Source organism: Lissotriton vulgaris, chromosome 7 (assembly GCF_964263255.1).
Source record: "Lissotriton vulgaris chromosome 7, aLisVul1.2, whole genome shotgun sequence".
Classification (NCBI taxonomy): domain Eukaryota; kingdom Metazoa; phylum Chordata; class Amphibia; order Caudata; family Salamandridae; genus Lissotriton; species Lissotriton vulgaris.
In genome coordinates this window covers 1,094,178,291-1,094,322,469 of record NC_141695.1, presented here as the reverse complement: position 1 = coordinate 1,094,322,469, position 144,179 = coordinate 1,094,178,291, and positions in this window count along the sequence as shown.

Below are 144,179 nucleotides of genomic sequence, written 5' to 3'. Positions count from 1 at the left end.
GGGCGCTCGGGGGAGGTGGCCATTGGCCCCTCAACGGGGAGGCGGTCCCTTCTATGGATGGGTCGCCGAAAGGAAAGGGAAGGCGGTCAAGGCCCCTTCATGGGTAGGAGGGGTTACAGCCCCCTCCTGGGTAATTTCCCGGGGCCAGGACGTCTGCGACGGCAGATGTGGTAAGTTGTGTGGGGTTTGGGGGGGGTCTACGCTACCTTCTAGATACCTCACACGAGTCCTCGTACGACCTTTAAGTGGCGTCGAGTTTTATTGGGGCCCCCGTCAAGTCAAGGGAAATTGGTAGTTGCACTTGAGGTATGCCTCCGTGCCGCCCCTCTCAAGTGAGGGGGATATGTCTGGGTTAGGGATCTTGACACCGGTTACGACCTTGCCGTTGGCCCTTAAACGTTAGGATGTACAATTTCAAAAGTTAAGTAAATGTTTGGTAGGATGTTAGTTCGGCTAGGAGAACCTTTGTACTAGAGGATATGTTAAGGTTAGCCAAACATCGCAATGTGGTAATGAAATTGTACATAATATGAAACTGTTTATTTTAATGTTTTAATTTTGTTTCATATTTTAATAAATACGGCCCGGGAGGGTCACTCCCTCCCGTCTCCAAAAACTTCAGAACTGTTTCCGGTTTCCCATCCTTGGGGATTGTGTTGAGAGGGGGTGGCGGGTATCTCAGCCATATATTGTGTTGTAATGGCATGCGGTTGGAGTGACATGCGTTGTAATGCCATGGGTTGTAGTGACATGCGATATAATGGCTGCATTGCAATGGCATGCGATGTAAAGGATGTTGCGTTGTAATGACTGCATTGTAAAGGTAGTGCGATGTAATGACTGCGCTGTAAAGGTTGTTTCTCTTCAAGGCAGTTGCAATGTCTCTTTTGGCCACCATGATAGCCATCCCTAGGAACAGTTTATCGAACACATGTAATCCAAATACTTCATTCAAACAAAGCTTACCTCTGAAACCGCCATGAATATCACATGCTGTGCTGCCGGTTTTTATGGGGTCAAACACCGCAGAGATCCCAGAAGCGTATCACAGCATCGCCATTACGTACCGACACATATAACATCAATGCATCAGGACAAACATTAGGTATGCAAATGCTGCAACCAAGTGGAATGTGTGCGACATTTACAGTAGGCCATGAGCAGTTCAGGGCTCAGGCATCCATTTTATTGACGGTCCAATTTCTGTGTCCTAAATGATTTCCATCGCCTGTGGCAACAAACGAGAACGCGTCCTTGGCGTTTTTATTGCCCACCTGGAAGACATAGGTTAAGAAGGAAATGCATAGTAATGTGTGATAATGTGTGGGCATAAAACAGGAACATTGTATTTCCCTTTCAGACCCCTTCCAATAAATCACTTTGAGACATTGATAAATGTTGGTTCTCTGTAGAACCAGAGTCTTTTTCTGGAAATCGGAAACATAGTAGCCTTGAGGAATGAGAAGGGAGTTTTGTCAAAAGTAACATTCAGACAAATACATATTTCTGACAGCATAAAGCGGAAGTTTCAGCTTGTTATGACATAACGAGCATTCATAAACAGCTAAAGGTTTGTTTAGGTCAATAGGACTGAAAAGGCAGGGCTAATTTCATCCCATTTCCTGGCCTCATATTAATCAGGGCAGTTTGAAGTTGCATAGGAACTCTCTGATTTGGCTGGGTTATATCTGATACCTTCTTGCATGCTAATTGCACATATCAATTAAACAGCAGGACTGTGCAGGACTGTGCCATGAATGAATCACTCCCTATTCACATCTGGATCTGTGTCACAGGAACACTGCACTGATGCCAAAAGCAGGCATACCTAGGGTGACTTGATTCACAAGAACAAAAAGTGGACATTTCACAAACATAGTAACAAGTTGTATTGGACAGAGATGCACAATAACTTAATTGATAGAACTCAAGAACATAGAAACCACAGACATTGAGGAAGTAGGGGAAATTAAATGCAACCTTTGCACATTGTATCATCTTTCTGCTGGAATATGCTAACTATGCTATAGGACTCAGTAACATTGTAGATATACATAATCACACATTAAGTCAATTGAAAACCTTTAGAGGAACATCCTTTTTCAGAAGACCAGAACTTTAAAGGTTTAATCAATTAATACACTGAGAGGCTAACAAGGAACCCATCATGTTCCTCTTTCCAGCAGCTGCCATTAATCCACCCGGCCTCTCTTCATTGCAGTGGGCAATTAAAGACGGGAAGCGGGGCTGGGCACTTCTAGGGGCCATTGCTGCATATAAAGCACCTGTACAGAGTAATTATGCAGTTACAATATGCACACTCAACACACGTGAGTGGGCTTTTATGTGGACTGCAAAAGGGTGACTTGTGTGAATTTCCTCAATGAAATGTGAGTAAAATGCCTGCCATGAAATTGCATATTGTCATATGGATACTTCATTACATATATTGCGTTAAGTTAGCATGAGTGTATTACATGTTTAAACAGCCGCTTTGCCTTCGGCTTCAGTTTTGCACACGACACGTACTTGTTGTTGTAGCTTTCACCCTAGAAGCGGTGAGGTGTTTTATTTGAGAATAATATGTTATTCCTATGCTATCAGCTTTGCCTCGTACACTTGGTACAACTGTCTGCACACTGAGAGCTGCACACTCTAAGATTAACCTAACACAAGGTTGCTGGGAAGTCTGATCCTCGCACCACATTAGACATTAGACACAACACAAATAATGTTGATGCCAACATTTTGGGCTCTACGCGGGTTTAAGATAGAGTTACACGGAATGAACGTAGACACTTGGTACTGCGCATGGAGAGAGCTGGTAGCTGTTGATGTGAACTGCTCCTACTGACATTGAGAGGTATGGGGCCGCCCTGCTAAAGCCCGAATGAGACCTTCTTAGATATAAAATAATATACTAGATAGGGTGCGCGAAATATAGGTGATATCGATTCTATAGGTTTTTGCATTATAACATGCTAGCACCTTTTGCTTACTATGGATTAGTGACTATGCTGCTAACTCTGATTTTTATAATCTGCATTTTGGTATTATACAAGATACTGCGTTTGAGAACTTTGCATTGAATAATAAATATTTCAAACTTGCATGTGTGTTCTTTGACTCCCAGTTTTGGTTTGAAATGATTGTATAACGAAAGAGTGTTCATGTGTTCCACGACTCCTGAGGTATTCTAAAGATCATGTTCTGGTTTGTCTAATACATGTATCATTTCATAATGATCCATGAGACACTGTAGCTAGCTAGGTAACGAGATTTCTGACACTGAGATGAGTTTTGGATCATCCTAACTCACTGAGGTTCTAGATCTCTATGCACAGTTCTGTGGGAGAACGGAAACCCTGCTACATGGCGCCCAACGGATTGGTTGGCCGTATTTCATGACACTCGAGTAGTATATCATTCAAACCTTAACACCTTCATTCCCGTTTCCGGTAAACGGTGGTGTCGGAAAAACCTACCTATTTTTGAAATAGGTCTTTTCAAGCTTGAATTCTACTTTAAACGGTTTCTTTGAATTACTACCCAGTTGTGCTACAAAGTGTTCTTTGTCCTTTTTTCACTTCCGGTGCTACCATGGCCGTGGAAATAGCGCAGCATAGCCGCGTCGCGGTTCGCGACCACTTGAGGGCATATAATGTCCCTGCGGAAGGTTTGGCTGTGGTTCTAGTGGTGAGTGCGGAACATGCGTACCCGTACGAATTGTTTTATTCCTGGGTGACGTTTCCGGAAGTAAACGCTAATTCGGGCGTCTACCACTCGTACACTGCCTCGGCTGTTCCGGCGGCTTATGCTCCGTACAGAGCACTGGAAGTACCTATCGATGCTTGGCAGCACGGAGTTTGGTTTGGTGGCGTCCTACCCCACTCTTTAACGGCTCCGAGGTTAGGTCCGTTGTCCATTCCGGGCACAGCCTGGCCCGCCTTGGGCGGATTTACTCCTCATCCTAATCGCGCCACTTGTAATGTGGGTGATTTGCGGCGTCTGCATGATGTCGCGGTTGACGTGATTAGAGCGCTTGTTCATTACATTGGTCGTAATATACATGGCGCAGCCCCCGCAGGTGCGCAGCTTCGAGCGGAACAGGCTGGTTTGAAAATCAGTCCTGTCTTGGTGAATTCCGTAATGGGCAGAAAGCCAGACAATAAGGATGATTTTCCTTACTGGCTTGCCGAGAAATTCGACCAGCTGGAGGCTGTGTTTCCTAATACGACTCCGGGTGAAAAACACCGGATTCTTACGCTTAGTTTACCGAAGGATTTAGCCCCTGAACTTGCTGACTGTGAAACATGGGGTAAGACTTTTGCAGCGGTTTACTCGAGGTGCTTTGGCACACCGACAGTGTCGAACCTGTCTGCGATCCTCAAACGTGTTCAAGATGATCACGGACCTGAGTCGGCGGTTGAGTTGGGTATGCGCCTGAACGGTTCATTTGAGACAGTTTGCGGTATTATCCTTGCCAATGTAAAAGGGGATGCTGTGAACTTTCAAGTGGCCAATGGTCTGGCGTTAATTCCCGATGCCGAGAAACCCCGTCAGCTGGCAAAAATTATTGTGGCAGCTTATAAAACGGTTGGCCGCAATTCTAAGGGCGCAAAGGTTTTTCTTGAAAAAGAAAGGAAGCAGCCCCAGGGACAGTCTTCGGAAACAGGTGGACAGCCCAAGTCCAAAAAACAAAATTGGCCTAAAAAGCAGAATCAGGGTAAGCAACAACAACAACAGACACAGGTTTCGAGTCCGGCGCCTTCACAACCTGCGCAGTCAGAGCGAGTTTATGAATTGCGCGATCGCGCTACGATTAAATCGCCTGATAGATATCAGGCAACTGACCAACGCTCTCCTCGTTCCTTTCAGGACTCATCGGCTCCGTCAACCGGTGGTGGAGGGGGCGGCAGGGGCAGGGGTGGCCAGCAAGGACGTGGCCAGCCCCGCACACGAAGTGAAGGGGATCAGCGGGACGACTCTACGCCAAAGAGACCGCAGTTTGCCAAGAAGAAAGTCGCTGCCTTAACGGCGCATCGATATGCCCCAGATAGTGAGAACGCGGCTTCGGAATCTGACGTGGGCTCTGACCTTGCTGGACAGCGCGGCGGAGATTACCATAGTGAGAGAGGCCCTCCGTCCACTGTTGAAGGTGACAGCGACTGAGACTTTTATTGTGATTGAAACAGCTGATACACATGTTGCTCCCCCTGAAAGACTTTTTGAAATTGTCCTGTTAATTGAAGGTGACATGCAGCGAACTGTAAAAGGGGTATTTTGGGAAAATCTTTCGGATACGTATGATATTTTGCTTTCGGAGGCTGACTGGCCCCCACCTTTTGTTCTCGCAGCTCCGCGAGGGGAGGAGGTAATCCTCCCCAGTTTCGCGCACACTGTGCCAAGAATGGAAGCTCTGCAATTTGCAGAAGAGTGGGCTCTGGCGCTTGCGCCGGCTGTGTACCGGAATCAGTGTGGCTGGGATAAATTGTCCCCGAGCCATGAGATTCCGTTACGGTCACAGCCGCAGCCACAACCCCAATATCCCATACGGCGTGAAGCTAAGGCTTCGGTCGCGGCTATCCTTGAACAATTGGAATATCAAGGTGTAATTGAAACGTGTGTGTCACCGATGAATAATCCCCTTTTTACTGTTAACAAGCCGGACGGATCATATCGTCTGGTTTTGGATTACCGGCATTTGAACTCGCATTGCCGTAACTGTGCAGTACAGAATACTCACGGCTCTGCCCTAGTGAATAGTCTTGAGCGTAAACGGTTCAAAACCACGCTTGACATTTCCAATGGTTTTTATGCACATAGATTAGATGGTCTAAGTTCCCAATGGACCAGTTTTACATGCGGCGGCGTACAAAAAATGTTTAAACGACACCCAATGGGATATAAAAATAGTCCTGGGGTGTTTTCCGCCCGCATAGTCTCTCTTTTGGAGAGTTTCGATCCAGTTGCATGTTCGTATGTGGATGACATTTATCTCACAGACGACGAACTTTGGGTGCATCTGTGTCGTGTAAACAGCATCATTTGTAACTTTGCAGACATGGGTTACAAGTTTAACTTTGCAAAATCACACATTGCGGAGTACACAGTGTTGTTTCTAGGTTATGAACTTAACCATGAAGGAAAGGGATTGGCTCCTCACTTCCTGGAGAAGTGCGCGCAGTTGCGCTCTCCGACAACGCTGAAAAAATTACAGTCTTTACTGGGTTTTTTGAATTTCGGGAGGACATACATTCCGGAATATGCCCAGCGTATCAAGCCTTTATATGCCTTGATACAACCATCTTTTTCCAAATCATGCTGGCTGCCTGAGCATTCAGCCATTCTGCAGTCCTTGCAGGCTGATTTGCTCACTTCTGACTACTTACAGACCCGTGATAACCAGACCAACCTGGTGATAAGAATTATCCCTGGGACGGTGGGTTTCACGTACCTGACTTTTAATGAGGGGGATACTGTACCTATTGCTTACAAGTCACACTTGTACACTTCGGCTGAATTGCGATTTTCCACTGTGGAGAAAGTTTTAACGGCTGTGCAGATGGCAATTCTTAAGGAACGTGCCCTGTCGCAGGGAAAGCGCATGTTGGTTGTTACCCCGTGTCCGGCCTTGGAGGCGGTCACGAAAGCCAGTGTACCAAATTCTAAAGCTTTGCACCCTCGGTGGATTCAGTGGGCTACATCCTTGACATCTCAGGATGTCACGTTTATTTTTGACGCCGCTTTACGGTCGCAGGAGTATTTACAGTATGAATTTGTTCATCCTGCGCCTTTAGCAATGCGGCCGTTGGAGGATTTCCACTGTATCATTTACACGGATGGTTCGGCGCAGGTTGCGCATGGCTCTAAACATGCCTACGTTTCCGCTTGCGCCATTGTGGTCGGTGCCATGGTGAACGATGAGTTCGAGTCCAGCGTCGTGCACACGCAGACGCTTGGGGACTGCACCGCACAATTAGCTGAGCTGCGTGCTCTAATGCTTGCATTGGAGTACGCTGATCCTTGTGTGACGACTTTAATCGTAAGTGATTCTTACTACTGTGTCCAGTCTTACAATGAGAACTTGTTCTTTTGGATTCAGAATGATTTTCGTGATTCCAAAGGTAGCACAATAAAACATAAAATGATCTGGGTCCGAGTGGCGGAACTTAAAGAGAAACTGCCGCTCGTGTTTGTGATTCATACTCTCGGCCACCAGCGCGTGGGAGTCCACGCTGTTGGCAACTCGCTTGCTGATGAAGCAGCGAAGTCAGCGGTATCAAAATACTTAGTTGCAGCGGTCACGAGGTCCAAAAGCAAAATAGATGATGACATCTTGGCGGCTGTTGCTGCCACAGCGAAGGGAGGTAAATATCCTGCGGGGTTCCCTTCGAAGTACACATACCACTTAAGTCCCGATAAGGTTCCTTATGTGAAAATTCCTGAAGTTGGAGAGCGTTTAGTTCCCAACTCGGATCGCAGAGCTTCTCTGATTACAGCGGCTCATGAAGGTGTGGCGTCTGCGCATGCGGGCGTCTCAGCCACTGTATCTCAGCTACAACAGAGGTTCTGGTGGCGGGGACTGTACAAACAGACGCGCGATTATGTCCTTATGTGTGACATTTGTCAGCAGATTAAGCCTTCTACTGCTGCGCGTCCGCCTCAGACACAGTTGTACATCTCTAATAAACCACTTGGTTGTGTTTATTTGGATCACTGCGGTCCTTTTTCTTCTGATACTGCGTATAAATACATCTTAGTAGCAGTTGACTCATGCACACGCTTTGTGTGGTTATGGCCTCATCGAAGCGCTGATTCGCGAACTGTCATTAAGGATTTGCGTGTCTTTGTGGGAATCTTTGCTTGTGGTACTTTCCATTCGGACCAGGGTCCGGCTTTCGCCTCTAAGGCGTATAAGGATGCTATGGTTTCGTTGGGAGTACAGGTGAAGTTTTCAAGCCCCTACAGGCCTGAGGGCAATTCTGTAGTAGAAAGAATGAACCGCGACTTAAAGCAATCTTTGACAGCCCGTGTTATAGGCACTGGTAGAAACTGGCTGACCCACCTCTATGGCGTGCAGCGTGCGCTTAATAATCTCCCTAGAAGGTCTCTGGGTGGGCGGACCCCATACGAAATGCTCTTTGGTATCAAGATGTACGTCCCTGACCTTGATGGTGCAGACTGCCAGGCCCAGGCCGCGGCCTTTGACGTAGATGAACATTGCAATGTTTTACAGGATCTACAAAAGACCAGAGACAGTCTTGCAAAGGAACACTTGCCCTCCACATCGGATGATGCGTTGCAGATCCCGGTAGTTGGCTGGCTACCCCAAGTTGGAGAACTGGTTCGAGAGAAGATCGATAACAAGAAAGAGTTTGGTCCCTCATATCGAGCACCAGTCCGAGTACTTGGAGTGAAGGGCACAAGAACAGTCATTTTACCACCACTTCCAGGTCGTAAAGAAAACAGATTTATTTCTATTGACAATGTCAAGACACACAGGGTGGCCGATTCTTCATAGCATGACACCGGCTGTATCCTGTCCTTCCATGGTGAGGCACTCTGTGCTGGCTATTACATCTGGTGCAGATCAGGAGGTGTCCCTCGAGATGCCTGCCATAACTAGTCCTTTATTAAATACTATTCCTGTTACTAACATTGATGAGGTGACCTATGCAGATCCTGCTGATTTATCTATGTCCGATTTACAAGCTCGTTTGGCTAACCAATCCAGATTCTCTTTTGACTCTGATTCGGAACTTTCAAAGAAACCATCGACTATTGCAAAATATGCCACGTTGTTTAAAAAACATTTTTTAATTCCACCTTGGACATACATTTGGCTGATACTATTTTTATTTCATCTTTTTATGTCGATTGGTTTTGTGTTTTATTTTTTCCGACTGATCGATGGCCATTATGTGAAAGAAAGAACAGGAATTCGGTACCTTAATGGAACATTGGCCCCTCTTTCCTCCTCACATTCAGTACACAGACTAAAGAGAGACTTACATTCAGTACAGATTACTGCTTGGCCAGTCCTTGATGGGATTGTGTGGGATGCGGTTAGGTTTCAGATACATGGCCCCACAGAAGTTATTAATGTTCCTAATGTGCTTAGAGTAAACATGGGAGATGTGATTAAGCAAAATGTTCGTTCTGATGATTGGGATCTTCAGGCCGTAGAAGCATTGTTCTCCGATTTGAAATATTATGCGGCCTTTGATGCTGAGGATTTGTACTTAGATTCTGTCAATTATGGTGATTTGTTTTGTTATCAACATTATGGGAATCATTTCTTACACAAGACAAGTACCAGGAGGGTTCCTGTGAATTACACTCAGTGGGAACATTGCCCTACTCCCTTACAGGGGAGCTCAAGTACATTTCTGGGAAAATACTCTTATTTTACAGATTTTAATCAATCGAATCCTGAGTCGTTTTATTTTAAAGTGAACCAGAAGTTCATGCCCAAAGTTAGACTAACTGACACAAAATTGCTGTATTCAAAGTCCTTTCTAGAAAGGTTATCCGTGGATGGCTATGAGTTATGGAAGAATACTATTGACCTTAAATCGGTTTGGGGTACCAAAGATTGGCAGGTACAAGGCACTGAGGCTTTGCATCGTGCATGTCTCATCCCGAATCACATGTTGTTTTTAAATTCAACTATTTCTCAAACAACATGTTTTGGATTGGCTACATCTAAAAAATTAAATACCCCTACTATCCCTGACTTGGAAGAGTATTCAGGTTGGAGTAATTTCACTACATTATCCATCAGTGGGATACAAGCGCTTTTGCAGAATTCCTCCTTTAATATTTCCCATTTTGATCCGGAGGGGTGGCTTTTGTGGCAAAAAAGCACTGATGCTTGCCAACGTAGGTTTTTGGGTTTATCTGAAGGTTTTACGCACATCAGGCCAGATCCCAGGTTCGAAACAGATCACACTGTTACCACTTATTCAGTAGGTAAATTGTGTCAGAACTGGTTACAACATTCCACTTTGGCTGCAGTTAAACTGCATCTGTCCCAGTTGAATGAGAATATAGAGCTAAATGATTTTATAAAAGGCCCGACTAGGGGTAGATCTAAACGCTTTATTTATGCGGTATACAATGAAATTTGGAAATTTTCACAAGTTGAGGCAGCTAAACGCCTGAGAGCTATTGATCAAGCAAATTTGGAAAAGGTGCTTGCAGTGGTCGATAACAGTATTAACATGCTTTCTTCCAGAATTTACACATTGGATAATATTGTTTCTTCTGTTGTTGATATTGTACATGATGAAGTGTCCACGTTATACCATGGTCAAAATCAATTACGTTCTGTAATGCAGTTTGCCTGGACTCTACAGACAATTAAGGCTGGTCGAGTTCCCTGGACCTCATTGAACATTTCATCCCTTTTCGCCCCTTTTAATCTTACTGAAAAACAGCGCATGCTTTCAATGCGTGATGCATCATTTTCTATGTTACATATTGAGAAGCTAGAATCCTTGCCTTTTTCTGTTGCTGAAACCACTACTGCTACGTGGCTTATTCATGGTTTAATTACATTACCATTTCCTTTATATAAATTTACTAACTGTATGCGGTATATTGCTATAGGACGATATGAACCACTAGGCAATGCATTCCTACATGAGGCATGGTCATTACCATACACATACAGATGTCTGAAGGATGGGAAAGAAGTGAATCTTAATGGTGAGGAATGCACACAGTCACCTGACCATTCATTAATATGCAGACACATTCAGTTACACGGTTCTTGTAATCAGGACCGCCCAAATTTAGCATGTGTTTTAAAAGGCACGCCAGTTCCAGCAGTGGTTCCCACATTCACATTATTAGCTAATGGTAGTTATTTGCTTTTAAACAACGAAGTATGTTGTGGTTTATTAATTGGTGTGGCATATGTGGTAACTGTATCAGAGCGTGTAGTGTGCTGCAAGAATGTTCTATACCCACCCACGCATGGTTCTTCAGATGTCTCCATCTGGCCACGGATCCCAACCTTGGAAGCAAAATTCAATGGTTTAAGCAGAATAAGGGCCCTTTTGTCTCAGAAACAAGTGACCCTGAGTTCGGCCCGGGAAACTTATGTCCTTCACATAGCCAACACCCGCACAGAGGTGCAGGCGCTTTTAAATACTGATTTGCCGTTTCATTTCTGCGAGCTGGTACACCAGATATTTAATGCTTCTTCGACTACTGGGCTGGCACATTTTTTCAAGTTAGTCAGCAGTGGCCTTGTGACTACGTTTGAAAAGGTTTTTGGTATCATTCCCACGTTTTTCCACACTATTTTTTCGAGTCTGTTTGGTGGACTACCTGTGTTGCTGGCTTTAGCAGCAGGCATTCTGTTGGTGTTTTTCTTCATAAAACATGGATGCCCATCCTGCGCAAGACGCCGTTCAACGCCTCCTGACACTGTGCCGTAATCGGATGCTCAATTACTATGGAACATTGCCGCTTGCAGCATTAAGCACGGCCTATAGATTGTCATTTCGGTTCACCGACTTCACGTGTGTCCAACCTGTGTTTCACTGCCTGAACTGCGAGTTCGATTGGGCAATTGATTTGTGCCTATGCTTGAGGACTGCTCCTGACGTCGATTTTGATCAGTTAATGCGTCCCGTGGTGGCTCACGAGCTGATCTGTTCTGGCGAGAGAGTTATGGCCTTGGCAGCGATAAATGGAGTTCTGGGCCAATGGGAGATTTCTGCAGCGGCGGATGCCTTTCTGACACACAGCGATCTGGTGAACCCACCGAGTTGTCCTCTGACGGTACATGAGGATCCGATGCTGGAGGAGCACGTATGTTCTTTCCCATTGCTAAATTGGATGGCTGAACTATTTTCGGATGATGATAGTGATTTCATACTGGAGGCTGTTGCGACTTTCTTTGCATATACTTTCCAATCGTGAGATGCCTGGAGGGAATGCTTTGTTGTGAAATATAACTTTCCCCTCGCTGAATTGGAGGGATGGACTATGTTCAGCTGATGGAAAGTTCACTCGCGTGATGTCGCTGGAGATAACGTCTAGGTGGCACATGACTTTGGATATCGGATAAGTGCCTTGGTTTTTTCTCTTACAAACATTTGAAAGGATGCGACCTGGTCATACATTTCATATTTTTTGGACCTGGCGGAAGACTTTTGGTTCAAGACTTTTGTTCTTTTTTTAGATTTGAGGCCACTGTAGGCATTAATACATATTCATTCATACATATTTTTAGCTTATTTTAGCTCAAGATTATTGAATTTTGCTTTCAATTTTTGTATCTGATTTAGTATTGCCTTTTCCCTTATGATTGGCGGTGCTCGGACCAATGGGGGGGTGTCATATGGATACTTCATTACATATATTGCGTTAAGTTAGCATGAGTGTATTACATGTTTAAACAGCCGCTTTGCCTTCGGCTTCAGTTTTGCACACGACACGTACTTGTTGTTGTAGCTTTCACCCTAGAAGCGGTGAGGTGTTTTATTTGAGAATAATATGTTATTCCTATGCTATCAGCTTTGCCTCGTACACTTGGTACAACTGTCTGCACACTGAGAGCTGCACACTCTAAGATTAACCTAACACAAGGTTGCTGGGAAGTCTGATCCTCGCACCACATTAGACATTAGACACAACACAAATAATGTTGATGCCAACATTTTGGGCTCTACGCGGGTTTAAGATAGAGTTACACGGAATGAACGTAGACACTTGGTACTGCGCATGGAGAGAGCTGGTAGCTGTTGATGTGAACTGCTCCTACTGACATTGAGAGGTATGGGGCCGCCCTGCTAAAGCCCGAATGAGACCTTCTTAGATATAAAATAATATACTAGATAGGGTGCGCGAAATATAGGTGATATCGATTCTATAGGTTTTTGCATTATAACATGCTAGCACCTTTTGCTTACTATGGATTAGTGACTATGCTGCTAACTCTGATTTTTATAATCTGCATTTTGGTATTATACAAGATACTGCGTTTGAGAACTTTGCATTGAATAATAAATATTTCAAACTTGCATGTGTGTTCTTTGACTCCCAGTTTTGGTTTGAAATGATTGTATAACGAAAGAGTGTTCATGTGTTCCACGACTCCTGAGGTATTCTAAAGATCATGTTCTGGTTTGTCTAATACATGTATCATTTCATAATGATCCATGAGACACTGTAGCTAGCTAGGTAACGAGATTTCTGACACTGAGATGAGTTTTGGATCATCCTAACTCACTGAGGTTCTAGATCTCTATGCACAGTTCTGTGGGAGAACGGAAACCCTGCTACAATATCCCTTATTGTAATGCTAACTTCTATTTCAATGTGCAGGGAGGCCAGGAGCATTGTTAGACCGACTTCGGCTGGCATCTCCATATCAAACTAACAAATGGCAACATGCCGTTAACAGCATTAATGTTATGATGTGTTAGCTACTATTTTCGCCTACCTAATGCAGATGGCCCGCTCTACCATTAGACAGTCAGAAGGTCAATGGAGCTGTGCGGGCTGGGGTCGCAGCCTGGCTCCAATCCACAGAGGCACACTGCAGCTCCAAAAGGGTTGGCATTTGGCAACACTGAATGTCTGCAATCCTCCTGCTCGAGGCAACAGTGGTGACAGGAGCATTGCCACAATGTTGAGTTACGGACAAAAGGCTCTGCGCCCGGTACCTCTCTCACACGTGCCAACTGCCAGATACACTGCGGACCCCTCCTCCAGCTCATCCTCTTTGAAACAAGGGCATTCCGGGCCAGCATGGGGGTGGGAAAGCGATTCACGTGTGTACTCCTAATGAACCCTGCCTCTCTTGTCTCTGGTGCAATGCTGTGTTGACCCCGTCCCAGGCCGCCGGACTAAATGTAATAAGGTAGCCCAAATGTTATCCTATGGGAGAGGTCGGGATCAGAATAGTGAAAAACGAACGTAAGAGTTTTTCACTCTTACTACCTCTAAAAATTAAACGTACCTGTCCAACCTTTTAAATACATTGCATCCTGCCCTATATGGTGTTTAGGGCCCATGCTAGGGGTGACATATGTATTAAAAAGGAAAGTTTTGGCATGGAAAAAGGTTTATATTGACAGGGCGAAATGGCAGTTTAAAACTGCACAGACAGGCTGCACTGGCAGGCCTGAGACATGTTTTAATAAGCTTCTTAAGTAGGTGGCATAATAAGTGCTGCAGAGTCACTGGGGGCATTTAATTTAAAGGCCCTGGGTACATGTAGTACCACTTTATTAGGCTCTTACAATCAAATTAAATGTGGCAATTGGGTGTGAGCCAATTTTACCCTGTTTAGCACTGATCAGCAGTGGTAAAGTGCACAGAGTCCTAAATGCCTACAAAAATAGATTCAGGACAAAGGAAAACGGTTGAGGATGACCTTGCAGAGAGGGCAAAGTCCAACAGAGGGCATGGGACTCATAGGTTGATTTAGGGCAAATGCATACTAATATATTGTGAAATTTCACACTCCCTCAAACACACACTTTCACACCCAGCATGAACACAAGTAATACTCATATACACCACATGTAAACACATACAAACTCACATGCACAAGTCCCAGACCGCCATAGTACAATTAACTGCGGATTCACAGTGCAATATTTGTGTGTGCATGTGTACTTCACAAACCCCAGAAGTAAAGAGAGCACTTTCCCAGTGGGAGGGGTAGATACTGGGATGGATGCAGGTATAAGTTAGGTACAGATAGAGGGGGCATTCTTCAAATACCTTGAACGGGGACCACAAGTCGTATTTACTTGTAACATATAACATATCCCAATGCAACTGGCATTGTGAGCCCTGTGCAAATCTCTATGTGGAGATAAAAAGAGAAGATGGGACTTAAATAAGGAAACACAGCAAGGAACAATAAAACAGCATATTCAATTTTAATGCTACTGTCTTATTTAGTGCCTTCTATCTCCCAAGAAGTACAAGTATTGGCAAACCCAATAAGGCTGGCTTGGGAAACTAATGCGGTGGCTGCAGACTCATTTTTGTATTGTATGCATATGCCACAAAAAAGTAGAAAAAGGCAACATGCTACAGCCTAAAATCAAAGGACATATGTTACTAATAAACCATTTCAATAAAAAAATTGCTATTGCATATAATTTTATTAGAACAGTGTAGATGCTTCTTAACAGGCAGGTGTACTTAGAACAGGTATAGAAGGCCTTTTTCTTTTCCTGCATTACACAGGAAAATATGAATCTTACAGGGACAAAGAAAATGTACTGTTGGCTTTGAATACCTATAACCGGAAGACGTAGTTTAAACACACAAGTATTACAAAAAATCTAAAATAGGAGAAAGGGAAGTCTAAAACATGTAAAGAAAAAAAACATAATCGAAGTAAAGTATGGCTCCATGAAGTGTTTTTTGTTTTAGGTGGATGTGCACTTGTAATAATCAGGCCAAATGTCATCGCTCACAGTGCAAGAGGGACAATGGCAGTCTTTATTTTGAAGATTGTAAAACATATTGATAAAATAATAAAATGAAACTCTTTAATACTATAAGAAAAGGATAACAAAACTTCTGTTCCCTCGTAAGTGTACTGCACACGGTGAACTGGCAGGATTCATGGTCTGTTTTACAAGGTTACGTTTCCATTCAGCAACAAGATTGCGTGCAAGCCTTCCAAGTGAAAGAGCAGCAGGAAAGCTTAGACCCCATTGGCACTTCAAGATAATTCTTCCTGAAGGTAGCAGCATCATCGTCTGCCAGAGAAATAAATGACAGGGTCTCACCAGGCATTCAGCGCAGAGAGCAGGCATGTTTTATCCTTGAGGAAATCTCTTAAGAACTGTTCATAGCTAGCAGTTAGCTCATTTCAATGCAAACATGCATTGGCAAGGCCAAGAGGTTTAGTGCTGGCAGCACACTTTTAAAATTAGTGGGTTGTTCTCTTGTCGCTTTAGCAAAACGTTTTATTTGGGGGTAGATGCTGGACTCTCATCAATCTAGAAAAATTGGTTGAAGTGAAAAATATTACCATAGTATCCCTGCCACCAAAGAGAAATACTGTGTGTGTGGATGTGCTCCCTGTGAAAGAGCAGCATGTCATAGCTCACAGTGAACTCAGCCAATGGATGAAGGACCCTGACTCAGTGCTTCATGATTAAATAAACAACAACAATGGCCAGACAGGTTCAATTCTGTATGTTTACCACACCTAGTATACAAATTACTAGATTGGACGAATATTTGATTTAGTCATTTGTACTTTATAAAAACTTTTTTGAAAGTTCATTTGTATATCAAAGGAAGAACACACAATTATTGATAAATACAAACATTCAAACAATATGATACAGAATAAACAAAATGCATGTGACAAATTACTGCACAAATCGAATAGACAACTGTACCCTGCCTCAAATTATTTCATTGTGAGGCGCCAGTCCTTCATATTATATATACACAACCAGACAAGCAGAGATTGTGTAAACTTTATATAAGAAGATATACCATAAGACCACACAATATAAATCCAACATATGAGGTTGTGTACTATTTCTCGTGGCCGTTTGTTAGGCCAGCCAGTTCTTGTAAGTTCTGTCAGTATTAATGAGCACTTCTAAACATTCTCCTGTACTCCTAATATCATGTCATACAGTTCGTAATGCTAGAATCAGGCACTTTTGCAATGTAAAAATACTATAAAACGTAATGCAGCAATCAGACACTCTCCAATGAAAAGAATGCAATCAGGCACTTTGCAGGGTAAAATAATGTAATACGTAATACAACCACCGGGTATGTCGTTATGCAGAAATAAGGTAATGCTTAATACACTAATCAGGTAATTGTTATTCAGGAACAATGCAATGCGCAATACGTTAATCAGGTAGTTCGTTATGCACAAACAATGCAATGCATCATACGACAATCAGGTAGTTTGTTATGCAGATCAAAGGCCATGCGTCATACACTAATCAGGTACTTCGTTATGCAGGAATAATGCAATGCGGAATACTCTAATCAGGTACTCCGTTATGCAGAATTATGCAATGTGTAATACGACAGGTACTCCGTTCTGAAGAAATGAAATAATGCGTAATACACTCAGGCCCCGATCACCGGGCCTTAGGCGGTCTCTCCTCTTCTCCGTCTGACTTACAGTCGACCTCAAAAGTGCAGCTCTGCACTCCGGCCCCCTGTACTGCCACTCCCTAGGCAATACGGGCTGCGATATGAGCCGAAGCAGATGCTTGCACTGCCAACAAGAGAGAGAGGCCAAGAGCATCTCCCTCTGAGCCCGCGCCCCGCCCCAGGAGTTGATACACATTACCTGGGGGGGGGGGGGCGCAAAACCACTCTTCTCTCCTCGTCCAGCGGCTGTGCCTCCAAAGCAGGTTTGTGAATTGGCACCGGAGGCTCGGCCCGGCAACTCAGCTCCTCCGGGACTGCCGGCCTGGGCTGCTTCAGTTGCTAAGGTCTCAGGCTGTCACAAAGCACACAAACACAGCGTCACTGAGTCTTCCTTAAGCATCAGGTGCACGATCACTGGGCACTCCACACACAGGTCTCAGGCTGCACGAAGATCACGCACACAGCATCGCTGAGAATCATTTTAACTCTGATGCACACAATAACAAGGCAAATCCTCATGAAGGTCTCCCGGTGCACAACACACCCGCACACAGTGTCAATGAGACTCACTTGGATTTCGATGCACAAGACCACCGGGCAATCCTCACAAATAGGTTTAGGCTGCACAAAGCACATGCACACCACATCACTGATCCTTGCTTGGACTCCAGGTGCCCACGATCTCAGGGCCTACCTTACGAGGGTCTCAGCTGCAACAGGCACGCACTGACAGCATCGTTGGGACTCTCATGGAAACTTTTATGTTCCTGTGTTTCCGAACAGGGAGCCAGCTCACCTCAGGCCCTTGGGGATACGTTACTTCGGGACACAGCACACTTCAAAGTCCCTTTAGCCTTTCCTTGGTTTCAACAACAAACTGCAGGCAAGCCCAGAACACACAGCAAGGGTGAGTCCTATCCTTCAGTCTCTTCAGTTGTTTCATCCTTGGCAAAGGTCCTCTTGACCAGGAAGAAGCTCCAGTCTTGTTAACACTGGATAAAACCATTCTCAAAAGTTCAGGGGCTTCAGCTCTCATGGTTATATCCCTCAATGGCTTTGAAGTCTTTGTGTTTCAGGGGGCACTGACCCCTGTTCAAACCAGTTCTGGGTGCCTACCTGCCAGTGACACCTTTCTTCTTATATTTAGTGGGGGTCTGGATTCTCACTCACTCAGCAGGAGATGGGACAGTTGTTTTATAGCAGCAACTCAGGACTTTTCGCCTCTAGGGGCTTCTCCTCCTCCTATACTCCAGATGCAGGTCAGCCTTTTGCTGTCTCACATCCACCCCAGGGTCAAGACATTCCAAGATCCTATCGCTTTCAAATCCAGATAGTCAATTCACAGCCAGGCAGAGACGCACAGAAATGTTAGAGTATGAAAACTCAGCAACTTCCAAAAGAGTGGCTTCTGAACACACAATGCAAAAGCCACCATCATAAAAATATGTGTTATTACATAGTGAGTTCAGGCATACTAAACTTCACCTTTCCATCTCAAGCCTTTGGGAAGATAGGCTGGAAAACATATTGAACAGCTTTCCCATTCTGTCCGATGGACAAGTTGGCCTAGCAATTATTCGTACATCACGGGACCATGACAGTAGTACCATGTGAGAAAGAAAGAACTCAAGAAAACAGCTGGTAGTAATGAAGAGAGGACCAAAGCAGTGTCTATAAAGGAAAACAACAACCAAACCCCTTACCCAAAACCCCCCCACCCCCGAGCCTCCCACCCACCACCCCTGTTCCAGGTCCAAATTCCGCCCACTTGGGCCCTATCGTCTAACTGGATGACTCTGATACCTCTACTTGCGATAGTCTTAGAAAGTGCAAATACCTAGGACAGGTCACTTCCCTAAATTCCGTGGCTAAAAGAGTCAATAAGGGTTGCCACAAATCTGGGTACTTATCCCCCTCCCCCTTCATAATCAGAGACAGCTTCTCCATTCCCAAGACGTTCCAAAGACGATGCAACCAGCCCTGAAAGGTGGGAATGTGTGTGGTACGCCAGTAAGCGAGGACATTCTGCAGCGCGGAGCCCAGGGCTATGGCCATTAGTCTACCTCGACGGGCGCGCAGTGGATAGGTAATGGGGTTAGGCAAGCCCAGCAGCACATAAGCAGGAAGTCTCGGGATTGTCGTGTCAAAGTGTGAGTCCACCTCATCTAATACTTGTTTCCAATATCCCTGCAAGTGAGTACAGTCCCACAGTAGGTGCACCAATGTAACCCTCTCGCCACAGCCACGCCAGCAGAACGCATTGCGCGTACAATCCATCTCATTGAGCTTCTCTGGGGTATAGTACCAATACGTAGTGATTTTAGTGAGGGTGTCGGTCAAGCCCATGTGATAGGCAGAGTGAGGGGCCAGGTAACAGATGCCTTCCCATTCCTTATTACTGAATGTGTGTCCCAGGTCCCTTTCCCTCCTCGCTCTCCCCGAGTTATGGACGTGTGTGTATCTGCCTAACAGCATGCGGTATAGATCTGATATGAGATTTCGATCAGACTTCCTTGAGATCTGCCAGTACTCGTACTCACTGAGTCTGCGGTTTGCTCCGCCCCGGATCCGTGCGTGGAGTGCCCAGTGTCGCACCTGGAGATAGCGGAGGCGCTCCTCCTCGGGCATACCATATTCTCGCCGGAAGGCATCAAAGGGGATAACCCCCTCCGCTGCGTACATGTGCGAGAGCACCCTACATCCTGCCGGGCCCCATCGCGCGAAGGCCGCTGTATCCTGACCAGGGCCAAAGTCTGGATTGTTCAATAAGGGTGTCAGCGGGGATGGGAATGATGTCAGCTCATGCACGACACCCATAAGGTCCCATACCTCCAGAGGTGTCCTCGTAATGTACGAGGCGTAGAGGCTAGGGGGCCGATGTTGCCTGCGCATGAAAGGAACCTCCTGTAGTGTGCGGCCCGCCACCGCCTGGTCCTGGAAGAGCCAGTGCTTCTCAGACTCCCATTTGCTCCATTCTACCAGTGTTCGCAGTTGCGCCGCTTGATAGTATAACAACAAATCCGGTAGGCCCAGTCCCCCATTCTTAGGAGGTAGCATCGCCAAGCGAAACTTCATCCGTGGCCGGCGCCCGTTCCAGATAAATTGTGCTAATTCGGATTGGGTCTGAAGGATCCAGCCCTCTGGGGGCCTCATAGGGATGGCTCACAACAAGTAAAGGACCGGCGGCAGGATCGTCATTTTAATAGCCGCCACTCTGCCCAGCCAGGATAGCGGAAGGTGTCTCCATCTACCGAGTTCTGACCAGATTGTCTGCCGAAGCCGGACATAGTTGAGGCTAACCGTGCCCTGTAAGGTGGCCGCCAGCTGAATGCCTAAATAGGGGATAGCCTCCGAGGCCCATGGAAAGGGAAAGAGCTCCTGCAAGTAAGTCCGCGTGGGCACTTCCAGGGAGAGGTCAAGTGCCACTGATTTTCTCAGATTGACCTTAAAGCCTGCTACCCCGGCGAAGGCGTCAAGGATGTCCACACAAGACGGCAGTGATTCTCTGGGGGAGGACAGCGACAATGGAACATCGTCAGCATACAAACTTATGGTATGTTCGAATGCTCCCATTTTGATCCGTGGATCGCTGGGGCAAGTCTCAAGGTTTGCGCCAACGGCTCCATATAGAGGGCAAAGAGCAGGGGCGACAGTGGACATCCCTGTCTCGTGCCCCGCTCGATGGGGAAGCGGGGCGAGGAGTAGCCGTTCACACGAACTGTCGCCGATGGCCTCGAGTAGCAATTCAAGATCCAAGTGCGGAATCTGTCTCCCAATCCGGCCCTCACCAGGACCTGCTCTAGATATGGCCAGTGGACTCGATCGAACGCCTTCTCCGCGTCAATTGCGAGCATCATATACTCCCCTTTTGTACGTGTGGCTTTCTCGATTAAGTGTAGTGCCCTCTTGGTGTTATCTACGGTTTGCCGCTCCGAGATAAATCTGGCTTGGTCCGGAACAATCAGTCTCGGCATAAGTGGGGCTAGTCTCGCCGCGAGGATGCCCGTATATAATTTTAGATCAATCTTAAGCAGCGAGATGGGTCGATATGCTGCGCACGTCGAGTGGTCCTTCCCGGGTTTTGGGATCACAGAAACGGTGGCATCCAAAAGATTCTCCGAGATCGAACCCGGTTCCAAAAGGGAGTTAAAGAGAGTAGTAAGCAACGGCGCTACCTGTGTCCAAAATGTTTTATAAAAAATGGCTGTGAAGCCGTCAGGCCCCGGGCCTTTCCCAGCTTAGCCTGGAGATGGCTGAGATAACTTCCTCGGGCCTGATGTTTTATTCCAAGGCCACAGCTTGATCCGGTGTAAGCACCGGTAGTTGGGAAGAATCCAGGAAGGCCTCACTCGCTACCAGGTCTAGCGTGGACCCGGCATACAAGGAAGTATAGAAGTCTCTGAAAGCGGCTGCAATCTCACCATCCCCTGTTGCCAGACTTCCATCCAATTTCCTGATTTCCTTCACCGTGTGACGCTGCCGCATCTCTCTAAGCGCTCGTCCCAGTAAGCGTCCGCATCTGTCCCCCCAGTATGGTACATATGACGCACCCTCAAAGCAGCGAATTCCGCCCTATCCTGGTCCAGCGCACTCAGCTGTTTCCTGACCACTGTCAGTTGCCTCCAGATCCTGGGGGCACATGTCCTTTGGTGCATGCATTGTAGTTCCTTAACATTTTGTGTAAGCTCGTTTCTTTTCTCTGCCCTCGCTCTGTTCTCTGTCGCAGATAAAGCTATAAACTCTCCCCTAAGCACTGCCTTCAAAGCCGCCCAGTGTGTCGCCGGGGAAGTATCAGAGGTGGTGTTATGGAGCAGGTAGTCTTTAATCGCGCCTGTTATCTTCTCAATTACGTCTTTGCGGTGTAGTAGCGTGTCGCGGAGTCGCCAGCAGCGAGAAGGTCGCAGCGCCGGGGGAAAAAGGAATGTCGCGGAGATAGGGGCATGATCAGAGAGGGATGCAACCCCTATCTCCACAGTGGATGTCAGAGCCTGGAGAGAGGTAGAAGCAAAAAAGTTATCTAATCTTGCGTACGTGCGGTGTGCGCTCGAGAAATATGAGTATGCTCTAGTACCTGGTTGAAAGCTGCGCCAGAGGTCTACCATACCTAGTTCCCTAAGTCTCGTCAGCCCCCCTTCGGAGAGGGTCCCAGCCTGTGTGGCGTGCTGCGCTGATCTATCCAAAGTGGTGTCTAGTACTAGGTTGAGGTCCCCGCCAATGAGAATGTGACTATCTTCAGAAGCTGCCACTACGCTGAGCGCCTCGTGAAAGAACCTTTCCTGACCCTCATTAGGGGAATACACCGAACAGATCGTGAATTCGGACCCTCCCAAAGAAAAGTGGTAAGATAGCAACCTCCCCTTTATCTCCGCTCCCTTCCGTAGCACTTGCCCTCTAAACCTCTGCACAAGTAAGATCGCGACCCCTGCTGTTTTATTCGAGGCGGATGAAAAAAATTGCTGTGGGAAACTGCGCGCCTTCATCCTCGAGCAGTGCTTCTGTAGTAGGTGCGTTTCCTGTAGGAGACAAATATCAGCCTGCGCGTGATCGAGGCATGAGAGGACAGCTCTCCGCTTGATCGGGTTGTTGAGCCCTCTCACATTCAGGGAGAGGACGCGTAATTCAGTAGGGGCCATGATTCATTCCTACCCTTGCCTGCTCCACACACTGAAAGCCAACCATTGAGATTGTACCACCCCTCATGAATGGCTCGCCTATTGGCTCAGGTCGCAACCTGGTGCGACCTGCGCCAGTACTCTGGAAACTCTTGTCAACCTTCCGCAGTGGACCCCCTAGGACCTGGAACCCCTCCCTTTTCCCCCCGCAAAATCGTGCATACCTGTCCCTGCCCCCATTCTGCCCCCAATAACTCCCCCTCCCCCCTCCCCCACTCCCTCGCCAATGCCCCTGAACCAAAAACTTGAAAACAAAAAAAGAAAATGGAACAACACAATAGTCCATCATCTCTCACAGATGACTGGTCACAAGGTAGTACGGGGAATATGAAGTCAAGTCTCTCTCCCGTCCCCCCCTCCATCGACCTCCAAAAGAGCACAATAGACCCCAATCAATGCAAGTCCTAGATGGAAAGTCAGTCCGGCTGTTGCAAAGTTAAGTCTGAAGCCACTGCTTCCACCGCCGCCCTGCGGCCATTTTCGATCTCTGTCTTCGGGGGTTTCTTGACTCGTCTCCGACTCCGTTGTTGGCGCCATTGAGACGAGGATTCTCCTGCTCCTCCCTGGCGTGGTGGCTGCTCATCCTCCTCATTCGGCAGGTCTATGCCCAGCACCTGCCAAGCTTCTTTTAGAGAGCGGAGTTGGTAGAGTTTGTTGTTTAGTTTGAACATAATCCTGAACGGGTGCCTCCAACTGTAAGGTATAGTCTGCTCCTGGAGATAACTCGTGACCGGTTTGAAGCAGCGGCGTTTCTGCAAAGTAAGTGCCGAAAGGTCCTGGAAAAGTGTCGGGGAGTGGCCACGAAAGGAGATGGGGTGCATCTGCCTCGCCTTCTGAAGGATATCCTCCTTAGTGTGGAAGTCCTGGACGCACACCAGAATGTCCGCGGGAAAGGCCTTCCCAGTTCGTTGGGGCCCAACCCTGTGTGCCCTGTCGATCAGGAGTGCTGTTTCCTCCGGCCGGCCCAGGAAATGGTTGTTGAAGAGCTCCCTGGTAAATTAAAAAAGGTCTTTGTCTTCGTCTGAGCGAGCCACTCCCCGAATACATGCGTTGTGCCGCCTGGAGCGATTTTCTAGATCTTCCAGGTGTGCCTGAAGATCCACCTGTTGGTCGTGCAATCGTATAATTTCCTGTTGGAGCGCCTCCGTTTCGACATCTCAATTGTCCTGTTTCGTCTCGAGCTCTGCCACTCGCTCTCCAATGCCGTCCAAATCCGACCGCACTGCTCGGATCTCGTCTGCAAATTCTTTTTTGAGGGTGTGGATATCCTCCCTTAAAGATGTGAAGAGGGACTCAAGGAAGGCCTTCGTGATGGGTTCTGAGCCTTCCATCTCCGGCGCGTCCCTTCGCGTGCCAGTGCTCGAAGCGTCCTTAGCCGTCGAGGGCGATTGGGCCATGGCGAACATCTCTTGCACTGTCTTGTCCTTACGGGCCCTTGATCCCATCAACATGGCCACCACGTGGCCACAGGGTCTGCTCCGTAAAAGTCACCAAGTCCGGTTTCGGGCGTATGGACACCCGGATAACTCTATGAGTGGGCTGCACCAGCCACTAAGCTGCGCACCGACGACTGGCACCACCGCTCAGGAAAATGGCGCCTCGTCCCAGAGGATCGCGCTAGATCTGCACCTCCTTTTGCTGTGAACCCCGTCAGCCAGACTCCCCCAGGTTCAAAAGAGCTATGTCCACTCCGGGTATAGTCCGTGTCTCCTCCACCATCCACCACGGCCAAGTCCTCACTCCGCTTCTAGGGTCCTGCCGACCACGGTGCCTATAGGCGCTTTCGCCGTTCGCTACTCAACTCTGTTGCCTCCACTACAGGCCCTCCACCACAGGCCCTCTTTCACCTCCGGCGTGGCCCAGTCCGAGGTCCACAGCCAAATCCGGTGGTAGATAGTATGGGCAGCGACGTGGCCCTCTCTGCGCCACCGGACCCGGGGCCAATGTTGGCACTCGCATCTAGGCAGCCCCCCCGGCAGGCCCGCAGCAGCAACAGACGCGCCTCTCGTCCGTTGCCTCACGCAGTGCTCATGCGTGGGCCGGGCCCGCCATAGCCGACCTAGACTGCACTAAAAGGTCTCAAGCCTCGGGCTCCCAGCCCCAGTGGTCCTGTAAAGATCCCCTTGGACAATTCCCTCGACCCTGCCGTGGATCTCACTATCCTCCGTGTGGGCCTCAGTATTCAGCGCGGGTTCCCGTTCGTGGCTGCCGCCCCCGCCTCCTCACCTCTCTGGCCCGGCGGGCTCCACAGCCAGCCACCACTCTCTCGTCCGAGCTATGCGCGGGTCGGACCCGCCGTGGACTCAACAGACCCAGTGGAGGGCTGCTCCAGACTTCGGGCCTCCGGCTCGGTCGCTGCCTCTCCGAGCGTCCGCTCCTCCCCCAAGGCCGGCCGCGAACATAGGCCACGCCGCAGGCACATCGGCGACTGGCAATATCGGTGGTCCCTGCACACCAAAAATGCCCCCGCCGGTCACTCGTATCGCAGGGGACACGGGCAGGCTGATGGGGTCGCTGATAAGGGGCTCCGTGAGGCCGGAGCCCGTGCTGAGGAAGGCCGACGGCGGGAGCTCAGAAGAATGCGTCCTCTCATGCCGCCATCTTGGCCACGCCCTCAAGATGGCCTCTTAACAGTGAAAAACGAATCGGAGATTATTTCACTGTCAGGACATGGCACACACCTTAGTAAGTGTCCTACCTTTAACATGCACTGTACCCTGCCCAGGGGTTACCCTAGACCTACCATAGGGGTGTCTAATGTGCAAAGAAAGGGAAGGGTAAGGTCTGGCAAGTGATTGCACTTGACAGAACAATATGGTAGTTTAACAAACTAAGCACAGGCCCTGCAAATGCAGGCCTGAGTTCCCTTTTTAAGGCTGCTGGTGTGGGTGGAACAAATAGTGCTGCAGGTCCACTGGAGTCAAGCTATCCTGGCTGATGACGGCTGATAGCCAGAAACCAGTCCTAGGATGCTTGATTCCGGTCCAGGGAAGACATGGCTTGGCAGTTCGGGCTGGTCTGTTCCCATGAGGCACAGGGTCAAGGCTGACTTGTATATTGTATTGTATTGTATTGTATATTGGATTTTTATAGCGCTTATCACCCAGGGGTCTCTAAGCGCTTGCCTTGGGAACCCGTCCTGGCTTTTCCCTGTGAGATAGCCCCTACAGGGCATCCCCAAGGTGAAAGCCAGGCGTCCCGCCGCGGGGGGCCGTTGTGGAGATTGAGCAAGCTTAATGCCCAGAGTTGCAGAGTGTGAACCCATGATTAGGTCAGGCACCGAAGCGAGAATTATCGAGTCCGTGGACATTTGAGCTCAAGACCCTGCCGCGTCGGGAATTGAACCCTGGTCCCGGGTCTGACCTCTGCTTCAGGGTCTGCCTGCTCTAACCAGTGAGCCACACTTCTCCACATATGTCCATGTCTGAACTGGGGTGGTGTGGAGTGCAAAAAAACGATGGATTTAGGCCCAGATCTCTGTACTGGGGTGAATGTATGACATCGTTCTGCATTCTGTCCATCAACTGTTGTTTTTGCAGGCCCACTAGCAGCAATTGCATTACCAGCTCTGGCACACATAGTGCACTTTACTAGGGATTTTACCTAGTAAGGCAAACATACCAATCATGGACAACCAATTACCATTACACTTTATACAGGGAGCACCCTCACGTTGACACTTTTGAGCAGTGGCAAAGTGTCCAAAGCATTTAAGTTAGTCAAAAATAGCGGAGGTAGAGGCAAAAGTCATAGGTAAACATGCCAAGAAGTGCTAAGTCTAACAACAACTGTGTGAAGAACAGTTTCAAATGGACACAATTTTGGTATGTTGTGGAATAACAGCAGTCAGCTAAAAAGGCCACTTCAAAAGGACTTCACAGCACTATCAACAGGAGAGATAAATCTCGAATGTTCCTTGTGCTTAACATGGAGTGCTGGTAGAAAGCTTCTGCTATCCCACCATGTTCAAAGAGGACACCAAAGTAATAAAGTGAAAATAAATACTGGCACTGAATAGAACTACATTGTGTGCAGATGTGGTCCATATGAAAGAGCAAAGTACAGCCTCTCAAAGTGAAGTTATCCAGTGTCTGAAGTGGACTGACCCCATGTCCCATGCTGCATGCACTAGTGGGCGGAAGCTGAATGTGAATGACACATTGACATATTAATGCATGAAGAAAGCTGACAGAAGATAGATCCGTAATGTGTAAGTATATTATACCTATATCTCTTTAAAAAAAATCAAAAGGTCTTGGCTTACACCAGCCCTAAAAAGTGCAAGAAAAATAATTTTTTTGTGTCACTTCACATTGATGAAATTAGACTTTCAGAGCACCCTATTAACTTTTTTCACTGTTACTTGAGTCATACACGTTGGGCCAAATAACAAAGAGTTAAATCCCTGCATTTGCTTTTAGTCTGGGTGATAGGTTCTGAAATCTATGCTTGTGATTGTGAGGTACCTTTTCTAGGGAAATTGCACGTGGTAGTTAATGGTTTTAAATGCACCTTTCTTGGTGTTAGCTCTGTAATGTGATAATACTTTCATGACTTGTTTGAAGACCATAGTAAATACAATCAGAAGCCTGTGAGCAGAGAATCGGAGATTAATTTACCATTGATTCACGAGTGAATTATTACTGACACTTCAAATCATCGGTACAAGCTGTCGTCTGTAATGACAAATTAGAGGAAATACTCTTGGAATGGAAACCAGCGGGCTACACTGGTAATATTGTGCATAGTGTTTTATTTGCTGTTATATTACCAAAAGAAAATGCCAATCTCACATTTTCAGCCAACAAACAAACTTTCACCAAACGGTTTACACCAATTGCTAAATTTACTTTTCCCGTAGAGCCTAGCAATGACTAGAGGGCCAAGGTCAATTAATAGGTCAATGGGCTGTGTTCAATAGCAAGGAATCTACCTTTCACACACTCCTTGGTTGCAAGAAGGACAGTGGGCGAGAGTTCTGTGGCATCAGTGCGATGACCTCAATTCATGACATACTGCAAAAAGCTATAAATTAAAATTAGACACTCAGGCATCAAATGATTTATTGCTTTACTCTAGTGTGTAGTGTTGACAACGGTCGCCTGGCGTTACTCCTGCTTTGGTCACCTAAATTAGAGTCCAGAGGTTTCCATGCACCAAAGTCAAAAGTTCGGTGGGATGGAGGTGCGAATGAAATATGTTCATTTCTACAATGCAAAAGGGGCAGGAATAATTGACTGGGCAAAGATGTCAGTGCTTTCTGAGCTGTGGCAAATCTGTTTTGTTACAGCCTGCCAACGTGTGGAGAACCTCTATTTTACGATTTAGATAACGCCTGTGGTTATCTCTGTGGCTATGGGCGGGTTCCCTCTCAATAGGAAACTTACAAAAATGTGTTTACTAGTTATCTAAACATATGTACTTTGGTTTGAAACTTTGATGTTGTACTCATCATTAGGGCCACTTTCTCTAAGCTTCTTGTGAGTCCCAGTTTCTGCATAACGTAATCTATTCTGATGGAGTATGCTATGCTTTGTTGTTTTCATTTATGTGTGAAAACATTGCCAGCTCCTGTCTATCCTGAATGAGGGTTGCCAATCAACACTTGACGAAAGCAAAGGCACCCTAAAGCTGATAAAATAAAAATGTAACACTTTGCTCAGGAGCTACGTAGATGCCTACAGAGTTTTAAAAACTAGTACTCTGCCTCATGTAGTTTTTGCTGTGGCGAAATTTACTATGGCTATGTGGCTCATCAGGAAAAAATTGTTAATTGCACAAATCCCCAAAGTGTGAACTTGTCGTTATATTCATGGACTGTGCTTTTTATCAATTTATGTCTATCTTATTCCTGATCATGAAAGACTTTTTCCCTCATCGTTCCTGGAATGATGCGTTATTCTTTTTAATGTAAATGTGCTTTTATAAATGTAACTCTCTTTTTTTTTTAAATGTTGTCAGTTTGTATAAAACATGTATCTTTTATGGTCTTATAGACCGAAATAAAGAATTTTTGGATTTGGATTTGGATTTGGAAATGTAAATGATCTCTAGAAATCCGGTCACAAAAAGAACGTGATATTAACCCTTTCGCTGCGGCGGCTATTCCGCCGCAGCGCTAAAGGGGCGGGGCGGCCGCGCGGCCGCCGCATGCTGGTGACAGAACCGCTCCGTCACCAGCTACAGTTGAGCTGTGCTGGTGACGGAACGGTTCCGTCATGACCCGCCCCGCTCATTAAAACTGCCGCGCAGGCGCAAAATCAGCGCCGCGCAGGCGCGGCGGCCGGGCCATGACGGAACCGCTCCGTCATCAGCACAGCTCAACTGTAGCTGATGACGGAGCGGTTCCGTCATCAGCAGGGGAAGGGTTAACTAAAGCCTGTCATTCTTTTCCTCCAGGACTCTCTGCTGCAGGCCACCAATGTGAAAGTGAGCATGAAAGGGGCCCCTGCTAATGAGTGCCCCCAACACATGGCCAGCAATGGAAGGTTGGCCTGCTAAGCCTTCTGGGTAGAGGTGAGCGGGCAGCCAAGTCCTAACCCAACACAGGGGGTGTTGGCCAAGCGCATGTACCAGTTATCACAGTTGCAATAAAGATAATGTTGAGGCAGATTTGTGAGTAAACAACACTTTAATAATAAAGCAAGAAAATCTAAATATATTAGCAGTTCCTACAGCAATTTAAAGAGTGGTAAGTGCACACCAACGTATTCTATAAATAATGAAGGTAACACAATGTCCCAGGGCCGCTGGCACAGTTTAATAACGTTTATATACTTTATAAATGAATGTAACATTGTTATTAAGATATACTTCAATTACTTAAAATTATTTCTATACATCACATAGTTAATTTTTGATATACAATAATTTTAGTTTACTTAAGGTGGGATTTTCTTTAAAAAAATACAAAATTAAAAATTAAAATAATAAAATAATAACATAAAATAAATTAATACGAATACAAATAATGAAATATTAATAATGATACAATTGTATGTAATATAGTAATAAAAACAATTAAATAAATACAAAATAATACAAAATTAAATAGACAAATAATTTTAAAACGTTCTTTAGAAAAATAAAAATCTTCAGAGAAATTATTTTTTGATTTGATTCAATATATTCAAGAAAATTACATTTTAAATTTAATGAAATTAATGCTGTGACTGTTTTAATATTATTTCACGACTGGAATAAAAATATAAAATTATTTAACAATATCTTGATATAAAATATTCTCTAATTTCTTTCAATGCTTAATAAACTTTAACACGTTTCCTTATCTTTTAACATACAGAGATCACTGCCTCCATGTGAAAAACTGACTAGTTGAAGTTTAAAATTATTAACTTATTTATAAATAAATATTTAATGCATGTAAATATATTAAATTAAATTAAAGTGAATCTCTAATGATTGTATGTGGATCTAGGAAGATTGTATATGATTAGCCATCGCAGCTTAATATCTCTGATGCAGACCTGTTACATACTTTAAGTGAACTTGATGAAAATGTGTGTGGGAGTGATGATCCCTGGCTAAATCTGGTTGGGTGTGAAATCACATTACATCAATGCAACTCCAGTGGTATCAGGCTTAAGTTTGTATTCTTGTCAACTCTTCCCTTCAATAGCATAGATGTTTTTGAGAAAAGGGTAACTAAAGATTTTAAAAAATAGACAAAATTAAGATTCAGCCACTCATCTGGGCATTGTAGCCTGTCCTGTATACAGCAAGGGGCATTGTTAGAACTCCAGAATAATAAGGACATAGTCATTAGAAAATCTGACGAGGGTGGGAACACAGTGATCCTTGCTAAAGAGAAATATCAAGCTGAAGGCAATATGCTATATATACTGTGTGGGAAATTGGAAATTGAGAATGTGAATACAACATACTGGTACAAATTGATGGACGGGCGTGAGCAAGTACTTATCGAATGGGAGGACTACCAGTTTTTACTGAACAAACACCCCAAGACGCCAGTCTTGTACTTACTCCCCGAAATCCACACAGATTTGAGCAACTACTGGGGAGGCCGATTGTCTCTTCAATGGGCTGCCTGCTAGTTAACATATAACAATATGTGGGATTATTTTTTAAGAGACTTTGTGGAATCACTGCACTCCTGTGTAAGAGACAGCAGGGACTTTTTCAGGATTATCAATGAGGTAACATGAGAGAATGACTTCCTACTCAAGGGATTGGATGTTAGCAGCCTCTACGCAAGGATTCCACATACATGCTTGTGTTGTATCTGCATGCCATAACTTCCTGAGAATTAGGTCCCTTTCATACTTATTTCATACAGATATGATCCTCGACAAGCTCAAGTTTTGTCTTGACAACAACTAAGTATGGGCGGAAAATCCGTTCCGCTCGCGGATTTCGCAGATTTTCGGTAAATTCGCAATCCGCGAGATTCGCGAATTTCCCGCAAAATCCGCGAACGGACGGATTGGGTCAAAAGTTCAAGCTGACTTTTGTAACACTTTTAGAATGGCGCCAGCAAGCTGCCAGAACCATTCTAAAATAGTTACAAAAGTCAGCTTCAACAGGAAGCTCTAATAGATAAAGTAAAGCAGGTGCTGCTCAAATTCAGTTACACAATCATTAATCACCCCAAACTTGGGCTGATTAATGATTGTGTAACTTAATTTGACATTCAACTGGAGCACCTGCTTTACTTTATCTATTAGTGCTTCCTGTTGAAGCTATTTCTAGCTATTTTAGAATGGCGCTGGCAGCTTGCCGGCGCCATTCTAAGTGGGGCTGAGGGCAGAAGGGCACAAAAGTGGGACAGAGGGCAGAAGGGGACAAAAAATTAGTGGGGCAGAGGGCAGAAGGGCACAGAAACAAGTGGTACAGAGGGCAGATGGGCATAAAAAACAAGAGTATGGCAATGATTAAGCAGGCAAAAAAAAAACCGCGAAATTGCAAAGCGCCTTGCGAACACCCGCGAACACGCAAAGTGCCTCGCGAACACGCAAAAATAAAAAAATCTGCAAATTCGCGCAAATTCGCGAATTTTGCGGATTGCCAATTCGGAAATTCGCGAATTGCCAATTCGCAAAATTTGCCCATGCTTAACAACAACTTCTTCATATTTGATAATAATCATTACTGGCAAACCCAGGGCACTGCGATGGGGAACTGCTTTTCCCCCAGCTACGCATGTCTTTGGTATGGTGGTAGGAGCAAACCGTGGCTGACATCCATCTTTAAGATGAACACATAGTGCTCTGGGCACCCTATTTTCGACGATATTGTCATGATTGGGAAAGGGTCTAAAGAGCTTGTTCTCCAATTTGTGGAAACATTTAATTCCAACAACAATAACCAGAAATTCATGAGTGACATTGATAGAAACCTCCTTGAAATTTTTACCTGAAACTTATAATGCAAAATCCTGTTCAGGAAAGAAATTGCTAGCAGCAGCATACTGCATGTAACTAGCTGTCATCCCAGGTACTTAATCAGTAGAATTCCCTATGGTGAGCTGATACGCGCCGGACGGAATCGCAGCAGTGATGTGGAAAGTAAAGAAGAACATATGATAGACAGTTTCCGCACCAGGGTATACAGATTAAAGACCTTGAGAGCAGCCGACTCCAAAGTGAGCAAACTGAAGAGAGAGGATCTTCTCATTACCAAGGAAAAGTTTCCATGCGAAAATGATACCTTCAGGTTCATCATGATATTCAGTAAACAAGCTAATGCTGTGAGAGGGGTGTTGCACAAACATCCTCTTTGAAACCTGATCCCCAATCAATGAGAGGACGAGGACATCATAAAGACAGCTGGCTTTGTGACATGCAGGAACTGTAAAGCCTGCAAATCCAGCACTAATGGACGCTCTTTCATTATACCTAACACCACTCAGGAATTGAAGATCAATAAGGGCATGTCTTGCAACTCTGAATTTTGTGTAATACCCTAACATGCCCTTATAACCTTTACCTCATTGCAAGTACTTTACATAGAGTTGAAAACACATTTTAGAACACATGAGGTCAATTGTCTGAAATTATAGGCAGTACCGGGTTGCAAGTCATTTCAGGGAACACCGTTAGTGTATGGCTTGGAACACAAACACAGGCACTATACCCACCTGCGACATTGCCTTTGGGCACAGATCAGAGAGGGAACACTGCCTTTGCCACCCTCCCTTATATTCTCCTATATAGAGATGTGGGGTACAGCCAGAGGGTTGCAGACTAACGTTAGATGGGCACTACTCGCACCACTTTCAAAACTAGCCAATTTTACTGGCAACCTGCTGTTCAACACACATATTCTCCTAAAGCATGGAAATCATTAATGAGCGACAACAACACTCTACTCCGAGTAGCCAGACTAAACTTTGCGCACTTCAGACTCCTAGACAACTGGTATTCGTTCCTGCCAAATAACTCCAGGCAGGATTACTACTGTTTGACAAATGTTGGCGCTGTGGGGAGGAAGGGGTAGCTATATGGTACACATCGTGTGGAGATGCCCTCACTGACCATTGTCCCTCCTAGACCGGAGGATGTTATGATCTGCTGGCCTGCAGGCCTGCAGGCCTTACCTTTCTTCATGATATGGCTCACTCAGTTGTTTCCTCCGAACATAGGAAACACTGGCTTGAGACCAATTTTTATGAACAATACTGGATTTGTAAAAAAATATTTAATACTTGCTGTACCCGGCCACTCGTTGCTGTGGCTCAGTCTGGCTAAATGGAAGAGAAAGAAAAGAGTAAGCGCACGTTTCTAATGTGTTTAAATTCACAATGCTTGTGGGTACACAATATGTTTTTGTGACTATTGTCTCTATGCGTCCCTTGTAGGTGTTGCGCAGCAAGCAAATCAATATGGCCTGTTCGGCCTTTCGATTAAAAACGCACGCTCATATTCGAATACAACGTTGTGTATTTATAAACCTGCGCTAATGTTGCAAAGTAAAACAAGTCCTCTCTGCCATCCTGACACCAACTGTCCATGCTAATATATGTAGACTATTGTCGCTATGCGTGTTTCTTAATGATACAAAGTGAACCAACTCCTCCCCCCTCCCTCCACCCACTTCCCGGTCTGCCATCCTGACACCAACTGTCCATCCTAATATATGTAGACTATTGTCTCTATGCGTCCCTTGTAGTTGTTGCGCAGCAACCAAATCGATAGGGTCTGTTCGGCCTTTCGATTAAAAACACGCGCGTATTCGAATCCAACGTTGTGTATATATAAACACGCGCTAAAGTTGCAAAGTGAACCACCTCTTCCCCCCTCCCTCCACCCACTTCCCGGTCTGCCATTCTGACACCAACTGTCCATCCTAATATATGTAGACTATTGTCTCTATGCGTCCTTTCTTAATGTTGCAAAGTGAACCAACTCCACCCACTTCCCGGTCTGCCATCCTGACACCAACTGTCCATCCTAATATATTGAGACTATTGTCTCTATGCGTCCCTTGTAGTTGTTGCGCAGCAACCAAATCGATTGGGTCTGTTCGGCCTTTCGATTAAAAACACGCGCGTATTGGACACACGTGTATTCAAATCGAACGTTGTGTTAATATAAACACGCTCGTATTCGAATCCAACGCTGTGTTAAAATGTCAAAGTAATCAGTGAAGAACTTTCTGAGATTTAAGATTTTGAACAAACGAACATTGACATTTTTATGTGTCTGTTCGGGCTTTCGATTAAAAAGAAGTGCATATTCGACACACGCGTATTGGAATCCAACGTTGTGTATATAAAAACACGCACGTATTTTAATCCAACGCTGTGTCAAAATTTCAAAGCAATCAGTGAAGAACTTTCGGAGATTTGCGATTTTGAACAAACGAACATTTACATTTTTATTTATTTAGATTGCTTCATTGGAATAGTTTGGCTCAGTGTACATCAAACTCATTTGATCATAAGCAAAAGGAAAACACTGCAATATTGGTATTTGTGAGACATTGCCTCTTCTTTGTGGAATAATGCTGCTGGATTTTTGACACTATGCTCTGGTACACTGCTAACCAGGACACAGTGCATGTGCTTTCACCCCTAAAACAGGCCAAAATTATCTTACTCCGAATAGGCCTATTTAACTTTCCTATAAGGCCACACACCCATGAGAGGGAAAGTTAAATGTCACCTATAGACTATTGTACTATTGGTGAATAAATCTGTATTTGTTTATATTCATTACCACAAAAGAACATTGTATCAATATATATGCACATCAAGCATAAGAACAGCATGCACACAATATAATTACAAGATATCAAAAATGATAAAAGCAACTATTTAAAATGCCTTAAAGATAACAACCCCAATATTGCTATAAAAAGGTCTTCAATAGCAGCAGCAAAATTGAATCAGGCCTAGAATGCCACCATCTTAGCGCAGCTCCTAGAAAGCAAGAAACTGTGAATATAGCGTGATTTTTAGATAGGAACTAAGGGAACATAAGAGCAGGTCAAACTTGCATAAAATTCAAGGCTTTCAGTAGTGGTACAATAAACAATCTTCTAGGTGAGCTAAAATAACTTCAGATCATCATGAAATGTAGGGTGTCCTGCGGAGACACATTGTCACAGCCGCAGGGACCCAAGGTGCCAGACAGGCTCCAACCACAAGGAAAGACCAGAAGTTGATGCAAAATGTTATATCTAAATGTAGTCAACAGAAATCTCCCCTTATAACAAGTAACAATGAATAACACAGTTCCATAAATTGAACTGTTTTTAAAAGCATTTTCTCCCTAACCATAGGTTTCATCAGTTCTATCTGCTCTCTTCATAGTGATTTGTGTGCTAAAAACTGGTCCCTCATCCACCTCAGCTATTGCCTCTCCTATTTATTTTACTCCTAGCTCCTCATGGACACAAAAAGCCAGGGTACATTTGGGAACCTGCAACATTCGCCTTAAAAACATTTTTTACAGTCTGGATATTATTGACTTTCGTATATCCCTTGTCTTGCAGACACATACGCCTAGTAAACCTTGCTTAAAATACTGGTGGCCATGGAACCCAGTCTCTGAGCAAAACTAGCCACTGCACCTGTGGCCTAATAAGCTCCACTTTCTTAGAGTCAGTCAGGGGCTTCCAGGTATTATTTGAATCAAACAAGACTCTGAGATATGAAAAGATAGGAACGTTCAACAAGGTATGATTTCCCACCTTAGAAGTCTTTGATCTAGTGGACCGTGGGCCACCTACCATCACATACAAGTTTATAAATTTTACTGCAAGAACCAGGCTAGCCATAAAGGTAACAGATTTGTCCACTAATAACTGTAAACCGATGGCGGTCTGTGCCAGTAGAACGGGGAACAATCTCGTCCCCACCATTGGACAGCCTGCCATAACCGAGAGAAGGGCTTGCTCCAATCCATTAATATAAAGGGTAAACAGGAAAGGTGCGCACATTTACCCCTGGGGTACCCCACTACTGATTCTGAAAGATTGGGTCCAAGCCAAGCCCTGGAATGTCTGCACCGAGGCTGAGGGCTGGGAAATGTAAAAGAAGCACAATGTCCGGGTCCACCCTGATCATGAGAAGCAAGCACCACAATTTCTCACGATTGACCCTGCCAAAAGCCAAAGTAAGGTCCATGAATGCCAGGTGAATTGACTCAGGCCAGTTAACGATATACTTACTAGTAATTAAATATAAATTCAGGCATTGATGCATTGTTGTATAAACACACAGTAAGGTGCCCCAAGTCGCATCTATAAACAAAATCAAAAGTCCAGTAGAAATGGGATTTCAATTTGTGTACCAATCTTCTTTTTTATTTTGTATGTCATTTCAAAAGTTCTGATATATGTGACACTCATTGCGGATCTCAAGCTTCACTTTAAAGGTGTCCTCTGGCCAGAAAACGCCAATACTTGACTGTTACACTGGTGCTCCAGGTACTGATTCCAGTGCTGCATTTGGGGTCTGATCGATACCCCTGTGTTTATTATATTTGGAACTCTCTGCAAAAGGCAATTGGCTGATACACGAGTACTTTAAACTATACACACTGTCTTATTTTGAGAGTAAATTGTTTGTAGGTCACGTTTAAAGTGTAACTGTGGACTGATATATAGATCGACAACACTAGCTGTGACATTGCTTACGTCGCACCTTGCCTTGAAGAAGTCCAGGTTGTTGAAAGAAACACATAGGCTATTTGAATGTTATGTTAATGTTAGTCAGACTTATTGAGTGCGCTATCACCCAACGGGCATCCTGGCGTTAAGTGCCCTAGTATAGCCGTGCACTGATATTGCATTAAAATGCCTTGTTGATAGATAATAACATTATGCAGTAACAGTGGGAAAGATCCAAGTCTTTAATTTCTTCCTAAACTGCAAGAGATCTCCGGTCTGTCTAAGGCTATAAGGTAGTGTATTCCATATTCTGGCGGCTGCCACGCTGAAGGTTGGACCTCCAAGTTTAGTCAGAAAAAACGTAGGTACTGTTATTAGTTTAGCTGAGGACAAGCACAGATTTCTGTTAGGAGCATACCAGTTAAACTTTTGCTGCAATGGTTTAGGCTCCATCCCATTACTAGCCTTAAAAACTACACACAGTGACTTAATCTGAATTCTCTGTGTCATGGGGAGCCAGTGAAGTTCCCTGAGAGCCAGGGATGCTGATGATCTACGTGGTTTCTTAAGGGATAACTTGGCCGTCATTGTCTGACATCTCTAACATCTCTGCAGTCCCTCAATGAGATACTTAGGGACCTCCAACAACAAGGCATTGCAGAAGTCCAACCGACTCAAGATCACACTTCTTACTACTTGTGCCCTGGTTGCGTCTGGCAGCATTGGGAGGATCTTCCGTCACACCCTTATGAGGGAGAGACAAGTTCCGGCCATTTTGTTAACTTGAGATTCTAGGCTCAGTCTGTCATCAATTTCTACTCCCAGATTACATGCTGCTTTAGAGGGTGTTAGTTGCTTGTCCGCTGACATTGGCCAAAAATGTATCTGAAGTGGACATGGGACTTTCTTTAGTGTACAACAGACAATCTCAGTTTTCTCTCCATCAAATTGCAGAGACATCTCTTTAAGCCAGCATGCAGTATCCTGCATACATGTGTGACATTTATCCAGAGATGTTGCTTGGTCCCCCTCCAGTGACAAGATGATCTGAGTGTCATCTGCATAGTTCCCCAAGCTGACATTGTGTAATTTAATAATAGCGATCAGGGGACTTATGTAGATGTTAATCAAAATCGCCTAACTTCTGTGCCGTGCGGAACACCATGCTGGATACTGACAAAATCTGATCAATACAGAGGCAAAGCCACTACCTGTTGTCTGTTTGCCAGATAAGATTGAAACCACCGTAGTGCCATACTCTCTACACCCACATCACTCAGTGTATTCAGGAGGATTTTGTGGTAACCATATCGAATGCGGCAGACAAATCTAATAGGATCAGTATGACTTAGTCACGATTTGCTACATCCATCCCTTAGTCACTCCTAGAAACACAGTCAGTATCCCACCATCTAATTATGGCATTTCTGAAGGCCTTAAAAATCCCACCCCTTTCCCGTGCACCCTGCACGCATCTTTGTCAGTGTGTTTAGTATACTTTTGGCAATACTGTTCATAGTGATAATTTGTATTTCTTTCCTATCTGAAAACGTTCATGTAATCTTTTGGCTTCCCCTTTATTGACTATTAAAAGAAAAGAACTTTAGAACAGGATCATGTGGCTTGATTTAAAGGGAGAACATTGCCTGAAATTACAGGAGTCAAAGTCGCACTACAACAGAACCCGATCTGCGGGTTCAGAAATTATGCTTCGGCTTGACGTGCTGCGTGCGCACGTTCCCTGGTGTGCGGCTGGGTGAGGCCGCCTATTTAAACCGCACCCAGCCTTCTAGAATCCACTTTGCCTTTCGCTGGAGAGATAGCTGAGGATCGCGGCAGGAGCTTCGTGCTGCAACTTACCTTCGGGAATCCAGTTTCTTCCTGCGCTCTTAGTCAGCATCTCTGTAGATCTTCTGAGCACTCCGAAGCCTAAAAAGACAAAGACAAAGATGAAGAGATAAGTAAATCTTTCTGTGACATCCTCTGGCGCCCTTCGCAAGAAAGGGTCGAGGACAATTTTGGAACTCTTAAAAAGGAGACTTTTAGGAACCGAAAAGTATTGTAAGAAATATTGTTTTAGAAAGAAAAGGACATTTCGAGTTTTGGCCAATATTATGAATGTTTTGAATCACTTGTTTGAATAGTTTTATTATGATCAAGAAGGCTTTCTGGTATCACGATTTTATGCTTGTACTTTTCTCTTCTTTAAGAAAGTAACCAGATTCTTTTTAGATAATTCAGAACCCCACAAATATCAGGATTGCAAGACCTAATTTTAGTAAGTAAAGAATAAGTGTAAAAGGTGTCTAGAGGTGAAAACTCAGAGTAAAGGAGAAGAATAAGGTTTTAATTGAATCTTTTGTTTTTATTATAATCCAAGAAAAGACAAGCACATAAGAATCACCAGAGAACCACCGGCAAGAAAAAGACATACTGGACGCAAAACAAGAAAGCACTGATAGCAGGTAGGCTTTCCAAAAAATCTCTGTTTTCAGAATACCCTTAGTAAACTAGGATTTAGGTTAAGTGAAGGCCCTACCATTTGGACAAAGGAGTAAAATCTTAATGCTTGTTGTTTCGCAGGTCGACAGCAAGAAAAACTCTACTCTTCCAACGTCCAGTACCGGCCCTCCTCCCCTATTACTAGTTTTACTCTTGTAGTGTAATTATAATCTGCAAGTTTTGGGTTAGTCATTTGGGAAGTTGTCCATTGCGTCTCTGCGAAAATCATCTTCATCGTCTAAAGACTTCAAGTCACAGAGTAAGGTAAGAGACGACGTGGTCTCCTTGACAGAAGGCAAAGCCCACGGAAATATTTTTCGCCCAGACGCAATGGATCAAGTTTCTTTGCAGGAAATAGTTAGTATTCTAAAGGATCTTAAATCTGAGAACGTAGCCTTACGTAGAGATATGACAACCCTACAAACTTCTGTTCAACACAAACCTATTCTAAAACCTGCAACTTTTCAAGGTGCCTCCTCAACGTCAGAACCTCAGACTCAGATTCAGGTTGTAACACCAGTACCCACTCCTCTCGCTCAACCCGAGAGGTTTTATGGGGACAGCATCACATTTTCAATATTTCTCAATCAGTGTCATTTATATTTTTTAGCCAAAACATCAGCCTTTCCTGATGACTCCTCCAAGGTGGATTTTATGCTTTCCTACTTAGGTGGGGATGCTGCAGTCTGGTCAGTCCCTCTAGTTGAGAAAAATGACCCCATTTTATATAACTTCAGAGACTTTGAACGAGCCTTGAAGAAGATTTTTGCTAAACATGTTTTCGTGCAATCAGTAGACAGTGAGCTTCTTGGTTTAAAGCAAGGATCCTCTGATTTACTGCATTATATTTCAGTATTCAATCGCCTGGTTCTGGAAGCAGACTGGCCTTACGATAAAAGAGTCTCATTGTTTTACAGAGGTCTAAAGTATGACTTAAAGGACATGGTGACCCAAATTTTAGAACCTCCTGATGACATCAAAGAATTCATAGATTTAGTAGTAAAATTAAATCACAGGTTAAATGAGAGAAAAGGAGAAAAGGGAAAGTCTGATCACAAATTGGTATTTTTTAAGGAAAAAACTTCTAACACTAGAGATATAAATTCTAAACTTGACCCTGTAGAACCTATGCAAATAGGTTCAATTCGAGGCCCTTTGTCTGAAGACGAAAAAGAAAAAAGATGAAAGTTAAATCAGTGCCTCTATTGTGGTAAGTCTGGCCATTTTGTGAAAGAATGCCCTACTCGCCCTAATAAATTTAAAACAAAATCCACAGAAGTTGCCACTACTATAGAAAAATCGGAAAACTAGTTCACTCGGTGAAGGACGAGGTCAGTTTATCGGGTGCAATTTCTAGTTTGGCCTCAACTGTCCCACCTTTTGGGTGTCGACATTTTTGTATCCTAGTAGAACTACGAGACGTAAATAATTCTTCAAAGGTTTTTAAAGAGGAAGCTATAATTGACTCTGGAGCTACAGGTAATTTTATAGATACTCACTTTTTAGAGCAATTAGGCTTTAAGTCAGGTGCAAAAACCCACCCAGAAATTGTTAAGGCAGTTGATGGAAAGGAGCTAACTTCAGGTCCAATAAATAAACAAACAGAAACTTTGGAGATGGATTGTTTACCAATTCATAGAGAGAGAATCCATTTTGACATCATAGACGCTCCCCGGTTCAAATTGATTCTTGGAATTCCTTGGTTAATTCTACACAATCCAAGTATTGATTGGGTATCAAGAACTTTGACCCTTAAATCATCTCATTGTACAAATCAATGTTTCCTTTTAAAAAGGTCTGAAGAAGTGATTCAGGGTTTTGAATTTACTGCTAAGACTCCAAGTGTTTTAGATGGAGTTCCTTCTGAATACTCTGACCTTTTGCATGTTTTTTTATAAGAAAAGGGCTAATACTCTTCCACCTCACAGGGATTTCGACTGTAGAATTGATTTAACACCAGGAGCTACTTTACACTGTAGCAGAATATATGCCTTCACTGAAAAAGAGAATGAACATCTACGAGAATATTTGGATGAATATCTCGCTAACGGTTTCATTAGACATTCCAAGTCACCTATGTCGTCTCCTCTTTTTTTTATTCCGAAAAAGGGAGGAGAACTGCGCCCTTGCATAGATTATAGAGCCCTGAATAATGTGACCTTTAAGAACAGGTATCCTCTACCTCTATTTCCTACTCTTTTGGATCAGGTCAAGAAAGCTTCTATTTATACAAAATTGGATTTGAGCGGCGCTTACCATCTTGTTAGAGTCCGAAAAGGCGATGAGTGGAAGACAGTGTTCCGCACCAAATTTGGACTTTTTGAATATCAGGTAATGCCTTTCGGAATCTGTAACGCTCCAGCGGCCTTCCAATTTTTCATAAATGAAGTTTTGCACAAATTCATCGATGTTTGCTGTGTAGTTTATATCGATGATATTCTTATCTATTCCAATTCCGAGACTGAGCATGTACAGGAAGCCCGCGCCAGTCTTCAGAAATTGCTTGCCAATTCCCTATACATGAAATTAGAAAAGAGTCTATTTCATGTATCTAAAGTTGGTTTTCTTGGATACATTATTAGCCCCAATGGAATTGAGATGGATCCTAAAAGGGTGGATGCAGCCAGTTCTTGGTCAAGTCCCTTGTCCGTAAAGCAAGTACAAAGTTTTTTAGGCTTTGCAAATTTCTACCGCCGATTTATCCAGAACTTCTCCCTGACAATAACTCCCATCACTAAATTACTAAGAAAAGGAGTTAAGTTCAATTGGTCAGATTCTGCTGAAAATGCTTTTCAAGACTTAAAACGAAAGTTCACATCAGCACCAATTTTGAGTCACCCAGATCCTAGTCAACCTTTTATTGTTGAAGCTGACGTATCACAATTTGCCTTAGGAGGCATTTTACCACAATGAAACATTGAAACAGGCCAAATGCATCCGATTGCTTTTTATTCTAGGAAATTATCTTCAGCGGAATTAAACTATGCAATTGCAGATAAAGAGCTTCTGGCTATAAAAGCAGTTTTCGAAGAATGGCGCCACTATTTGCTTGGGGCTCGTCATCCTTTAACTATTTATACTGACCATAGAAACCTACAAGCTTCGAGGTCAGTGAAAGCTTTATCAGCAACGCAATTACGTTGGTCCATGTTCTTTAATGACTATAACTTTGTGATTACTTAGCGACCTGGGAAAGAAAACCTAAAGGCAGATGCTTTATCCAGGATTGGAGAACAAATTCCTGATCAGCCTGAAATAATTCACCCTGTAATCCCAACGTCTTGTTTTCAGGCAAGTTTGTCAGTTTGTGACATTATTGTTGATATCAAGAAAGAGTTGAAGAAAAGAAGTTCTGATGAGTGGAAAAAAGATTATCCTTTTCTTCAAGAAAAAGATAATCTGATGTTAGTTCAGGATCTAATCATGGTGCCTACAGATTCTATTAAAAAATCCGTAATTCACCTTCACCACGATACACCTTTAACTGCTCATCCTAGTTTAATGAAAACTCATGACCTCATCAAAAGAAGTTTTTGGTGGCCTTCTTTATATAAAGATGTACAACATTATGTGGAAACTTGTAGTGTTTGTATTCAAAGTAAATCATCCCATCAAGCCCCAAGTGGATTGTTAATGCCTCTCCCAATTCCACCTCAACCTTGGCATACTATATCTTTAGATTTTATAGTCGAATTACCTGAAACCAAGAAAGGTTACAATACTATTTTAACTGTTGTAGACCAATTCACATGCATGGCACATTTTATTCCTTTAAAGAAACTTCCAACAGCCATGGAACCCAGGCCCATAGGAATCAATGTAAAGGGATTCCTTATTTGCGATTCGCAAAATTGGAAATCGCAAATAAGGAAAAATAAGAAATCGCAAAAATATATGCACATTTTTAATGCATAGGTATTTGCGATTTCTAAATTGTGATTCCTTATTTTTCGCAATTTAGGATTGGCAAATACCAACAATGATGCATGTGGGCCAAAGAACCTAAAAATTAAAGGATATCAAAAATTCAATCCTAGATTTTTAGGCCCCTATGCTATTGAGAAAATTATCAATCCTGTTTGTGTAAAATTGGTTCTTCCTAAAAAATTTCAGATTCATCCAGTTTTCCATGTATCTCTGATTAAAACATTCTATCCTCAGACCCGCTTGATTCAATCTCCTCCACCCATCGAAATTGAAGGACATCCCGAGTTTGAAGTCAAAACAATCCTAGATTCCAAGAGGGTCAGAGGAAAATTCTTTTATCTAGTGGATTGGAAGGGATATTGTCCCGAAGAAAGGTCATGGGAACCATTGGAACATCTAAAAAATGCTCCTAGGATAGTTAGAACCTTTCACTTGCGACATCCAGATAAACCGAGACCCATTTCTTCAGTCTTAGGGGGGATCTTGAGGAGGGGTTACTGTCACGATTTGCTTCATCCATCCCTTAGTCACTCCTAGAAACACAGTCAGTATCCCACCATCTAATTATGGCATTTCTGAAGGCCTTAAAAATACCACCCCTTTCCCGTGCACCCTGCACGCATCTTTATCAGTGTGTTTAGTGTACTTTTGGCAATACTGTTCATAGTGATAATTTGTATTTCTTTCCTATCCGAAAACGTTTATGTAATCTTTTGGCTTCCCCTTTATTGACTATTAAAAGAAACAAACTTTAGAGCAGAATCATGTGGCTTGATTTAAAGGGAGAATATTGCCTGAAATTAAAGGAGTCAAAGTTGCACTACAACAGAACCCGATCTGCGGGTTCAGAAATTATGCATCGGCTTGACGTGCTGCGTGCACACGTTCCTTGGTGTGCGGCTGGGTGCGGCTGGGTGCGGCCGCCTATATAAACCGCACCCAGCCTTCTAGAATCCGCTTTGCCTTTCGCTGGAGAGAGAGCTGAGGATCGCGGCAGGAGCTTTGCGCTGCAACTTACCTTCGGGAATCCAGTTTCTTCCTGCGCTCTTCGTCAGCATCTCTGTAGATCTTCTGAGCACTCCGAAACCTAAAAAGACAAAGACAAAGATGAAGAGATAAGTAAATCTTTCTGTGACATCCTCTGGCGCCCTTCACAAGAAAGGGTCAAGGACAATTTTTGGAACTCTTATAAAGGAGACTTTTAGGAATCGAAAAGTAATGCAAGAAATATTGTTTTAGAAAGAAAAGGACTTTTCGAGTTTTGGGCAATATTATGAATGTTTTGAATCACTTTTTTGAATAGTTTTATTATGATCAAGAAGGCTTTCTGGTATCACGATTTTATTCTTGTACTTTTCTCTTCTTTAAGAAAGTAACCATATTCTTTTTAGATAATTCAGAATCCCACAAGTATCAGGATTGCAAGACCTAATTTTAGTAAGTAAAGAATAAGTGTAAAAGGTGTCTAGAGGTGAAAACTCAGAGTAAAGGAGAAGAATAAGGTTTTAATTGAATCTTTTGTTTTTAGTATAATCCAAGAACAGACAAGCACATACGAATCACCAGAAAATCACCTGAGGACTTGATCCACCGACAAGACAAATACATACTGGACGCAAAACAAGAAAGCACTGATCGCAGGTAGGCTTTCCAAAAAATCTCTGTTTTCAGAATACCCTTAGTAAACTAGGATTTAGGTTAAGTGAAGGCCCTACCATTTGGACAAAGGAGTAAAATCTTAATGCTTGTTGTTTCGCAGGTCGACAGCAAGAAAAACTCTACTCTTCCAACGTCCAGTACCGGCCCTCCTCCCCTATTACTAGTTTTACTCTTGTAGTGTAATTATAATCTGCAAGTTTAGGGTTAGTCATTTGGGAAGTTGTCCCTTGCGTCTCTGCGAAAATCATCTTCATCGTCTAAAGACTTCAAGTCACAGAGTAAGGTAAGAGACGACGTGGTCTCCTTGACAGACTTGTCGTCCCTTGCCTGCTCGCATTCGAAGTTCAACCAGGACAGTCACTAGAGCTGTTTCCGTTCCATGTCCCGGCCTGAAACCAAATTGTACATCCTCTAATTTATTATTATATTCCAAGAACTTTGAGAGTGATTTACTGACCAGACGCTCTATAATCTTCACAGGGTATGGTAGAAGTGAGATTGGCCTGTAATCTTTTGGATTCAGGGGATCGAGAGTTGCTTTCTTCAGCACGGGTGTCATAATTTCCAGCAAACAGGTACAGATCCGCTGCATAAAGACTGTACGCAAATTTGCTGAAGCGGCTGGAAGAAATCTGTCTTTAGTTCTTTCCAGATTTTATCGGGTAGCAGATCCATTGTGGAGCCTGAGGAGATGCATAAAGCTAGCTTATTAAATTCCTCTTCTGAAAGAATATCAAAATGATCCAGAATAGCTGATTGCTCTCTATCTAAACCTATCCCCTTCTGAGGCGGTGGTGGTGAGCCCTTTTGAATGCCTCCAGGGTCTTCCACTTCATCTGTCTCATCTGATCTGAGGCAATCAATGATATTATTGATTTTTTCCAAAAAGAAGACTGCTAACTTTTCACATAGCTCCTGTGTGGCAATGATCTTACTTCTTGTGCAGTCTGGATTGGAAAGGTTTTTACTGTTTTAAAAACACTCTTTGTTCTATTAGTGGCCTTCATTTTAATATGTGCATAATAATTGGCTTTAGTCATAGTAATTTCTTTTTTGTAGTTATTTCTGTCTTTTCTTAGGGAAACTCTATCCTCCTCTGTATATTTTCTCCTCCATCTCCGCTCTGCTTGCCTGCAGCCCTTTTTTAAGTTTTTTAAACTTTCATTATACCACTGGGCAGACTGCTGGCAAGGTTTTTTTGTGATTTTTCAGAGGGGCAACCTGGTCTAACATATTACTCCTGGTGGTCCCCAGCCCTGGGCACCACCCCCAAGCACACAGACCACGCACGCAACCTGGGCTTCATCCTGGACTCCTCCCTCTCAATGACCAGACAAGTCAACTCCGTCTCCTCATCATGCTTTCACACCCTCCGCATGCTCCGCAAGATCTTCCGATGGATCCCGACCGAAACCAAGAAGAGGGTCACCCAGGCTCTCGTCACCAGCCGACTGGACTACGGAAACACCCTCTACACCGGAACCACAGCCAAGCTACAGAAAAGACTTCAACGCATCCAGAACGCCTCCGCCCGACTCATCCTGGACATCCCCTGACGCAGCCACATCTCCGGCCACCTGAGGGACCTGCACTGGCTCCCCATCAACAAGAGGATCACGTTCAGGCTCCTCACCCACGCACACAAGTCTCTCCATGACCTGGGCCCCAAGTACCTCAATGACCGCCTGACCTTCTACACGCCCACCCGCCAGCTACGGTCTGCTAGCCTCGCCCTCGCCGCTGTACCTCGCATCTGAAGAGCCACCGCCGGAGGCAGATCCTTCTCCTACCTGGCAGCCAAGACATGGAACTCCCTCCCCACCCACCTCCGGCTGACCCAGGACCACCTCTCCTTCAGGAGAGAACTCAAGACCTGGCTGTTCGAAAAGTAGCGGGCCCCTTCCCCCAAGCACCTTGAGACCCTTCCAGGTGAGTAGCGCGCTATATAAGTGTTATGATTGATTGATTGATTGATTACTTATTTGGTCACAAAACAGTGTGTAATTTTCATCCACCTGTTTATTTAAATCTAGAGGACCTATCTCAGGGCAAATGGAAGTGTGTTTTTCTTTTTCCTTTCGTCCCTTTCAGTCCCTTTTTCTAACAATGTTTACTTTACTAATGGTAGAGATTTTCCGTCTAGGTATAAATGCCAGAAATTTTACCAAGTAGTGATCAGACCAGTCTACAGGCAAAATGTCCTCTAAGCCTATAACATTTTTCACAGAGAAAATCTAATCCAGTGCTTGTCCTCCCCTATGTGTTGGGTCTGTTACCCACTGTTGCATGTTCAAATTCTCACAGGAATGGAGAAGGTTATTAAAGGCAGTATCTAAGCTTCCATTTGGCCACAGTTGAAGTCCCCTAAGATTATCAGTGTCGCATGAGTAAGTGCCATATTGATGAGGACATCAATGAGTGCTTGCTGCTGATGACTAACAAAACCTGGGGTCTATAGCAGACAATTCCGGTCAATAAATGTCCTTCCTGGTCCTTCAAAGAGAATCTGAGTAATTCTGAACCCTCCACCTCATATATGTCCATTGACGTGATATTCCATTTGTCTTTGAGAATTTCCCCAACCCCACCTCCTCTACCACATATCCTAGGCTTTTGAAAAGCTTAGTATCCAAGTGGACATGCCAGCCCTAGCTCAAGGTCTGAGTCCGGGCGCAGCCAAGTTTCTGATATAAACAGTATATCCAGATCATATGTTTCCAAAGTTAATTGGATCTCCAGGTGATGTATGTCACATATATCAGAACTTTTGAAACGACATACAAAATAAATAAATAAAATAAAAACCATGTGCAAAATAAAAAGAAGATTGGTATACGAATTGGAAACCCGTTTCTCCTGGACTTCTGATTTTGTTTATAGATTCTACTTGGTGCATCTTATTGTGTGTTTATGCTTGTATAGTCCTTTTTTTGGACCACACCTCGACAGCGGGTGTTGATTTTGTATGCACATTCTAGGTATATTTCTTTTTGAAAACTTGGGGATATACAGATAAGGTGGGTTTTGCGCTTTGGGTCCGCTGTCATATATATGTTCTGATTGATCCATTGTTGATCTGCCATGCCTAAAGTTGTATTGTACCTAAAAAAATATGTTATTTTCATCTGCTTACAACATCAGCCTATTTAAAAGTACCCAATCCAGGATTTTCACAGTGGCATCAATCAGGGATCTCGGCCAGTAACACTGGGGATTGTCCTTGTCCCCCTTTTTAAATACTGGGACGATTACAACAGTGGACCATGAGTGCGGGGTACCCTCACTTACAGTAGCATTAGGGACCAACATTAGAGGAGGACCTTAGGTCTTGATGTCATCCAAGAGCAAACCAGGGGGTACCCCATCAGGCATTGGGCCTTGTTCTGTGATAATGCCAAAATATCCTGGGTAACTTCATCTAATGTAAAATTCACGTTAGCTCTGCCCCACGCTAATCCACCCAGGTCCTCCTTGCCTCCACTAAACCCATAGTTGTACAACCTTTCAAATGCTCTGTTCACTGTTGCTCTGTGGTATGATGGCATATAGCCAGACCATTTGTACTCGTGAAACAGGACAAATTTGAACAAGGAACTATCTTTGCTGTGACAGACTTGGGCTAGATCATCCCAGGCTCTCTTACATTAAGATAGATTCACAGCTTGTGAGTGCCATTTCACACCCCCTATGACAGGGAGCAACACAATCCTTCTCCAGGTTCCTGCTTTAGGGCAACCTTCAACTGTCACCGGGCCTTGGAGCAATACAGTCAAATCATTGTGATTCCTGTGGCCTAGTATCCATCGCTGGAGCCTTAAGTAATGCTACCAGATTCTGTGAGATACAGGCATATGCCAATTAAATATTCCCAATCAAGGAGCATGGGTCTAGACATATGGCTATCTCTTGCCTGCACCCTGAGAAAAGAGATGACTTAAAATGCGTGGGCTCTGCCTGAGATCATCCGAACCTCCTACCTTGATCTATGATAGAGAGCGCACCCTGTGCCTGAGACGAGGTCCTGGCACACCATTTAACCCACCAATCACTTAGTACAGGGGGTTATGATAACTAAATGGACTGTGCACTCTACAAAAATTGGTAATAAACAAAAACAGGGGAGCTGACACAAAAATTAAATCTATTATGGAAGCAAAGCCCCTCCCTTTAAATGTTGGTAAAATGCAGGGGTTGGAGGACTTGACAAATTCTCCATAGAATAAAAAGATTATGTGTGGTTAAGATTGTGTTTAGCTCAGAGCCCTCCCTCGTGTGAACCATGTGAAACACTCTGCCACCATATATTTGGGCTTACTGTTAGAAAAGGCTAAAGGACAATAACACAGATGGCAGTTAAAAACACCAACTAATGTAACCTAGTATCAATCAATCAGGGGTTTATAAAGCGTGCTACTCGCCCATGAGGGCCTCAAGGTGCTGGGGTGGGGTGGGCGCAGCCAGGTCTTGAGGCTTGTTCTGAAGGTGTGGAGGGTGGGTGAGCGTCTGAAATTCACTGGGAGCTTGTTCCAGGCTCTGGCTGTGACGTAGTGGAAAGCTCTTCCTCCTGCTCTGGTTCTGTGGATGCGGGGAGGGGTCTCTGCGAGGGCGAGGTCTACGGAACGAAGGTCTCTCTTGGGTGCGTGAAAGGAGACTCTCATTGAGGTATTTGGGTCCGAGAATGTGGAGGGATTTGTAGGAGTGGTTGAGCAGTTTGAAGGTCACTCTCTTCTTGATGGGGGACCAAGTGAAGGTTGCGTAGGTGTTGGGCCATGTGTTTGTGCCGTGGGGTTGTGAGGATGAATCTGGCCGTGGCGTTCTGGATGTTCTGTAGCCTGTGTAGGAAACACGTTTCCAGGGATGGCAGGGATGGCAGGGGCGAACCCGCTGGTGGGTGGAGCAGTGTGGGACCCCATGGATTACTCTTTATTAAGGCTTCCTTGAGCCGGTTGAGCTGATGAGCTCGGGATCACGCACCTGCGCGCCGTGGAGAGGTACCAGACCTGAGAACACCTTTGGCAGCCTACACAGCAACCCCATACGTACGCCTATTCCCTGCTGATGAAGGGTAACGACCCAGAAACACGTGTCCAGGGATGGCAGGGGCGAACCCGCTGGTGGGTGGAGCAGTGTGCGACCCCATGGATTACAGCCTGTATAGGAGGGATTTGTTGATTCCGGCATAGAGGGCGTTGCCGTAGTCCAATCTGCTGGTTATGAGTGCGTGGGTGACGGTTTTTCTGCATTCTGAGGGTATCCATTTGAAGGTTTTATGGAGGATCCGGAGGCAGTTGAAGCTGGTGGAGGTGATGGAGTTGATCTGGCAGGTCATAGTGAGGGAGGAGTTGAGGATGAGACTGAGGTTCCGTGCATGGTCTGTAGGGGTGGGTGGACTCCCTAGGGTAGAGGGCCACCAGGTGTTGTCCCAGGTGGAGGTGGAGGGTCTGAGGATGAGGACCTCGGTCTTCTCTGAGTTGAGCATCAGGCAGCTGCTTGTCATCCAGGTGGCTACGTCTCTCATTCACAATTGGAAATAGAGTCTGGTGTCTTTGAGGGAAAGGACGAGCTGGGTGTCGTTGGTGTAAGATACTATTCTGAGCCCTTGTTGTCTGATGATGGCGGTGAGGGGGGCTCGATGTTGAAAAGCATGTGGCTGAGCGATGATCATTGGGGAACTCCACAGTTGATCAGAGTGGGTTTGGAGAGAAAAGGAGGGAGTCTGATCCTCTGGGTTCTGCAGGAGAGAAAGGAATGGATCCAGGCGAGGGCGGTTCTTTGTATCCCTGCCTCATGTAATCTGGCTGTGAGGGTATGATGTGAGATAGTGTTGAAGGCTGTGGAGAGGTCGAGGAGGATGAGGGCTGCGGCATGCCCCTAGTCTAGTAACATGCGGAGGTCATCGGTGGCAGTGAAGAGGGCCGTCTCAGTGCTGTGATTGCTGCGGAAGGCAGACTGGGAGGTGTCTAGGATAGAGTTTTCTTCGATTAAGGTGGTCAGCTGGGTGTTTACGATTCTCTCGGTGACTTTGGCAGCGAAGGGGAGGAGAAAGATGGGCTGGCAGTTTTTCAGGTCTGACGGGCCGGCCATCAGGAGAGGTTTGACCTCTGCCCGCTTCCAGTCATCGGGGAAGATGCCGGATTCGAAAGAGGCGTTGATGGTGCGTCTTAGTTCTGGTGCGATTACGGCAGCGGCCCTGTGGTAGATGTGTGGTGGGCAGAGATCTAAGGGGGCTCCTGAGTGGGTGTTCTTCATGGTCACAGTGGTGTGCTCAACGGTGATAGGATTCCATGTAGTGTTGATTGGTTCTTTGTCGGTGGTGGTGGAGCGAGGGGTGGTGTCCTGCATCTGTAGCTGTCATAGAGGGCCTGGATTTTCAGATGGAAGTAGGAGCTGAGTTTGTTGCAGAGTTCCTGGGATGGTGTGATGTCTGTGTCTTCGCTGGCGGGTTTGGTGAATTGCTCTATGACGTTGAAGAGTGTTTTAGCGTTGGCTGCGTTGGTGTGGATTTTTTCCCTGATGAAGGTCCGCTTGGTTTCTCTTAAACGCTGGTGGTATTCCTTCAGGGCATTTCGGTAGCTGTTCAGGTGTTCCGTGGTTTTAGGGGTTTGACAGATTTTCTCGAGGCGTCTGCAGGAGCTTCTGGCTGCTGGGAGATTGGTGGTGAACCAGGCTGCTTTCAGGGGGCGTTGTTTACTGGGGAGGCGGAGGTGGTGAAGTTCTTTGGCTGCGGAGTTGGCGTCGGTCGTGGTGCCGGGTGGGTCTAGGAGGAGGGTGGCGTTTAGGTGCTCCTCTGTGATCTTGCTCCAGTTCCTTCGAGACGGGTGCGGTGGGGGTTTGGGTCCGGTGGACGTGTTGAAGGTGAAGTGCACGCAGTGGTGGTCAGTCCAGGCAGGTTGCGAGGTGTGGCTGAAATGGGTGTTGGTCCCTCCTGCGAAGATGGGGTCGAGGGTGTGTCCGGCTCTGTGCGTGGGGGTTCTGACGGGCTGCTTCAGTCCGAGGTTGGGGACGTTGTCGAGGAGGGTGATGGAGTCAGGGTCACTGAGGTTGTGGAGGTGGAAATTGAGGTCTCCGAGTAGGATGTAGTCCATTGATGCAATGGCGTGGGGTGCGGCGAGGTCAGCGATGGAGGTTGCAGACTTGGTGCGTGGTCCGGGGGTCTGTAGGCAAGGGTGCCCCGTAGTGTGGCCCTTGGGTTGGTCTTGATCTGGAAGTGGAGGTGTTCGTTGTTGTAATGGGGGTCGCTCGTTTTGGAGGTGGAGATTCGAAAGGAGGTTTTGTGGGTGATGGCGAGTCCTCCTCCTGGGTGGTGGGGCGGTCACTTCTCTGGATCTTGTACCCCTTGGGGATGGCGGTGGTAATGTCGGGCCAGAGTTGGCTTTGGTCCAGGTTTCGTTGAGGAAGGCGACGTCGGGTATGAGGGTGTTGAGCAGGTCTCTGATCTCTGTGATATGTCAGTGTAGGGAGCGCATGTTAAGGAGGATGCAGGTCAGAGTTCTGGTGGTGCGGTTGTCCGGCGGGTTTCCAGCAGTCTTGGGGGCGCAGTCGATGGTGAAGGATCATTGGCAGTGCCTGCAGGAAAACTGTCCTTGGATGGTGTTTGGTGTGGAATGGTGGCACCAGTCACTAGTGTGACAATGCAAACATGACCCCAGACCTACCACTGTTGTAGTTTGAACACTGCAGTCTGACCAGTCTTAATGACTCTTTTTGATATGAGAAAACCTCCTTTTTAAAATATTAATGATTTGCCCCTGTATAGGCCATGCACACCACAAAGTAGAATGCATGATATTTAAAAGTAGAGCATGTACAAATTTTATTTTCGCATGTCCTTAGAGTGACTGGCAGCCAAAAGCTATTTGCACTGTCTGGCCATAAGGAAAGAAAGGGAAACAATGTTAAGTATTCATTCTGCTACCTCACACTATAAACCAGCTAGTACAACAATTAAACAACTATTTTTGATATTTATTGAAAGCCCAACTTAATGGTGAAGCCAGAGTTTTTATAAACATTAAGGAAAACGGACGTTTAGAAACATACCTTTCCCTGCCTAGGGGCGAAATAGCATTAGCCCTTCAACGGGCACTCTGTCATGTTGTGTTTTATCTAGGACCCCGATCAATATAGGACCCCAATCAATATTGTGACCTTCTGCCCCTATACGGCTATAATAATTCATATCCCTATAATGGCATAAAACGATCAGAGCCATATTTCAGAAACTCATCTCTGCAGCTCATTACAGTACATCAACAGATAAAACCCCCAGCAACCTGGGAAAGCCCCGCTTGCTTTGCTTTTATTAGTAATCGAACTCTAATGAGCACTGGAAGAACGACCAGTTCTTAGTGACATCTTTATTGACGACTTATGTCCAAAAACTTACGTCAAACAAGGCACCTTTCAGGTATAAATAATACCAACGTTGCCTTAAGCAAATGCGAAGGTGGTGGTGAATACAGGAGCAGAACAGCTGTCCCTTGCAGAGCCCAGCAGATGCGAGAAGCCCACGGACGCTGCCCCTCCTCCTCCTTGACGCGCTGAGAAAGACGCTGTCTTTTATCCTGCCGAGAAAATCCAGCTCCGGCGTTTCCAGCCTACCCTCGCGGGTAACTGGAATATCGAGTCCTGAGAGGAGATACCAGACCTCCAACATTCTATTCCAGAGGTACGGTGTTGACTAAACCCTTAGAGAGAATTCTTGAAGCAAACCCTTGGCAAAACCAACTTAACTTAAACTGCTACTTACTTACTCCCTCCCAAGTATTAGGCTTAGGTCAGGTACAACGGGGTAGGCATACTTAGAAGCACCAGTTGAGGACGTTAGCTAAATGTATATATGAATGTATATATTTTACTCATTTTAACTATCGTATGGCTAAGAAACCATATCAATGCTTTTACAGTATTATTTCTCAATACTCCTTTTTACTGTACGCACTTTTTATAATAACAAGTCTTGAAATTGTGGCTATTCATTTCTCTTGCATGAGAAGAAAGACTGTTCAATAAATAATACCTTTTATTGAAAACGCCCGTCTCTCTATTCTCTGCATCCTGGTGAGAGTAATCTGCACAACTGACTGAGTGAAATAGCTGTCTATTGTTTCACACGACTCTAGAGATTGACTCTTATTCTAAGGAGCAAAGTTGTCATGTTTATGCGGTTGTTGGAAAACTGAATCCCTTCTTGTCTGAGCCAGGGAAGCTGATCACTTCCTATTCAGTCAAGAAAGTTTCCAGTGACCTCTGAGCTAGTTGGTACAAACCCAATTAAGTCTAACATAGTCAGTAGAGACCTGGAAGACCGCACTTCTACGTCTACATGTCATGATTTCCCAGACACTGTTCCCTTCTTAAATGTATAATCCTGAGGTACACCTTTAAAAGGGTATAATTCAAGACTTTCTTCTTTATTGAAACCCACCCCTGTCCCGTGCACCCAGCACTCCAGTTATTCATGTATTTAGTTATTTTGTAAATATGTTTGGTACCAATGCTTGTTGTTTCTAAATCATGTCAATGTCTGAGAAGGTGCAGGTTTTATGTCAAAGTATTTGTGCCAGTGACTGATCTTTGCATATGATTACTGCGAGCTATGTTCTGGGCATAAAAAGGTCGAAATCGGCAAAAAAAGGCAAAAAGAAAAAAAGATGCACTTTTAAATTCTGCACGTGTTCATGAGGAAAGCTCTCACGCTGTGTGCTGTGCAGCACTGCGTAAGGGCAAAAGTCATGCGTGCATCTTCTAGAATATCCTGGGGTGTGGCAGGGCTATAAAAGCCACACCCAGGAGTCCAGAAGGTGCTTAGTCTTCCAGCTTCAGCCAACGAGGAACATCGCGCTTGAAGACTTCTCCAGCAGAAACCCACGAACCGGAATTCAGGCCTAAGACTTCAGTGATTCATCTGGAAATCGTCTTGCAGTAATTCTTCCTTTGACAAGAAGAAAAGCTAAGTAGCAGTTATTCTTTTTTTTTGGAGAAAATAAGAAAAGGCGCCCAACGCTAGCAAAAGAACACTTGTTGGACATTCTAACTGAAGAAAGAAAATTTTGACATGGATATTTTTTGAGACTTATTTCCTGAGAATAAAATTCAACCTTGTTAAAGGATAATATGTTTAGAAGCCATAATGTTAATTTTGATTAAGCACTAAGAGAAAACTTGTGTAGGCATGGTGTATTAGAATTTGTACAATTTCTTTATTCCTAAAGAGAGAAGTCGTGAGAACAACAACAGGGGATTGTTAAGTGAGTAGATTTAAAGGAAACTTTGATTGTTAGGTAAAAACTATTCTAAGGGAAAGTGCAAATAATTTCTTTTGTTATTTTATGCATAATATTTTACATTCAGTCTAAAGATCGGGGCGGACAGTTCAACCACCTTCGGACTTAAGAGAACAGCATCTCTTCAAAGCAGACTTCACCAAAAGACGACTTCCAGGACGCAAAGCCAAGTCTAGTAGATCGCAGGTAGAAATTTACAACTTGACGTAGAACTATTTAAAAGAGAGCTAAAAGAAGTAGGAAAGAGAACAAAGGAGGAACTAAGTCTAAGGAATTTCTTGTTGCTTCGCAGGTCGACTACAAGAACATAATAGCGTCAGATTCCGGCCTCTCTCCCTGATTTCTATCAATCACCCTGCTGTACTAAGAAAGATCACAGGTTGTAAGGTAGGGTGTCTGGGAGTTTGGCCCATAGCGTCTCTGCAAAACCGATCAAAGCACCTTACAGGTAAGAGATCGTGAGAACACAGGTAAGAGTGCTTTGATCCGCCTGACAGAAGACTAAGCCCACAGAAAAGTTTTGCCCAGACGCTATGGACGAAAATCCACAGATATCTCTGCAGGATATAGCTGCAGTATTATTAGAAATTAGATCTGAAAATGCTGAATTGAGAAGAGATTTAACTGCAATTCAGAGTAGGTTACAGCCCCCTAGTCCTTCAACTTGGACCTTCACCTCAGACAAAAAATCCTATATAAAACCTCCAGTTTTTCAACCAACCATGCAAACCCTGTATGGTGGGAATGCCACATCTGAGCCTTCCGCTAGTACTCAGATTCAGGTAGTAACCCCAATTTCTGTACCTTTAGCACCCCCAGAGAGATTCTATGGAGATTGCAATAAATTTTCGATATTTTTGAACCAATGTCAGTTACATTTTGTGGCAAAACCTTCTGCATTTCCCGATGACTCTTCCAAGGTAGCCTTCATATTATCCTATTTAGGAGGTGATGCCGCCTTGTGGTCAGTACCATATGTGGAGAGAAATGACCCGCTTCTAAATGATTTTAGACGTTTTAAAAGAGCCATGAAAAAATTATTCGCTAAACATGTCTTCGTACAGTCAGCAGATCATGAACTATTTAATTTGAAACAAGGCTCTTCTGATCTTTTACATTATATTTCTACTTTTAATAGACTAGTCATAGAAGCTGAATGTCCAGAAGAAAAAATATTATCTCTGTTTCGTCGTGGTTTACGTGATGATTTAATAGACATGATAACACAAATCTTAGATCCACCAACCGATTGTGAGGACTTCATTGATCTTGTTGTAAAACTCAATCATAGAATCTCTGAAAGAAAGGGGGAAAGAGGAAAATCAGATTTCAGGATGATGGTCTTTAAAGAAAGGGGGACCTCGAAACCAGAACCTTCCTCTGCTAAATTAGACCCGGTAGAACCAATGCAAATAGGGACAAGTAGAGGACCTCTTTCCAAAGACGAGAGGGAAAAGCGTAGGAAATTAAATCAGTGCATGCACTGTGGGAAAGCTGGACATTTCATAAAGGACTGTCCCACTCGACCCGTAAGACCAAAGGTAAAAACTTCCGAGGTAGCAGCAATTCAGCAGTCGGAAAACTAGGAAACTCGGTAGACAATGAGGTCAATCTATCGAGTGCACATACCAGTTTGGCCTCTCTAACCCCAACTGCCACTCATTGTCACCTCAGTATGCGAGTTCTTCTTCAATCACGAGAGGATAAAAATCGATCTTGGTCTATTGATGCTTTAATAGATTCTGGAGCTACAGGTAATTTTATTGACACTCAATTATTCAAAAAATTAGGTCTACAAAAAGTAGTAAAAGACTCTCCAGAAATCGTTAGAGCGGTAGATGGAAAGGAACTCACTTCTGGGCCAATTCAACATCATACTGAGAAATTAACGATGACTTGTGCTGAGAAACATAAAGAGGAAATAACTTTTGACATAATTGATGCTCCTCAATTTGGTTTAATACTGGGCATTCCTTGGTTAGTGCTTCATAACCCGTACATTGATTGGACTAATAGAAGTATATTATTTAAATCTGATTATTGTCATGCCAAGTGTTTCCAACAGTACCCAGGTTCAGAGTTGTTAATGCAAGGTTACGATTTTCCAAAAAATTCTAAAAGTGTTTTGGCGGTTGCTGGAGTACCTGATGAGTATCAAGACTTGGTGGAAGTGTTTGATAAAAAAAAGGCTAATACCTTGCCACCTCATAGGGATTTTGATTGTCAGATAGATTTAGTTCCCGGGGCAACCTTACCTTGTAGCCGCATTTATGCGTTAACAGAAAAAGAAAATGAGCATTTACGTAACTACCTTGATGAATATCTAGAAAATGGATTTATTAGACACTCCAAGTCTCCGGTCTCTTCTTCTCTCTTTTTTATTCCAAAAAAGGGAGGAGAATTGTGCCTGTGCATTGACTATAGCGGGATTAACAACGTGACAGTGAAAAATCGATATCCATTACCGTTAATACCCACACTATTAGATCAAATCAAAGACGCCACTATTTCTACAAAATTAGATTTGCGAGGAGCATACCATTTGGTGTGAGTCCGAGAGGGAGACAAATGGAAGACAGCCTTCCGTACAAAATTTGGATTGTATGAATATCAGGTTATGCCTTTCGGACTCTGCAATGCTCCAGCCGCATTTCAGTTTTTCATAAATGAAGTATTAAGAGATTTCTTGGATATCTGTTGTATCGTCTATATTGATGATATACTCATTTATTCAAAAGAGAGATCTGAGCATGTAAAGCAAGTACGAGCCATCCTTCAACAGCTTTTACAAAATTCTTTATTTGTAAAACTTGAAAAGAGTCTATTTCATGTTAGCACTGTGGACTTTCTGGGATACATCCTTAGTCCTGCAGGTATAGAAATGGACCCGAAAAAGGTTCAAGCAATCATAGATTGGCCAAGTCCTACGACAGTGAAACAAGTCCAAAGTTTTCTGGGGTTTGCAAATTTTTATAGAAGGTTCATAAACAATTTCTCACAAAAAGTAACTCCTATCACTAAATTGCTAAGAAAAAATACGAAATTCGAATGGACCTCAGAGACTGAATTGGCCTTTCAGGATTTAAAAAACCAATTCATGACAGCTCCTATATTAAAACATCCTGATCCCTCTCAGCCTTTCATAGTGGAAGCGGATGCCTCCCAATTTGCTATAGGAGGCATTCTGTCCCAAAGGAGTAAAAATACCGGACAAATGCATCCAATCGCATACTATTACAAAAAGTTATATCCCACAGAACAAAATTATACCATTGCTGATAGAGAATTATTGGCCCTAAAAGCTGTGTTCAAAGAATGGCGACACTACTTGCTAGGGGCTCGTTATCCTGTCACCATTTATACTGATCATAGGAACTTGCAGTCCCTTAGATCTGCTAAAGCTCTGTCTCCTCGTCAATTGCGTTGGACTCTGTTCTTTAATGATTATGACTTTATCATCACTTATCGCCCTGGTAAAGATAATACCAAGGCTGATGCATTATCCAGAATAGGTATAAGCGATGATTTGAGCGCTAAAAAAGAAACTGTACATCCAATTATTCTTGCGGAGCGTTTTCAAATAGGAGTTATTGACTCTGAAGTTTTATCGGACATAGAAAAAGCTCTACAAAATCAAACAAAGGAAGAATGGAATAAGAGTTACCCATTATTGCAATGGAAAGAAAATGTTTTATGCATGAATGATCAGGTGTTTGTCCCTAATGAATCTGTACAGGAAAAGGTGTTACAAATCTATCATGATTCAATTCTGTCAATTCACCCAGGTGTAACGAAAATGTACCAATTAATTAAAAGGCAATTTTGGTGGCCAACTATGCTCAAAGATATCCAAAAATATGTAGAAACTTGTGCAATTTGCAGTCAAAACAAACCAACTCATCAATCCCCGCATGGTTTACTTTTGCCTCTGCCAATACCACCACAGCCATGGCACACTGTATCCCTTGACTTCATTGTAGAACTGCCTCGTACTAGGTCTGGTTTTACCATCATTCTAACTGTTGCAGATAATTTTTCTAGATACGCTCATTTTATTCCCCTGAAAAAACTCCCTTCGGCTGTTGAATTAGCTCACATTTTTGTAACACAAATTGTTAAGCTATACGGAATTCCTTCAGTGGTGCTCTCGGACAGGGGATCTCAGTTCATATCACATTTTTGGCAGAACCCAGGAAAATCTCTAAACATGGAAGTGCTTTTATCATCTAGCTATCATCCACAAACTGATGATTCAACAGAGCGCACAAATCAAACAATTGAACAATTCTTGCGATGTTTGCTGGCCACCTGTGATCAGGAATGGTCTGAAGTTTTATGGGCTACAGAATTTGCTTACAACAATTCTGATCATTCCTCAATTGGTATGTCTCCTTTTTTCTGTGTTCATGGTTTTCATCCTAAAGACATGTTAGGTGTAGGGAAAAAAGTAACAGCTACTCCAGCAGTCACTGATTATGTAAACTATTTGGTTTCAGTTCAACAAAAAGCTCAACAACATTTGAATCATGCAAAGGAGACTCAAAAGAAATTCGCAGAGAAACATCGCTCTAAACCACCACTTTATTCAGAAGGTGACAAGGTTTGGTTGTCTACAAAAAACTTAAAATTAAAATGTCATAAAGCCTTCCGTCCACGATTCATAGGTCCTTTCATTATACAGAAAGTTATAAATCCTGTTAGCATGAAATTGAAGTTGCCAACTACTTACCAATTCCATCCAGTATTTCATTTCTCTCTACTTAAACCATACAATCCAGAAACCAGATTGTTGAGTCGTCCTCCAGCAGTGGAAGTGGACTGTATACCGGAATATGAAGTAAAGGCGGTACTAGACTCCAAAAGAATTAAAGGTAAGTTGTACTATCTTGTAGATTGGAAAGGTTACGGTCCTGAAGACCGCTCTTGGGAACCCCTTGCTAATTTGAGAAATTCTCCCCAGTGCTTAAAAACCTTTCATAACAGATACCCAGAAAAACCAAAACCAGTTCCCATGGTATTAGGGGGGATTCTACGGGGAGGGTACTGTCATGATTTCCCAGACACTGTTCCCTTCTTAAATGTATAATCCTGAGGTACACCTTTAAAAAGGTATAATTCAAGACTTTCTTCTTTATTGAAACCCACCCCTGTCCCGTGCACCCAGCACTCCAGTTATTCATGTATTTAGTTATTTTGTAAATATGTTTGGTACCAATGCTTGTTGTTTCTAAATCATGCCAATGTCTGAGAAGGTGCAGGTTTTAGATCAAAGTATTTGTGCCAGTGACTGATTTTTGCATATGATAACTGCGAGCTATGTTCTGGGCATAAAAAGGTCGAAATCGGTAAAAAAAGGCAAAAAGAAAAAAAGATGCACTTTTAAATTCTGCACGTGTTCATGAGGAAAGCTCTCACGCTGTGTGCTGTGCAACACTGCGTAAGGGCAAAAGTCATGCGCGCATCTTCTAGAATATCCTGGGGTGTGGCAGGGCTATAAAAGCCACACCCAGGAGTCCAGAAGGTGCTTAGTCTTCCAGCTTCAGCCTCGGAGGAACATCGCGCTTGAAGACTTCTCCAGCAGAAACCCACGAACCGGAATTTAGGACTAAGACTTCAGTGATTCATCTGGAAATCTTCTTGCAGTAATTCTTCCTTTGACAAGAAAAGCTAAGTAGCAGTTATTCTTTTTTTTTGTTGAGAAAATAAGAAAAGGCGCCCAACGCTAGCAAAAGAACACTTGTTGGAAATTCTAACTGAAGAAAGAAAATTTCGACATGGATATTTTTTGAGACTTATTTCCTGAGAATAAAATTCAACGTTGTTAAAGGATAATATGTTTAGAAGCCATAATGTTGATTTTGATTAAGCACTAAGAGAAAACTTGTGTAGGCATGGTGTATTAGAATTTGTACAATTTCTTTATTCCTAAAGAGAGAAGTCGTGAGAACAACAACAGGGGATTGTGAAGTGAGTAGATTTAAAGGAAGCTTTGATTTTTAGGTAAAAACTATTCTAAGGGAAAGTGCAAATTATTTCTTTTGTTATTTTATGCAGAATATTTTACATTCAGTCTAAAGATCGGGCGGACAGTTCAACCACCTTCAGACTTAAGAGAACAGCATCTCTTCAAAGCAGACTTCACCAAAAGACAACTTCCAGGACGCGAAGCCAAGTCTAGTAGATCGCAGGTAGGAATTTACAACTTGACGTAGAACTATTTAAAAGAGAGCTAAAAGAAGTAGGATAGAGAACAAAGGAGGAACTAATTCTAAGGAATTTCTTGTTGCTTCGCAGGTCGACTACAAGAACATAATAGCGTCAGATTCCGGCCTCTCTCCCTGATTTCTATCCATCACCCTGCTGTACTAAGAAAGATCACAGGTTGTAAGGTAGGGTTTCTGGGAGTTTGGCCCATAGCGTCTCTGCAAAACCGATCAAAGCACCTTACAGGTAAGAGATCGTGAGAACACAGGTAAGAGTGCTTTGATCCGCCTGACACTACACTGCTGTTTATGTTATTCCAATGCGCAGGGCCTATAGGGAAAATAGGAACTACACTACATGGTGCCCAACGTTTGGTAAGGCGATAAAAATAACGCAAGATGTTAGAGTAACTCAGTCGTGCTTTTTCACACAGACCCTTTCTCCCGTAAATACTCCGATAGACGTCTGGAGTGGGTGAAAGGTTAAAATCCGCCCGAACTTAGTAGGAAGAGATTCCTATGTAAAGCTCTGGTTTATTCAACATTGAAGGATACAGTGTTCCAAAATATTGTGCACCTAATCTTTGTCTCCTTGGAGACCTGCTCTGCAAAACTTTCATTTATACAATGTCAGAAGAAAACAATGGAACCGCTGAAGCCACAGTCAATGCGACTCAGCAGGGTCCCGATGTTACAGGAATTAATGAACCGGGTGCGATTATCATTCCGGTCAACATAAGAAAAACTATAACGTTAAAACTTATGGAAAACGGACTGACCACACAAGGTGGCACAGTCGTCTACGTGATAGAGGCATACGAATATTGGCAGACAGAGGTATTCTATTCTTGGATAAAATTTCCAGCGGCAAACGCTACAACACACGAATTCCACTAGTACAAAATAGAGGATCCACCAGATGAGTACGCTCCTTTCGAGGAGATTGAAATCCCATTAAAATACCAAGAGCATCTGCTCTGGTTTAAAGGCGCCCTAAAACACAATGATCATATTACCAGGCTCGGTCCACTAGGTAGACCAGGAGCAACGTGGCCGGTTCTAGCCAGCTACACACCACATCCAGACATTGCAAAAATGTCAAAAGAAGAACTTTTAGCACAGCTAAAAACATTAATTAAAATACATAGACAATTAGTCCAATATGTAATGCGGACTGCAACAGTCCAAAGAGCTGTTAATGTTCCACAGCTGACCCCTCATCAGGGGAACACAAATAAAATTACACCACAGAACATACAATCATGTCTTGGTAAAACACCCATAAAACGGGAACAAATTCCTTTCTGGTTAGCGCAGAAAATTACTCAAATAGAGGCAGTATTTCCGAATACTACCCCAATTGAGAAACACAGAATTCTGACTATCTGCCTTCCAATGGGGGTCGTACCACATGTGAAGGACTGTGACACTTGGGGTACAGTTTTTGCTTCCATTTACACAAAAACACATGGTGTTCCGTCCATGGCGGTAATACCAGATGTGCTAAAACAGATACAGAATGAATACGGTCCTGAACCTGCTTTAACTCTTGGTATGAAATTACTGAAAGACTTCAAGCAGGTCTCGGCTATATTACTAGCCAATGTAAAAGGAGAAGCAACATCTGTGGCGATCCGCCAGAAACTGAAGAAAACAGATATAACAGATCAACCAATTGAGCTTGCCAGAATTATAGAAAAATGATATGAAGAATTAGGTAGAGATAGTTTGGGTGGGAAACCAGTAAAACCCCAACTACTCGAAAATCCTGAAAAATTATTTATTAAAAATAATTTAAACACTCCTAAAAAGAGCTGGGATGGAAATAAACAATCCACTCCCAAAGAAAAAGTTTTTCAGTCCAGAGGAAGGTCTTCTCGACGGAGGGAAAGAACTCCGACTCGAGAACACCAGTCTCCCCAGAGGGAGCACTCTGAGAAAGGATATAACCTTAGAAATAGGGATAACTTGAAAAAGCCTGCTAGATATCAAAGTATTGATACACGTCCCTCTCGATATTTTTTGCAGAAATCGGAGAGAAGAGGACAGACAGACCCAGGAGAGCAAACCAAGTCCAACGACAAGGAACCTGCTCAAAGTAAAAAATTACAATTTCCAAGAAAGAAGGTAGCCAGTATTAGAGTAATCGAACATGCCGAGAATACTGAGGACACAGTTGAAAAACGGAGAGTGGGCACAGACAATGCTAGACAGTGCAGCAGAAATCACCATAGCTCGCAAGATCCTGATGAGTCATCTGGAGACAGTGGACACGAATGAATACATTCAAGTAGAAACTGCCGACACCAGAGTTAGCATCCTCATAAGATATACGAAATAACACTGCGTATAGAGGGAGATACGACTAGGAAAATAAGGGGTCTATTTTGGGATAAACTCTCAAAAGGCTATGACATCCTGTTAGCAGAAAAAGATTGGCCCCCGGAGTTTGTCAGGGAGTGCCCTCGTGGCGAAGAAATGATTATGCCTGCCTTCTCAAATCACATTACAATTCACACTAAATATATATATGCGAGGAAATGGGCTGTAGCCCAGGCACCAGCATTATACAAGAATCATGTAAGATGGGATGAGGACTCTCCTCCTCACAAAATCCAGTTAAAAAGTCAACCGACTGCACAAAGGCAGTATCCAATTAAGCAAGAAGCTAAAAAACAGGTCAAGGAGATTTTAGATCAACTTGAATACCAGGGGGTGATTGAAACATGCACCTCTCAAATGAACAATCCTTTGTTTCCTGTCTCCAAACCGGACAATTCATATCGTCTAGTCTTGGACTACAGACACCTTAACTCATGTTGCAAAACATTTGCAGTACAAAATTCGCATAGTGCTGCACTAATGAATAATATAGTTCGCAAAAAATATAAAACAACATTAGACATCTCTAATGGTTTCTTTTGTCAAAATATTGCACCAGAAAGCAGATACTTGATCGCTTTAATAATGGGGTCACAGAAAAATTTCTGTAGGCTCCCACAGGGATTCAAGAACAGCCCAGGACTATTCTCAGCCAGAGTAACAGAGTTACTACAAATATATGATGATGAGGCATTATCTTATGTCGATGACATCTATCTAACAGGTGACGACTTGGAGACTCACTTGAAAAGGGTGAACACCATAATACTTGGGTTCGCTGCAGAGGGTTACAAATTCAACTTTAAAAAGTCAAGAATTGCCCATCTGACAGTATTATTTTTAGGATACGAATTATCAAGTGAAGGAAAAAGCCTAGCGGACAACTTCTTGGAGAAGTGCGCTGTACTCCAAGCACCAAAAACGCTGAAGAACTTACAATCGATTCTAGGCTTTCTGAATTTCGGAAGAACTTACATTCTAAATTACGCAGAGAGGGTTAAACCTCTCTACAAATTAATTAAACCTGATTTTAAACCAATCAAAAACACACCGAAATTTTGAGATCATTGCAAACAGACATGTTAGCAAAAACAAAATTAGAAACACGTGACAATACACGCAACCTTGTAATCTGAGTCATCCCAGGAAGATGCGGATTCATGTACCTAACCTCTAATGAGGGAGAAACGGTACCAATAGCTTACAAATCTCACTTGTACACACAAGCAGAAAAAACATTCAGTCTCACAGAAAATACTGTGAAAGCAGTGCGAACTGCAATAGCGAATGAACGAGAACTAGCACACGGCAAAAGGATTACTGTTCTCACAGCAGAATCCGCCTTCGAGGCACTATTCAGCCCAGTAAACCTGCCTACAGTTTCACTGGATCCGAAATGGATACAGTGGGAAATTTCTCTTGCTGCAGAAGACGTGAAATACTATTTCGCCCCGCTCATGAAAAAGCTGAATGATTTAACTTATGAAAAAGAATATCCTCTGCCAATCGAAATTCTTCCTCTATAACAGTACTCCTGTATATTCTATACAGACAGGTTTGTACAGCATTACAATGTAGAAAATAAATCCTACGATGCAGCCTGCACGATTGTTAAAGGTCGCTGGCTCTGCGGTAAATTCAGACCGAAAATAACAAAAACTGAATCACTGAGAAAATGTTCGGCTCAGCAAGCTGAAATTAGATCTTTAAAGATGGCGCTTGAAAAAGCAGAACGTGAATTCCCGACACTAATCGTGTGCGATTCGCATTTTTGCGTCAACTCTTACAATAATAAGTTGCAGAGCTGGGTTAAAAATGATTACAAAGATGACACAGGTGCCACAATCAAGCATAAAATGATTTGGAAACGGGTAGTTCTTTTACAGAAAGAACTACAAAAGACTCACATGATACACACTCTGAGTCATCAACGTGATGGCGTTCACGTTGCAAGGAATTCATTGGCTAATACAGCCATAGCGGAAGCAACTAAACCGGCTTCCGTAGCCACAAAAAAGCGTTCAGAAAAATATATAGACGGGGAAACCATGCTGGCAGTAAAAACGTCCTTAAAAGGCGACTGTGCAGCACTACCCGTGAACTATCCACTCAATTATGCATACGTATTGATGCAAACTCCGTTCCTTTTGCTCGAATCCCTGGAGTGGGGGATAGGGTAATTCCAAACACGAATCGGAGAATCTTTTTAATAGCAGACGCACACATGGGATTGGGTCCGAGGCACAAAAAGATCAAAGAATCTCTGACTGAATTACAATCAGAGTACTGATGGCCGGGGATGAGCATGCAACATCAAATATTTGCAAAAAACTGTCAAGACTGCAGCAGAGATCCCAGTAATGAACCGGTCCAGTCTGTTGCCCAGTTACCGTTTGTGGACAGGGTAATGCTGTCTATATGCAACCCAGCGTCCTATTAATTGTTTAAGATTACATTCAATTAAAAAATGTGGCCCCAGCGCTCGGCTGACGCCAAAACTGTTATAAAAGATTTGCGAGTCTTTATCGACACATACGCAATTGCCATGTTCCATTCTGACCAGGGTCCTGCTTTCAGCTCTCGAGCTTATAAGTAGGCCATGACCAGTATGGGCGTTGGGTTGCGATTCTCTTGTCCATTCCACCCTGAGGGGAACAGTGTAGTGGAGAGGAAAAACCGAGACATAAAGCAATCTATAACGGCGAAGGTATTAGGTTCGGGTGATGGGTGGGTCAAACATTTAATAGGTGTCCAACGTAGTCTAAATAATTTGCCAAGAAATTCTCTAAAAGGTTTCAGCCCGTACAAACTATTGTTCGGAACTAGAATGCATATTCAGGATCTTGATAGTCAGGCTTCAGTGGTAAAAGATAAGAATAAAGACTTTGACATCAAAGATCGTTTGGCTGTTTTACAGGACTTGAATGAAGCAAGAAAATCCTTAAGCAACATAAAAATAAAGCAACATCCAACTACCACTGAAGACACACCACCAGTCCCAGCAAGACCTGACTGGATTCCAAAGATTGGGGATCTGGTCAGAGAGAAAATAGCGGTGAAGAAGGAATTTGGGCCTTCTTACAGAAAAGCAGTACCTGTCTTGGCAATCAACGGAACAAGATCAGTAGAACTGACCGCCTCTTGCTGGTAAAAAGGAGAACAGAGTTGTATCAATCAACCTGGTAAAAGCACAATCATGTGGCCTATAATCAACAGTAGGCCAAGTGGACTCCCAAGAAATAACAGAATACCCAAATTTGCAACAATCCAAGAGGTTCAAACTGAAAGACTAATCACATTTGATAAACCTGTAGTGCACAGAGAGGGACTATGCAATAATGCCATGGAACTCGTGCCTCTTGAAACACAGATTGAAACAGTTCGTCATGAAACACCAGTCTACAATGATGTGGCATCAGAATGTGCTAATGCAAAGCAAATTGAGAAAACAATTCCAACAATTGACAGAACTGCCTCTGGCTACTTCATCAACTTCGATAACTTTTCTGAAGATCAAAACGACCCTGAAGTGACGCCAGAAACAAAGACTCTTAAAGAAAAGGCAACAGAACTCTTTCATCAAATCCAGGAAGCATTTCTGAATGCACCGCTGTTTGAGCATTGGATTGTATCAGGGGTACTTATACTCCTACTATGCCTACTTTTGGTTTTCATTTTAGGAAAGTTTATTACAGTTCAATGGACACAGCAAGTCAGAACATCAACTTAGTTCTGAAACCTCACAAATCATCTCACGTCAAGAAAAGAGAACTATCATCAGTAAATGTCACAGCCATTCCAATACCCGGCGGGGTAGTATGGGACAAGACTGACTATGAAGTATATGGCCCGGTCGAGATCTTGAAATATCCTCACCAGTTCAAGGTTTCATTAAGTGACTTTGTAAAACCAAGTACATTCTCTGATGATTGGGATTTTGAAAGTATAAATAATATGATGTCGGATTTAGTGTTGTCAGCAAGATTTCAAGAACATGATTATTTACAAGGTTCATCTAATTATGAACAGATGTACTGCTTTTCACATTACGCAGACCACTACTTAGATAAATCTGCTCAACCTAGATATGTTTTTAAATATAACCAACGGGAACATTGTGCTACTCCACCTAAAAGTAGTTCAAAAACATTCTATGAGAAATTCCAATACTTCTCAGGGTAAACTGTTGGATAAAACAGGGATGAAAACAATGCTGACAAATACTAAATTGATATATTCAGAAGCATTTTATGAAAAAATGATGACATTTGGTTTTGATTTTTGGAAAATCAACATTGAAACAAAAACCATCTGGGGTACAAAAGATTGGCAGGTACAAGGTGTAGAAACAATATTTCGAGCCTGCACGATCCCAGAACAAATAATATTCTTAAATGACACAATTCACCAAACATCCTGTCTTGGCCTAGCTAAGAATAAAGACCTTAACAAACCGTCTATTCCAAAGCCAATACCTGATAATGCAACCACAGATATTGAAATAGACGTATCTAAAATTTTACATCTAATCAGAACACATCCTGATTGGAAAAAGTGGTTAATCTTGCCTATTGACACGAATAACTGTCAAGATAGATTCCTGAACAAAACAAAGGGGTTAAAAATGACGAGACCAGACCCTAGATACTCCCAGAGACAACATCCAGGGATAGTAACAACATACAGTGTAGGGAAACTGTGCCTTGAATGGCTAGAATCATCCACACTGGCAGAAATTAAGCAACATTTATCTTTACTAAAAGATGGTGCTGACTTGCGCGATTTCATTATGGGACCAGGCAACAGCGTCAAAAACGTTTCATAGCGGCAAGTGTATATGCGGCTTACAAAGAGGCATGGAAAGTAATGCAAATTGAAACAGCTGAGAAAATATGAGAAATTGATCGTATTAATTTGGAAAAATCACTTTCAGTTGTGGACAATGGGTTAATGACTCTGTCCTCCAGAATATATTCACTGGACAGTATTGTATCATCTGCCATCGATATAATAGATAAAGACTTGCTAATGTTAAAACATGGCCAGTCGCAATTACGTTCTATTGTACAGCTAGGCTGGACGCTGCAAAATCTTCTTTCAGGCTATGTGCCATGGCGTTTAATCAACACAACGTCATTGTTTTCCATCTTTAACCTTACTGATAAACAAATCAGCTTGGCACAGAAAGGAGCAGACTATACAATCCTGAGCATCGAAAAACTTGAGAGATTACCATTGACAATGTCAGAAAGACCTGTCATTGAATGGATAATACACAGGATTATCACAATTCCGATAACAACTTTCCGATTTAAAAATTGCCTTGAGTATATACCGACTGGCCAGTATGAACGATTGGGTAAAGGGCACATTAAGTCATCATGGAAATTACCATATACACATGCATGCTATAGTGACAACAACAAAAATGTATTTCTTAGTGGTGAAAATTGCAAACATTCACTAAGCGGTATACTTTTGTGCCAGGGTATTAATTTACACGGGGCCTGTGAAGGAACTTCAAACAACCTTTCATGCCACCAACACGTCACACCTGCAACGCAGATAGAGCCCTTCTTTAGGCAGCTTTTAACGGGAGTTACATTCTAATAACGGATCACAGCTGTTGTGGCTTGGTGCCAGGGAAAGCATATCTCGTAAGCGTAACTTCCATGGTCACTTGCTGTATGCAAGCATTGTTTCCAAACGGCTCTGAACATTCCGAGACGCCGATTTGGCCTCCTTTGCATGTCTCTTCTATACGAATTGATACTTTAAGCAGAATGAAGTCTGTGCTTTTACAGACAACAGTGCCCATCACGTTATCAAAAGAGACTTATGATCTCCAAGTTGCAAGGACAACATCAGAGATACATGACCTTTTATCAAAAAATTGCCCCGTGCATTTCACAGAAATGCTTAGCCAAATTCTAAATATGTTGGATGCCGTAGGTATCTCAAACGTATTTAAGACCATTTTTTCGGGACTGTTAACACCATTCAAAGCAATCCTGGGAATTATTCCTAATTTTGTCCATTCAGTCTTTGGCGGCATACCCCTTATTTTGGGACTTGTAGCAGGCATTTTATTTTTGACCCTCCTGCTCTGATATGGCAAGCCAAAACACAGACATGACTCCGGCAGGGATGGAAGAAACGATCCTAGCAGTACGCTACCGGGACCGCATAATTAGAGTCCTTGGATTGGCCAGGCTGAGAGATCTGAACATGACCTGGTTTCTTTCATTCAGACCTATATGGCAGACCTGCATCTTACCTGTGCTTCGATGTATGCTATGCGGAGAAGAATGCGTGTTGGACACCTGTCTTGCACTACCATCAGCAGTACCAATGGATATCGATACTTTGCTAAGTCCTGTAACGGCTCATGCATCGTGTTGTCCCCAGCGGCTACCAATTTGGAAAGCATTCCTGCGCACAGCATTCCCATGAACTCTGAATTCGGCCTTCAGTTTTGATCAACAAAAACTACTGAAAAGCGTTTGGAACTCTATTCCCCCGTTCACCATGAGAATTTTTTTTTTTTAATTGAACGTTTTTCAAAATATTTATCTTTTTCCTGGCACAAATACTTTTGCTTAAAGTAGAACTATTGATAAAGAACAGAACTTCTATTTTTAGTAGATCTAGAAACAGAAAACTTTACCTCGGCCTCTAGCACATTTTACAGCAATTGCATTTATATGTGATGAAATAGTCTCGCCCTTCTTTTCTGTATTTTGGGGTGGGTAGGAATACACGCGCATCTTATTGCTTTAGTTTTTAGTAATTTGATGGATATAAATTTGTGGAGTGGGTGTTGTGTTTTATCTAGGACCCCGATCAATATAGGACCCCGATCAATATTGTGACCTTATGCCCCTATACGGCTATAATAATTCATACCCCTATAATGGCATAAAACATCAGAGCCATATTTCAGAAACTCATCTCTGCAGCTCATTACAGTACATGACACAGCAGAAGCCACTATCTTAGATTCCTAGATTACACACCGGGTTCTTTCAACAGATAAAACCCTCAGCAACCTGGGAAACCCCCGCTTGCTTTGTTTTTATTAGTAATAGAACTCTAATGAGCACTGTAAGAACGACCAGTTCTTAGTGACATCTTTATTGACGTCTTATGTCCAAAAACTTACCTCAAACAATAATACCAACATTGCCTTAAGCAAATGCGATGGTGGTGGTGAATACAGGAGCAGAACAGCTGTCCCTTGCAGAGCCCAGCAGATGCGAGAAGCCCACGGACGCTGCCCCTCCTCCTCTTTGAAGCGCTGAGAAAGACGCTGTCTTTTCTCCTGACGAGAAAATCCAGCTCCGGCGTTTCCAGCCTACCCTCGTGGGTAACTGGAATATCGAGTCCTGAGAGGAGATACCAGACATTCCAACATTCTATTCCAGAGGTACGGTGTTGACTAAACCCTTAGAGAGAATTCTTGAAGCAAACCCTTGGCAAAACCAACTTAACTTAAACTGCTACTTACTTACTCCCTCCCAAGTATTAGGCTTAGGTCAGGTACACCGGGGTAGGCGTAGTTAGAAGCACCAGTTGAGGACGTTAGCTAAATGTATATATGAATGTATATATTTTACTCATTTTAACTACCGTATGGCTAAGAAACCATATCAATGCTTTTACAGTATTATTTCGCAATACTCCTTTTTACTGTACGAACTTTTTATAATAACAAGCCTTGCAATTGTGGCAATTCATTTCTCTTGCATGAGAAGAAAGACTGTTCAATAAATAATACCTTTTATTGAAAACGCCCGTCTCTCTATTCTCTGCATCCTGGTGAAAGTAATCTGCACAACTGACTGAGTGAAATAGCTGTCCATTGTTTCACACGACTCTAGAGATTGACTCTTATTCTAAGGAGCAAAGTTTTCATGTTTATGCGGTTGTTGGAAAACTGAATCCCTTCTTGTCTGAGCCAGGGAAGCTAATCACTTCCTATTCAGTCAAGAAAGTTTCCAGTGACCTCTGAGCTAGTTGGTACAAACCCAATTAAGTCTAACATAGTCAGCAGAGACCTGGAAGACTGCACTTCTACGTCTACACTGCTGTTTATGTTATTCCAATGCGCAGGGCCTATAGGGAAAATAGGAACTACACTACAGTCATGAATATCCCTGAAAAGGTGTGAAGCTGCTCTCAGAGCACAGACAATGGCTTGTGTGTAGGGAGGTGTTTTTGGCCCACTTGAAGGAAGACCAACTGAGCTTTGTCCAGGAACCTAATTCATTTCAAAGTCACACGCAGATTTCAGATCATACCTGAACAGAACTCTGCTTTGTCCTTTAAGCGAGACAGGCCCTAAACATAGTAGGTGGAAAGCCGCCCCCAGAACTGGTTTGTAGTGACAGTGAGAGAAGGCACTTTGGTATTGTTTGCAGTAGGGCACACAGGAATAGTTGCAAAGGTGGGTGCAGTTACCAATGGGAACTTTTCACCCACTGTTTAGGGAGAGGCCAGGTGTAACCCCCACCCAAAAGACAGGGCCAGGTATGACTGTGTAGCACCTGAAGAAGTAAAGCTTTATCCTTTGTCTGACTGTGATAAGAGATCCTGTACTTTGAAGAGTACATATGTTGCATATTGGATTCACTGTACTAACAAGGACTATCTATTTTAATTCCTTTTTCATCACTGGATGCCTCCATTAATAAGAATTGGACCATCAAGAAATCAATGAAACTGAAAGATGAAAAAATTGCAACTTTAAAGGCAAAGGACAACTGAAGTGATGTCTTCATCAACCTCTGGAGAGGACAATGGTGGCTCCAAGTTCAGAAGCAAGTTGCAACAGCAGCCAGTGGTAAAGCAAGCACAGTACCAGAGACATACCTGCTACTGAATCAACAAAAACAAAAGCATTGGTTCAAACAACCTCTGCAGTGCATTGGTTTTTGGTAGTTGCAGGACAAATACTACCTGCATTAATTAATGAATGCCAAAAATGATTAATATGAGGGGCTTAGGTAAACTTGCCATTTTTTAAATGTTTGGGTGACCATTCAAGGTGCACAATACTGCATGTCTCCTATAGTGTTATTTGATTGGCTTTTCATTTATTGCACACTCTCCCCTTGTTCTTTCAAGACCTCTCAATTGACCTTGACTATGGGTTTGAACATACCTAACTGCTGACTCGAGTTGCAAATCCCATGTGATTACTTTTGTGAACATCATGGGCATAGCTCAACCATCCGCAATCCGTAAAGTTGACTCCCAGGAAGGCAGGGAGAGTGATAGGTCCAGCGTGATCCTCCATATATGAGACTGTGAGTACTCTGATTGTACCACTATAAGTTGAGTGCCATTGTTTTCTATTTTATCTTTCAGACTGAAACTGCAGTATCAATGCAATCATCTGCGTTGACCTAAGGCACACGTTGGCCTATTGTTAGGGGTAAGAAATATCCCTACCCTTATCTAGGCTATACAAAGGGGAGCACGAATATCTGAAATTCCAAGAAATTGCAACACATGTGTTTGTCTCTTTGTCTGTTCAACAATGTTTTTTTAACACAGTGATGTCACTAAGATATATTGGAAATGGTGGCTCTCGCCGATAGTAGAGCAATGCTTGATGCGCCAAACACAGCATGACACTGTACGATGTGACAATCTGTTGGCCAGGCCTAGCCCTAGTGACTGCATTAATCTGCTTTACAGATGAACCACTCAATATTTTTCTTTTCTCCTTTCTCTCCCCTACTCTCTAGGTTGGAATATGGAAACTTGATAGGGTGAGCACAAAAAAGCTACTCTTTGATCTCATACATCACCATTACTGAATGTTACATATAACTGAATTCTAACACCCGCCCTGATTAAGGGTGGCATATTTATTTTTACTCCTGGTCCTGAAGAAATGCCACAGATCCTTCCTGGACCAGCAGGGTGTGAAACATGTTGACCTAGATCTAAAAACCTGATAGTTCTTTCAAATCACATACAAGATATTCACCTTCGTAATTCTGCGCTGACCATCCACACCTCATTGTTTTTAATCCTACCAAAGGGACCATTGAATACATTTACCACTGGACACTCTTTAGATAGTTTTATATCACTTGCACAACCTTTCACTATCACCATATACCTGCACATATCACCACTGAGATAATAAAATATCTCCGCCAATGAGCACACTTGCGGGGCCCATGGTGCATCGCAGCCCCACGAAGAGCATAAAAGCCCGATGATGAAGCATGAGACCCACATAGGTGTGTGAGGGCATCATTTTCTAATAAGGCAGATCCCCCTCAGAGTAGTCCACTCCAATCTTTCCTCATCCCTTTTTCCCATAGGAACAGTTACTCCATTCTGTTCAAACATTCCCTTACTAGGGAGCATGGCTGCTGGAGATTGTACTTGCTCCCTGTCCCCTCGCTACGTGATTTATGATTTTAGAATGGTAGCACAGCCATGGGCAACTCTGTCCGTATTTTCCTCCCTTCTTCCTCCTGACCATATATTGAGAGACAACCGCAACAACATATTTTCAGACAATTCTATAGCAGTCCCAAGCAAACCATTCCCAGCTAATGTGTGAGCGTTAGTGGCCGCTCTCTCCTTTGAGCCCCACAAGATTTGAAATACGCCCAGGAATGTTGGGAAGAATAACTAGGTTTGCGCTCATGGCCCAGCCACACCCTACTGTTGAATCTTTTTAGACAAGTTCATTATCATCATGACGGACAACCTAGGGTTGGGTTAAGATGATGATGTGGTAGCAGAGATATTAGGAACTCTGTCTCTACTTAGGGCAGATAGTATCACCCCCACAGGTAGTCAGACAGATGACTGGAACATGATTGCTAAACTTAAAAACAACAGATCCAGATAGTCCTACACGGCTCAATAATGACAGAATATCTACTGGTAAATATTGCTCCTAATGGTCTCCTTGTCAGCATTGCCCCACACATTTTCCTTGAGGATATCACATTCAGACGAGAATGGTTTGGAATAGAGTGGAAGTCTACCAGGGACTGGTTGATCCTTATAATCAACAAGGCTGAACGGCTTTGAGATGCACTACAAATAAGGATCACCACAGCAGAGAACACCCTTAAAACAGGAATCAACATAAGAGCATTCAAAACATGACTGGCGGAACTGAATGTTGAAATGAACGGACACAAGGATTACCTAACGCAGAAAAAATATCGAAGTTACAAAAAGGTATCAAGAAATGTGATAGAGAAAGAATCTATCCCTACGTAAGGGAAGATTACCAGGCCCCAGGAGGGGACACATCCTCTGAAGAAGGCTCAATGATGTCCCATAAGAAGAAACTCATTCAGTAGAACTTTATTTTTTGATTTTTATTATATTTATTTCTCAATCCATAACAAATGGCAACCAAGATCAGTTGCATACATAGTTTAACACCAGGCAACGGAAACCTAAAAAAAGAAATACCAGCCACTGAACTTAATCAACATACAAACAATACAAACTATACAACATTGTAGCTAACAATTACCCACCAGGTAAGGCAAAAGCTTCCTAGAAGACATATCCTCTATAATGGGCCCCTACATCTGGGTGCCAAATTTTTGTCTTTTCATTGATTTTAAAGAGTAGAGGCCGAATTCCAAATTAAAAATATTATATAATTTAGCCTGCCACATCTCAAACGAGGGGGCTTCTTGCTGCAGCCAAACCGACGCAACACATATTTGTGCTACCGCCACTGACATAAATATTAGATATCTAAATGGATACCCTGGTTGGCCCTGCTTTAGAATATCACCAACCACTGTTAACATAACATCCATTGTTATATGAATATCCGCTCCTGACAAAAATCCCTCAATATGCCCCCTCCATTGAGATAGATAAGTACAAGCAAAAAAGATATGCGTGATATCCGCCTTCTCTATTGCACATCTAAAACACTTCCCATAATTTGATCCCTCCATTTCATCATCCTTGATGGTGTATGATATAAGTTGAATAATGACTTGAAATGTTGGGCCTTTAAATTAGCTGAAATCAAAATCATTCCCTCTATATCTATAGACTGTTGCATATATACCCCCTCCTGTCCTAGCCGTACACACCATTTTCTATCTTTTGCTTCCAAATCATCCTGCTACATCTCCATTAACACATCATACAGAACCCCTATTTTAGCGACCTGTTTAACCGCCTGTAAGAGGGCGGGTTTTATAAACAGGCGTGGAGGCGGTAGTGGTGGTTTAAAGGAAGAAGGTTTATTGAAAACAAATGACGATGTGACAGGGATTGGTAAAGGTTCTTCGGTATTTTCTTCTTCTTCTGATGTCTCCGGGGATGTAGTGGGTGATGAAGGTTCTCTGGTGATCTTCGCCTTGTCTTCGGGACGTGGTTGTTCTCTCCGGTGGCTCATAAGAGAAGGGGGGAATAAATGAGGGAACCGTGAGAATGGCAGTAACAAAATATGTATGATGAGTTTCCCTTCACCACACCTTGTTGTTCTGTGATAATCAGTAGGGAAGTGACGGAGAACACAGACACTAGTGAATACCGAAGTAGATCTAGGCTAGGAACGTAGGGATTAGGGAGCAATGTCTTATTGTGCCTAGGGTGGAGGAAAGAAAAGAGTGCTCACAGTTCGCATGTCATGAAAAGAAACAGGAGCGCTCCGTGCATTTACAAGGGGTACATATAGTCGCTACCCAGCCCATACTGCACTATCATTGCGTTGTCTGAGTATTAGCATCAACCCTTCCTTAATCAACGCGCGGCTGGCACCGATAACATAACCAAGAGAACAGCACTAAACAATTCCTCCCAGTCCCCTTTCCCACCCGCTTCCCCAAATCTCCCTAGAGCCGATGTCACTCACCGACCCCGCCGCAACTCTTCCTAGAGTCACGGCCGCTCTCGAGCATCCACCGGACACCACCAGTCCTCGCACCAGCTGTCTTCGTCGACGTCCTGGTTGTTGGCTGTCTCGGTCTCCTCGGGTCCCGCGCCTTTCTGTACAGGGTCCACGTAGTCTTCTAGGGCTCCTGCTTCCTCTACGGGTCCCGCGTCTTCTTTCTCCGTCTGCACACTGCTGCTTTCGTCTTCGGTGTGTGTGTGTATTTTCTCCACCCCCGCCTCTTTGTAGCCACCTCTCATTCGTCCCATCGTACTGCTTCTTGGTTTTGCCTCACACACTTCTGGGTCATCCCCTTTATTGCGTCTGTGTGTCTGAGGAGAGACAGCAAAGGAGCGTGGTTGCTGAAGTCCGCTTTCAGGGCAGCGAGAGGGTGTTACTCGGGTACAGTCCTCCTCTATTCCGGTATCTTCCTCACAGCGCCTCAACTAAAGGGTTGATCTTCCTCCCCTTCTGCCTGTGATGTTTCCATAGATAATCTTGAATTTGCAAATATTTTTACAAATCAGTTTTCTGCAGGCTAAATCTGTCCACTAAAGATGAAAATGGTGCTATCCCTTCTTTTTCAAAAAATCTCCTACTTGCCTTATCCCCTAATCTCTCCATTTATCCATTCTAAGATCCCAAAATATGGTGGGTAACATCATCGTAGAGTTTGTAGGGGTATAAAAACATATCTACGAAATTTCAAACATCCTCCGTACTGCCATCCATGTCTTATATGCTGCCATCGCTACCTTGAACTGTGTTTTCTTAAAATAGCTTGGTTCTGAAAACTTAAATAAACAGTTTTGAGCTGTTGACCCCAACAGCATCTGATATATTGAAGGTGTCTCAGCCAATGTACCCCCTGCCTCCCCTGTTGGCAATATCCTCATATTCTGAAGGAGAGACACAAAATAGTAAAAAGTAAAGTTAGGGATGGCCCAGCCCCTGCGATTATGGGGCAACATCATATATTTATATGCCCTCCTTGATTTCCTTTGCCCCCACAAGAACCTATCACATATGGATTGAAGTTTCTGCAGCTGTGTTCATGTAAGCTACAGTGGTACTGCCCTATAGTAATACAATACTTTGGGGAGGGATATTGAACACATGGTGACTGCAGGAGGAGCAGAAGGATGGATCACAAAGAATGAGGCGGATTTCCTGATTGACCTCACCCCAAGAACTTCATACTTCTACACCCTGCCCAAAATACATAAGGGGACCACGCCCCCACCAGGCTGCCCCCTTGTTTCTGGTATTGAGTCCCATCTGGAACCACTCAGCAAATTCTGTGACCTTTTTTTAAGACCCTTGGTTGCAAAAATGACCACATACATTAAGGACACAACTGATGTATTAAACCTTCTAAAGAACCTGGAGGACCAACAGGAGATTGACTTACTATTGACCCTAGATGTGGAGGAGCTTTACTCTAATATACCTCTGGATGCCACCATCAAAGTAATGGAAAGCTGCCTCTTGGCAGAAACGCAATGGGAGTATAGAACCCCCATTAATTTCATTGTGGAGTGCGCCACAATAGCCCTTAAACAGAATTTTTTCTAATTCAAGGGATAACTGTGCCACACAATTCAGGGTACATCTATGGGCAGTACATTTGCACACAGTCTTGTCTGTCTGTACATGGAAGCGTTTGAAAGTGAACCTATCATTGGATAAACCAATCCTTATCATACCCATATCAGGACGTGGCGATTATTTAATGATATTATCTAGATCCTTTGGCATGGAGATGTGGAGAAATGTGAAACTTTCTGCTCTTGGATCAACACACTCAACCCAAACCTGCGCTTCACCAGCACCATATCTGACTAAGTGGTACCCTTTCTGGACTTACTAATAACCAGGGCAGAAGGGAGGTTTCCAATACCAACTTCAAGAAACCAACAAACCGAAACAGACTCCTTCTTTATGGCAGCCACCATCCAAAACCACTAAGAGACAACTTACATTTCAGCCAATTTTTGCATCTACGCCGAAATTGTGACACCCTGTATAAATATGACATCCAAGCAAAGGAACTATGCAAGAATCTGATCCCTTGACTACCCGCAGATAACAGTCACACAGGCATGTAAGAGGGCCAGGAACAACCATCGAGACTCCCTTCTGGAAGCAGGACAGAAGGAGCCTGATGACCTTATCACCTGTGTGACCACTTTCACAACATCATCTAACCGAGTTCAGAAGATCATCAGAAAACACTGGTCCATTTTAAAAACAGGGACCCTGAACATTCCACATTCACACAGAACCTGAGAGACTTTCTAATCCACACACGACCATAGACAACCCCAAATACTAGACAGTCAACTCTATGGAGGTTACCACCAGTAAAGGGTCATTACCCATGTGGAATGTGCACAGTATGTAACCTCACAAAAGTAAGTAAGGAAATCAACCTAGGAGAAAATCGACCATGTATACAAAATGGACACACCAATTGCAACACGAAAAAATGACATATACCTGTTTACCTATCAATGCAATTTACTGTACATCGTAACGACCAGAAGACATATAAATACCAGGACCATGGAATACCTCAGCAATCTCCGCTGCAAACAAATGACCACTAAAATGTTAACACATTTTGTAAACAGTAACCATACACCAGTGGAAGCAGCCATCATTATTTACAAGAGAACTTTGATTTTCTGCATGAAACCCCATAAACAGGAACTGAATGATGAAATTCCTTTGCATGAAAGTACCAGTGACTCTAGACTGCCACGCTACTGTGACATTTTGAAAAAACCCTCAGCGAATCCCTCCAACCTAAACAACTTCTGACCTATCACTAAGGTCCGGACCCTACCGAAGCTCCTTGAGAAATCTGTCCATGATTACATTTGGAACCACATTGATCAATTCAGTCACTTAGATGAATTCCAATCCAGCTTCCTTTATGGCCTTAGCAATGATTCGACACTCACACGTACAGTTGATGTTGTGCTAAAAATGTTGGATCAAAACGAATCATGCCGTCTTATCCTCCTGGACCTCTCGTCAGCCTTGATACAGCCAAACATGATAGCCTTCTAGATATACTTGAACATAGGATGTGAATAACAGAGTCCGTTCTTAACTGGTTTGCTTCTTTTCTTCACGACAGAACGCAAAGAATCCAGGTAAATGTGTCCCTATCCAACCCTACGCAGGTCACATTAGGGGTCCCTCAGGGGTCTTCCATCTCTCCCACACAATGCTAAAACTATTTGGAAACGATAATGACTCACAGTTTTTAAGAGTTCCTAAATTCATTGCTAATTTGGAAATTTTATTGGAATTTACAAATTGCTTGTCTTTGCAAAATGGCTCTTGCCATTTGTAGAAAAAGTTTAAAAACGGCTGACTTTGCACATTGGTTCAGGCTGTCTAGACAGAACATTAATTTACTGCTAAACCTGCAAATTTATAGCAAGATCTTTATAGTTTTTTAACTTTGCACATTTGCTTTAACCCCTTCGCAGCGGGGGTAATTCCCCCGCTGTGCTGGGGGCGGGGGGGCGTGCACAGCTCCCCGGTGCTGATGACGAGCTCAGCTCGTCACGGCCACGACCGTTCCTTAGAGCTCAGCTCGTCATCAGCATGGGAGGGGTTACATTTTTTTAAATAGAATTTAATTACGGTCGATCTTGTGGGGACTATTGAGGATTACCCCGGAAAAAGTACTGAAGCAGTTAATCTTATTCCAGAAAAATATTAAAGCAGTTAAACTTCGAATACTGGCTGGAAGGTTTTGTTAAACCTAATCCCTAGAGGCCTACTTAGGGGTTTCTTATGAAGCTGTGGTCTATTTTGTAAAGGCGGCTTTGGAGATTAAAAAAGTGTGTTAGAAAGAGCTCACCTACGTTCCTGAAGCACACTTAATCTTACAATCAGCACTTACGGTTTCTTAATCTTAATAATTGTAATTGACAATTACTCTCTGTAACTGATTGGTATTTTTTTTTCTACTATTGCTATGGTTTTAATTAATAATACACTAAGGGGGGCAAGGGTGGGAAAATGTTTAATGACCTTGCATTGTTGCAGTCCCTATAACTATATAACAAACAATGTGCAACAATGGGTCAACAGAAAAATGCAGCTAACTACGTGACTGTGTGTAGAAAAGGGGCACAATCCCTGAATCCCAAGTATCCTTGGTGAAAAATATGTTCCCATCAGATACCCGTCCTGTACCGCCCTACATCACTTGGGATCCTTCACCCGAAGGAAGTGGAAAGAACCACTTAGGATTAGGTAGAGTGTAGCCTAATCACACTTTGATTTGGGTGTAGTGATGTAGGGCGGTACAGGACGGGTATCTGATGGGAACATATTTTTCACCAAGGATACTTGGGATTCAGGGATTGTGCCCCTTTTCTACACACAGTCACGTAGTTAGCTGCATTTTTCTGTTGACCCATTGTTGCACATTGTTTGTTATATGGTTTTAATTAATCATGAAAATTAAGATATTATACGTTACACATTATAATGTCATCAGTCACTCAATATTTCTGTAATGGTGGAAGATTCTATATCGCATGTTAGTCGCTGAAATTAAGTTTTAAATATGTTTTCTAATATATTTCTTTACTTATTTGTGACATTATAATTATGTTTAACAATTAGTGATGGTAAAGGACTTCCTAATTCTATATATTTATCAGAGTTCTCTGCTTAATATGTTCAATGAAGACTTGAACATCTCCACTGATTAGCATATAGCCATATAGCATACAGCATTGAACCTAGAGGATCAGTCTACCAAGGTGCGTAGTAAGTTTAATCATTAGGTTTGTTTGGGTTTATAAATCATTTGCACATATTGCCATGGCAAATTTATAAAATAGCAATATTTCAGCTCATTGTCTACTCTTCAATGCAAAACTTTAATACAGATTTCCTTGACAGTATTTTATGATATTTTCACAGCTTATAATATTTACAATAGTTTTGCAGGTTTGCAAATACTAAATCGTCCTTTGTGATTGCACACTTGTATTAAAGCCACTGATTCATGAATTACAAGGATCTTCCATACATTTATTGAGTGGAACATGGCAACGTTTGTCGGTCGTTTACATTCATGCTCACAATAAAAATGCTGCCACACTGGAAGGTCAGGGTCCAGGTACCTCTGTTATTCACTGTCTTTATCACTAGCCATCCTCATGCTTAAAATAAATCATTGCTCTGTTTTTCTTTTCTGGAGGAAGTTTCAGTTATAACACCCAGCCTTTTAATGGAGCATTATCAGTCATTTTCTTTCAGACATTGCAAGTACAGGTCTGATTAGCGCCTCATTTAATCGGCACCCTGGCATTTTGGTCCATTAACAGCTAAATTACACCTTTGATCAGTGAGGGAAAAAGGTTCAGGCGATTAATGCATTTCTGTGTGTGCTGTTTTAGGGCACCAAACCTAAGCCGCTGTTGTATTGGGTAGCTTTCAAAACAGTGTTTCATCATCCTATTTATTTCCTTTTTACAGACTGGTATTGTCAGTGATTTCTCATACTATGGGGCCGATTTCGTAGTCAGACCTCGATTGGGTACTGTGACCGACTGAACTCCTGTCGGCGGTCCCAACCAACAAGGCGCAGTCCTATTCTTTGCAATGGAAGCATGAATTCCGACTGGTTTTGGAACATCTCACTGCAGAGTCATTTGGTGTTGGAATTGTCTGGCAACGACATATGTCGTTTTGCCTCATCAAAGCAACTGGTCAGTAGTTACATGGGCTCATAAGGATAGGAGCTGCAGACAGATAATGTTTTTCTTCATGGTGGGATGACCACTTGTCCTCTTCAGTGATTGTTTTGTGTGTTGGAAAGCACCAGAACTGCATACTTCAGATTGCAGGTTGTGGCAGGGGGAGAAGTATTTTGTTTTCTTGGGTCTCAAGGATGCAAGGCATGGTCAGAGGTAAGAAGACATTTATTTTCTAATTCCATAACATGTGCTCTTCCTTCCTGTGTTCCCTGCCCCCACAAGAAGTGGTGTCAAATATCTATGTGGTGTGCTGACCTGGCGGTCCAATGGACATTGATCAGTGACATGACATGAGTGAGGCATGTAGCACCTATCAACTTAGTCAGCCAGTGAACGCCTCACCCATTCTAATGACATAGGTCTATTCTTAGCACACAACCCAAGAATGATCCAGAGAACTGACATAATGTTGAGGCACACAATATCAAAATACAAAAAATATCTGAAAAAAATATCAGTAACAAAAATATTGCCTTTTTATACTAAAGTAATAAAACCACAAGTATTAAGAACACACATACAGTTGTTAAAAATATTGATTTTTACTTATGTTTAAAACAAGTATATAGGCAGCACAAATATTGTTACCTTGAAATAAACATAATATTTGAATAATTAATATATATATATATATATATATATTCACTGAAAAAACCATAGGTTTCACACCAGTTATAGTTAGCTGGAAATTTTACTGACATAAAACCATTGAAATTCCCACGTTATAGTTAGTCGGACTCACTATAACTTGCGCGTGCAATGCACTGCTGATGACATCACATATTACATCACTCATGACATGGTCAGTGACATCACTCATGACATCACTGATGACACCATCCATTGAATATGTGTCTTTCTGAAAAATAAATATTAGTGAGTTATGTTTAAATATTTAAATACATATATTAGTGTTTCACTTTGTGTATAAGTGGCTACATGTGTTGATAAGTAGCTACATGCGTATGTATATGGGTTATTTGATATTTTTATTAGTATCAGTATGAGTGTCTATATGGTTTGGTGGGGGTATTACTTAGCACATAGATGCATGAGTGACTGACTCTTTGTTTGTATGTGTTTTGAAGACAGCATATGTACAGGACTGTATGGGTGGATGAGTGTCTATATGTGTTTGTTAGTGAGTGAATGACTGTCTCACTAGTGTCTTTATCAGTAACTACATATGTTTTAATCTAGTATATATGAATATTGATGTATATAAGTGAGTATATGTGAGAGTAAGAGATTGTAAGATTTCCTGTTAAAATAAGTATGTGTTTCTATAAGTGATTGTTTAAGAGAATAAATATGTGTAATTTTCAATAGAAGTAAGGTGGAAGTGTGTGTATAACTCTATATTCAAATAAATGGTTGTTCAATAGTTTATTTGCACGTGTGAATATGTGTGTGAGTAACTTTTGGATGAATGTCGGTGTGTAACAGAATGTATAGGTGTATCTCTTCATATGATGAGTGAGTATATGTATGAGTGACTATATAGAACTGTTGGTGAATGAGTGGATGAGTATATAGATAGTGGAAGTACAGAATTGCTTGTTGTAACTGATATAGGTATGTCCATTTTTTAAAAATTTCAGTTTCTATTTTTGAATATGTGTCTCAAGGGTTACTTTACACTGAGAGGAGGTCTGTCACTGTGTCACAAGGATGGTGTCATCAGTGATGTCATGAGTGATGTCACTGACCATGTCATGAGTGATGTAATATGTGATGTCATCAGCAGTGCATTGCACGCGCAAGTTATAGTGAGTCCGACTAACTATAACGTGGGAATTTCAATGGTTTTATGTCAGTAAAATTTCCAGCTAACTATAACTGGTGTGAAACCTATGGTTTTTTCAGTGAATTTAATAGGTTTTTTAAATGCTAATTCCTAACTATAACTGGTGTGAAACCTATGGTTTTTTCAGTGAATTTCATAGGTTTTTTAAATGCTAATTTCTAACTATAACTGGTGTGAAACCTATGGTTTTTTCAGTGAATTTCAAAGGTTTTTTAAATGCTAATTCCTAACTATAACTGGTGTGAAACCTATGGTTTTTTCAGTGAATTTCATAGGTTTTTTAAATGCTAATTTCTAACTATAACTGGTGTGAAACCTATGGTTTTTTCAGTGAATTTCATAGGTTTTTTTAATGCTAATTCCTAACTTTTTATACATACTCATACCTATGTGTTTTTTAGTGAATTGCTAAAGTATGTTTTTGTAAAAATGAACACTATAATGTATATTGAGATAATATTTTTAATTTAAAATATTTTTTTTTTATATTTCACTTTGGTGCGCTTTCGGTGCGCGCACCGGTGCGCGTACCGTCAGCGCACTAACAAAAAAAAAAGAAAAAAAAAATGAAGGAGGGACTGTGTAATAGATAGTAAGACAGATAAAAAGTGTAAAAGGAAGTAACTGAGAAAAGAAAAATGAATAAGGGAGCAAAAGAAAGAAGAAATAGGAAGAAGACTAAAGCAGAGGTTAAGGGAGAATGTAAATGGATGTTGAAAGTAAAAAGAAGGACAGTTAAGTATGGGAATGTCAGGTAGTGACGGAATCAGAGAAAAAGAATAGCAGTGATTGAGGGAAAGTAAATATCAGTGAATATAAGTAAAGAGGGGTGAAAGAGGGTACATGTAAGTGAATAAGGGTAACACATGGGAAGTAATAGAGAGAAAGAAGAGAGAGAGTAAAAGAAGGACTGTCACAAAGGGACTAAGTGAACCAGTAAAAAAGGTAAGTGAAGGAGTGTGCATAGGCAGAAGTACTGAAAGAAATTGAATGTGTTAGGAAGTAAACATGGAACAAAAGAATAAGTGAGGGAAGCAAAGTAAGGAAATAGGTGTGCGGTAGGGTGACAGAAAAATAGTGAAAATAAAACAAAAGGTGATAACAAAAAACATTTTACAAACACACTTACCATATAATCAATGCAAATTTGTATCTGTGAAAGATAAAGGAAAAAACATGTTATAATTACATAAAAATGTATAATAAAATAGAAGAAACAGTTCATGAGGTTTAAAAATCTACAAAAGTTTACTTAGAAATGAAGCAATAGTGAAGGATACAAAAACAGAAAGAAAGTTATGTAGAAAGAAAAAAAAAAGGAAAAAGAAATAGTTAGAGAACAAATTCCTAAAGGTAAAAAAGATACTAAAAGAATGTAAAATATTAAAACAAAATGAGTAAAGATAAGAAACTAAAAGAAAAATGATTGAAAAGGAGAGAAGTCAGATTGATAAACTATAAATAAAATAGAGGAATAGAAGATGATTGAGAGTGAGTGAAGTGAAGTCACAGAGTGAAGGGATGAAAGAAATGAAGTTATTATAGAACGATGGATAAAACAGGAGTGAGAGAGTAAGTACACAGAAAGACAAAAGGAAGAACTAACTGAACTACAGTACAATGAGTGTGAAAGAAAAAAAAATGGAGAAAGAGAAAGAGTGTTAGGAAACTAAAGCAGTGGTACTAAGAGAATATGAAAAAGATAAAAAGTGGTGGAAGGAACAGAGGAAATGCAGATAGTTCCTATCAGATTAAGAAGTTGTGAATGAAGTGCAGTAAAGAAACAGCGATGAAAAAAGAGTGTAAATTAGTAAAGAGAGGCAAATAAGGGTGAAAAAGAAAATGAGTGTATAACAATGTGAACACAATATAAATTACACAATGCAAACTACACAATAACTTCTACAATATGTTACATTATTTATTTTTGCTGTTCTCAGAATATATTGAATTCCACTTAAATTAGTGAGTTCAAAGTCTTCATCATATAACAGCGGGAAAAAAAAAACACAATCTAAAAGATTGTGTTTAAAAAAACCCATTCAAACATACATCTCATATATGTACACTAATCTTTGATTCACTTACTTTTCCATGAGGCCAAATAGAAGATAGTGAAGGTCCTTTTGGTGGAAAAAAAGTCTGCTGTTCCTTATAAGTTCCATTTCATCGACTTCCTATGAAAAAAGATCTAAAAACATCATACCATACACAATCCTCACGGCCAATTTGTGTCTGATATATCAGTATTTTTTACTTTGAGATCCACTTAAAGTATCTACATGAGATAAATAATTTAAAATATTAGATTAACTAACTAACTAACTAACTTTTATTAACTATTCCCGTCTTCAAAGGCCAATTCCCTTTACTAAAACTTTGGTTTTAAAAACACTAGATAAGAATTTGTAGAGTCATAAGGCAAACGTTGTTTATAAGTTAAATGAGAATCATTGCAGTAACTCCATCCATTTTCAGATTTTAAGTAGCATGTATAATGTCCTGAGGTGGTCGAAGATCCATCATGATAAATAATAGCTTCAGTTGTAAAGGTCCTTCCAGAAATTGATAACTGAGAAGCCACAAAATTTTTGATAGAAGTTGTCAATTTAGTTCCATCAGGTCTACATCGTTGGAAAACTAAAATAATATACTGCCCATACCTTTGTATAAATAATGTGGACAGCATTGTACAGTTACATTGGGTACACACCATATTATGATCTGCTGCTTTAACTAGATTTTTAAAAGACACTGATTTACAGTCTGGTAATGTCAAATATATAAATCTTTCAGTGTCTATTCTAGTAGTACTTGATAAACTACAATTGTGGCAGTCATGCTGCCATTGATAAGAAAGACTGAAAAGATTATCTACATCTACACCTTCATCTTCCAAAACACCAAACATATACATTAAAAATTCCTGACAATCCTGCTGAATGTTCTGTGAAAATTTATCTTGACCAGAACACAAATCTAAAATATTTCGAATTTCTGTTACACTTTCTATTTGTGCTGTAACACTGCTACATTTCTGAAACACAGAATTCAATAAACCACACAATCTTTGATCCCGATTTTCAACAATCTGTTCTTGTAAACTTTTAAGAAAAAAAACAACATTAACCACTACATTAGCATAGCAGTTGACACCAGAACTATTTTCAAACTGAAATCCAACAACATTTTCTCCACAATTCTTTTTCTTCCTGTTTTCAATTACAGTTTTCTCTACTTTTTGTCTTTTTGCAACTACCTCACTACAATTATCCTCATTTCTTCTTTTTCAGCCTACCACACGTTTTTCAAACAGAGGATATTGAGGCAAATGTGGAGCATACTCTCTTCTTAACCTATTGTATTCTTTAACACAATCTAGATCTGCAGAAATCTTTGTCTCATCACACGCAATCAAGTACAATCCTGATAAAGTTCTGACTCGAGATAATGCCACATATGCCATACCCTCTTTAAACACAGATCTTCCAATGTTCACCAAAGCACTATCTACACTTAAACCTTGAGATTTATGAATTGTCACCGCATACGCCAAACAAACAGGAAACTGTTTTCGGCGAACATATAAGTCTTTTACAAGTAAAAATCTAGCAGAACAACGACTTATTTGTTGTACTTGTTCAATGCCATCAAATTTTATTTTTAAAAATTCAATTCCATCTCTATTTCTGTAATTCACAAAATCAACAACATAACCCATTGCTCCATTTACCAGACCGCTTTCAACATTTAAATTCCTTCTCAAAATGATACGACAATTTAAACACACATTCTGGAAAGGGGCGACCACTCGGTCCCCCCGAACTTATGGCAGAGTACCTCGATCCCCCCGGGAAGCCATTTTGGGCGGGAGGCGCGTCTCGGTTGGTATGCCCGAAGCGGCGTAGCCGGGGCGCGCTTTTTCCCGCCCTGGAGTGGGCTGGCCTAGACACTGACGCAGCTGGCCACGCCCTCGGGGCAGGCAGGGGCGGGTTTACGCCCGCCCTGAAGACGGATAAAAAGGGACGCAAGACCGGAAGACATCCTCTTGTTCCTGTGCTCTGAAGCTGCACCTCCTCGCTGCACGTGAGCTCGAGACGGAACGAAGAGCCAATTTTGAACGTTTTAATCTTTCTTTTTGTTTTCTAGATACTTGGTCGGAAAAATGCCCAAAAGAGGCGCGAAGAGAATGACGACGGATCAGATGGTTCGGGTCCTCATGAAGGAGATGTCCGAACTGAGAAAGCAGGTGGCGAAGCGAGATGGGGAGGGGGGATCGGGGCGTCCATCGGCTGGAGCAACCCCTGGAGGGAGAGCCAAGAGGCCTAGAAGGGGACCAGCCGGGGGAGACGTCCCTGTTCCCTGTACCCCGCTCGAGGCGCCAACCCCGGTACCGGTGGAGGGGAATCCGATTCCCGTCGTGGTCACCCCGACATCCACTGAGGATATGCCCCCCGAGCTGGCGGCACAGCTAGCAGCGTGGTTGGGCGACAGTAGCGAGGGCGCCACGGCTGCCGAGGCACAAGCGCTGATGAAACAGTTGCGCGAGAAGCGAGATGCAGCCAAGGTGCCCGCGCCGGCGGCAGTGATAGACAAGCCGCAGGCCCCGGTTGCGACCACAGAAGCAACGTCCGGTGCAGGTAAGCGGCCATTGCCGATCGCGAGGGACGAGTCAGCACCCTCTCGTAGAGAAAAGTTGGGGCAACATGTTCCTTTGGCAATAAAGGAAAAGATTTGGGCAGGGGAATATGTGAACATTTTCTCCTTGCTTGTCGATCATTATGAGGTGGAGCATGTTAAAGGTCAGAAGGATCTGATGCATCCGAGTGTTTGGCGCGCAAAAATGGCCGCCTTTAAAGTAAATGAGAATATTGGCAATTGGGGCAATGCTTGGGGGATTTTTACGTCAATCTTAGGGGAACGTAGGCCTGAATTGCTTTCTGAGTTACCAATCTATCAGTCACGAATTATGGGGTACTCGACGTCTCACCAGGGTAACCATTGGTTCTGTTATGATAATCTCTTTAGGAAGGCGAAGGAGCATAACAAAAGTTTAACCTGGGACTGTTATGATTCTTTGACATGGGATAAAATGAAAGAGTCAGGGATGTTGAAAATGCCGTTGGTGGGGAGCAATGTTGGCGAGTCCTCCCGCCAATATGCGGGGACGCCCTTTCGGTCAGGTACGAGTACCGACGATTACTCGAGATCTGCCAGTAATGCAGGGAAAAAGGGTTTCTGCTTCAATTTCAACAAAGGTAAATGTACTAGGCCACAGGGATCGTGTAAATTCAAGCACGAATGTAGTGGTTGCGGTTCGTCCCATCCTGAGTCCTCGTGCAGAGCCAGAACGGGTGAGAATGGGGGTAGGGGGGGCGCCAAACAGGTCTAACATAGTCCGAGGGGCGCCTTTACCAACCCCGATTGATACCTTGGCGATGATTCCCTGGCTCAGTGAATACCCAGATCGTACTTCTGCTGGATTGCTGCGAAACGGTTTTTCATATGGTTTCCGCATTCCGGTGGGGGACTTTCAGGGTGTCGGGATATGCAAAAATCAACTTTCCGTCCTGCAGCATACGACTGTAGTACAGGAGAAGATCCGGAAAGAGGTTATCCGAGGTCGTGTCGCCGGCCCGTTTACTGCACCCCCGGTACAGTATTTTGTTTGTTCCCCTTTAGGGGTGGTCCCCAAGAAGGACCCGGGTGAGTTTCGATTGATTCATAATTTGTCAGCTCCACGTGGTCTTTCTGTGAACGATGCAATAGACCCAGAAGTGTGTTCGGTGCGGTACGCATCCTTTGATGAGGCCGTAGCCATTTTGAATCGCCTGGGGCCCGGGGCGCTGATGGCGAAGTCAGATATCGAGTCAGCGTTCCGGTTGCTCCCGGTACACCCGGACGATCAGCGTCTCCTAGGATTTAATTTTCAGGGTTGTTTTTACATGGATAAGTGTATGCCGATGGGGTGCTCTATATCTTGTGCCTATTTCGAGAAATTCAGTAGTTTTCTGCAATGGGTCTTCACAAAGAAGACGGGTTTCCAACATGTAATGCATTACCTGGATGATTTTCTGTTCCTTGGGGCAGCCGGGGATCTTGAATGTGGCCGGGCCTTGGCCGAATTTTGTTTATTAATGAAACAGTTTGGTGTGCCATTGGCACCAGGTAAGACGGTGGGTCCTGCGACTCGCCTCGAGTTTCTGGGGATCGAGTTAGACTCCAGAGAAGGTTGTTTTCGTTTGCCAGCTGACAAAGTGTTAAAGTTCAGGGCAACCCTGCAAGATTGTCTAAATGGGTCAAAAATTACGCTGCATCAGTTACAGCAGTTGGTGGGACAGTTGAATTTTGCCCTGAGAGTTGTACCAATGGCCCGCCCCTTTTCTCGTTCAATTGCACAAGCTATGGTCGGCCTAAAGGAGGGCCACCACCGCACGAGACTATCGGCTGAGGTCCGCCAGGACGTGCGTATTTGGTTAGCATTTCTGGCGGACTTTAATGGTCGAGTCATATGGAACAAACCAGCTGTATCCTCTGAAGAGCTGGGGCTATGGACAGATTCTGCAGGTAGCATAGGTTTTGGTGCCATCTTCGGCACAAAATGGTCAGCACAAAGGTGGCCGACGTGGTGGCACGACAATGGTCTGACAAGTAATATTGCTTTCTTGGAACTTTTTCCCATTTTTGTGGCCTTGAGAACCTGGCCAGAAGGGTTCAAGGATCACTCTGTGATATTTTGGTCCGACAATATGACTGTGGTTGAGTGCATCAATAGTCAGGCTGCACGATGTAAGCTGATTTTAAGACTACTCAAAGAGATTGTTTTGTTGTGCATGCAACTGAATGTGCTGTTCAGAGCAAAACATGTCCCAGGGGTACAGAATCAGGCGGCTGATGCACTGTCTCGTTTTCATATGCAGGCTTTCTCGGGCTTCCTTCCCTCAGCGGACCCAGAGCCGGCACCCTTCCCCGAAGCTCTCTGGTCTCTCGGTGCCCCGAACTTCGTCACCTCGTGGGAGAGAGTCTAGCACCACGGACGAGGAAGGCATATGAAGGGGCGTTTAGGTCCTATTTAGCCTTCTTGGGGACTGATAGAGAGAAGCTTTGGGGCCATGAGGAATGGGTGGTGAATTTCCTGATGTCCTTACGTAGGGTTGGGAAATCTGTGGCTACGGCTCAGAGGCATCGTGCTGCTATTTCCTTTGTTGCCAGGGCTCATAGTATCCAGGACCCGACAGCGTCTTTCGTTGTACAGAAAGCGCTGCGTGGGTGGCAACGCCTTGAGGGTCGCAGAGTAGATGAGAGGCGCCCGATAGGTTTGGATAGGTTGGCCCAGTTGCTGGCTACACTCCCTGCCACATGTTCATCTCCGTTTGAGGCGGTGTTGTTCCGAGCCGCTTTTACGCTAGCATTTCACGGGGCGATGCGAGTAAGCGAACTGGTGGCAAGGAACAAACAGGATGTGGCGGGGGGTTTGTGCCAAGAACACGTTCAGATCAGAGGAGAGGCAATGACGGTCTCCTTTGTCAAGTCCAAGACCGATCAAGATGGGATGGGTGACTGCATAATCATACGCAGGATTCCCGGGTCCTCCATATGCCCGGTAAAGTGTTTAGAAGATTACCTAGCACGAAGGGTGGCAGTATGGGGGGGGACCTTGTTGAGACACGCGGACGCCACCCCACTGACGAGGTTTCAGTTTCAGCGGGTGCTTGCGATGTCAATTGCCGCTGCGGGCTTGAACCCGGGCGAGTTTGGGACCCATTCCTTTTGGATAGGGGCTGCTACAGAAGCTACAGCCAGGGGTCTTAATGTTGAACAAGTGAAACGAGTGGGGCGTTGGTCCTCCAATTGTTATAAGAGGTATGTGCGGTTACACATGTTGTAAAGCTGTAATGATGTACTCACGCCTCTTGTTTTTGTTTGGTTTTCAGTTGCGCAAGCCTACGAGGCGGGGCGGACTTTGCAGTCGACCCAACACCGGGCCAGCGGTCAGACATCACCGGCTGTGAAAAAGGAGGTGTGGGTCGTGGGCCACTCATACGTGAGGCGTGCCGCGGACGTATTCAAAGCAGGTGACATGATTCACGTAGCTGGGGAATACGGGTACAGGGTGTCCTTCTATGGAAGAGGCGGTCTCTGTATTGACCAGTTTCAAGCATATTTTGAAGATTTGTTAGGGCGGACGAGGTCACCGCCGTCTATAGTCATAGTGCATCTAGGGGGCAATGATTTGGTCACCACCGGTAGACGACTTCTCCTCGAGGCAATGCTTTCCACTGTAAGTTGGTTGGCGAGGAGAGTTCCGGGGTGCACAATTGCGTGGTCCCATATGATCCCACGAAAGGTGTGGCGGGGGGCTATTTCTATTCCTGCTTTGAATCACTCTGTTAGGAAGCTTAATAACAAAGTGGGTAGGTTGTTCCGTTCCGGGACATTGCATTCTATTTCGCATGGATGTATTAATGATGACCGTATGTATTCGGGGGATGGTGTGCATTTGTCCCGGGTGGGGAATGAGGTACTCATAGGAGACTTCTTAGCATGGTTAAAAACGTTGAAGCATGACCTTTAGGTAGGAGCTTTGTGGGGGGTCCGGATAGCCGGTCAACTATCCGGACCTGTGGCGGTAAGGTCATGATCGGTGAGCAGTAATTGGAAGATCCCTATGAGTGGGCGTCACCCAACACGGATGGGAGCGCTCGGGAGAGGTGGCCATTGGCCCCTCAACGGGGAGGCGGTCCTGTCTAAGGAGAGGCCGCCGGAAGGAAAGGAAAGGCGGTCAAGGCCCCTTCCTGTGTAGGAGGGGTTACAGCCCCCTCTTGGGGAATTTCCCGGGGCCAGTGACGTCTGCGACGGCAGATGTGGTAAGTTGTGTGGGGTTTGGGGGGAGGTCTACGCTACCTTCTAGATACTCACACGAGTCCTCGAACGACCTTTAAGTGGCGTCGAGTTTATTGGGGCCCCCGACAAGTCAAAGGGAAATTGGTAGTTGCACGTGGGGTACGCCTCAGTGCTGTCGCCCCTCCCAAGTGGGGGGGGTATTTCTGGTTAGGGATCTTGACACCGGTTACGACCTTGCCGTTGGCCCTTAAACGTTAGGATGTACAATTTCATTATTTCAAGAAAATGTTTTGCAGGTTGGTAGTTCGGCTAGGAGAACCTCTGTATTAGAGAATCTGTTAAGGTTAGCCAAACATCGCAATGTGGTTATGAAATTGTACATTAATATGAACTGTTTAACGTTTAATTTTTTGTTTTAATAAATACGGCCGGGGAGGGTCACTCCCTCCCTCTTCCAAAAACTTCAAGAACTGTTTCCGGTTTCCCTCCTTTTGGGGATTGTGTTGAGAGGGGGTGGCGGGTATCTCAGCCATATGGAAAGGGGCGACCACTCGGTCCCCCCGAACTTATGGCAGAGTACCTCGATCCCCCCGGGAAGCCATTTTGGGCGGGAGGCGCGTCTCGGCTGGTATGCCCGAAGCGGCGTAGCCGGGGCGCGCTTTTTCCCGCCCTGGAGTGGGCTGGCCTAGACACTGACGCAGCTGGCCACGCCCTCGGGGCAGGCAGGGGCGGGTTTACGCCCGCCCTGAAGACGGATAAAAAGGGACGCAAGACCGGAAGACATCCTCTTGTTCCTGTGCTCTGAAGCTGCACCTCCTCGCTGCACGTGAGCTCGAGACGGAACGAAGAGCCAATTTTGACCCACCCACCAGCCCCTGAGGACAGCTAGTTGTTTTAAGATGTTCGATAATTCTAATTTTTCGTTTACAGGTTGTGGTATTATCATGTTGATATTGAGTGTGTAATAAAGTTGGCCGTTTCTATGTATGTTCTGTGATTAAAGATATTCTGTTTTTGTCCGTTGGTATTATCATGTTGATATTGAGTGTGTAATACAGTTGGACGAAATTTTGTATGTTCTGTGATTAAAGATATTCTGTTTTGGTGTCCGTTATAAGCATGCTTATTCGGGTCATAGTGGCCAATGGATTGTTGGTTTAGGTAGCATTGTCGTATTTATTTGGTAGGCGGTAAGGTCATGATCGGTGAGCAGTAATTGGAAGATCCCTATGAGTGGGCGTCACCCAACACGGATGGGAGCGCTCGGGAGAGGTGGCCATTGGCCCCTCAACGGGGAGGCGGTCCTGTCTAAGGAGAGGCCGCCGGAAGGAAAGGAAAGGCGGTCAAGGCCCCTTCCTGTGTAGGAGGGGTTACAGCCCCCTCTTGGGGAATTTCCCGGGGCCAGTGACGTCTGCGACGGCAGATGTGGTAAGTTGTGTGGGGTTTGGGGGGAGGTCTACGCTACCTTCTAGATACTCACACGAGTCCTCGAACGACCTTTAAGTGGCGTCGAGTTTATTGGGGCCCCCGACAAGTCAAAGGGAAATTGGTAGTTGCACGTGGGGTACGCCTCAGTGCTGTCGCCCCTCCCAAGTGGGGGGGGTATTTCTGGTTAGGGATCTTGACACCGGTTACGACCTTGCCGTTGGCCCTTAAACGTTAGGATGTACAATTTCATTATTTCAAGAAAATGTTTTGCAGGTTGGTAGTTCGGCTAGGAGAACCTCTGTATTAGAGAATCTGTTAAGGTTAGCCAAACATCGCAATGTGGTTATGAAATTGTACATTAATATGAACTGTTTAACGTTTAATTTTTTGTTTTAATAAATACGGCCGGGGAGGGTCACTCCCTCCCTCTTCCAAAAACTTCAAGAACTGTTTCCGGTTTCCCTCCTTTTGGGGATTGTGTTGAGAGGGGGTGGCGGGTATCTCAGCCATAAGAGTCTTTTCAAAACCAGCTGTTTTTGAAATACTTTTCTCCAATGAATGCAATTTAGTTTTCAAATTTTCTGACAAAACAATTGTTGCACCCATATGCTCTATTTTATCTATTGCTTCCAGTTTCACAATCTCTTCATTTTCTAAGTCTAACATTTTTTGGTTGAAGATGGAACATTCTTGCAGAGTTGGCATCAAACATATCCCAGATTTCTTCTCAGTCATTTTTTTAAAAATATTCTCTGGAAGAATGTTTTCATTTGGATACAAATTTGAAATTAATCGACTATGCAAAGCTTTTTTCCCTTTCTCAGTCATTTTTCCAATTCTTACATCTTGTAGAATATTTTTATAATCTTCATCCTTGGCCTGTCGCATATTTTGAAGCAGTTCAGCATATTTAAAATTTAGCCATATATTAACATTTCCAATGCTTCCAAGGGACTTCCTGGTATCTTCATGCGTGAGCATTTTAAACACTGGTTGTCCTTTTACTGGAGTCAACTGCAATAGATCTCCAAAAACAATAATGTGTTTTCCTCCAAATAACACATCATAGTCTGTTTTAAGAATTTCTTGCATTCTCAAATGCACAAAAGCAAGCATTAGATTTGAGACCATGCTTACTTCATCTATGATAAGAAGTTTCATTTTCTTCAAGACTCTTGAAACTTCAGAACACGCATCTCCAGATAGCTTGTTGTAATGCAATTTATTATCATGTTCAACTGGCAGCATCAATAAACGATGTAGAGTAATCCCTTTAATGTTATGTGCTGCCAGACCAGTTGGAGCAGTTACAACACAAGACAGTGGTGAATCAGTCCTTTTCTGCAGATAACTTGCAACGGCTTTAATTAGAAAACTTTTTCCTGTCCCCGCTTCTCCACTTACATACAGTCGGACATGGTCAAATAATATACATGAGCACTCTTTTTTCTCATGTCTGAATCCATGTTCAATCTGCTCTGTGACTTCATCATATATCTTTTTCTGCTCAATGTTTAGTTGCTTTACCAAATCTTCTAAGTTAACTCCATCCTCTTGAGCTTGTTCCATAGCTCTTTCCACCTCATCCATGGCAGTGGCAGCTTCATTTTGGATAATTGGTCCTCCTAGTGGATCCTGGCTCAATGAAGTAGAACTCTGACTATCTTGAGAACTGTTTCTAGCTATCTCTTCAGCAATTGTGGTTTCTTGCTCCATTTCTTCATTCAACATTTGCAGATAATTTAGAAAAATAGGACATTCTATGGTATCCTTAGTTGCATTAAAAGAGTCTTCATAACAGAGAAAATCTCCAAGTAGTTCCTCTTCTGTACGCCATGGCTTAAAGAGTTGCAAAAGAGCTAAATAGTAAAATTCTCTTTTGTCTGGAACTTCACAACTCAATTTTCGATGATTAATCAAATGGCCTTTTTTCTGCTTCACTAGACATCCTTCATAGCCAATGAGTGCATATTTTCCATTATTGATATCTTCTGTGATGTTCCTCTTATAACTGTAGTTTTGAAGAACTTCATACAAACATGTGTTCTCAAGGTGAGTACTTCTATTTGGATAATATGTATCCAACATATTTGTCTTCAAAATATCTGTACTGTTTGGTTCTTTTTCCGCCAAATATTCAATTTCTTGTACAGATTTCAAAACTCGGTTTCGTGTTGCAGCAAGACCAAGACTCACCCAAATGATTGTTCTTGATTTGGCATAGAGACTTGCTGATGATAACCGATCAGAACATTCATATGCTCTAATTTCTCGATGCGACAACATCTTCAGACTGAAACTGTATAATTTCTTGCTTAGACTCTTTTCATGTGAAATGTCCTCCCACATTTCCTTCAGTTCTGTCTTTTCTTTTTTGGTGATGTAAGATGTCACATATCGAGCCACAGCAATAGAGTTGTCAGCAACGAACTGAATATCCATGTTAGCATTCCACATGGACAAAATCACTGGGTTGTAATCGTTGATGTACTTAGATTCTTCATTTCTTTTCAAATTATATGTGTTTTTGGGAGATTTTCTCGTCACAGTATGTCGTAGAGATGACATCAAATTATTTACTCTTCCCTTAGAAATCACTGGTCGAGGAAATGCAAAACGACATTTCGTGTAGTACTTTTCCTTGTTTTTAAATTTTCGACGACAGTACTTTCCACAACGATGAGATTGAAAACGTAAAACTTGTTGCCTTAAATTGTTTTCTTCAGTAGATTTTGGAACAGCACATGTTGAATACTCTTCAATGAAACTCATCACTGTTTCATCTGAATCTGATCCAAATTTGGGTGCATCTTTAATCCACAACAACATATGTATATGAGGAGCACCTCTCGCTTGATATTCCTTCCTCCAAAAGAAATCCAAAACCTCTCCAAGGGGAGGATTTTTTTTGTTGGTAATAAAAGACATCATAGCTTCAAATCTATGATTAAAATATCTGCAAACATTCACTGGATCTAAAGAACACAGTTCTCCTGGTGTTTTCAATTCTATATTTGGTATGTTTTCATTTGCCTCTCGTAGAAATTGAAGTAAATCGTCCCATGCATACTCAGCACAGCTAAGAGTGAGGAACCATGTAGGAGTTCCTAAGTTTCTTAGCATACATTTCAATTCTCCATGACGACGAAACCAATACTCGTTGGTTCCACGTTGACATGCCATGAGATTGATTAGCTGAGATTCCAAAATACTGTCTTGCAGATTAACTTTCTCCATAAAGTCCCTTGCACAAACATTCTGCAAATGAGGTCCACTTTTTAATATATGATTAACTGCATAAGAAAGCCCAGACAAATCACTTTCAAACAGTAGATGAAATAAATATGGAATGCATTGACGAAACCTTGGATCTTCTGCATATAATCTTAGAGTCCGGTATTCAGCTGCAGGAATTTGAACTGGTCGATCATCATATCGTCCACCACAACCTGTTGGAAATAATTGTGGAAAACAACGAGCTTCCAAACTTTCTTCCCATACACTAATGGGACTTCCTTTTGCTGCTTTCATTTGAAACAAGTCAATTGCATTTCCCATTACTTCTTTGGAATGCAAAGGATGAACAGTATAATGTTCATATATTTCTTCAGTTCTAGACACATCAACTTTTTCAATTTGACCAACTGAAGAATCACTATCTTCTTCTGTAGCTGTTTCCTCTACTCCAACACTTACATTTTTGTAGTACTCATTGTTTCTGACTAAATACAACGTTGCCTTCTTGACTTTTTTAACATCCACTAAATCTTGCCAAATTTTCTTACTCTTTGTTGGAACCCCATTAACTAGAATAACTAAAGGATCTTCTTCTACTCTTTCTACACCAATTGTATTAATATTTTTCTTTACATCTAGAGGCAAATAAACAACTCTTCCCTTTAATCCTCTCAGTAAATCTGATGGAGGCAATTTCCCTGTCTTAGGCTCCATGCGTACAATAGCCTGAAAAGGATGGACACATTGAATCAAAATAGATTCATAAGTATTTAGATCCATCAATTCAGAAGGAATATCTATCAACTGAAGATTATTATAAACTGCTCTTGCAGGCATTCTATTTTCATTTAATTTTTTCAAACAATAATTGCAAATACGCTGATCCAAACTCAAATGAAAAGAATTCTCCACCAACAAATAACTTACAAAATCCTCCCATTCACTATTATTTTCCAATTCACTTTTTGCATATAAATCAACTAACCTAGTCTGAATTTTATAATGAGTCCGTCGACAACACACACAAGTTAAATTAGGCCTCTCACTTGATTTCACCTTAAACTTGATAATTTCCTCATCAAACTTTTCAATACTTGAAATTTGTCCATTATCTTCTGCATTACCATCCATTACTATATCTATTTCTACACTGTCCTCTTTGTTCCCAAAATAACAAAACTCAATTTCTTCACAAATAGTCTTCACATCCACTTCAGATCCATGCAAAAGAGCACTATTTAACTGTTTAAGCTTAAGTGAAGGACTTTTTGCATAATACAACTTCCTCACTAATTTCCTTACGTTATTATGATGCACTGCTAACATCCTAAAATGATGAAAAACACTCCGACAAACTTTTCTAGAAAGACATGCTAGTGAATGCCCTTGCAAACCTGTGCTTTCTCTCACTCTGCAAGGATCTAACTCTTGCAGGATCTTCATTTTTTGTTTGAGACTTTTTTTACTATATGTACGTAAGAAATTTCGAAGCAAATCAATTGATTCCTGTCGCACACTACAAATACTACTGCATTTCCATGTGTACACTGGACCCTTAGTACGTCTCCCTAAAACTTCATCAGCTAACACCTCTTCTGCATCTCTAGATACAAGTTTCTCTTTTTCCATCACACAACTATCTTTCACCTCATATGCACGACCACTGGTGTCAACTGCATGCACCAAATCATTTTCCTGAAAGTAACTCTCCTCATTAAAAAAAGGCTCAGAACTTGAACTATGCATCCATTCACCAGAAAATACTTCACAAAAATTACTCCGATTAATAATTCTTTTCCATCTACTGTTCGATTTGAAAACATCCATTGCCTTATTAAGTATCCTAATTCTATTGATTATTAAAATAAATAATTTTTTCTTAACTTCAAAAGCCTGATCAACAATCTTTTCTACACTTTTCTTTTTCTTGTAAAAAGCAGCTATTAGTTTACTTTTCTTATCATTTTTTAGCAAATTTAAAACTACCCTATTGCGAAACATTCGCCTACGAATGTCCCTAAAAACATTTACCCTTCTATTGCTAACCATTCTCTTCTCTCCTGGTCCAATGGAAACATTTTTTGTGGGCTTCTCTTTCCTTTTTAGATTTGTTGACTTTTTCTGTATATTCACATTAGCAATTTCATTTTTTTTCCTACGACATATGTTGCGAAGAAAAGACTTAATTGGCTTACCAGAAGCTTTTCTGGTGTTTTTTGAAGTACTTGTTGAAGAGGATTCCATAAAGTCTGTTGTTGATGTTCTCCTTTTCCGTATGGTATTTTTGATATTTCTTTGCCTTGAAGGCATTTTTGCTTCCTTTTCAGAAGTTGATTTGAATCTGTTGTTCTGTTAAAAAAACACATTAAAGACCACTATTAGCAAACAACAAAGTAATGTTAAAAAGCAAACAATATAAACAATAAATTGCAACATATTTAAGTTTATACAATAGCAACTCATGGCTTTATTTTTAAAGGCCTTGCGCCACCAGTGCGTCACTTATTACCCATGTTTAAAGTGATGCATCAGCTGCACATGGCATTCATAAATAAGGGCCAAATACAAATACCAATCAATTGCACCCAAAAATCGATTTTTGAATAACATGTAAGAAACACTGCACAGAATCTAAGTACAACCACTCAATATCATCAAAAAAAGACAGGCCTTATTTATGAAAGCCTTGCGCCACCAGTGCGTCACTTATTAGCCATGTTTAAAGTGATGCACTAGCTGCAAAAGGCAATCATAAAAAAGAGCCAAATGCAAATACCAATCAATTGCACCCAAAAATCGATTTTTGAATAACATGTAAGAAACACTGCGCAGAACCTAAGTACAACCACTCAATATCATCAAACAAAGTCAGGGCCTAATTTATAAAGGCCTTGCGCCACCAGTGCGTCACTTATTACCCATGTTTAAAGTGATGCACTAGCTGCACATGGCATTCATAAATAAGGGCCAAATGCAAATACCAATCAATTTCACCCAAAAATCGATTTCTGAATAACATGTAAGAAACACTGCGCAGAACCTATGTACAACCACTCAATATCATCAAACAAAGTCAGGGCCTTATTTATGAAAGCCTTGCGCCACCAGTGCGTCACTTATTACCCATGTTTAAAGTAATGCATCAGCTGCACATGGCATTCATAAATAAGGGCCAAATGCAAATACCAATCAATTGCACCCAAAAATCGATTTTTCAATAACATGTAAGAAACACTGCGCAGAACCTATGTACAACCACTCAATATCATCAAACAAAGTCAGGGTCTGATTTATAAAGGCCTTGCGCCACCAGTGCGTCACTTATTACCCATGTTTAAAGTGATGCACTAGCTGCACATGGCATTCATAAATAAGGGCCAAATGCAAATACCAATCAATTGCACCCAAAAATCGATTTTTGAATAACATGTAAGAAACACTGCGCAGAACCTAAGTACAACCACTCAATATCATCAAACAAAGTCAGGGTCTGATTTATAAAGGCCTTGCGCCACCAGTGCATCACTTATTACCCATGTTTAAAGTTATGCATCAGCTGCACATGGCATTCATAAATAAGGGCCAAATGCAAATACCAATCAATTGCACCCAAAAATCGATTTTTGAATAACATGTAAGAAACACTGCGCAGAACCTATGTACAACCACTCAATATCATCAAACAAAGTCAGGGTCTGATTTATAAAGGCCTTGCGCCACCAGTGCATCACTTATTACCCATGTTTAAAGTGATGCACTAGCTGCACATGGCATTCATAAATAAGGGCCAAATGCAAATACCAATCAATTTCACCCAAAAATCGATTTCTGAATAACATGTAAGAAACACTGCGCAGAACCTATGTACAACCACTCAATATCATCAAACAAAGTCAGAGTCTGATTTATGAAAGCCTTGCGCCACCAATATGGCCGAGATACCCGCCACCCCCTCTCAACACAATCCCCAAAGGAGGGAAACCGGAAACAGTTCTTGAGTTTTTGGAAGTGGGATGGAGTGACCATCCCGGCCGTATTTATTAAAACAAAATTAAAAACATTAAACGTTTCATGTTATGTACAATTTCATTACCATATTGCGATGTTTGGCTAACCTTAACAGATTCTTTAATACAGAGGTTCTCCTAGCCGAACTAGCATCCTACAAAACATTTCTTGACATATTGAAATTGTACAACCTAACGTTTAAGGGCCAACGGCAAGGTCATAACCGGTGTCCAGATCCCTAACCAGACTTACCCCTCCCACTTGGGCTGGGCGACAGCACGGAGGCGTACCTCAAGTGCAACTATTACCAATTTCCCTTGACTTGACGGGGGCACCTAAAGACTCGACGCCAGTTAAAGGTCGTTCGAATACTCGTGTGAGGTATCTAGAAGGTACCGTAGACCTTATCCCAACCCCACACAACTTACCGCATCTGCCGTCGCAGATGTCACTGGCCCCGGGAAATTCCCCAGGAGGGGGCTGTAACCCCTCCTACAAAGGAAGGGGCCTTGACCGCCTTTCCTTTACTTCCGGCGACCCATCCTTAGAAGGGACCGCCTCCCCATTGAGGGGCCAATGGCCACCTCTCCCGAGCGCTCCCATCCGTGTTGGGTGACGCCCACTCATAGGGATCTACTAATTAGTGCTCACCGATCATGACCTTACCGCCTACCAAATAAATACGACAGTGTTAACTAAAACTCAGAATACATTGGCCACTATGACCGAAAGGGCATGCATAAAATTCAACACTAAATCTGAATCTCTTTAATGGCAAAACGTACTCAAACAGACCATTCTTTATTAACTCAATATCAACATGATACTCCAACCTGGAAACGAGAACACAAGCAAAATTAATCAACTTTATTACAAACAACTGGCTGTCTTCAGGGGCTGGTGGGTGGGTCAAAATTGGCTCTTCGTTCTGTCCCGAGCTCACATGCAGCGAGGAGGTGCAGCTTCAGGGCACAAGAACAAGAGGCTGTCTTCTGGTCTTGCGTCCCTTTTTATCCGTCTTCAGGGTGGGCGTATACCCGCCCCTGCCTGCCCCGAGGGCGTGGCTGGCTGCGTCAGTGTCTAGGCCAGCCCACTCTAGGGCGGGAACAGGCGCGCCCCGGCTACGCCGCTTCGGGCATACCAGACGAGACGCGCCTCCCGCCCAAAAATGGCTTCCCGGGGGGATCGAGGCACTCAGCCATACGTTCGGGGGGACCAAGTTGGTCGCCCCTTTCCATATGGCCGAGATACCCGCCACCCCCTCTCAACACAATCCCCAAAGGAGGGAAACCGGAAACAGTTCTTGAGTTTTTGGAAGTGGGATGGAGTGACCATCCCGGCCGTATTTATTAAAACAAAATTAAAAACATTAAACGTTTCATGTTATGTACAATTTCATTACCATATTGCGATGTTTGGCTAACCTTAACAGATTCTCTAATACAGAGGTTCTCCTAGCCGAACTAGCATCCTACAAAACATTTCTTGACATATTGAAATTGTACAACCTAACGTTTAAGGGCCAACGGCAAGGTCATAACCGGTGTCCAGATCCCTAACCAGACTTACCCCTCCCACTTGGGCTGGGCGACAGCACGGAGGCGTACCTCAAGTGCAACTATTACCAATTTCCCTTGACTTGACGGGGGCACCTAAAGACTCGACGCCAGTTAAAGGTCGTTCGAATACTCGTGTGAGGTATCTAGAAGGTACCGTAGACCTTATCCCAACCCCACACAACTTACCGCATCTGCCGTCGCAGATGTCACTGGCCCCGGGAAATTCCCCAGGAGGGGGCTGTAACCCCTCCTACAAAGGAAGGGGCCTTGACCGCCTTTCCTTTACTTCCGGCGACCCATCCTTAGAAGGGACCGCCTCCCCATTGAGGGGCCAATGGCCACCTCTCCCGAGCGCTCCCATCCGTGTTGGGTGACGCCCACTCATAGGGATCTACTAATTAGTGCTCACCGATCATGACCTTACCGCCACAGGCCCGGATAGTTGACCGGCTATCCGGGCCCCCCACAAAACTCCTAGCTAAAGGTCATGTTTCAACGTTTTTAACCATGCTAAGAAGTCTCCTATGAGTAACTCATTTCCCACCCGAGACAAATGCACACCATCCCCTAGATACATACTGTCATCATTAATACAACCGTGCGAGATAGAATGCAATGTCCTGGAACGAAACAACCTACTCACTTTGTTATTAAGTTTTCTAACCGAATGGTTCAAAGCAGGGATCGAAACAGCCCCCCGCCACACTTTTCGTGGGATCATATGAGACCACGCAATTATGCACCCCGGAACTTTCCTCGCCAACCAACTTACAGTGGAAAGCATTGCCTCCAGGAGAAGTCGTCTACCGGTGGTGACCAAATCATTGCCCCCTACATGTACTATGACTATAGACGGCGGTGACCTCGTCCGCCCTAACAAACCCTCAAAGAATGCCTGAAACTGGTCAATACAGAGACCGCCCCTTCCGTAGAAGGACATTCTGTACCCGTATTCCCCAGCTACGTGAATCATGTCACCTGCTTCGAATACGTCTGCGGCACGCCTCACGTATGAGTGGCCCACGACCCACACCTCCTTTCTCACAGCCGGTGATGTCTGACCGCTGGCCTGGTGTTGGGTCGACTGCATAGTCCGCCCCGCCTCGAAGGCTTGCGTAACTGAAAACCAAACAAAAGACAAGAAGCGTGAGTACATTATTACAGCTTCACAACATGTGCAACCGCACATACCTCTTATAACAATTGGAGGACCAACGCCCCACTCGTTTTACTTGTTCCACATTAAGACCCCTGGCTGTAGCTTCAGTGGCAGCCCCTATCCGAAAGGAATGGGTCCCAAACTCACCCGGGTCCAAGCCCGCTGCGGTAATTGACATCGCGAGCACCCGTTGAAACTGAAACTTCGTCAGTGGGGTGGCGTCCGCGTGTCTCAACAATGTCCCTCCCCATGATGCCACCCTTCGTGCTAGGTAATCTTCCAAACACTTCACCGGACACATGGAGGACCTTGGAATCCTGCGAATGACTATGCAGTCTCCCACCCCACCTTGATCGGTTTTTGACTTGACAAAGGATACAGTCATCGTCTCACCCCTGATCTGAACGTGTTCCCGGCACAAACCCCCCACCACATCCTGTTTGTTCCTTGCCACCAGCTCACTTATCCTCATCGCCCCGTGAAATGCAAGCGTAAAAGCAGCTCGGAACAAACAGGCCTCGAACTGAGACGAACATGTGGCGTGGAGTGTGGCCAGTAACTGGGCCAACCTATCCAGACCTATCGGGCGCCTCTCATCTACTCTGCGACCCTCAAGGCGTTGCCACCCACGTAGCGCTTTCTGTACCACGAAAGACGCTGTCGGGTCCTGGATATTATGGGCCCTGGCAACAAAGGAAATGGCAGCACGATGCCTCTGGGCTGTAGCCACCGACTTCCCAGCCCTACGCAAGGACATCAGAAAATGTACTACCCAATCCTCGTGCCCCCAAAGCCCCCCTCTCTCAGTCCCCAAAAAGGCTAAATAGGCCCGAAACGCCCCTTCGTATGCCTTCCTCGTTCTTGGTGCTAGACTCTCTCCCACGAGGTAACGAAGTTCGGGGCACCGAGAGACCAGAGAGCTTCGGGAAAGGGTGCCGGCTCCGGGTCCGCCGAGGGAAGGAAACCCGAGAAAGCCTGTATTTGAAAACGAGACAGTGCATCAGCTGCCTGATTCATCACCCCTGGGACATGTTTCGCTCTGAATACCACGTTCAGTTGCATACATAGTAAGACAATTTCTTTAAGCAGCCTTAAAATCAGTTTACAACGTGCTGCCTGACTATTGATGCATTCTACAACGGTCATATTGTCAGACCAAAATATGACAGAGTGATTTTTGAATCCATCGGGCCAGGTTCTGAGGGCCACCAAAATGGGAAACAGTTCAAGGAAAGCAATATTACTCGTCAGCCCCACTTCATGCCACCATGTTGGCCACCTTTGTGCCGACCATTTTGTGCCGAAGATGGCGCCAAAACCCATGCTTCCCGCTGAATCGGTCCATAGACCAAGCTCTTCAGAGGACAAGGCTGGTTTGTTCCAGATGATTCGACCATTGAAATCCGCCAAAAATGCTAACCAAATACGCATATCTTGGCGGACCTCAGCCGATAGTCTTGTGCGATGATGACCCTCCTTTAGGCCGACCATCGCCTGGGCAATCGAACGGGAAAAGGGGCGGGCCATTGGGATCACCCTTAGGGCAAAATTCAACTTCCCCACCAATTGCTGCAATTGATGCAGCGTAACTTTAGATGCAGTAATACACATTTGCAGGGCTGCCCTGAATTTCGACACTTTGGCAGCTGGTAAACGAAAACAACCCTCACTAGAGTCCAACTCGATCCCGAGAAACTCGAGGCAAGTCGTGGGACCCACAGTTTTACCTGGTGCCAATGGCACGCCAAATTGATTCATTAAAACACAAAATTCAGTCAAGGCCCGGGCACATTCATCCTCCCCAGCGGCCCCAAGGAACAGAAAGTCATCGAGGTAATGCATAACATTTCGAAAACCCGTTTTCTTCGTGTAAACCCATTGCAGAAAACTACTGAATTTTTCGAAATATGCACAAGATATAGAGCACCCCATCGGCATACACCTATCCATGTAATATGAACCTTGAAACATGAATCCCAAAAGACGTTGGTCTTCCGGGTATACCGGGAGCAAACGGAACGCTGACTCGATATCCGATTTTGCCATCAGCGCCCCGGGCCCCAGGCGATTCAAAATGGCTACGGCCTCATCGAATGATGCGTACCGCACCGAACATATCTCTGGATCAATTGCGTCGTTTACAGAGAGGCCATGAGGAGCTGATAAATTGTGAATCAATCGAAACTCACCTGGGTCCTTCTTGGGGACCACCCCTAAAGGAGAACAAACAAAATTTTTTACCGGGGGAACACTAAACGGGCCGGCAACCCGACCTCGGGTAACCTCTTTCCGGATCTTATCCTGTACTACAGTCGTATGCTGCAAGACGGAAAGCTGGTTTTTGGACGTCCCGACACCCCGAAAGTCCCCCACCGGGATGCGGAAACCATATGAAAAACCGTTTCGTAGCACCCCAGCAGAAGTACGATCCGGGTATTCGCTGAGCCAGGGAATCATCGCCAGGGTATCAATCGGGGTTGGTAAAGGCGCCCCTCGGACTATATTAGACCTGTTTGGCGCCTCCTCTACCCCCATTTTCACCCGATTTGGCTCTGCACGAGGACTCAGGATGGGGTGCCCCACAACCACTACATTCGTGTTTGAATTTACAAGATCCCGGGGGCCTAGTACATTTACTTTTGTTGAAATTGAAACAGAAACCCCTCTTCCCTGTATTGCCGGCGGGTCTCGGATAATCGTCTGTACCCGTACCCGACCGAAAGGGCGTCCCCCCATTTTGGTGGGAGGACTCACCAACAGTACTACCCACCAACGGCACTTTCAACATCCCCGACTCTTTCATTTTATTCCATGTCAAAGAATCGTAACAGTCCCAGGTTAAACTTTTGTTATGCTCCATCGCTTTCCTGAAAAGGTTATCATAACAGAACCATTGGTTACCTTGGTGCGATGTCGAGTACCCCATAATTCGTGACTGATATACTGGAAATTCAGGGAGCAATTCAGGCCTACGTTCCCCCAAAATTGACGTAAAAACTCCCCAAGCATTACCCCAGTTGCCAATATTCTCATTCACTTTAAAGGCGGCCATTTTGGCGCGCCAGACACTCGGATGCATCAGATCCTTTTGACCCTTAACAGTTTCGACCTCATAATGATCAACGAGCAGGGAGAAAATGTTTACGTATTCCCCCGCCCAAATCTTTTCCTTTATTACCAAAGGAACATGTTGCCCCAATTTTTCTCTACGAGAGGGTGTTGACTCATCCCTTGCGATCGGCAATGGCCGCTTACCTGCACCGGACGCTACTTCCGCCCCTCGTGGCTTGACTATCACCGCATCCAGCGCGGGCACCTTGGCTGTATCACGTTTCTCGCGCAACTGTTTCATTAGTGCTTGCGCTTCGGCAGCCGTGGCGCCCTCACTACTGTCCCCCAACCACGCTGCTAACTGTGCCGCCAACTCGGGAGGCATATCCTCAGCGGATGTCGGGGTGACTACGACCGGAATCGGATTCCCTTCCTGTGGTACCGGGGCCGGTACCGGGGCTGGCGGCTCGAGCGGGGAACAGGGAACCGGGACGTCTCCCCCGACTGGCCCCCTTCTCGGCCTCTTAGGCCTCCCTCCGGCCGGTGGACGCCCCGATCCCTCCTCACCGTCTCGCCCCGCCAACTGCTTCTTTATCTCGGACATTTCTTTCATGAGAACCCGAACCATCTGGTCAGTCGACATTCTCTTCGCGCCTTTCTTGGGCATTTTTCACACGAAGTATCTAGAAGACAAAAAGAAAGATTAAAACGCTCAAAATTGGTTCTTCGTTCTGTCCCGAGCTCACGTGCAGCGAGGAGGTGCAGCTTCAGGGCACAAGAACAAGAGGCTGTCTTCTGGTCTTGCGTCCCTTTTTATCCGTCTTCAGGGTGGGCGTATACCCGCCCCTGCCTGCCCCGAGGGCGTGGCTGGCTGCGTCAGTGTCTAGGCCAGCCCACTCTAGGGCGGGAACAGGCGCGCCCCGGCTACGCCGCTTCGGGCATACCAGACGAGACGCGCCTCCCGCCCAAAAATGGCTTCCCGGGGGGATCGAGGCACTCAGCCATACGTTCGGGGGGACCAAGTTGGTCGCCCCTTTCCATGCGTCACTTATTACCCATGTTTAAAGTAATGTATCAACTGCACATGGCATTCATAAATAAGGGCCAAATGCATATACCAATCAATTGCACCCAAAAATCAATTTTTGAATAACATGTAAGAAACACTGCGCAGAACCTATGTACAACCACTCAATATCATCAAACAAAGTCAGGGTCTGATTTATAAAGGCCTTGCGCCACCAGTGTATCACTTATTACCCATGTTTAAAGTGATGCATCAGCTGCACATGGCATTCATAAATAAGGGCCAAATGCAAATACCAATCAATTGCACCCAAAAATCGATTTTTGAATAACATGTAAGAAACACTGCGCAGAACCTATGTACAACCACTCAATATCATCAAACAAAGTCAGGGCCTTATTTATGAAAGCCTTGCGCCACCAGTGCGTCACTTATTACCCATGTTTAAAGTCATGCATCAGCTGCACATGGCAATCATAAATAAGGGCCAAATACATATACCAATCAATTGCACCCAAAAATCGATTTTTGAATAACATGTAAGAAACACTGCGCAGAACCTATGTACAACCACTCAATATCATCAAACAAAGTCAGGGTCTGATTTATAAATGCCTTGCGCCACCAGTGCATCACTTATTACCCATGTTTAAAGTGATGCATCAGCTGCACATGGCATTCATAAATAAGGGCCAAATGCATATACCAATCAATTGCACCCAAAAATCGATTTTTGAATAACATGTAAGAAACACTGCACAGAACCTATGTACAACCACTCAATATCATCAAACAAAGTCAGGGTCTGATTTATAAAGGCCTTGCGCCACCAGTGCATCACTTATTACCCATGTTTAAAGTGATGCATCAGCTGCACATGGCATTCATAAATAAGGGCCAAATGCATATACCAATCAATTGCACCCAAAAATCGATTTTTGAATAACATGTAAGAAACACTGCGCAGAACCTAAGTACAACCACTCAATATCATCAAACAAAGTCAGGGTCTGATTTATAAAGGCCTTGCGCCACCAGTGCATCACTTATTACCCATGTTTAAAGTGATGCATCAGCTGCACATGGCATTCATAAATAAGGGCCAAATGCATATACCAATCAATTGCACCAAAAAATCGATTTTTGAATAACATGTAAGAAACACTGCGCAGAACCTATGTACAACCACTCAATATCATCAAACAAAGTCAGGGTCTGATTTATAAAGGCCTTGCGCCACCAGTGCATCACTTATTACCCATGTTTAAAGTGATGCATCAGCTGCACATGGCATTCATAAATAAGGGCCAAATACAAATACCAATCAATTGCACCCAAAAATCGATTTTTGAATAACATGTAAGAAACACTGCGCAGAACCTATGTACAACCACTCAATATCATCAAACAAAGTCAGGGTCTGATTTATAAAGGCCTTGCGCCACCAGTGCATCACTTATTACCCATGTTTAAAGTGATGCATCAGCTGCACATGGCATTCATAAATAAGGGCCAAATGCATATACCAATCAATTGCACCCAAAAATCGATTTTTGAATAACATGTAAGAAACACTGCACAGAACCTATGTACAACCACTCAATATCATAAAACAAAGTCAGGGTCTGATTTATAAAGGCCTTGCGCCACCAGTGCATCACTTATTACCCATGTTTAAAGTGATGCATCAGCTGCACATGGCATTCATAAATAAGGGCCAAATGCATATACCAATCAATTGCACCCAAAAATCGATTTTTGAATAACATGTAAGAAACACTGCGCAGAACCTAAGTACAACCACTCAATATCATCAAACAAAGTCAGGGTCTGATTTATAAAGGCCTTGCGCCACCAGTGCATCACTTATTACCCATGTTTAAAGTGATGCGTCAGCTGCACATGGCATTCATAAATAAGGGCCAAATGCATATACCAATCAATTGCACCCAAAAATCGATTTTTGAATAACATGTAAGAAACACTGCGCAGAACCTATGTACAACCACTCAATATCATCAAACAAAGTCAGGGTCTGATTTATAAAGGCCTTGCGCCACCAGTGCATCACTTATTACCCATGTTTAAAATGATGCATCAGCTGCACATGGCATTCATAAATAAGGGCCAAATGCAAATACCAATCAATTGCACCCAAAAATCGATTTTTGAATAACATGTAAGAAACACTGCGCAGAACCTATGTACAACCACTCAATATCATCAAACAAAGTCAGGGTCTGATTTATAAAGGCCTTGCGCCACCAGTGCATCACTTATTACCCATGTTTAAAGTGATGCACTAGCTGCACATGGCATTCATAAATAAGGGCCAAATGCAAATACCAATCAATTTCACCCAAAAATCGATTTCTGAATAACATGTAAGAAACACTGCGCAGAACCTATGTACAACCACTCAATATCATCAAACAAAGTCAGAGTCTGATTTATGAAAGCCTTGCGCCACCAATGCGTCACTTATTACCCATGTTTAAAGTAATGTATCAACTGCACATGGCATTCATAAATAAGGGCCAAATGCATATACCAATCAATTGCACCCAAAAATCAATTTTTGAATAACATGTAAGAAACACTGCGCAGAACCTATGTACAACCACTCAATATCATCAAACAAAGTCAGGGTCTGATTTATAAAGGCCTTGCGCCACCAGTGTATCACTTATTACCCATGTTTAAAGTGATGCATCAGCTGCACATGGCATTCATAAATAAGGGCCAAATGCAAATACCAATCAATTGCACCCAAAAATCGATTTTTGAATAACATGTAAGAAACACTGCGCAGAACCTATGTACAACCACTCAATATCATCAAACAAAGTCAGGGCCTTATTTATGAAAGCCTTGCGCCACCAGTGCGTCACTTATTACCCATGTTTAAAGTCATGCATCAGCTGCACATGGCAATCATAAATAAGGGCCAAATACATATACCAATCAATTGCACCCAAAAATCGATTTTTGAATAACATGTAAGAAACACTGCGCAGAACCTATGTACAACCACTCAATATCATCAAACAAAGTCAGGGTCTGATTTATAAATGCCTTGCGCCACCAGTGCATCACTTATTACCCATGTTTAAAGTGATGCATCAGCTGCACATGGCATTCATAAATAAGGGCCAAATGCATATACCAATCAATTGCACCCAAAAATCGATTTTTGAATAACATGTAAGAAACACTGCACAGAGCCTATGTACAACCACTCAATATCATCAAACAAAGTCAGGGTCTGATTTATAAAGGCCTTGCGCCACCAGTGCATCACTTATTACCCATGTTTAAAGTGATGCATCAGCTGCACATGGCATTCATAAATAAGGGCCAAATGCATATACCAATCAATTGCACCCAAAAATCGATTTTTGAATAACATGTAAGAAACACTGCGCAGAACCTAAGTACAACCACTCAATATCATCAAACAAAGTCAGGGTCTGATTTATAAAGGCCTTGCGCCACCAGTGCATCACTTATTACCCATGTTTAAAGTGATGCATCAGCTGCACATGGCATTCATAAATAAGGGCCAAATGCATATACCAATCAATTGCACCAAAAAATCGATTTTTGAATAACATGTAAGAAACACTGCGCAGAACCTATGTACAACCACTCAATATCATCAAACAAAGTCAGGGTCTGATTTATAAAGGCCTTGCGCCACCAGTGCATCACTTATTACCCATGTTTAAAGTGATGCATCAGCTGCACATGGCATTCATAAATAAGGGCCAAATACAAATACCAATCAATTGCACCCAAAAATCGATTTTTGAATAACATGTAAGAAACACTGCGCAGAACCTATGTACAACCACTCAATATCATCAAACAAAGTCAGGGTCTGATTTATAAAGGCCTTGCGCCACCAGTGCATCACTTATTACCCATGTTTAAAGTGATGCATCAGCTGCACATGGCATTCATAAATAAGGGCCAAATGCATATACCAATCAATTGCACCCAAAAATCGATTTTTGAATAACATGTAAGAAACACTGCACAGAACCTATGTACAACCACTCAATATCATCAAACAAAGTCAGGGTCTGATTTATAAAGGCCTTGCGCCACCAGTGCATCACTTATTACCCATGTTTAAAGTGATGCATCAGCTGCACATGGCATTCATAAATAAGGGCCAAATGCATATACCAATCAATTGCACCCAAAAATCGATTTTTGAATAACATGTAAGAAACACTGCGCAGAACCTAAGTACAACCACTCAATATCATCAAACAAAGTCAGGGTCTGATTTATAAAGGCCTTGCGCCACCAGTGCATCACTTATTACCCATGTTTAAAGTGATGCGTCAGCTGCACATGGCATTCATAAATAAGGGCCAAATGCATATACCAATCAATTGCACCCAAAAATCGATTTTTGAATAACATGTAAGAAACACTGCGCAGAACCTATGTACAACCACTCAATATCATCAAACAAAGTCAGGGTCTGATTTATAAAGGCCTTGCGCCACCAGTGCATCACTTATTACCCATGTTTAAAATGATGCATCAGCTGCACATGGCATTCATAAATAAGGGCCAAATGCATATACCAATCAATTGCACCCAAAAATCGATTTTTGAATAACATGTAAGAAACACTGCGCAGAACCTAAGTACAACCACTCAATATCATCAAACAAAGTCAGGGTCTGATTTATAAAGGCCTTGCGCCACCAGTGCATCACTTATTACCCATGTTTAAAGTGATGCATCAGCTGCACATGGCATTCATAAATAAGGGCCAAATGCATATACCAATCAATTGCACCCAAAAATCGATTTTTGAATAACATGTAAGAAACACTGCGCAGAACCTATGTACAACCACTCAATATCATCAAACAAAGTCAGGGTCTGATTTATAAAGGCCTTGCGCCACCAGTGCATCACTTATTACCCATGTTTAAAGTGATGCATCAGCTGCACATGGCATTCATAAATAAGGGCCAAATACAAATACCAATCAATTGCACCCAAAAATCGATTTTTGAATAACATGTAAGAAACACTGCGCAGAACCTATGTACAACCACTCAATATCATCAAACAAAGTCAGGGTCTGATTTATAAAGGCCTTGCGCCACCAGTGCATCACTTATTACCCATGTTTAAAGTGATGCATCAGCTGCACATGGCATTCATAAATAAGGGCCAAATGCATATACCAATCAATTGCACCCAAAAATCGATTTTTGAATAACATGTAAGAAACACTGCGCAGAACCTAAGTACAACCACTCAATATCATCAAACAAAGTCAGGGCCTGATTTATAAAGGCCTTGCGCCACCAGTGCGTCACTTATTACCCATGTTTAAAGTGATGCACTAGCTGCACATGGCAATCATAAAAAAAAGCCAAATAAAAATACCATTCATTTGCACCCAAAATCGATTTTTGAATAACATGTAAGAAACACTGCGCAGGACTTATATACTAACATACAATTTCACTTCTAAAACATAACTATCTGCTTCCAAATATTCTCCATAGAGCAAATAAATCTCTATCTAAATTAAATGAATCATTACTTACCTTTACAAATGCTTTTGGAGATTGAAAACAGTGTCAGACACACACACCAATTTTTCTTTAGCAGAGGAAAAGGTGTGCTCTCAATACACTGAAACCAAGACTGGCATAGAAAATCTCTATCTTTGTACACATATGCCTTAATTCAACCAATGAAAACTCTTCCCTCACTATTTTCAAACCAACACCCATCCCCCTCTCAAACCTTTCTATCTGTTACCATAGCAACTCCCTCCTAACTGAACTGTAAGGTTCAAAAGTTTATCTTACAATGTTGCAAATTAACTCAGCAAGGATGTTTGACCTCTCAATACAGCAGCCTATACAGGGTATTTTTGCTTTTGGTGACTTTTTTTAAACCATTCAAATTGCTTCTTTCACACAACATAACCATGCACCCTAACTTTCAGTTTTCAACTATCTGAATCCACCAATCATTGCTTGTGATTCAAGAGCAGAGAAACTCCACAATTATTTTTTTGTAAACTCCTACTGTTCCAACTGCCATTTCATTCCCACACTTCATCTGACTGGACCAGAACCTTCTCACATCATGTACTCTGTTTGGATTATTGGACATAGCTACATCCACTGGGCTCAAAGGTATGCAGCTAGCAGAAATTTTCATAACCTTGATTTATCAAATGTGGAAATCAAGTGGATTGGCCACAGAGGATTAAAATGTCACCAATTGATACCATTGGTGAAAACCTTTTTGCATCTGCCAGAACCTGACCTGTTAATTGTGCACTGTGGAGGTAATGATTTGGGCACATTAACTGGAGTAGGTCTGGAAATGCTTTTAAAGGACACCTTTCATCAATTGATGATACTTTTTCCCCACACTGCCTTGGTATATTCCAATATATGCCAAAGACAGAAATGGAACTGGTCCAACCAATTTGGTCCACAATTTGAGAAAGCACGGAAACATGTAAATAAATCTGTTTCTGCTTACATGAGAGACTATGGAATGGGTTCAATATACAATAATAACTTGCGTTACAACATGCAAGACATCTACAGAGGAGATGGAGTGCACTTCTCAGATGAGGGGAATAGAATATTCCTCCTGAATTTAAGAATGTGTATTGGAACCTACTTGTAGGTACCTAAATCAACCACAGAACCCAAAAGCTCTTCTCAGAGCTACCCTACCTCTGATCATTCAAAGCGTTTATTTTTTTCTAACTTTTTTCACTATTTTTCACCAAAGTACGCTTTCGGGTACGCTTAAGGGTGCGCGCACCGGGCGCTCCCCCCGTGGAAAATTATTATTTTTTTTTTTTACGTTTATGAGCCTCCTAAGCCCCCCTCAGAAAACCTAGAGGGTCAAGAAGTCTCTACAGTGCCCCCTCCTACCCATACCGAACATTGTTTACCCTCCATCTTGTGTCTCGATTGTACCGAAACACAAAATGGAGGACTCCCATAACGCTGCCGGTGCACGTAAAGGAGCGCGCACCGGTAAGCGCTCGATAAAAAAAGGTGGGAAAGTAATTTACGGAAAACCCAATGGAGACACTTTCATCAAATATAGAATACGCCCTACTACATAGCAGTCCCTACCATTTTCCCAAATTTGGTGAAATTCCATTGAGACATTTAGGCTACAGGCCTGTCTAAATATCCTGAGGTAAATTACATGACAAAAACACACTTGTAATGTTAGAATTTACAACCAATTAAAAAGTATCTTTCATTTTCTACGATTATTTCCTGACGTTTGATTGGTTAAGTACAAGAATATATATAAAAGAAGAGAGGGAAACACAGCCATTTTGACTACTGCTTCCAGAAGTACATTTGAAAACAAATTTCACTGACAACTTCAACTGATTTCTCTAAGGTAAGTTCTAATTATGGAAGTATATTGTACACTTTAAGTTAATTTCTGAAAAAATATTCTGTTAGTGATATGCTATCCCTCTTTAATAGTTAGAGATAGAGATAGACTTCTCTGTAATAGTTATGGATTGAGTTAGGCTTCTCTGGTATACAGTACCCTAACTCTACTAATATAGTTAATTTGTATGCAATTTTCAGAAAGAAAATGGAAGGAGAAAATCAGGCAAATGATACTTCTATCAAAGTAAAGGTGGAAAAACCAGAAGATCAAAAAAAAGAAGTTGATTTCATGGATGACTCTTTGGATGAACAGTTTATAGAATGTTTGGAAGAAATGGAATCATGTACATATAATTATGAGGAAATTCCGGACAATATTATGTTAGAAATTTTATTAAATTATGAAAAAGAATCAGAGGAATAAATTTATCTTTAATAATTTCAAATTGTTTCAGACAATATTCTTTTTTATATGTAATTCATAAAGTATTACCAAAAATGTTTAAAATATAAAGTGAGACTTATAGTATACTGTTCAACTATTTTTCTGTTACATAGTAAGTTTACTCATAGTTACTACCTTTCTCCCACTATATTATCTCATATGAATATTTTACACCTCATTTTCATAAGTGAGCAGGATAGACTACTCATGATCCCCTAGAAATTCTCAGGGAGTGCTTAAAAGATCTGTTTCTCCTTTCCAGACAGACTATGTTATGAATTCCATATACCACAAAAACATACAATAACAACATGCAAGATATCTACAGAGCAGATGGTGTACATTAAATGAAAGTCTCTGCATTGGTACCTACATGTAGGTACTTACATAAAATAAAAAAAAACAATTAATAAACATACAATTTTTTAAAGTGATTATTTTTCCATAGTACCCTCCTTGGAGCGCTTCCCGGTGCGCGCACCGGGCGCTTCCCCCGCGAAAAACGCAAAAAAAAAATTTTTTTTTGAGGCCCCGCGGGGCCCTTTAATGGCCCCCATATCAAACCTAGGGGGTCAGGGCGGGTCTACCCTGCCCCCTTATGGTCAATTCCCCCCTTTGTTTTTGCCACCTCTTATGACTAGATTTTACCGATAGACAAGATGGCGGCCGCTCCGGACTGTTTAGAATGTTTACAGACAACTGAGAGCCAATCAGCTTTCTGCGAGCAAGTCGCGTGGCGCGCCTGGAGCGCTCACCGGTGCGCGCACCGGTGAGCGGCTACAGATATATATATTTTTTTGAACGTTAATTTCTCAAAATCCACTGAAGCACATATCTTGAGACATAGCAAAGGCACATCGGGCTACCAGTCCCTACAATTTTGCCAAGTTTGGTGGAAATCCATTCAGCCGTTCGGGCTAAAAGTGAAATCGACCGCCCTATGGAAATTAACATGGGGAAAACGCGTTTTGGGACCCCCCTTTTATCTCGGCCCCCGCTTGACGAATCCCCCCCAAACTTTCAAGGAAGGACCGGAGCTCGACGAGGCCATTTTCAGGAAATTTTCAGGCAGATTCGTCAACCGGTGCCAAAGTTATTCCAAATAGAATTTTGAGATTTAACATTGAAAAAAATCCTAACTATAACTACCTACTGGCGACCGCCAGTAGGTAATATATATATATATATATATATATATATATATATATATATATATATATATATATATATATATATATATATATATATATGAACAGCAACGACTCCGGTCATGAAAAAGGCCGTCTCACAGGGCGGTCCGTGATCAGGGCACCGGCAGCCCTGTACAATATTGCCCCACTTCAGGAAGAATTCTCACGGACACCTCGCATGGGTTTGCAGGTAATTTATTCACACATCAGACTGCACAGCAACGCGTTTCGACTTTCGTCTTGGTCACACTAAGAAGCCTTACAGTTTGCACATTCAAATACACATTAGTAACTAAACATAAACAAAGGACTTAACCACCGTGATAGATTACAATAATGAAGTAAAGCAAATGATGTGTAGCGGTGCCGCCATTTTGACCTAGTCAATACCGTCAATACATTCAGTTCAGAAAGTACCACATGTACCTAGGATACATCTCAATTGATCACCAATGAATGGATTCAGCTGTTGTCGGATTATTCAAGGTGTTCTGACATATTGAGTATAATTAGCAGTACAGATTCAAAAAACATCTCGCCCAAGTGGGCTAGCTCATGCTAAACAATTTAAATCTAGAACATCCGGCCCAAGTGGGCTGGCATTTCTAAGATGTAAAAAATACATAATCAATGTAAACTTTCAATGCACATAAGATAACACCTCATAGAATAGTCATATTAGGCCCAGTCCGGACTATAGAGCTGAATCAGAAAAGGTCCCACCCCAGTGGGCATGATGTATCAAAGGTACTCCCCGATTAGTATTTACGACTAGTCTTGTTTCAGGTAAGGTCCAAAGGCGGAGACCGCCCACATCATATAATGTGCCACAACCTAAAATTAAAACAAAATAATATAATCAACTATTTGTATCACCTGATACACTAATACATTTTAAAATTTAAAACTCGAACGACAGCAGATATATATTCAACAGATATATATACACATATACATGTAAGCTACCCCACAGGAATCTATATACATACGACAATTGATGTATCACACCTACAGCTTATGATCTCTTTTACACAATAATGGTGCTTTATTAGTGTAAATGTATTGCTAGCTCTTCATTGGAATTTAATCCCTGCGGGATCATTGTTTCTAGGTCGATGATGTATTTGGACTCTAGTTTGCGCAGAGCAAGTTTACGATTACCTCCGGCGTACTAATGGGAACATCATCGATGACCACCATTCTCAGTAATTTCTCATCCTGAAAGTGTTGTTCATAGAAGTGTCTGGCGACAGGATACTGCCTATTATTATGCCGAATGGCCCTTATATGTTCTGGGACCCGTTTTTTGGCACAATGAATCATACTGCCGATGTACGCCTTATTGCACGGACATAATAGTGCATACACACAATACATGGTATTGCAACTCAACTTCTTTTTAATGGTGATCTCTCTTTTAGTATCCGCAATGGATAAAGTTCTGCAGTCAACACTGTGACTGCAGGCCTTACAATTTCTACACCTGGTGAACCCTCCTTGTACAGTTTTGTTAGCCTTCCCTGTTGCAGTGACTGAACTGGGACTCAGCTCGTCTCTAAGTGAGTTACATTTTTGAAAGGTAATCTGAGGATTGATATTCAGATGTTTCTCAAGGTTGTTGTCTGTTAGTAACACATGCCAATGTTTCTGTAGTATCTTACGCACTTGTGATGCTTGTCCTGAGTATCTCGTTATAAAACGTAAAGTACTCTTCTCTAGGACCTCAACATTGGGATAGAGCAATTTAGTCCGAGTCACAGCATCTACCTTAGCACAGGCCTCAGTAATGGTTTTACTACTGTATCCCCTTTCCTGGAATCGACCTATCATAGTTTGTTTTTCTAGTTGGTAACTCTCATCAGAGCTGCAGTTACGTCTGGCCCGTAACAGCTCACCATAAGGGATGCTGTATACTAACTGTCTTCGATGGGAGCTGGCAGCATTCAAGATGCTGTTGCCCGCCGTGCTCTTGCAAAATAGTTTTGTCTGCATACTATTGTCAACAATCTCCAGTAGAACATCCCAAAATTATATTTTTCTTTCACTTATGTGTTCAGTGAAGCGTAGATTGTATTCATTCTCATTTAAACATTTCACAAAACTTAGGGCAGATTCTATGTCTCCATTCCAAATCAAAAAGATGTTGTCAATAAAACGCAACCACAGGACACAGCGATCGTAATGTTCCACATGGGCGGCCACCCGCTCCTCCTACCAGCCCATTACCAGATTGGCGTAGCTGGGGGTGAAGCAGGTGCCCATTGCTGTGCCCTGTGATTGGTGGTAGACAACATCATTGAAAAGAAAAAAAATATTTTCCAAACAAAATTTCATCATAGTCAAAATCATATTGGAATGGGACAAAAAAGCGATGGAACGTCTGTTAAGAAAGTGTTCGACAGCTTTTAAGCCCAGATCATGTCTTATGCACGTATACAGGCTGCATACGTCCAAGGTAATCCTGATATAGCCTGGTTCCCAATGAATGCCTTCGATAATGGTAAGAAAGTGAGTGGTGTCCTTAAGATAAGCAGGCAAACTGACAACATAAGGTCTCAAATAATGGTCAATAAACCTGGATGTCATTTCTAATAAGCATCCAATAGACGACACAATGGGTCTCCCTGGTGGGTTCATGGGGTCCTTGTGTACTTTAGGCAACAAGTACACGACGGGAGTGCGGGGGTATGAACATTTTAGATAATTTAACTCCTCCCACTCCAGTAGTTCCTGTTCCTGCCACTCACTTAACATTTCTCCATAAATTTTATTGGATTGCATGATACATGATCTGTCCGATTTTGCATAACATGTGACATCTGACAATTGTCTGAACCCTTCATTCAAATAAGCATCTTTGTCGAGGACCACTACATTCCCCCCCTTATCAGAAGGACGTATGACAATGGAGCTATCCGATTTCAAATTTTCCAAGGCCTCACATTGTCCTGGCGTGAGGTTTTTGTCCCTTTTAGCTATTCTACAATACCTCATCTTTTTTAAGTCCTTAAGTACACCCCTTTCAAAGACATCAATTGCATCACATTCCACCAGAGGTAAAAATACTGATTTAGGTTTGAATCCACTGTGTGGATTACTACTTCCACTCAAATTGTATTGTGCCAAATCAACAGCATCTTCATTGTTCAAATTATTTTGCGATGTCAATATATTAAGTAATTCAACATCGTTCATATTCAAATTACTGTGTACTTCAGTCTCCTTAACCACATTCGATTGATGTTTAGTATCAAACCATTTTTTTAGTTTCAATTTGCGGGAAAAATAAACAAATCAATACGTGTTTGAGGGAAATTAAAATTAGAGGTAGGGCAAAAAGACAAACCTAGTCCCAGTAGTCCAATCTCCTCTGCTGACAGATCGCATTTTGAGAGATTCATCACAGTCATACTTGGGCTTTCTTGCCCCTTGTTACCATTCCCACTGGGGTTGCCGCCTCTTTTCTTGCGTCTTGTTTTGGTTTGTTGGTTCCTCTGTTTCTGCCTCTGCCTCCTCGTCCGCCCCCTCTCTGGGAGTTCTGGACCTGTTGTTGGGAATGCTGTTCTATCCTTCCCTGATAGATCATTTGGAATTGATCTAAAAAATTCTGCATTTTCTTTTGTTTTGGTATTGCAGGAGTAGATTTTACAGAGGTGTCAGAGGCATTGCCCTCCGAAATGTCACTTTCAGAGACTGTGATACCTTCATCTTTGGAAAATGTTTTTTTTAATCCTCCTCCAGTTTTATCAAAAAGATGGTCGTATTTGTTATGGAATGTCAAAGTGCGTCCCGACTCATAGTCCTTATAGTCTCTCATGAATTTTCTTTGCTTTTTAGCCGTGATTTCTGCTTCAAGGATTTCCAAGCGTTTAGATAAAATTGCCATGAAGTCTTCAATCGCCTCCTTGGTTGTCAATTTCTCCAAATCATTTATTATTTCGTCGATTGCCAAAAGTAATTTCTTTCTGTCCTTCAGGGCATATTTCACCAGTATTTTCATCATGGTTAGCGAACATGCATTGGAATTCTTGGACCAGTCGTCCAGCATTTCGGGATCAGGGTCCTCATACGTAGGGATCGTAAAGATTCTCAGCCCACGTGGTACTCGAGATGCCTCAATGTAATGCTGAAGGGATTCAGCTTCCCACCATTTCGCAAGTTCTTTGCGATGGAGTTTTTCCAATTTCGTAAAAAGTTCTTGTATTTTGATCTCTTCCAAGCTATTCCTGTTGGTGCTTTCTATAGTAATATTCTCAGTAGTTGCACCATATATATATATATATATATTACCTACTGGCGATAGCCAGTAGGTATATATAGTTAGGACCTAGTTACCATAGGAAATCCCCAACATTCTATTGGGAATAACTTTGGCGCAGATTGAGGAATCTGTGTGTAATTTTCCTTACAATTTGCCTCGCTCCGCTCCGCTCCTTCCCTGAAATTTCAGGGGGATTCATCAAGCGGGGGCCGAGAAAAAAGGGGGGCCCCAAAACGTGTTTTTCACATGTTAATTTCCATAGGAAACTTTAGACACAGCTACAGCCCGAATGGCTGAATGGAATTACACCAAACTTGGCAAAATGGTAGGGACTGGTTTGCAGTAGTGCCTTTTTTATATTTGGTGAAAATCACTCCAGTAGTTGTTGAGAAAATTTAATTTTCCCAAATTATATATATATATGGGTGGGACACCGTCCGCGCACTGTTCATGCACGGTCCTTGCACGGTCCTTGCACTGTGCGCGCACCCTAGCATGCGCAAGCGGAATTCTGATTGGCTTTTGGACGTCTGTCAACATTCCAGTCAGTCAAGATGAGGAAGTGCTGTCCGCCATCTTGTTTTTGTGGCAGAAGGTAGCTGTAAACAGAAGGCTAGCACTTAAAAAGGGGCAGGGTAGAGATTCCTGATCCCCCTAGGTTTTGTCATGTTGTCTCTAAAGGACCCCGAAGATCGAGAAAAACATTTTTTTTAATTGCGGGGTCCGTGCGCCGACGGTGGTCTAAAAAGACAAAAAAAATACATTTAAATAACAAGTTTGAATGGTTAGATGTTGGTTAAGTGTAATATTAAGTGGTGACTTTTTCACCTTTGGGTTTAGATTGGTGTTTTGTGGAGAGTTAGTATGGTAATAGATAGAGAGCAGTGGGTGTAGGTTGAAGATTATGTGAGTTTGAAAGTGTTGAAATTTTGAACCAATTAAAATCTTACTTTGGTTTTGATTTTGTGTGTGATGAAATTTGATTGGCTGGGTATCTGAATATGTATGATAAATGAGAGGGAAACACAGCCATTTTGTAATTATAGTGTCTGAGGTACACTTCTGAGGGATTTTTTTTGTTGAATTTCTGGTCTGACACAGTATTTACTGTTCAACAGTTTTCTAGAAGGTTAGTTGTTAATTTGTAAGGAGATCTATATTGTTTAGTTTAGGTTAATAGGAAAAATGTTTTGCTACTCTCCCTGTCTTTCTCTCTCTCACTGTGTCCCTTTCTGTCCACCACTGTTCTTTTTCCTTTTTATGTTTTTCTAAAAATTCTTTTGTTTCACTTATTCCTTTTTCTTTTCTCTTTATATTGTTGTTTTTCTCTCAGTCTTCGATGTTCCTTTTGATGAGAGTAATTTTGAAGGAGAACTTTATGATGGAGGAGATGGCATGGAGGATTTCTATGATGAATCCTTGGATTAAGATTTAATGGAAGCTTTGGAGTTCATTGAGTTTGAGGATTCTTTTTGGGAGATTTTCAATGTTGATATTGCTGATGATGCAATGTTAGACGATAATTTAAATTTCTAAAATTCCCAACAATAACTTTATATTTAGTAAATAAAATTTGTTTGAGAAATTAAACTTTTTTAAATTTAATTTATGAGGTAGTGGTCAAATAATTGTTGTATGAAGTGAGATTTGTAGTATAGGGTGCAACAATTTTGTGTTATATAGTAAATTTACTCATATCCTTAAGCCTTATTGAAATGTAAAGACATGGAGATTGCGTGTTAGTATGGGAACCCTGTAAATGTAACTGCATTGCTGTCATTTTTGAAATACCAATGCTGCCTTGTCTTTGTATACTTCCCTAACAGCAGTGCACTATCCTTATTACTAAAGACTTGATAAAGCTAGTTTAATATTAAGTATTTCTAAAAACGATAAATTAAAGTGATTTATTTTTCTTTCCAGGTTACAGCAAGAAAATTTAAATATAAAATGGATCACCACAATGAGGAGGCCGTTGTAATTTTTTATGAATTTTCTGCAACCTATATTGAGATTATCAATGAACCAGAAATTGACAGAATCAGTAATAATCAAGTTGATGTTGGAGGCGAAGACATGATGGAATTCTTTGATCAGTCTGTGGATGATGAATTAGTAGAATGTTTGGACACCATAGAGTGCCAGGAAATTTCTTTGCAGACTTTTCATTAGGAGAATCCAGAAGATGTGAATGAAGAAGAAATACCAGATCAGTTAATGTTGGAAGTTCTTTTAAATTTTGAAAATTCTGAAGATTAAATTTATATTTAGAAAGTAAGAATTTTTTTTTGTAATTCATGAGGTAGTTGCCAAGTGATTGTGGTATGATGTAAGACTCGTAGTATAGAGTGCAATATCGCCGCCATTTTGTGGTTTCAAAAGAAAGTGAACAATAAAAGATGAAAACGTAGAAAGGGTTCCCTGAAGGACTCCAAAGGTCAAAATTAATATTTATTTAAAAAAAAAAACATTCTATATGTCCGTGCACACGAAGTGCTCGGAGGCTGCCATGTGAGTGCTCGGAGAGTGCACCCTACCGCCGCCATTTTGTGGTTTTAAAAGAAAGTTAATTATAAAAGATTAAAACGTGGAAAGGGGGCAGGGTTGAGTGTCCATGACCCCCTAGGCCTTCTCAGGGGTCCTCTAAAGGACTCCAAGGGTCAGAAATATTGTTTATAAAAAAAAATTCTCTAGGTCCGCGCACAGGAAGTGCTCGGAGAGTGCCCTGTGAGTGCTCGGAGAGCGAACCCTACCGCCGCCATTTTGTGGTTTTAAAAGAAAGTTAACAATAAAAGATGAAAACGTGGAAAGGGGGCAGGGTTGAGTGTCCATGACCCCCTAGGCCTTCAACCTCTTAGACCATAAAATAAAGCTGTGTCCAACAATCCATACTGAAGGCATCTTCAAGGCAGGTCTGGTTGTACTCAGATGAGGGCTGTAAATGAAATGGCAGTTGGAAAGCTTGCAGTTTAGAAAAAAAGAGGATAACATTCACTGCACTTGAAGCTTAAGAATTGATTGGTGCTTTCTGAAAATGCAACACAACATATTAGGGTGCATAGTTTTGATTTTTGAAAGAAGTCATTCAAATGGTTAAGAAAAGGTCTTTGAAAGGAACAATGTATATGATTAGCTGGTATATTGAGAGCTCAAACACCCTTGCTGGGTGCATTTGCAACATTGTATGATGAACTTTTCACCTGTGTCCGGGGATGGGTGAATATTATATGAGTTTGAAAGTGTGCAAATGTAGAACCAATTAAAATGTTAGTTTAGTTTTGAAATAGTGTGGGAAGATACTTGATTGGTTATGACCACAGATATGTGTGAAGAATTAATGGGAAACTGTGCCATTTCTGGTTGCAGTGTCTGAGCTGCATTTCAGAGATTCTGCTTAAGAAAATCTGCTGTGTGTTTGACACTGTTCTAAATTTTCAAAAGCGATTTTAAAGGTGAGTAATGTTTCATTTAACATAGAGAGAGTGCTGTTTGCAGTATTGGGAAGCATAACAAGCATATTGGGCTTCATTATTGTTGTATTGTGAAAATGAGTCAGGTTTCTGCATTGTAATGTAGTGCACATTTAAATGGGCTGTGCTCTGTGTCTAAAACAATTTAACATGCTACATGTTTTTGGGCACTATGTCTGGCTTAAAGATTTTTGACAAGGATCACACTGAGTGTCTGTGCCAATTAATGAATTATACTTTCCCCTTTTTCCATAATGCTACCTGTGTTTTCTCACAGTTTGCATCTCTTAGCTTATAGGGTAGACTTCTTTTTAAAGTGTTTCTCAAACCTGGATTCAATGCTGGTATAGAGATAGTGCTAATGGTTTCATTGGGCTAGTAAATATGTCTCTCTTTTTCTAGATTGTTTCTTATGCTTTGCTCAAATGCTGGTATATCGTCTTTTTGTTAAATGTGACACAAGGGGCTTGTAAATATGCTTCTTTTTTTGTTAAAGGTGATGCAAGGGGCTTGTAAATATGCCCCTGTTTTTGTTAAAGGTGACGCAAGGGGCTAGTAAATATGCTTCTCTTTTTGTTAAAGGTGGCGCAAGGGCTTGCAAATATGCTCCTCTTTTTGATAAAGGTGACGCAAGGGACTTGTAAATATGCTCCTCTTTTTTATAAAGGTGACGCAGGGGGCTTGTTAATATGCTCCTCTTTTTGATAAAGGTGGCGCAAGGGGTTTGTAAATATGCTCCTCTTTTTGTTAAAGGTGACGCAAGGGGCTTGTAAATATGCTCCTCTTTTTATTAAAGGTAACGCAAGGGGCTCATAAATATGCTCCTATTTTTGTTAAAGGTGGCACAAGGAGTTTGTAAATATACTCCTCTTTTTGTTAAAGGTGACGGAAGGGGCTTGTAAATATGCGCCTCTTTTTGTTAAAGGTGACACAAGGGACTTGTAAGTATGATCCTGTTTTTGTTAACGGTGACGCAAGGGGCTTGTAAATATGCTCCTCTTTTTGTTAACGGTGACGCAAGGGGCTTGTAAATATACTCCTCTTTTTGTTAAAGGTGACGCAAGGGGCTTGTAAATATGCTCCTATTTTTGTTAAAGGTGACGCAAGGGGCTTGTAAATATGCTCCTCTTTTTGTTAAAGGTAACGCAAGGGGCTTTTAAATATGCTCCTCTTTTTGTTAACGGTGACGCAAGGGGCTTGTAATTATGCTCCTCTTTTTGATAAAGGTGGCGCATGGGTCTTGTAAATATGCTCCTATTTCTGTTAAAGTTAGCGCATGGGGCTTGTAAATATGCTCCTGTTTTTGTTAAAGGTGATGCAAGGGGCTTGTAAATATGCTCCTGTTTTTGTTAAAGGTGGCACAAGGGGCTTGTAAATATGCTCCTCTTTTTATGAAAGGTGACCCAAGGGGCTTGTAAATTTGCTCCTCTTTTTGTTTAAGGTGACGCATGGGGCTTGTAAATATGCTTCTATTTATATTGAGAGACTATTAGAACCACAATCATTCCATGCCAATCGTACATTATTGGATGGCCCGAACCACAAGGGGGAAAAATTATATTTTACCCTATGACTGCTGATACCCATGATAAGACCAGACTAAATGCTTTATACCATTACTATTTTTAGCTGTGTGTCTGGCCACAAGGCAGTGGACCACAAAAGGCAAGTACCTTTTACTATTGCCACACTCGCAGGAACGTGTGCCAATTTTCTTTTGCTATTGCCACCCGCGTAGGAGCGCTTGCTTTTTTCTTACACTGTTGCCACACGTGCAGAAGCACTTGCCTTTTTCCTGATACCATTGCCACATACGCAGGAGTGCTTGCCTTATTAAACTGTCCCTGCTGAAGACGTCTCTTTTCCATCCATCATGGTGCCACTTGAACAACTGGAATAATATCCTGTATTTGTCTGAGACATGAGCTCACTATTCACCAATCCCTATCTGCGATTCCACAGGCTTACCCTATCTATGCTTTTACTAGCGCTCTCTCGCTGTCAAACTAGATCATTGAGATCCCTCGAAGGGGCATAAGGGTTAGAAGTTATTTGTAATCCCCTGGGGCCCAAGCATCCCCACCATGGGATAAAAGATGGCTACTTTTTTGTGGTGTTATAAGTAGGCCTATAGAACATACCCAATGGAAGTGGTTTGATACCCGAGTCATAAATGGAGGACTGGGCTGTATGTCTTAGGATGTTTAGTGCCATTTCTGGACATCTAAATTTGACAATAACACTATCTCCCTCAAATTTTTGGACCGCCCTATCCAGGAAACCCTCCTACCCATCAGAATATGCCTGTGATCTGCCACATTAAATCTGGTGTGTCTGCCTAGCCAGTGAGCAAATTTAAGGATCTTGGTCCTGGGACTCCTCTCTTTGAGAGCCAAGACCTTGGACCCCTGCCAAAAAACCAAAGTGTATGGGCCGCAGGCTGGAGGGAGGTCAATTACTGGTAAGCCAGGGATGTTAGTAGCAGATGGGCTTTCTTTTGCAGCTTCACGTGTCTGTGTTGGGGGACAGTGATCGCCATAATTCATGTCAATGTAGCCTGCTCGGGGTTGGGAGATCAAAGGGGAGCGTTCAGAGAGTCAAATTTGTGGTTCGTGCACCTGTTTCTGTGGAGTTGGTAATTGGAGGCTGACCTCTGCTTGGTTTGTCTGGTGGGGAGGGGCATTCCAGTTCTTGCAACCTGTAGCTGTGAGTTTGGGGAGAAGGAAGCTTTGTTGATAGTAGCCAACACGCTTTCGACTCTGTCTAGTGTGGCTCTAAAGTCTGGTAATACTTTAGTAAATTTGTCCCAAAACTGAGTCAATAGTTCAATCAGTAATTCAGTGATTTTCTGCTTTAGGGGGTCCCAGAGCTCTCCTATGTATGTCAGGTTAATTTGTACAGATTAATTTCCTCTGTTTGGTGTCTCATTCTGCTTTTTGGTTCTTTGTGTCCTCTTAGATGCCAGGAAACCCCCAGGTCCACTCCTTGTCTACAAACTGGGAACGCCCTGTTATTGTTGGAGCCAGGAGGGGAGACACTGGGGCTAGCCACTTCTGAAGCTGGCAAAGCAACCATCGAGACAGGTTCCTGAAAGTTTGGATTAACCATGTCTAAAATTTCACCAGGCAATGTAAGAGATGAGCCACCAGGGCCCAAGGAGAGCCTCCTTTCTGCCCTGCCTATTTCCTTTGAGAGGGCTCCCACAACTTTTGCCAGAAAGGAATCAATAGTCGCCCATTTGGTGCCAATAGGGGTATCAACAGGGGCTACTGCTGTCTTCCGCATTATGTCAAAATGCAAAGGGTCCTCCAAGGGCTAAAAAGCAGGGCAGGAACCAAGCCGCACAGTATAAGCAAGGTAGTCACTGTGGTAACTTCTGTCGGTATCTGGGCTCGAATGGCATTCAGTGACGGTATCTGAGTGCTTCAACAAATATAGAGTAACGCGAAGTTACCTAAGTGCCACAAGTGCTGACCAAGAGGGTAGCCTTGGTCGGTCGTGGACAGGCATAGGCGGGTCTGCTCTTGGCCTGGGCTTTGCCCGCACGTGCCCCACACTGCGGGAGAGCAGAGATCTCTTTTTGGAGCCAGAGGGCTTGCTCTGCCTTCCTCGCCGAAGAGAGAATGCTGGAGGACAGAGTCCCACCCCAGCTGACTGCTGCAAGGATTACTGGGACACGGCCCTCGGACGGCCCTTCTGTTTGATCCTGTGCTGCAGGAGATCAGAGATGCCCTTGTGAAGCTGGGAGGGCCCGGATCCACCTCCTCTATGAGGAGAGAATGCTTGGGGACTGAGTCCTACCCCAGCCAACTACCGCAAGGATTGGGGTGCACGGGCCTCGGATGACCCTTCTGTTTGTGTGCTTGTCCAGTGTTCAGTAAACTGAGGAGAGTGAAGCCATCAACCTTGCAATCTGTGGTCAGTTCCTATTAGACAGATACGTTACCAACATCCACGGTCACAGTCACCGGAACAACTCAGTCCACACACTATTTTGATAGGCAGGCCTCCTCATTCACCTTCTACGTAATAGGCAGAGGACATAAGGGTGACTTATTTTCAACATTGCAACCCACTCTTGGTTACGAAAACCCACTCAGTTAAACTCATAATCCGGCGGTCAGGCACACATCGTGCTTTGCAGTCCTCCTGCAAGTGCAGTGGTGGTGGTGCTGCAGAAGGACGGCTAATGTTGTAATAAGGCTCTAAATAAACTTTGTAAAAAAATAAAAGTGGAAAGTGGAAAATGTGTTACATAGCATTGAGCAAAATTAAACAATAATGTTATTTTATTACAAATATACAACTAACTACTTCTTACAATTATCTTTCTAAATGCCAACAATGCAAATTACATCTAAGAAACTGCTCCTGCTCCATAGAAATACAATTTAACAAAAGAATTCCACACTAAAATGGTTGAATTAAATATTTACACTTCAGCGTAAACCTCTTTGAAGAAAGTGTTGGACACTCAAGGGGAGACATTTACTATACCCACTCCAGTCTAAACAAATTTGGGTAAGTTGTTGGAATCTAAAGGGGTGACATTTACTATTCCCAATCAAATTCAAACCATTTTGGCGAAGGTATTGGACGCTAAAGCGGTGACATTTGCTGTTCCCACTCCAATCTAAACCAATTTGAGGAAGATATTGGACACTAAAGGGGTGGCATTTACTATACCCACTCCAAAATAACCCAATTTGGGGAAGGACATTCACCATTCTAATTCCAATCTAAATCAATTTGGAAAAGACATTGAACATTAAAAGGGTGACATTTACAATTCCCACTCAATATAAACCATTTTGGGGAAGGTGTTGGGCACAAAAGGGGTGACATTTACTAGTCTCCTTCCAATCTTAAAAAATCTGGGGAAGGTGTTGGACACTAAAGGGATGCAATTTACTATTCCCACTACAATCGAAAGCATTATATGCATGGTGTTTGACACTAAGAAGATTATTTACACAATCATGAGTCCCTACTTACACATAATTGTTGATGAATAAAATAAAAAGCACTGAGAACCACAATAACCACCACAAAACCTATACATTTCAAATTAAACATGAACATATTGATAATTAATATATTTTAGTATTATTTAATAATATTCCTAAATTTAAAGCATAACAATAAAAAATATTGTCCAACGATGAAAATATAATAATTTAAAAAACATATGCAAATAAATGTCAAATTATGCATAGTTACACATTCTAATTAATACATTTTTAGAAACTATATTCTCAACAACAAAATGTATTCCAATAATAAAAACAATAATAATGTAATTATTCAAAAACAGTTTAAATTAAAAAAATCTTATCACATAAATATACAACAAAATCTTCTTGTATGATAGGTAAATAACATATATGTATTCTGTTTCCTTTATTTAGTAATACATTTCAAAAGATTTTTAAGTTAACAATGACATTATAATTTTCAACATATAAAAAAAATCTATACCCGCCCCTCCCAAATACTGAATCGTAATTTGGCATGTGTACATGATTTAAATACTTTTTTGCAGGCAAAAGCAACCAGATTCTGCAATTCGGGCTGTTTCCGACCTTTTTATAAATCTGGTCCATAAGGTCCTCCTCTACAAAGATTCCATGTAAGGAATTGTATATTACAAAGAAATAACAGTTCAAATTCCCAATTTCTTAAATGGAATGTAGAAAAATGGATTTGTTAGAAGTGTTCGTAATTTCCACACTGACTTCTAATGAATCAGTTGGTATGTTGAGAACAGGCTTATGTGTTAATATGTTGCTTCTCAAAATACTGATTTGTAGTGGGTTGCACTTAAACCTACCTCATTAATATGAATGAGGTAGATTGCATATTGTGACCCACTACCATTGGCTACAATGAGAGGCATAGTGGTCTGCAATTGCCTTTAAATAAAGCATTTCTTTCTTTCAATACTGACGTATTTTTAAAAAAAAGAAGAAAATTGCACAAACTTTGTTATGAACAGACAGTGGTCGCACAGACCATTGCCTACTCATAAAAAACGTCTTTGTGAACATTCACAAAGGGGAAGGAGTTCCATAGGATGTCTTCCCATTTGTGAACGGCTTCGAAATTCCTTTAAAGGGGTGGTAAAATATTAATGCTTTGCAATAGGATTTCGGTTCCAAAATATTAATACATAGCTTAAAAATTCAGTATCTGAAAGGGATGACTTTAAAATGGCCCTTCCAAATACCAAATCATTTTTTATTCCCAAACCCAATTAGTGATTCAGTAAGATTTAGTAATCTGTTACTGAATCGCTATCTGGGTTTGGAGCATTACAAAAAGCCATTTTGCAGTCAGAAATTCTCTGATTTTACAAATTGAAGCCTTACCGACTGTAAAACAGGCTTCATTCACGAGGGCCTAAATATATGTCTTGGAAAAGATGATACATTTTAAAAAGACTCAGGACCTTATTTTGACTTCGGCGGTCCTGGTACTGCCTTACTTTCAGTGGCAGTCCGACCACCACTACCCATCTGCCCTATTCCTAGTGTGGCAGTGGGACCGCCACAAGACCGCCGCCTCCGCTGATATCAAGGATCCTGTTGCAGCGTCGGCTTCAAAGGGCTTGACTATGCTGGCGATGCCAATGCCGGCACCGCAGAGCATATTAGGACCTGCATTTTCATCCCATATTTCATGGCTGGGACCCGCCATGAAAAGGGTGGCAGAAATGCAGGCAAGGGGAAACTAACAGGCCCCCTGACCGATTCTGGCCATGGGTGTGTGTGTGGGGGGCACATGTTGTGCTCCCCTGTAAATGCACCTTCGTTCCTGCATGCTGTAGCATGCATGGCATGGTACCTACCACACTGTGCAGTAACATGCTGCAGGCTCTCTCACGGAGGCAGTATGTTTGTTAGGTTCTCCTATGAGCCTAAAATACTGCTGCCGTGAGACCGCCACAGCATCACCCACCCACCCTGGATTAAAGTCATATTCCAGTGGTTGGGCTCTTTATGTGCTTGGTGGTTTTCCTTTGACCACCGCGGTGGCAGTCCCATTGTAAGACCCCCAAACTTGGAGTAAGGCCCCAAGTGGTCTTTCTTTTCCTTTGAAATCTTAATTCGATCTATGTACAAACAGATCATAAAAGCACAATTTCATCAGTTAGGTCACAATAAATAAATTATGCAAAACCAAAGACATTGAAAAAAAAGAAAAACATATTTAGCTTTTTGTTAATTAAAACCAAGATTGTCTGTACATTTTGATCCTTGAATGCTAAAAATTCATAGCAGCGAGCCCATCGCCTTTCTATTTCTCCAGCAAGCCAACAAGAAGGATACTGCCATAGAACAGACGTGGGTTCAATATGATAGGTTGAGATGCTTATATCTTCTGTTGAAGCACACCACTGCCCTCAATGGTCGGAAGAGACAGGGGCACAACTTAGAGGTATCAGTGCAGAGTCTAAGATTTGCAAACAATCACAAAGGTCTATCCAGATAAAAAGTTGGTGTAACAAACTGAACAGGGGAAGGAGGTTGGGTGAATATCCACAGTAATGTTATAGTGAGTTTTAGTTAGATTGTTGGGGAGCAAAGGGATGCCAGGGCCGGATGTATGACGGTACCACGCGTACTTTTACAATGCGTACCGTTACCACGCTACTTTTACCACGCAAGTCGTTACAACGACTTGCGTGGAGTGCGCTGGATAGTAAATTATTTAATTTACTATTCCAACTCCAGTCCCCGTGGACTCTAGGGAAAGGAGTTGGATAGTGAATTAAAGTATTTACTATCCTGGAGCGCCCCCCAGCGCATTTCGTTGTAACGACCTGCATGGAAAAAGTAGCGTGGTAACGGTACCACGTTGTAAAAAATGCGTGGTAACCGTTGCATACCCCAGGGCCAGGGAAAATATTATTTTGGAAATATACAGCTTCTTTCGAATCTATCCTGACATCTTGAAAAAGTTGATAGTAAATAAACTGGTTTGCAGGCTACAATCTGAGTTAGAGAACTCAGGAGATTGACTGTCAAAGGCACAGATGGACTGCTGGGAAATAGTTGGCTGATATCTCATTACTGCCGTTATCTAAGACGGACTAGGCTTCAAAGTTCTTTTTTGCTGGGTGTTGACAATAGTGTGAAACCTTCTACATTGTCCAGTGGCGGGTGTTACTGAGAACATTTTTCCATCAGCAGGGGCATCTCAGACTTGACGTGATTTGCATAAAACAGTGTTGAGTGCATGGCGTAAAGTCAGGCTGAAACCACATTACAAAAGAATTAGAATGTGATAAGAGGTGTAGGATAATAAACATTAAAATGTGCTTCTAAATTAGGAGGTCAGGTGTAGACACCTGCATGTATTTAACATATTAACTTTTCAGTACTTTAGTCTTCTGCAATTCTTTAAATGACAAATATGCCTTACAACATCAGCAAAATGTGTTTTTAAAATTGAAGGCTGCCGTATCCGGTGCCTGCGTAAGGGAAACCACCAGTTGTGTGTCATGGGCATAGGACACAACTGTGATTCAACATTTTTCTGCAATCTCCGCTAAAGGCGTGACGTAGAGATTGAACAGGGTCGGGCTCAGGGTAGACTGCTGAGGCACCCCCTGTTTCAGTTTGATGACTTTGGAATAGTGGGATCCCTGCGTCCCCTGAAAGCTACGCTCAGACAGTAAGGATTCCATCCAACTCAAGGCCCTAACTGACACACCTCCTTTATCAAACAATGCAGCAGGGTATGATGGACAACCGTATCGAAAGCAGCACTTAAGTCTAATAGAATTAAGGCCACTGTCTGTCCTCCATCCACATGTTTCCTAATGGTCTCTATTGAAAATAGCAGAGCCGATCCGGTAGAATAGAGGGCCCGAAAACCGGACTGGGTAGGGTGAAGAAGATTGTGCTTACAGATGTGCGCTGTAAGTTGAATATTTACTACCTTCTCCGCAACTTTTGTGAAGTAAGGAAGCAAGGAAATAGGACGCAGATTATCTAGTTGGTCTAGACTGATGTGAGGTTTCGTAGGAAATGGGAGAACAACTGCTTCCTTCCATCTTTTTGGCACTGTTCCCAACATGAAAGACAGCTCCAAGAGATGTCTGATGCAGGGCTCAAGAGTATCCATACTCCCTCTAAGCACCTTAGGGGAGGCAGGATCTCTGGGTAGGTCTGAGTTAACACTAATTGTTAATATGGTAAGCGTCTTCGGGGAGGGGGACGGTGAATTTATCAATACATTCTGTCTCTAGAATGTAGACCAGTTCCACCGAAGTCCTTTGGCCTACTCGAGCAGAGCAGGGAAGGTGGAGTAAATCTTCTCCACCTTCTCTGCAAAAAAGACCGCCACACGATTGCATGACTCCTCAGAGCCAACCACTGGTGCTGCAGTTTTTTCGCTAGGGAGGTTATTTCTTTATAGACTCTGATCAGTTCTTTCGCTGAATTCCCAGCCGTCTCGATCCTTTCCTGATAATAGGATGCCCTAGCCTTTCTGGTGAGCACATAATATCTCTTCAGGGTTGTTTTATACTCGCTCTTCACCTGGGCAGAAAAGTCTTTCCTCCACCGTCTTTCTAGGCGTTTACAATCTGCTTTGGCCGTTCGCAAGGCAGCTTTAAACCAGGGGGCCGATTTTTGTCTTCTTCCCGGCATTTTTAATGTCAAGGAGCGGTGCTGTCCAATGCCTCCGTAATACGCCTATCCAAGGCTTCGCAAGCAAACTCAGCATCTAAGCCGCCCGGCAGCCCACCCTGTAAGAGGGCATTATTAAAATTCACCTACTGATTGATTTTAATCTCATTATAGGAATATTGTATTTATTAAAAATGTACTCTACTTTCTAAATTGGTTTGGGATTTTTCTTGTGCTGTGTTTTCAATTATAACTGTTTTTTTGCCTCATAAATACTTTACACATTGCCTCTAGGTTAACCTGTACTGCTATGTGCAGAGCTACCAAAGGGTTAAGCGCAGATTAATTAAGTTCCTTTTACGGCTCACCCTGACAAGGATTGTAGTTGTTGTCTGAGTGGAGCCCCCAATCCCCTTAACCAACACTACAATTTCTTACACATTGTTTTCTATTTTCTTTCCCTCCTTCCAATCACACATTTTGACTACCTCACTGGTGTCAGACATTGGATCACCTTTATGTTACTCTTGTGTAACATCTCCTAAACATTAGAAGGTGAAGTCAGTAACTTTTCGTCTTCCTCTTCAAACACTTAAGTCTCTCTGCTGTCCCCCTGTGATCTTGACTTTCTCCTCAGCCAGTAACCTCAGAGTAATCCACAACCCCTCTATGTATGTATAGTCATAAATCACTGCCACTAACAGGGAAGCATGCTACTAGGTTTAAAATATCGGAACACTACAACTATTTTTTTCAATTCCACACTGCCAAGGCACACGTTATTTGGCTTGTGCTTAGTAAATGTGAGTAGAGCAGCAATCTGCTAGTGGGTCTCCCTCAATATGTCTTCTGCACTGGATAGGGTTCTTAACCTTAATAAATTATTGAAAGTTATTGGCCCTTGAAATTAGATCCTACCTCACCCTCAAAGAGTTCCAAACTGCCCTCAGATTTCATCACATGGGATTGCAAAAGCAAAAGAAATATTAACTATACAAAGTTACCAAAATTTAAATGGGTCTACCATTTCTTAATACTAAAAATAATTGCCCTATTTTTGTTGTCTTGCTGTTCTGTTCATTGCAAAATAATTTCCCTGTCCGCAACTACTATCACCAATCCAGCTTATGTATTCCAGTTCTATCTATGGAAGATCTTTGCTGAGCTTTCTTAACCCTGCTTGAGAGTGAGTTTGGTGCCTTGCTTTTCAACCCCTTTATTACATTATCATCTTCAACCAAGAACTATCAAAACCGGCAATGAGGCATTTTCTGCCCTTTATGTGTTTTTCCTCCTAATTGCAAACCTAATAAGGAGACACATGATTCCTTTCATGTGCAGGGTGTCACTATTGCTACTGAAAGGTGCCTCCCTTTCTTTAGGCAATAAAGAAGGAAACTTGATTGATCTTGGCAGAGTCCAGTTCTACCAGACAAGCAACAAGGGGCTCAGAATTTGTATAAAGATTCTTATTAGATTGAAGGCATATGATCTGTGAGTAAAAAATTTACTACATATTTACGAAAAATAAGTGCTTTCAAATTAACTTAGTTCTGCAATCTAATTTTTTATCAGTCTCTGGCAGAAGCTACATATCAGGAGATTTGGAAGGAAGCTGTGCCACTACCATTGGCAAAGAAATCTGCCATCGATGTGCCTATCCGCTCTATCGATCAATATCTCTCCTTCCCTTCATGTCTAAAATTCTAGAAAAGTGGGTGAAAACGCAATTGAGAAATTTTTTAGAAAGCAAAAAGCTGTTGGATGCCTCTCAGGCAGAGTCTACGCTGCTAGTTGTGTTGGATGATATTTGGTCAGTAGTTGATCATGGAGGGAAAGTGGCCCAGATCCTACTTAACCAGCTTTTAACACTGTCTCTCACAGCCTGCTGATTAGCAGGATACACAAGATGGGCTTACACTCATATTCAATTAGGTGGCTGAGCTCTTTTTTTTATAGAACAGAACACAGATAGTGCAGCTGAGTGCATGTAGATCTCGCTCCTTTACATCGACCCGCAGAGTTCCCCAAGGTTCCTCGTTGAACATCACTCAATGTTGATGTATTTCAGAAAATGGGGCTTTAAGGTCACTTCCTATGCAGACGATACCCAATTGATGATATCACTGAGGTAGGATCACAGTAAGACCCGAAGCAATCTATGAGGATGCTTGCCCAAAGTAGCAGGATGGATGACAAACACTGTCTAAAACTCAATGCGCAGAAAACAGAGATCCTGGTGTTTGGTGGTGCGCATTGGATTTGGGATGCCTCTTGGGACCTGAGCCAATGGGAGAGATGCCCACCCACAAGAAATTGCCATAAAACCTGGAAGTCATTATTAATGATCAACTCTCCATGCCAGAACATGTCATTGCTATGTGTGGCAAATGCTTCGGCATTCTCAAGCTTTTGGGTAGACTACTCAAAGGGATCCCAATAGTTGGGTGAAAAGCTATAGCCCATGCTCTCATAACGAATAAACTGGATTATGGTATTGCCTTTTTCTTAGGTATCACAGATTACCTTACTCAAAAGGGCAGGTTAATCCAAAACATTGCGGCTAAACTAATCTGTAATATGGGCAGATTTGGCTCCTCTCCGGCTTGTTTAGCTTCTTTACATTGACTGATTATGTGTAAGAGCACTAATTTCAGGCTCTTATGCAATGCTCATAAAGCTTTGCATAATGCTGGTCTGAAGATTCTACAAGCCAGAGTGGAATTTTATAAACCCACTCGTGAGCTGAGATCTTGCAATTTGGCTCTTGCTAAAACCAAATGTACAAGGAAAGTCAGATCAGTAGGCCATTCTTTCTCTCACCTAGCCGCTGCTCAGTGGGATTGGCTATCTATAGATATTTGTCTCATTGACATTCATACCAGGTTTAGAAAATAATAAAAAATCTGTCTCTTTCCGGGCTAATGGACTGTATGATATTATTGTTTTTTGTTCAGTGAAGATCACTCAGTGGATGGGTTGAGCAACTACTCAGCGCCATGACATCTCCTAAGGGATGTGTTGCACTTTACAAATACGCTAAATAAATAAATACATGTTCCCTGTACCAATGTAAACGAATGTTTTTATACTGGTAATGATGAATATGATGAGGAAGAAGAGAGGGAGGAGGGCTCAGATACAGACTCGATTACCAGTGAAGGTTCTGTAACAGATAACACTTCACCCTCTCCTGAGAGCAATAATGAGGATTTGGCTCAAGAAGTCTCTGAAACAGACCAAGAGACTGTACGCAGAGGACGTGCAAGGAGGATAGATAAGAACAAAAATAAGACTAGATTACGCAGTAGTGCTAAAAATCCCCGAAGTACTCCTCGACTATTAGTTGCCAAGAAACTTGATTGGGATTATTCGGCCACCTCACAGCTATATCAAGATTGAGCTACTGGTCAACAGCATTCTAACTCAGAGGCAGGGGGGAGAGGTGGTAATTCTAATTTTGATCTACTATTCACAACCCTAAAACAAATCCAGGGTGAAGCCAGGGCTGAAAGCCGGAGAGCAAAACATGCTAACAAAAAAATACAGGGTACATTACAAAAGATGAATAAATTGTATGCAGAGGTGGTTAACAGAGTTTCAGAAGTGGGGGAAAGAACAGGGAAGCTCGAAGATGACGTGGTGAAGCTCCAGGAAAGTAAACTGGAACAAGACAAGACATCTTCAGACGTACTCTGGAAATTAGAAGATTTTGAAAACAGACAGAATAATATAAGACTTCTTGGGGTGGAGGAAGGGAAGGAGGGGGAAGATGTGCGGGCATTTGTGGTAGAATTACTGAGAGGGGCATTTCCGGAAATGGGCCGATGGAACTGGGAAAGTGAGATACAGCGAGCTCATAGGTTCCCAATGACACAGAGAAGGGGTAACATCTCTACTAAACCACGTGCAAATTTGGTATACGTAGGTAATTTTTTATTAAGGGAGGAAATAATGAGTAAGGCGAAACCACAATTCAAGCGTACATACAGGGACATATCTTTCTTCGCCCGCCCTGACTTCTGCCACGCCAATGTTGAGAGGAGATGGCGTATGAGGCAGTTGATAACTCCTTTTCAGAATGCAGGTTGTGAGGTTTATTTAATGTTTCCAGCGCGCCTCAAAGTAGTTCTCAATGGGCATGTCAGAGTCTTTTACTCTGAAATTATGGCTCAAGAATACCTTACTTCTCTTAGAGAGAACAGGGAGCAGAATAGGGAGCAGAATAAGCAGGTGGTCGCGGTGAGGGAGGGACCTCGGAAGAAGTAGTAAGGTTTTACATTATCATTACGTATTGAAAATACATTGAGTACTGGATGCAAGATATGCAAAGATATGCAAAACATGTAGAGTTCATTAGAGTATACTATCTTTTCTCTTATCACGTTTTACACTAAGTTTGGGGGGTCAGGGGGGGAAGAGATGAGATGAGATATGATTCAAGATGGGAGAGGGGAGAGACGAGACAGCCCAGGGGGTCTCGGCTGTCAGACATAGGTCAGTTGGACCTATTTGCCAGTATTGGGGGTGGGTATACAGGGGTGGGGTGTCTGGGGAGGGGAGGGGAGGTGTACAGGGCACAATATAATGCAATCACAAAAGGGACATATAGAAGATTGTGGTAAACAAACAGATCATGGAGAATTCAGAACCAAATGGTTTATACATTTTTTTATGGATGTATCAGCAAGGAAAAATATTTTTAAAAAAGTATGGGTACTAGATTTGTAACCTGGAATGTCTGCAGGTTAAATGAGTATCAGAAGAGACAAAGGGTCTCAATCGCATTAAGACAAATGAATGTAGATTTTATATTCTTACAAGAAACCCATATCATGTCCTCACAAGTGCACCTGCTGGAGCAGATGGGCTTTCATATATTAGTATACTCTAGGCAAGGTACCAAAACTAGAGGAGTAGCGATAATGTCAAAGAATAAGAAAGTCGTAGTCAGAAAGAAATTGGAAGATCAGTGGGGGAGGTGGGCAATGGTGGAATGTTTGATTGAGGGGGAGTGGACAACCCTGGGGGTATGTATATGGATCAACAGAGGACGACCCAGAGATCCTAGAATTCCTGGGTACGGAACTTGCTGTATGGGCCCCTCGCATTATTATGGCTGGAGATTTCAATATTAATGGGGCGGATGGGCTAGGGGTAGGCTCCTTTGGTAGATATCAAGGTAGAAAAAAAAGAGTACATCAAGCACTATCTAATTTACTAATGAATAATGCCTTGTCGGATGTGTGTGGGAAAATCAGATCAGATAAAAAAGGATATACTTATTACTCGGCTCCACACCGAATTTGTGTAAGGTTAGACTATTTCTTTGTACCAAATCCAATGCTTTCTAGTTTAAAGATAGATAGACTTCCTCGAATTCTCAGCGACCACAATCCCCTCATATTAACATTACAAATTATAGCAGGAACTAGAATTGAGAGGGCTTGGACCTTCAAAGTAGGGCTCCTACAGGATGACAAATATATACACCATATGTCAAAGTTGATGAAAGATTTTTTTGAGAGCAATAGAGGAAGTGCAGCTGTTGGGATGGTATGGGATGCCTTCAAGGCATGTGCCCGTGGAGAGACCCTTAGCTTTAGCACATTTAAGCGTAAACAAGAGCAACTCAGGAATAATGAATTAGTCAAGGCAGCCGTAGACACTGAGGACGAGCTACATCAATGTGTATCAACAGGGAGATCAGAGGTCCAAGCGCTTATCAAGGTAATGAAAGCAAAAAGTGAGGCAGAAGAAGATATTGCGAATAAGGCAGACAAGAATTTTATGGTCAAAAGAGAGAGATGCCATGAATTTAGCGAGAAAGTAGGTCGGGTTCTAGCCATACGTACTAGACAAATAGCAGCATCAGGAATGATAGGGGAAATTAGGGATATAACTGGCAGATTACACACGGATTCGCAGGAAATACGAGAAGTACTTAGGAATTTCTATGAGTCACTATATGACGACCAGCAGCCTACTGACCCTACAGAAATAGCCGAGTATTTACAGGAAATACCAGTTGAAAGACTTACAGAGGTGGAGGCAGAAGGGTCAGAAGAACCTTTGGAAATAGAGGAGATTAAAACAGCAATAGCAAATCTCCCTTCGGGGAAAGCTGCTGTCCCCGACCAGCTGCTTATTGAATTCTATAAAATGTTTTGGGAAATACTTGAAAATGATCTAGTCACGACAATACAGACAGCCCAAACAGGAGAATCTATTCCAGGTTCATGGGGGGGTGCGGACATTGTGCTAATTTTAAAAAAGGGGAAACCTGCCACCGAGCCGGGGTCTTATAGACCGATTACGTTAATGAATACTGACACCAAAATTTATTCTAAGGCACTGGCAATGAGATTTGCTACAACAATAGGAAACCTTGTAAGTAATAACCAACACGGGTTTATATCTGGAAGGGGCACCACACACCATACGCGCAAGGTTATCACCTTATTTGATGCCACAGAGGTCATAGGAGACCCGATGGCGGTTATGTTACTGGATGCCGAAAAGGCTTTTGATCGGGTCTCCTGGGACTATCTGTGGCATGTTTTAATAAGGGCAGGGGTTAAAAAGGGGTATATTAGAGCACTACAGAGATTATACACTGATCCAGTAGCTTCTATAAGAGTAAACGCAGGCTCTACTCGACAATTCAGGATTAAGCGGGGCACGAGGTAGGGATGCCCGTGCTCCCCGCTTTTATTCGCAATGTATATGGACCCATTAATCCGTAGGATAGAGATCTGCGAGAGAATTACTCCCTTGCCCACACATTTGGGACAATGCAAGATTCTTGCATATGCCGATGATGTGGCAGTGATCACACCAAATCCCACGGAGACTATTGGGCAGATAGAGATTGAAGCACGGAGGTTTGGCCGTATCTCGGGATACGCTTTAAACACTTCTAATGCACAGATAATAAAAAATTCTTATGCACAATGTAATGACATTCGTGTGGTTCAAACAGGGAGTATCTTGGAGTAAATATTACTGCTGAGCTTGATATCTTAGTGGAAAAAAATATAGCCCCAATAATTGCTAAAGTAGGGAAGCAATTAGACAGACTTGGTAACTTACACCTCTCAATTGTTGGGCAAACAAACATTGTAAAAATGATGGTACTGCCAAAATGTTTATACATATTCAGAGCAATCCCATTATTTTTTGAGAACAAAGGGTTTAAGACTTGTGAACATATGATCAACCGGTTCATTTGGGCAAACGGGAAAACAAGGAGAGCGCTCAGATTTATGGCACTAACACGTGAAAGGGGAGGATGGGCGCTGCCAGATATAAAGTTATATTATTGGGCAGCAGCACTACAATATATGGTGGGTCTATTGGGAGGAGCAGAGGTAGAAGCCCAGGACGAATTTGGCACATTAGCTATTTACGGATTAGTTATGGGAGCGGAGGCAGAAAATTTACTGTTGAAATTTGCAGACGCAAGCTACTACAAAAGGACAAGATTTAAGACTATTCTAGCAGCATATAAAATATGGAAGTCATTCGCTAAGCGGTTTGGTATTGGGAAATATAATGCTCACACAAGGTTAGAAGGTAACCCCACTCTCCCTAGCGAGGTTTTTTCTGATACAGTCTTTAACGAGTGGGGGAGGCAAGGAATTCGGAAGATTGGTGATATTCTAGGTTCACAAGGCATGATGCAATTCTCAGAGCTACAGACACGCTACGGCTTAGATACGAGACAATTTTTCAAATATCTCCAAGTAAGAAGCATTATTAATAAAAATAAGGGTGACCCGCGGGCTTTGCAAAGAATCCAATATTTGCGGTAAATATCGCCGCAGCTCAGCGGTAAATTTTTGTCTCTAACTAAGCAATAGTGATAATTATCGCTATTGCTTGGTAATATGCCCCTACATTTGTATTGACACATCCGATAACATTAGGTCAAAGCGGTTGATCTAATTTCAATTTATGAGATGCTTTTCAGAAGGTGCTAGATGATGCTGTATTATATTTTGTATTTTGATTTCAAAATCTTGAAATGAAGTATGATCACCTATGCTGATAATGTAATTTTCACTCTAAATTGTGTTATGTAAGGAGCTGTTTCTAGAGGTGTTCCCTGACCTTAGAAAGCGAATATCTGCCAGTCTATCGCTTGGATAAGATTTAGAAATATTTTAATTTGAGACTTGAGTTCTTCTCAGTCTCTTTGCTCCATCTGATTGAGCCTTATGCTAAATACTGATTTACCAGGCATTTTGACTAACTATTGATTTTGCTTTCTTTAATACCCTTTAATAATTTAATAAACCTTCGTGGCTTTGAATTTAAAGAAGGCTGAACTAAAAGAAGGAGTCAAGTCTCTTCTTGTTTTGAGACTTATTTAATTGGCAATGTTGATTTATCTGCCTGTTAATCTTAAGTGATAGGCTATAGGTGCTCTATGTAAGAATATCAGATAAAATAGCATCAACAGTCCCAGGGATGGGGTCCAATGAGGCGTGACTGGGGCGCCCATTTATTTAGGCCATAGCATATTGTGTCAATTTAGCACTATGATGGACATCGGACGAATTTCCGATTTGAAGGGATTCAGGGGCATATTATCAAGGGGGTTTATCTCCGCTTTTTTGGCTTTAGAAGCCAAGAAAGCGGAGATAAAATTATCTCCCTATTACCAAGCTGTCGCTAACACCAGTTAGTGACAGCTAATAGGAGATAGCGACCAACTTGGGCCCCGCTTTGCATGTCAGTGATATTTATCACTAATGACATGCAAAGTGGGCGTGCCAAGATGTTAGCGACTGGAAACAGTCCCTAACATCGCTATCTCCTATTACCAACTTTTGGAGATATTGGCGCTAAGCGCGAATATCTCCAAAAGCTAACACCTGCCCTGAGCAGTTCTTAGCCATGTTATCCAATGGGAGGTGGATAACATGGCTAAGAGCATTTGCTCGATAATGCATGAATATCGCTGACTTTTCAGCGATATTCATGGATTTCGGCCGTTTTTTATCGCATTTGCGATAAACCTTGCTAATAGCAAGGTTTATCTGCGATAAAAATCGCCGATGGGCGGCGATAATTTTTGTCTCTAAACAAGTTAGAGA